Source organism: Thamnophis elegans, chromosome 3 (assembly GCF_009769535.1).
Source record: "Thamnophis elegans isolate rThaEle1 chromosome 3, rThaEle1.pri, whole genome shotgun sequence".
NCBI lineage: Eukaryota > Metazoa > Chordata > Lepidosauria > Squamata > Colubridae > Thamnophis > Thamnophis elegans.
The window spans coordinates 135,691,754-135,835,932 of NC_045543.1; the positions used below are offsets into that span (position 1 = coordinate 135,691,754).

At 44.0% G+C, this 144,179-nt stretch overlaps 2 protein-coding genes across 8 annotated transcripts; one reads left to right on the forward strand and one right to left on the reverse strand.

Moving 5' to 3' along the window:
• Positions 1-1,264: 1,264 nt before the first annotated feature.
• Positions 1,265-30,865, reverse strand: POLI (DNA polymerase iota). 7 transcript variants are annotated; one of them, XM_032213503.1, is made up of 10 exons: positions 30,678-30,865; positions 27,782-27,907; positions 26,392-26,556; positions 19,652-19,804; positions 15,815-16,051; positions 13,598-13,776; positions 11,943-12,034; positions 10,014-10,147; positions 5,986-6,188; positions 1,265-2,664 (listed from the first exon to the last, which is right to left on the reverse strand). In XM_032213503.1, exons 1-10 carry the CDS (start codon positions 30,781-30,783, stop codon positions 1,984-1,986), a joined length of 2,076 nt encoding a protein of 691 aa, XP_032069394.1. In that variant the 5' UTR covers positions 30,784-30,865; the 3' UTR covers positions 1,265-1,983. The 7 variants fall into 7 exon arrangements, with proteins under 7 accessions (XP_032069394.1, XP_032069395.1, XP_032069393.1 ...); XM_032213504.1 differs by having other exon boundaries at positions 19,652-19,774; positions 30,669-30,865; XM_032213502.1 differs by having other exon boundaries at positions 30,669-30,865.
• A 3,888-nt stretch (positions 30,866-34,753) lies between these two features.
• Positions 34,754-100,305, forward strand: MBD2 (methyl-CpG binding domain protein 2). Its single transcript, XM_032213642.1, is given in 8 exon segments — positions 34,754-34,959; positions 61,409-61,568; positions 65,209-65,346; positions 84,404-84,494; positions 87,241-87,418; positions 97,258-97,271; positions 97,274-97,401; positions 99,800-100,305. Coding segments are annotated over 7 exon segments (810 nt in total). The 5' UTR covers positions 34,754-34,843; the 3' UTR covers positions 97,387-97,401; positions 99,800-100,305.
• Positions 100,306-144,179: the final 43,874 nt, after the last annotated feature.

A 144,179-nucleotide genomic window follows, 5' to 3' on the forward strand; every position in this document is an offset into this window, starting at 1 on the left:
AGTGGAGGACTACCTATCATGACATCCAAATTCACGTAAGACACATTTTGGCCACCGTGGCTTTTCAGGTAGCGCCAAACCTCAGATAAGGAGTAGACACAACTAAAATTTCTCCTTGCTTCAAGGTTACCTAAAGAGCATAACATTGGAAGAGGAGGATCTGAAGAGCTTTACACTGCACTAGAACAAAAAAAAATGGGACGCAGTGGCTCAGTGGCTAAGATGCTGAGCTCGTTGATCAGAAAGGTCGGCAGTTCGAATCCTTAGTGCTGCATAATGGACTGAGCTCCCATTACTTGTCCCAGCTTCTGCCAACCTAGAAGTTCAAAAGCAGTTAAAAAATGCAAGTAGAAAAATAGGAGCCAGTTTGGTAGGAAGGTGATAGTGTTCCGTGTGCCTTCGGTGCTGAGTCATGCTGGCCACATGACCACGGAGACATCTTCGGACAGTGCTGGCTCTTCAGCTTTGAAACGGAGATGAACACCGCCCCCTAGAGTCAAGAATGACTAGCACACATGTGCAAGGGGAGCCTTTACCTTTAGAATCTAGCAATAAACAAGAAAAGGGGGAAGAAGAGACCTTTTCCACTGCCAATGCTAAGCTCTTGATCACTTCCCCAGGTTAAAACATAGGCTTAGACATGGAAAAGGTAGCCATGTTTCTCACATAAGTGGAAATTTGAATACAAGAGAGGTATTTGATTTTGGCTTTTTTTCTTGGGCACCTGAAAGAGTAGAAACATGTTTCCTTTTTGTTCTAATTTGCTTATGTCCACCATTCGTATTTCATATTTCTAGCCACTCTGCTCTTTCCTGGCTGCTGTTCTTGAAATGCAGCTGGAAGCAGATTCACTGATTAACCAAACCACAGAAAATAATACCTAGCTTTCTGAAGACCGATCTAACTGCCACATCTATGGTTTCCCCCCAAATACCTACAATTGACTTCTTCCCAGCCTCACATTTGCTTTCTAAAATGTTTGTTGAAGTGGCACAACCATTTTGGGAGGGGGAGCCAACCCCCCCCCCCAAAAAAGGCTCATGTAATCTGGATGATTACATGTATTCTTAGGTCTATGGCCTCACTCTGCTTGTGGCTCAGTGGTTAGAATGCAGTACTTCCGTGGTGGCGCAGTGGTGAGAGTGCAGTACTGCAGGCTACTTCTGCTGACTGCCAGCTGCCTGCAATTTGGCAGTTCAAATCTCACCAGACTCTGCTTTCCATCCTTCAAAGATGGGTAAAATGAGGACCCGGATTGTTGGGGGCAATAGGCTGACTCTGTAAATTGCTCCGAGAGCACTGTAAAGCACTGTGAAGTGGTATATAAGTCTATGTGTTATTGTTCTTCCATTGGCAAGAATATGTAACCCTCTAGCAGTGTTTCTCAACCTGAGCAACTTTTAAGGTGTCTGGACTTCAACTCCCAGGATTCTCAATCCAGTAGGGCCATCGCTAAGAATGCTAGCAATTAGATTAGAAGTCTACACAGATCAAAGTAGACCAGGATGGTGCCCTAGCCTCTAGCATCTATGACTAAGAAAATGGAGAAAAATTACTGTGACTGCTTTGTATTTCAACATCCTTTCCCTTGCCTCTCTACATATTCTTCAAATTTTAAGGGACATTTATTTTAGGTGGGAAACCCATTTTCATGCGCCAGGAACCAAAGTGTCAACATTGTACTGGAGGTCTGTTTCATTTGCAAACGTGCACATGTGAACTTTGCTTTCCCACCCTGATACAGTTACAATATATCTGGAGGGACAGTTTGTCAAATTTTCCAGCCAAATTGATTTTAAGACATCCTGGGCAGCTATTCTTTGAAAATTTGATCTCTGGAGAGGAAGTTATATAGATGCATTAAAAAGAAATTGCCCCCCATTTTCTTAAACCATATCACCTTAGCTACCTTTGGCTGAAGGAAAGCTCTATCTCCAGATACATAATTGACCTGCAAGGATAGTCTCTCCAACAAATGACAAGTCATCTTGGTTTGAAATAGCGTAGTAAACTATTGGACCCTGGAGATGATGCCTGTCCTTTCTTGGTTCCTTTAAGCGTCGCAATGTTGCTGCCGTGCATTTTGGAAACACGCTTTTGACTCTTCCATTCAGCCAGCAGTTCTTTCTGCATCTCTGCGGGCAGCTCCGAAAAGGTTTTGGGGTCTACAGAAGGAGGAAGGGCCACTTTCGATCCTTGGCTTGAATGGTTTTGGGAAGAGCCTTCTCCACAGGGGTTCTGCCCTTCTGGTGGTGGTGGTTCTTCATTGGTGGGTGCAATGTCATACAATCCCAAAGTTCTAGTCCTTTGACCAAGGTCTCCGGAATGTAAGGAAATGGAGCTTATTTTGGCTTTTGAATGGCATGGTGGTTTTTCCTCTAGTTCAGATCCTCCCTGGCTCCACAAAGTCCCTGTGGAATCCCTAACCTTCTTTTGGCTAGAGATTATTTCCTCCTTAATGTCACTTGGAAGCTGGTTGAACACATCGTAATCTATTCCAGCAGGAAGAAGTGGACTTGGGCACTGAAAATCACTTGCTGTTGGCAGACAAGGAGTGTGGAGTTGAGATTGGACACATCTTGTGGTTCTCTCTCCTGATAAAATATCACTGTCTTCCCCTTGATGTTCCATCCTCGTGTTTTCTGAGTTTCTGTCTTCTGTTGTCTACGTAGCAAATGAGAACTTATTTAAACTACATACAAGAGAGAATTGTTGTACAATCTTATAGTTTAATCTAATGAAAAGAAGGACTAGGGGAGACATGATAGCAGTGTTTCAATATCTCAGGGGTTGCCACAAAGAAGAGGGAGTCAAGCTATTCTCCAAGGCACCTGAGGGTAGAACAAGAAGCATTTGGTGGAAACTGGTGAAGGAGAGAACCAACTTAGAACTAAGGATAAATTTCCTGCCCCCCCCCCCCCCCCCCCCCCGCCGCAATCATCCAGCCGCTTGGGGTTTGTGCTAGCGCAGCGGCACCGCTTGAAAGCTAGCAACAGATGAAGCACGAATGAGGAGAGGTGACCCGATAAAAGGTTGAGTTGTTGAAAACTAGGTCTTCGAAGTGAAGGGAGAGTCAGGAAAATACTACTTCTGGGCCGAAGACTGAGGTTAATCTGGGGAAAGTCAAGAGGAGGAGTGGAGGTGTGGCCTCAAGATTTACTTCAGTCTCTGGGCAAAAGGGCTGAGTTAATACCCAGTTGTGACTCGTCCCACACCCCACTTTGGAGACCAATTAATTGGTGGAATAGCTTGCCTCCTGAAGTTGTGAATGCGCCAACACTGGAAGTTTTTAAGATGTTGGATAGTCATTTGTCTGAAGTGGTGTAGGGTTTCCTTCCTAAGCAGGGGGTTGGACTAGAAGACCTTCAAGGCCCCTTCCAACTCTTCCATTCTATCTTATTCTATCCTATCCTATTCATATCATCATTTCCTTTTAACAACCCCATAATCCCTTGTAGGGTGGAGGCTGGGCAACTGAATGGAGCTGAGTGTTTACTGGCCGGATGCCCTTCCTGGCACCAATGCGGAGTTATATTCAGCAGATATATTCTCAACATGCCCATAGAGAGAAATATCTGCCTTTACCGAGGATCGAACTCACAGCCTCCTGATTGTGAGGTGAGAACTCCATCTTTAGGTTCTGTCCCCACCCAGAATTAACAGAGGTGGATGGATTGGTTTGCTCCTCATCCATGACACTTTTACGGATGTCTGGGTCTGTTCCTTCCTACTTTTGGGTTAATACGCATTAAAAATACAAGAGTTCTTGTATCTTGTGTCCTCACCATTCTACAATCATATATGCAGGATAAATTGTGAGTCCCTCTTGTAGTATCTACATGTTTGAATATATGTATTCAAGTACTCTTGTATTTTTAATGCGTATTAACCCAAAAGTAGGAAGGAACAGACCCAGACATCTGTAAAAGTGTCATGGATGAGGAGCAAACCAATCCATCCACCTCTGTTAATTCTGGGTGGGGACAGATAGACAAGCAAGACTGAAAATCAAGATATTTCTTTAATTCAGCTTATCCAATTATTACATAATGAGCTCTCATAGTAGCCATCACTGTCATGGGATCCCCTTTGGCGATCCCCTTCTGAGGAGCAAAGTCAATGGGGAAGCCAGATTCACTTAACGACCACATTGCTAGCTTAACAACAGCAGTGATTCACTTAATAACTGTGGCAAGTAAGGGGCAAGGTTTAAGTTTACCGTATTTTTCAGAGTATAAGATGCACTCCCCCCTCCCGCTAAAAGAGGCTGAAAATTTGGGTGCCTCTTATACTCTGAATGTAGTCCTGCCCACCCTTCGGCCTCCATGCATCCTCTTCCTGGCTTCAGAGATTGCCACAGACAATGGCTTGCGTTTTTGGGCTCCACGCCTCACATTTTCACCCTCCAAATGCTCCGTTTGAGACCCGTTCAAGGCTGCTGGGATCGGCAGAGCACGTCGCCGCCAATCGCCACCTCCACACATCACATTTTCGGCCTTTGCGCGTGGCGCTTCAGGCGATCCCCGCAGCCTTGAACAGATCTCAAACGGAGCGTTTTGGAGGCTGAAAATGCGAGGCGTGGAGCCCAAAATGGCAACTCGGAACAGCTGCTAACTTGTCTTACCATTTCCGCGCTTCACCTGCTTTACTAACTGGAGCTCCCTCCCTGCGACAATCAGCTGTGCTTTAGAAGCTGCTTATCAGTCCCAACAAGGCCAGTGCACTCACTCACAACTAGCAAACTAATGTGCTAAAGCGGAGCGGGCTAAAGACTCTAGCCAGATGAATACCTAGTAGGCAGAGGCAATCCCCCCCCCCAAGTTTCCTCCCCAAAAACTAAGGTGCATCTTATACTCCAAAAAATATGGTAAGTTTACTTGATTGTCATTGCACCTCGTACAACAAAATTAAATGCCATCTTCTGTGTACATCATACATAAGAAAACTGTAAAAAATAAAGCAAAAACACACGCCCTTCACACTCTACACAACTGAATTGAAAACCTCTGATACTGCATTAATATTGCATTATACAGTAGAATTCAACATAGTTACTGCTCTGGGATGGAAGCTGTTCTTCAGCCTTGTTTTTATTATCCTGTACCGTCTGCCTGATGGTAATAGTTAAAAAAAAGGATGCCCAGTTGCATATGGTGATCACATTACCCTGGGACATTGCAACTGCCGTAAATAACACGCTGGTTGCTGAGGGTCTGATATTTGGTCATGTGACTGTGAAGACTGCGAAGAGCCGAGGTGGCTCAGTGGTTAGGGTGCAGTACTGCAGGCCACTTTAACTGACTGTGATCTGCAGTTCTGCGGTTCAAATCTCACCGGCTCAAGGTCGACTCAGCCTTCCATCCTTCCGAGGTGGGTGAAATGAGGACCCGGACTGTGGGGGCAAGTTGCTGACTCAATTTGCTAAAAAAAATTGTAAACCACTTAGAGAGGGCTGAAAGCCCTATGAAACGGTATATAAGTCTAATAAATAAATAAATAAGATGCTGCAAACAATCATACGTTTGAGGACCTGTTGTAACTCACTATTCTCAGTGTTGTTGTAACTTTGGACCAGACGAAACAAATGGTGGCTCAGTAGCTAAGACACTGAGCTTGTTGATCAGAAAGGTTGGCAGTTCAGTGGTTCAAATCCCTAGTGCCACATAATAGAATGAGTTCCTGTTACTTGTCCCAGCTTCTGCCAACCTAGCAGTTTGAAAGCATGTAAAAGTAGAAAAATAGGAATCACCTTTGGTGGGAAGGTAACAGCGTTCCATGCGCCTTCGGCATTTAGTCATGCCAGCCACATGACCACGGAGACATCTTCGGACAGCACTGGCTCTTCGGATTTGAAATGGAGATGAGCACCGCCCCCTAGAGTCGGGAATGGCTAGTACACACGTGCGAGGGGAACCTTTACCTTTCACCTTAAACAAATGGTTGCAAGTCAAGGACTCTATGTATATTAAGAAGTGTCGAACTTACGTGAAAAAGTTTGTTGGAGCTTAAAGAAGGTGACGATTGACTCAGATAAAATTGAATAGACTCCTTGGAAGAAGCTGGTGGGTCCTTAAGATTGGAAAAGCAGATGTTCAGCAAGGTCAGGTGAAATGGAGCCTCAACATTGATCATCTTTCGAAACAGTTTCATAAGAATGGAAACGAGTTGAGCCTTTACACTGGCGTCTCCTGGGAATAAATTATGGAGGACAAAAATCACGTAAGCAGACTCTTACTCAAGAAGAAAACAAAAAAAAATAATTCCAACTCTGCATAACAAAAGAATGGAGCAATACAGAAATTGGTGGGATTTTTAGGCATTGATGAAATTTCCAAGAAAATGAGTGCCCTCTGAAATTGGTTGTTTTCTTGCTAGTGCCCTGATGATGTTACTGTCAGACCTGGAAGCCGTCTCTTACACCGGGCCTTCAGGCCTGCCACAATTTCTACTGTGGGGGAATGGGAGGGGGGATTACTTGGAGTATGGGAGATATATAGTCTAAACAACATTCCTTTCTCAGAGAGTCAAGGACACGTTGCCCAGCAGCTGCGATAAAATGGCTGGGAGGCATCTCCCATTTTGGATGGTGCCTGATTGGGCCATGTGATGGACATGTGGGTTCTGGGCAGGGACTTGAACTTTCACTTGGGTAGGGAAAACCTGGAAACTTTCAGATTCGGGTTTTCCCAGATGTGCCAATTGTCAGGCCTGCAGTCATATTCCTTGTAGAATCTTTGGTCTGCCACAATCTCTATTATTTTACTATGATGTTTCATTAGTGTAGTAATTGGGAGGGGGAATAGTAAGGAGTAGAATTGTAGAATGTGTTGTTGTCATACTAAAACATTCCTTTCTAGAAGCCCAAGGTCATCTTTTGTCTCTGCACCTCTGCACCTGACCAGAACTAGATGGGTGGAAATGCCAGCATGGCAGAGGAAGATTGGACCATGTGATGGACTTGTGGGTGTGGGGGCAAGGTTCTGAACTTTCAACTGGGTGGAAACCCAGGAAGCTTTCAGATTCGGGTTTCCACAGTTTGTACCAACATGTCTGTCTTATTAAATTGGAACTTTGATGAAAGCTATGCCTTGAATTCTGATTTAATTCTGGATGATATGTCGAACGCTGACATTTACCTGAATCTCCCTTTAAAATAAATCACCAGCAACCCTGGCACGGGGTGCTGACTCCCAACACTGACTGACCCAGTCAACGTAAAATATCAGCGAAAGTGAAAATGAGCCGATTGACAAGACGCTTCTCTGCAAAGGAATTTCTGTTTGAAGATTTATAGTGTCTGGAAAAATGCAACCAGAGGGGGCTGGAAAGGCTTATTCTACATACGGCTGGAGGAGACAAGATAATTGGAACCTCCCAGACCAACTTTTGCAGCTAAACGTGAGTGTATATCCTCTCCTTCCCCAGCCAAGGCTCGGGGAAAAAAAACTGGAGTGGAGATTTTGACTCCTTTCAAACAGCGATAAATGAAATGACCCATTACCCTGCAACTGAGTTGAAGATAGATTCCCTATCAGGATGGGGAATTCAAACCAGCCAGCAAGAATTTGGCCAGCAAATCTCACTAGCCAGCCACTGATAATTGGGCTGCAGCTTGGGAATCAAGCACCACCAGGTTGGGCTTTCACCCCAGGTTATGGATGGAAGAGATGCCAATGGGCACCTGCTTGGCCATCAACATGGGAAAATCCTCCAAGCCAGCAGAGGGGCCTTGGCCCCAAACCCCCCCCCCCCCTAGCCAGCCATCAATGGTTGAGCTGCAATCTATGACTCAAGCAACTCCAGAATGGGTTCCTTTCCCAGGTCATGGATGGGAGAGAGGCCAGTGGGCACCTGCTCCCCCTCAGCAGATGGCACCATGGCAGATAACCGGCCAGTGGCCAACCTAGGGATTGACACCCCCCCCCCCCGAGTCCAGTCTCACCTGCAATGACCCAACAGGTTCTTACCCCACCTTCCTACAGAGAAGAGTTCTTGATAATGGAAGAAGGGATGAATGAGGGGGAAGCTGCAGGATGGATGGCGGAACAATGTGGTGAGGCGGTTCCTAAGTTTAGAGATGTAACTAGGTTCCTTCCCTCGTGGGTCGAGCTTTCAGATTTGGGTTTCCACAGTTTGTACCAACATGTCTATCTTATTAAATTGGAACTTTGATGAAAGTTATGCCTTGAATTCTGATTTAATTCTGGATGACATTTGGAATGCTGACACCAATATGACATCTCTAATAAAATGCAACTTTGGGGAAACTCAAGCGTTGGGGTCTTCTTTCGTTGGGTGTGTTATTTGGAATCCTGACAGTTACCTAGTTTGGATAATGTGATGTCTGTAAGCTCAGAGACCAACCATGCTCAAGAGACCACCAAGGACTCCTCAATGGTGAAATTAAAAGGCAAGAAATAGCTGGGACATCAACATTGTCCCTACTGCCAATCACCTCCACTAGACCGATAAGATTGCATAGATTAGGCCTCCTCCGAATTCCATCAGCCAGCCAGTGTAGACTGGCAACTACTCGGAGGAGAGCCTTCTCGGTGGCTGCTCTGACCCTCTGGAACGAACTCCCCGTGGAGATCCGGACCCTCACCACCCTCCAGACCTTCCACGCCGCACTTAAAATCTGGCTATCCCAGCTGGCCTGGGGTTAAAGATTCTAACCCCTACTCGAATTGTATGACTGTTGAGTTCTTAAATGATGTAATGCTTTATGTTGTAAATTGTTTGTCCTTCCCCCACCCCTTTTGAACTGTGAGCCGCCCTGAGTCCCCCCAGGGAAAAGGGCGGCATACAAATAAAGTGAACTGAACTGAACTGAACTGAATTGTGAAATCAGCAAAGAACTCCAACCTCTAAGAATCGCCCTGGGAAGATGGTGACTAACAATTAATGCCTTTGAGTAGTGATTATTTCCAAGCTCCAAAGGACTTGAAACTTGCTGGCATCTGACAAACTGAATTCTTTTTCTCCAAGTTTAAGGAGCTTAAGAATGGACATTCCCTAGCAAGTAAGGAGGCTGATCTAATTTACATGAAGCATCCAGGTCAGCTGGAATTGAAAAGATGTAGAAGAAGTTGAAGGATGTCTATGGCAAAGAGACAGTGAACTTGAGAAGGGAAAAAGCTGATAGAGGCAAGGACAACAATGAGGATTTGGGACAAGGCTTCATTAAATAAGGGAATGGACTTCCCAAAGTAGGATCTCACTCTTTCTTGGAGCACCAGGTCTGGGGTAATGCCCAAATGAGTAACATGGAGACCTGCTTCAAATGGAGACTTCAATGGGCAATCTACAACCCACTAGATAGAATGGAACTACCGTGGCACGACAAAACTGCGCTCTACTAAAGCGCGCCCGATTAAACCGCGTCGCTGACGTCATCAGCAGGGCGACAACAGCGAGCGTGGAGAAAGAAGGGCGCTTTAAATAGTGCTTTGAAAGCAAGCCGATTCAAGTTAAGGTAAGGGATAGGTTTAGGGTTAGGTTTAGGGTTAGATTTAGGGTTAGGTTAAAGGTTAGGGTTAGGTTTAGGGTAAGGTTTAGGTTTAGGTTTAGGGTTAGGTTTAGCGTTAGGTTAAGGGTTATGTTTAGGGTTAGGTTTAGGGTTAGGCTAAGGGTTATGTTTAGGATTAGGTTTAGGGGGGTTAGGTTTAGGGGTTAATTTTAGGTTTAGCGTTTACAGCGTGCTTTTTTCTCCGCGCTGTTGTCATGCTGTGATGACGTCAGCTACGCGGTTTCGTCGAGCGCCCTTTAGTCGAACACGGTTTTGTGGTGGAACCTGGAACTACAACTCCCAGAATTCCAAGGCAGTAGGGTCTTAGCAATGTTGAGAGTTGCAATCCTAAGGAATTTGAAGGGGGTCAATTAGAAAAGTTGATATACTTAGTCTAGTGCTGTATGTTATGTGAATGAGAGAGGGTGGGAGGAAGCAATATATTCATGAACTCTCTTGGACATCAAGTCAAAAGAGAAAAATAAGGCCCATGAGACATAAATACCTGAACCGATCCTCTTGATCAAGTGAGATGGAACTGGACATTGGCGGCTCTCTCGATTAAACCATTTATTGGTAGCAGAATACTGACGGATGGTTAATCTGATGGTATGGGGCTTTCTGCCATCTTTGTACAACCTGTTGAAAACATGGAGCCATCAACAACCAACGTTGTCTACCGTTTCTACATTTCAACCTGGCCTGGCTCAAGAAATGGAGAAGGATTCCCTCCCCATCTAGAAAGGCAATCAAGCATTAATGCAAATTGGCAATTCACCACCAAAGTATAACCTCCTAAATGAACAATTTGTAGAACAAAATGAAGCAGTAAGAGAGATCATTAGATTGTGGAGTGGTGAATGAGCCATGGTGACGCAGTGGTTAGAATGCAGTACAGGGCGGGGCATAACCTTTTCCTAGGGGGTCACAGCAAGATCGACAGCAGTTTACAACTTCCGCGACACCTCATTTTAAAGCCCATAAAAAACTGAATTGAATGAGCTATTAAATTTGCTTTAAGAATGGCTGGAAAATTCGATTCGGAAGAACAAAGGATCATTGACAGAATAAAATGCATTGCCTTTCGAGAGGCTCGCGATGCTGGAGCCAGATCTCAATTCGCCAGATCTCAATCCGGCAGAGAACATTGGGGCCATAATTAAGGATGAAGTGGAAGCTCTGATGATTCAGGAGCAAGGTCAAAATCGATATTCGGTTGAAACTTTGAGAATGAATTTGGAAACTGTGTTGAAAAATCTGGAAAATCGAACGGAACTGTTTGAAGATTTGTTGTGTTCTTATCCACCTCGTTTGAATGCTGTTCGAAGGGCTAATGGTGGTCATACTGACTATTAAATCGTGTCAATAAACTCAGTTTTTGATGGGCTTTCGAATGGTGTATGAATTATTTGTGTTGTTATTACAAGTGTTGCTGTGACCCCCTAGGAAAAGGTTATGACCCGCCCTGTATTACAGGCTAACTCTGTTCACATTGCCAGGCGTTTGATTCCTTCGATCCTGACCAGCTCAAGGCTGGCTCAGCCTTCCATCCTTTCCAGGTTTGGTAAAATGGGGACCCAGATTAGTGGGGGCAAGATACTGATTCTGTAAACTGCTAAGATAGTAAAGCACTATGAAGCAGTATACAAGTCTAAGTGCTATTGCTATTGCTTAATACTGGCTTGAACTGGTACATGCCAGGTATAATTCCCTTCCATTGTGGTCTGTGTCGTAGCTCAAGAAATATGGAGACAATCCTTCCCCCAAGAACAGAAGTTTACATTGTTTTGAAGATTTGTAGATGATCCTTTCTCATGTTCCTGCCAGGCCAGCTGAGATCAAGGATGTCAGAGTTTGCTGCATAAATTCAAATCCAGAAGCACACACAGATAACTGATTCAACTGAATTGATTAACTTCTTTATATACATAAGAATAGATGAATAAATGTACAATACCAACAGGTGGTTCTTCCAAGTAAACACAAGGCAGGAGAGTTACAGGCAAACACAAGCAGTTAGTTTCATTTCAGCAGACAAGCCCAGACAGACTGCTAGTTTAGTTCTCAGAGAAGCAGACTGCTTAAGTTTCTGTTTCAATTCTTTGCACAGACTCAGACATGTTTAAGCTCCCATTGGCTGACTTAGTTGCTCTGCCTATTCTTTGGCTGACCTTGTTCCCATGTCTCTCCCAGTCATGAATGTTTTAACAAAGGATTACTACCCCACCAGAAGGAACCACTCTGGTGAGAAAAGTGTGTAAATCTGAAGTGTTTAATATACAAGTAACTAAAAAAGGGACTGAATATTTACTTGTGATCTCATTGTGCCACTGTTCCACCCATTTTATATATTCACACATACACAATGCAGCTCCCAGTTTCAAAATCTTGCTCAGACCCCAAATATTGCGGAACTGTTTTAAGTTAAAATTACCTTTCTAGAAGATTAGTGAGCAATTCTTCAATTTTCTTCTTAACGTCTGCTTCAGAAGAGCACTTTTTAAAGGAGTCCTCATCACTGAGAGACTGCGATATAGTGTTTAAAAATAAAACAATGAATATAATAATTCATTATATGAAACCACATAAAGAACAGACATTCATGTATTTGTAAATTCAGAGCTGATTTTTCTGCCTCCAAAATTTCCTTTTCAAGAATTCAGAGGATCATTTCACAAAATTATATTACAGTATTTCAAACAGTGAATTGGGTTCATTAAAGATATATTTCTGATTAATCCTCTGTTCTTATTAAAATAAAATAAGATAATCATTGTTCTAACAAAGAGGAGCTGTAGGGGAAGGATCTATGTATTTTAAAAAGATCTGTTTTATTATGCTAAGCTGTGGTTTAATTATGGTTTATTGAATAAACCCTAATTTCTTTCCCAGCATACTAAGTCCTAGATCAAGGCACATTGGCCATTCTTTCAAAACATCAATGGAACTTTCAATTTTTAAAAATACTTATGTCCTCCTGCATTGTTTTTTTAAAATATTTTTTATTTTTTATTTTTTCAAAGCGAACACAACACATAAAATCTTCCTTCTTTACATACTGTAGAAAGTGTATCAGTTGGTTACAAAAGGCTTTCGTGCATCTCTTCCACAGTCATCAAGCATAATTCATTTTAACTCAAGTATTTTAACTCAGATATTTATACATGTTACCATCATCATACCGCCATTTTCATTTGACTATGTTTAAACGTCCTTCATCATAAAATATACCAAGATTTAATACATAACCACATACTGGCATTTCATTTACTATTTCTAAAATCCTCCAATAACACTGAATCCTTATGTCCTATTCTAGCTAAACATCCATAATATTTAGTAACAAAATTTTCTAATCCTCCTTTCCAAATCACTGTTTACAATTTATATCCAGTTTCCTTATGTTCCTTATAGGCAGTCTCTTTTAAAATGGTAAAAATTCCTCACCAGCTGGAAACACTTTCTCTTTCCATATCCTTCTGTTTTGGAGCCGCCCCGACTTCATCACAGCCTTGGCTGGATTTTTTGTCGCTGGCTTGAAGAACTTCTCTTGCATCGATCAGGGATTTTGCGATGTCCCTGAGGTCAGCAAGACATATTCTTCCTGTTCACCGTCTCTGCGTGACGGTTTAGGGCTGATTGAACCCCCACTCCCAGCGGCAAAAGTATCAGTTGTGGTCACGGAGCATCGAGACCACACGTCTGTATCGTTGCAACGTTGGCGCCTCCCCCGTCCTCCTGCAGTGTTATAAACTATGTCTTATAAACCTACAACAACTTTGTTCATGCAACCACTAAACCCATGCTAAACAAACCACAATTGTTTAGTCCAATACATGGGCATGTAGGAACTCTTCCTTAGAAATGAAACTCTTCACTCAATTATAGGGGACAAAATTTCTCAAGATATCTCTGCGGATGGATTGGGACCACCAATTCTCTGATGTCTGATATATACAAACCTAGTCTTTGCTGAGTGATAAATCAAGAAGCTGTAGTCTTCACTTTTGGAAAACCCCAGTTGGCCTAGAATTCTCAGACATAAAGAATAGGGCAATTCTTATCTTTAGCTACTGTTTTCGGTTCTACCTGAGGAGCTCCTGATGGGACAACCGGAGAATGGTCTTCTCCCCAACTGAGCTTCTGGATGAGATGTGCAGCTGGAACCCCCAGTTCTTTTTCCAGAATCTCAGCTGAACAGCATTGGAGATCTTGCACAGTACAGAGCCCAAGATTTAGGAGACGCTTTGCTGTTTTAAAGCCAATCCCTGCACGAGAAAAAATAGTTTGCTTCAGCACCTTACCAGACAAATCTTTCTCACAGGGGCTAAAATGTAGTTCACACAGAACTGCAGAGCGCCTGCTCTCTTCTTTCACCTATATAAGTAATGGCTAACCTGCATTCATAATGCAATGAGCACATGAACCCCTCTTTCCGCCTACACATGTGCATGCGACCCCCTGCACCTCCCCCCATGCATGCGTGTGTGACCCCCTATGCCCCATTTTGGGCCTAGCAAGGCTCCCTGCAGCCTCCTGGGACCAAAAAGGGACGTGGGGAGGGGCCTGATGCACCCCCTGCACATGCATGCCCCCTCCCCCTTGCATACATCTCACCCCACGCATGTGCACAATCTCCCACATGTGCCTTGCCCCCGCACATGCGTGGCAGACCTGAAAATCAGCTGGCCACACGCATGTGAGGAGGAGCTAAACTGGGACGATGGCTCATGAGCCCACTGAGATGGTTGTGTGTGCCACATGTGGCATGCGTGCCATAGGTTTGCCATCACGGACCTTTAAGCATGTATCAAAGCCAAAACAAGTTTGTTTGTTTTCCCATCTTACTTGGTATTTTCCTTTTTTTATTATAATATCTTTATTAGGTTTTAATAGCAATAGCAATCTCACTTAGACTTATATACCGCTTCATAGTGCTTTACAGCCCACTCTAAACAGTTTACAAAACCAGCATATTGCCTCCAACAATCTGGGTCCTCACTTTAACAACCTCAGAATGATGGAAGGTTGAGTCAGCCTTGAGTCTGGTGAGAATGGAACTGCTGGCAGTCGGCAGAATTAGCCTGCAGTACTGCCTTCTAACCACTGAGCTACCATGGCTCAGTGGCTTTCATACCTGAAGAGGAACTTAAGACATCATACATTAAAATACAAATTAACACGAAGGGGAAAGGGAGTGACAAAACAAGTTAACAAAATACATCAAATAAACGTAACATAAGTGACCCCCCCCTTTTTAGCACAAAGATATTAACAATACAATCACTTCACTCTAACTTTAAACAAAATCACACCAATTCATAAAATATCTTAAAATGTGCATATTAAAGCACAATATTCATTAAAGGTTCTCATTTTAATTTCATCTAGAACAGGGGTGTCAAACTCAATTTCATTAAGGGCCACAACAGTATTGTGTTCGTCCTCGGGGTGGCCGTGGCCAGCTCAACGTCACTCGTGTTGGGGTTACCTGTGGTGGCCCGAGCACTCTACCACTGAAAATGGGCTGTCGAGCTCCGTTTTCAGCTGCGACATCCTCCTGCAACCCTTTGCCAGCGAAAGAGCTCAGTTTTCCCTGGTACAGGCACCATGGGCCGGTCCTTCACTATTTTCAGGGCGGTGCTGCGGGCCAGATCTAAACACCCCGTGGGCCGGATCCAGTCCCCAGGCCTTGAGTTTGACACCCCTGATCTAGGGAGTGACATGTAACATATGAAATGTAAATAAGCCTATATTGAAAAAGCTGTAATATTTCTCAAGTCCAGTCCAATCTTATTGTCAGGGTTCTGATGGAGGCCCTAATTAAATCATGAGCTTTTAGCCAAGCTTCAAAAGAAATCCAGTTATTGATTAGCAGCAACATGTTGGCAAGTATCCAAGTGAAGCCAACTCTGACCCCACGTAATTTACGGCTCAATTATAACCCTGTTTCCCCCCTTTCCCCAGGGTGTGTCATAAATCACATTCTCCGGAGTACTTTCGTGGGCTACAGAGATCACTCCACTGGCTGCTATGGGTATCCTGGAAGACAGCTTTGAGAAAGAGATTTGAAAATTGAAATTTAATAGATTTGTATGCCGCCCAATCCCGTAGGACTCTGGGCGGCTTACAAGACAAGGTAAAAATTAAAAGTTAAAAATAGAAAGATACCTGGAATGTGCCTCTGTTTGTGGCTGCTGTGCTGCTTCATCAGTTTTCCCATCCCCCTTGCCTATGGCAACTCGAGAGCAGGCCAGGAATGCTTTGCAAGTTGACACTTATCTTCAAAACTCAAGGTCAGCTCACCTGGTATTTTCCTTATGTGATCGAGGCTGGCCATCAGGTTTTGCCGGTTCTCAGGCAGAAGAACTGTCTGCTGATTTGGTTTAAAGGTCCCAGAGACCAGCTTGGCGAGGACTTTATTGGTGGCCACTCCGGCGCAGCCCGTGAGCCCCAGCCTGCTGCCCATGGCATCTCTCATCTCCTCTGCAATCTGAGATCCTATAGCTAGCCTTCCATGCATCGGCTCATGGAAATCAACAGCTGTGAAGGAAACAGGAGGGGAAAAATCTCAAGAGATCACTTGGCAGATTTATCCTTACCAATAAAAGAGAATAATTGTAGTTCAGGGTTGAAATGCGGGTCATAAATATGAGTTGGTTGCCAAATATATGTACAAGTAATCCTCCACTTACATCCCCAATTGTTAAGTAAATTGTACAGTTGTTAAGTACCATATTTTTTGGACTATAACACGCACTGGAGTATAAGACGCACCGAGATTTCAAAGAGAAAAACAAGAAAAAATAGTTTTTGGCCTCTGTGCGTCCGGTTTTTGCTCTCTTCAGCCCTCAGGAGCCTTCCGCATGTCCTGTTTTTTCCAAAAAATGGGTGAAAAACGAGTCTGTTTTTAGTCTCCCAAATCCCTCAGGAGTGACATTTTTGCTCTCTCCAGCCCCCAGGAGCACTCTGCAGGCCTTCCAAACCCTCTGTGTGCCCTGTTTTTGCCAAAAATGGATGTGCGGGGTGGGGTTTTGGAGGCCAAAAATGGTTACCGTATTTATCGGCGTATAACACGCAGTTTTAAAACTAAAATTGCAAGCTTAAACCCTGCCTGCGTGTTATACGCCGATACTCCGGGTGGCAGAAGCCCGGGACCCAGTCAAATTCGCTGCGCAAGGTGAAACGGCCGGCAGCAGCCCTGCTCTCCTGCTGCGGCTTCTGTTTCAATAGGGAAGAAAACTTCCTTTCGCTTCCCGGGCTTCTGCCGCCCGGCAGAAGCCCCGGGACCCAGTCAAATTCGGGAAGCGAAAGGAAGTTTTCTTCCCTACTGAAACAAAAGCCGCAGCAGCAGCCTCGCTCTCCTGCGGCCAGCGTCCGTTTCAGTCGCTTCCCTTGTCCGTCTTGATTGCTGGAAGCAGTAACAAACGGCGCGTCCGCTCCGCATCGCCCTGACAACCACCCCAGCCGGCGGCTGCCAGGCCTCGCTGGAGTCAATTGCAAAGCTGCGTTCAGCGCTTTGAGGACCTGAGGCATCTTGGGAAATGTAGTTCCCTATCAGAAAGAATGGAGTAGCTGCGAATTTGTAACAACATAATATAACTTGGTGCTTCGCAGGTTACGAAAATCTCGTTTGATTTGCACACTGTTTTTTAAAAGTTAGATAAAGAAATTATGCTGTGAAAGCGACTAGATAGCCCCCCTCCCCTTCCTGTGTGTGAGAAAGGGAAGGAGAGGAAGGAAGGAGGGAGGGGGGAGGAAAAGAAGAAGGGAGGGGGGGAGAAGATGGAAGGAGAAAAGATGGATGGAAGGAGAAAGAATGGAAGGAGAAGGAGGAAGATGGAAGAAGAAAGGAAGAAAAAGAAGAAGGGAGGGAGAAGGAAGGAGGTAGGAAGAAAAGGGGAAGAGAGGGAAAGAGCAGAAAGACAAAGAGGATGAAGTTGATAGGCAAGAGGAAGGGGGAAGGAAGGGAAAAAAGAGGGAGAGAGTGAAGATGAGGAAGAGGTTTTTGGTTTTCCAAAAAGCAGTGATTCTGATTAAGTTTTTTTGCTCAAAGAGGTGTTTTTTCATTTCATATTTGCCTTTTAAGAGGAGTTAATGTTATAATTCATGTTCTAATGTTATAAATTTTAATCCAACATTAAGTTCCGAGCTTCCAAGTCATTTATTTTTAATGAAAAAAATTTTTACTCAAATTTTTGTGTTAAAATGGGGGGTGCGTGTTATACGCCGGTGCGTGTTATACGCCGATAAATACGGTATATTCAATGTATCAGACGCACCAACATTTCCACCCTCTTTCAGGGGGGGGGGGAAGTGTGTCTTATGGTCCGAAAAGTACGGTAAATCCAGTTTCCCCCATTGACTTTCCTTGGTGGAAGTCAGCAGGGAAGGTTGAAAATGGTGATTCCCTAACCGTAAGGAAGCTGCAATTGTTATAAATTTAATTTAATTTAATTTAATTTAATAAAATTTGTATGCCGCCCACTCCCTAGGGACTCTGAGCGGCTTACAGATAAAAACATTTAAAAATAAGATACATTATTAAAATTGCACATCATCCATTCAGTGTAGGTGGGGCAGGACGTTGATCAACAGCCCCAGGCCTGCCGGAACAGCCAGGTCTTAGTGGCTTTACAGAAGGCCGGGAGCGTGGTAAGGGTCCGGATCTCTATGGGTAGATCGTTCCACAGGGCCGGTGCAGCTACAGAGAAGGCTCTCCCCTGGGGAGTCGCCAGTCGGCATTGTCTGGTCGACGGCACCCGGAGGAGGCCCAACCTGTGAGATCTAGTGGGTCGTTGGGAGGTACGTGGCAGGAGGCGGTCTCTCAGGTAGCCAGGTCCTAAACCATGTAGGGCTTTAAAAGTAACAACTAGCACCTTGAAGCGCGTTCGGAGACCAATAGGGAGCCAGTGCAGCTCGCAGAGGATGGGTGTAACATGGGTGTATCTAGGTACACCCAATATCGCTCGCACGGCTGCATTCTGGACCAACTGCAGTCTTCGAACACTCTTCAGGGGCAGCCCCATGTAGAGTGCGTTACAGTAATCCAGTCTTGAGGTGATGAGGGTGTGAGTAACCATTCAAAGTGCCTCCTGGTCCAGATAGGGCCGCAACTGGTGCACCAGGCGAACCTGGGCAAAAGCCCCCCTGGTCACAGCTGCTCTGGCCCTCTGGAACGAGCTCCCCGTGGAGATTCGGACCATCACCACCCTTCAGGCTTTCCGCAAAGCCCTTAAAACCTGGCTGTTCTGACAGGCCTGGGGCTGACGAGTTCTCATCTCCGCTCAAATTGTGTGGTTGTTGATTGTTTTTAAATTGTTGTAGTTGTTTGTCCGTTGTTTTCCTCCTGTTTGTATCCCCCCCTTACTTTGGTTTGTGAGCCGCCTTGAGTCCCTCTGGGAATAGGGCGGCATAGAAATGCAATAAATCAAATCAAATCAAATCACAGCTGACAGATGGTGTTCTAACGTCAGCTGCGGGTCCAGGAGGACACCCAAATTGCGGGCCCTCTCTGAGGGGTGTATAATTTCACCCCCCAGGCTAAGAGGTGGAATGTCTGGACTGTCCTTCGGAGGCAGCATCAATAGGCACTCGGTCTTGCCTGGGTTGAGTGCAAGCTTGTTCGCTCCCATCCAGATTAAATGAGTGGTTGTAAGTCAAGCACTATCTGTATACAGGTAGTCATCAACTTACAATTGCAATTGAGCCCCACATTTCTGTTGTTAAGTGAGATCTTTTGTTAAGTGAGTTTGGCCCCATTTTATGACCTTTCTTGCATCAGTTGGCAAGTGAAACACTGCACTTGATACATTAATAACATGTTTGTTAAGTGAATTCCCCACTGACTTTGCCATAAGGTCGCAAAAGGGGAGCACGTGACTTTTGGGATGCAGCAACGGTCATAAATATGAACTAGTTGCCCAGCATCTGAATTTTGATCACAGGGAACGCTACAAACATTGTAGCTGTGAAAAATGGTCATAAGTCGCTTTTTTTCCAGTGGAGGACTACCTGTATTTTTTTATGTCAAGCTTGAATGTCATTCTATGCTGGAAATGTGCTTTGTGTTATCAATGCAGCATTATGATGGGCTTTAATGTGCAAGTATGACATTTGCAGTTTAAAAAAAAAAGTACTTACTCTGATTATTATATACATGACCAGAAACAGAGATGTTAGGAAGTGTTGCTTTTTTCCACTCTTTCAGTCTCTTTTCAACCAATTCAGTGATATCCACAAAATTTTCATCAAATCCGAGCCTTTCTACCAATGGAGTAAATGTTTTTAACAATTCTGTAAAATGTTTTTTTTTTAAAAAAGAATATAATTGTTAATATGTACTTTTTTTTTTTTTTTTTTTACTTTTATTAAAGATTTATAGGCCGCCCTTTTCCCTGAGGGGACTCAGGGCGGCTTACAATAATAGGGGAGGGAAGTGCAGGACAAAACACAAAAAGAAAATGTGAGTAAAAATAATTAGCGGTAAAACACAACATTCACTCAACATTCGGGAGGGGCGAGAGTAAAGTCTTATCCCCAGGCCTGACGGGATAGCCAGATCTTGAGGGCTGTGTGGAAGGCCTGGACGGTGGTGAGGGTGCGGATCTCCACGGGGAGATTGTTCTATAGCGTCGGAGCTGCAACTGAGAAGGCTCTCCTCCGCGTAGTCGCCAGTCGGCACTGACTGGCGGATGGAATTCGGAGGAGGCCTACTCTATGTGATCTGATGGGACGAAGGGAGGTAATTGGCAGAAGGCGGTCTCTCAAATAGCCAGATCCACTACCATGGAGCACTTTATGAATGGTAAGTAGGACCTTGAAGTGCACCCGGAGACCAACAGGTAGCCAGCGCAGCTCACGGAGGATCGGTGTTATGTGGGCGAACCGTGGTGCACCCACAATCACTCGCGCGGCTGCGTTCTGGACTAGCTGAAGTCGCCGGATGCTCTTCAAGGGCAGCCCCATGTAGAGCACATTGCAGTATTCCAGCCTAGAGATCACAAGGGCTCGAGTGACTGTTGTGAGGGCCTCCCGGTTCAGGTAGGGCCGCAACTGGCGCACCAGGCGAACCTGGGCAAATGCCCCCCTGGTCACAGCTGACAAGTGATGGTCAAAACTCAGCTGTGGATCCAGGAGGACTCCCAAGTTGCGGACCCTGTCTGAGGGGTATAAATTTTGACCCCCCAGCCTGAGTGATGGAACATTGGCCAAATTGTTGGGAGGAAAACACAACAGCCACTCGGTCTTGTCCGGGTTGAGTACCTGTTTGTTAGCTCTCATCCAGTCTTTAACAGCCTCAAGACCCCGGTTCATCACGTCCACCGCTTCATTGAGTTGGCACGGGGCGGACAGATACAACTGTGTATCGTCCGCGTATTGATGGTATTTTATCCCGTGCCTCCGAATGATCTCGCCCAGCGGTTTCATGTATATGTTAAATAGTAGGGGGGATAAGACCGAACCCTGCGGCACCCCATAAGTTAGGGGCCTCGGGGACGATCTCTGCCCCCCCACCAACACCGACTGCGACCTGTCCGAGAGGTAGGAGGAGAACCACTGCAGAACAGTGCCGCCCACCCCCACCTCCCGCAGTCGTCGCAGAAGGATACCATGGTTGATGGTATCGAAAGCCGCTGAGAGGTCAAGGAGAACCAGGATGGACGCGTGGCCTCCATCTCTGGCTCTCCAGAGATCATCGGTCAATGCGACCAAAGCGGTTTCTGTGCTGTAACCGGGCCTGAAGCCGGACTGGAAGGGGTCAAGATAGTTAGCTTCCTCCAAGGTACGCTGAAGCTGGAAGGCCACCACCTTATCAACAACCTTCCCCACGAAGGGGAGGTTGGAGACTGGGCGGTAGTTATTAAGAACGGCTGGATCCAAGGACGGTTTCTTCAGGAGGGGTCTCACCACCGCCGCCTTGAGCACTGGGTTAAGAGAGTTAACCTAATTAAGGTTCTTAAGTAAGGTTCTATATTTAGACAAGAAAAAACAAAATGCACAGGTATAGTTTAGGTGGTACCTCGCTCAATAGTAGTAACTGGGAGAGGGATCTTGGAGTCCTAGTGGACAACCATTTAAATAGGAGCCAGCCGTGTGCATCAGCTGCCAAAAAAGCCAACACAGTTCTAGGCTGCATAAACAGAGGGATAGAATCAAGATCACGTGAAGTGTTAATACCACTATATAATGCTTTTGTAAGGCCACACGTGGAATACTGCATCCAGTTTTGGTCACCACAATGTAGAAACAATGTTGAGACTCTAGAAAGAGTGCAGAGAAGAGCAACAAAGATGATTAGGGGACTGGAGACTAAAACATATGAAGAACGGTTGCAGGAACTGGGTGTGTCTAGTTTAATGAAAAGAAACACTAGGGGAGACATGATAGCAGTGTTCCAATATCTCAGGGGTTGCCACAAAGAAGCGGGAGTCAAACTATTCTCCAAAGCACCTGAGGGCAGAACAAGAAGCAATGGGTGGAAACCAATCAAGGAGAGAAGCAACTTAGAACTAAGGAGAAATTGCAGGTGGCCCCCACGAGCTCCATTTTCGGCTGCAAAGGCCTCCTGTGACCTTCTGCCAGGGAAAATGGGGCTTGGGAGGGGCGCACGCAGCCCTCCCAAGTTCAGTTTTCGCTGGCAGAGGCACCACAGCCTGGTCCTTTGCTGTTTCCAGGGTGTCCCCATGGGCCACATCTAAGCACCCCACGGGCTGGATCCGGCCCCCGGAGCCTTGAGTTTGACACCCCTGCTGTAGATCGATCTATCCTTAATCACACACACAAAAAATGATGGCCACAAACTAGAAAGTCACATTTTCATCTAGCATGGTTTTATAAAAATTGAATGGTTAGTTTAGGCTTCAGTATACACGGAATCCTTGACTTATAACGATTTGTTTAGTGACCGTTCAAAATTACAATGGCACTGAAAAAAGCGACTTGTGGCCATTTTTTACGACCATTGCAGCATCCCCAGGGTCACATGATCCAAATTCAGACATCTGACTCCTATTTATGACAATCGCAGTGTCCCAGGTTCTGTGATCACCTTGTGCAACTTTCTGACAAGCAAAATCAAGGGGGAAGCCAGATTCACTTAATAACAGTGGCAAGAGAGGCAATACAGTGGGGCAAAATTCACTTAACCAAAGTCTCATTTAGCAACAGAAACTTTGGGCTCAGTCGAGGTTGTAAGTAGAGGACTTCCTGGTTGGTGGAACACATGATGGGTAAGTTAACCATAACTAGTGTAAATTTGACTTCCCATATAATGGTGATTACAGAACTTTTCACCTACAGAGATTTGCTTTAGAGAGCTCTTTCTTCCGCTTTATTTTATTTTAATAAGGCATTTGAGCACACATTTGATAAGCCCAATGAGATCCATTTCCTCTTTGACTGTACAGGTTTGTTTACAATTTTGTAATGTTTAACCTCTTGTTGAGTCATCAACTTCATTTTTACTTTGGGAAGGTGGAGATAAAATTTTCATCTTTGTCTCATGCTCTCCTTTTCTCTCTCTCTCTTTCTCTCTATATATAGACACACAATGAACACTCAAAATTGTTGAGATGCTTGAGAGAGGAGATACTTTTGATCCCAAAAGCCATTGTGAAATAGCCTGATGTCTCTTTCCTCAGTTTACATCTCAAAAGCACTTTAGTCAGGATCCCAAAATGGAAGCTGATTTCTGATTGAAGCAAATCTCCAGAATTTTGACTTCTATCCTGAGTTTAAAACAGGGTGTCAAACTCAATTTCATGGGGGGGGGCGCATCAGGGCTGTGATTGACCTTGGGGAAAGTTGGGGGGCAACTGGGGAGAGCATGGCCAGCTTGACTCCACTCCCTAAACTGCTGGCATGTTTCCTCTTCGCACTGGGTAAAGTTTGGCCTGATGTTTCTTCTTCGCATTATGTAGAACAGGCCAAAGTGATACGGGCTGGCCCCTTACATTTTCCAGGATGGCCCCGTGGGCCAGATCCGACCACACCGCATGCCACATCCGGCCTGCAGGCCTTGTGTTTGACACCCCTGGTTGTCACTTTTTTTATTTTTAAAAGCCAGTTCCATAGTAAGTCAAGGTCAAACAGAATGCAGGGGTTCAATTAGCATAGCCATATTTCTGTACTGTTGACTCTTACTGACTTTACTGAATGCTTTCTGGTAAGTACCACCAGATTTTTAAAAAGCATGGCATTTGTACTTCGTATTGTCAGTGTGTTTTATTCTTCATGTTTGCTTACCATTTTCTATAATATAATAAACTTACTATCTCCAGTTTTCAAAATAGATGCCTAAATTGTCATTTCCATTTGTGGATATGACTATCTCAATTTGAAAGCTAGAACAATCCAACTCTTGTATGGTATCCTGCAATTATTAGTTATGACTACAGTTATGACTACATATTCTGAAGTTTTAAGGAAAATTACACAAGAGTAACAAAAATTCTCAACAAGTCAGACAAATGCTAACAATCTTCTATGATATACACTAGTGCCATTTATATAACTCCTCCATTATTATCATGATTATTAATTAAAATTTACGAGTCACCCAAGTCTAGTGGGAACAAGCAGTGTTGAAATAAATACAAGCAAGGTAGCATTGTGGCCCGCCAGTGGATTGGTCAGCAGATTCGGACTGTGAGGAGGTTGGGGAGTATCATGGGCCAGTCCTGGAGTCTGGGGAAGGCTCTCACGAGGGCTCTGCATCACAGGAAGAGATGGGGCCAAGGCTGTCTGACAATTATCGGTTGCCTTTGGAGTTGGAAATAAGTGGGCAGTTGGAAATAAATAAGCAGAAGAACAGCTGGAGCCTGTGGGCACATGTGCAGAACTGCCAGGAGAAGGGAACAGAGCTAAGGAACTAGGGTTGACTTGGAAGTAAAGCCACAGGTGGACCGTGAATGACCCCTCCCATAGGGAATAAAAGAGGAACAAAAGGAAAGGGGAGTTTGCAGGAAACAATTAGTTCACTCCATTAGAGTTAAGATCTGTTATCTGATATGGGCCTGGCAGCTCTCCAAGCCTGATAAAGGTCTGTAGTTGTGAAATCTCTTGAAAGACTGTTGGCCGGGACTTTGCTGGAGAGGAATTCATTTTAAACTAAATAAAAGGGGTTTTATTGGGAAGAGGAGTCGGCTTCATGCTTTTGGGAAGCCTAGGTCAGAACAGGTAGGAAATACGCCTACAAAGTTGGCCATCTCAGTTCTGAACAGATTGACCCTTGCTGAGAAACCACATCCAACCTAAGGGACAATACTTCAGAACACACTTCTATGACATCATTCCTGCACAGTAAATTCTTTCAGGAAAATCCTCAACTACGCTCTCCTGGCTTGATCACACAAAGTGTAACCAAAGTGGGAGCAGAAAGAGAAATTCATTCGGTCTTTCCGCACCTACTGGTACTTCTTTCTTGACAAACCTCTTGTCAAGCTTGCTAGAAATTTGACACAAACATCTGAAGAACAAGATCACAAGATTCGGTTACCGTGGACTGGATTCACATGCAGGATTCACATGGTTCACAAACCATGATACGAATAAGCTAAACTTGGCTGGATTGACATGATTTGTTAAGTGATAGCTCACGTTTACATCCTAAATGGCTAGGCTCAAATATGTTAAACCAAAGCACGGGGTTTGTTTGTTTTTTGGTTTGGATTTAATATGGGATATCTACCCAGCCATGGTGGCTTATAAATCATGCTTTATGAGTTAGCACTAGGTATGATTAAAATAAAGAAAAGTGTAGGAATACAAGGAGTCCTTACAATCTTACAATATTAGTGACTGTTTGAAGTTACAATGGCACTAAAAAAGTGATGCATGACCAGTCCTCACACTTATGACCATTGCAGCATCCTCAAGATCATATGATTGCAAGTTGGGTGCTTGGCAACTGGTGTGTATTTACAATAGTTGCAGTACCTGGAGTCCAGTGATTGACATATGTGCCCTTCGCAACTGGCTGCTGTCAAGCAATGTTAGGGAGTAAAAGTGGATTTGCTTAATTTAACCATTTTTATTAGTTAATGTTAAAACATGCAAAAATTACAAAAGCGAATAGTAAGAAAAATAGGAAGGGAAAAGTGTGGAAAAGAAAGGGGGAAGAAAGAAAAGGCATTGACTTCTGACTCCCTTTGGTGCAGTAGAGTAAGGCATTAACATCAAACCTCAACTTTTTACTTTTATACAATAGTTTAAACTAACCATTTCTATAACCGCAAATCTATCGAATTGGTAAAACCCGATCAAAATTTTCTTCTACCCCCCCACCTTAAGCACATAGTCTAGAAGTGGTCTCTAAGTAAGGTATAGGTAAAAGTTCCCCTCACACATATGTGCCAGTCTAAGGGGCGGTGCTCATTTCCGTTTCAAAGCCGAAGAGCCAGTGCTGTCCAAAGTCATGTGGCTGGCATGACTAAACACTGAAGGTGCATGGAATGCTGTTACCTTCCCACCAAACGTGGTTCCAATTTTTCTACTTGCATTTTTACATGCTTTCGAACTGCTAGGTTGGCAGAAGCTCGGATGAGTAACGGGAGCTCACTCCATTACGCAGTGCTAGGGATTCGAACCGCCAAACTGCTGACCTTTCTGATTGACAAGCTCAGTGTCTTAGCCCGAGTCACCGGGTCCATTGATTTCCAAGTAGGATTCGCTTAATGACCATGCCACAAAAGTTTATAAAATCACTCATGGTTGAGTGATGACTAACTTAAGAACCACATTGCTTAGCGACTGAGTTTCTGGTCCCGATCATGGTTGTAAGTCAAGGACTACTTCTAGTCTCTAGGCAAAGAGGGCATATTGCAACTAAACCCAAGAAAACATTTCCCAGTGTTAAAAGGATAAAAATCAAAACAGTGTACCTGTAACCCTGTAAGAGAATTCCCTGTATTTAGTCAGATTCTCTCCATTAACCAGCACCAGATCCGGACATTTTTCTTTTGCTTCTTTCACACCCATGAGTTTTTTCACACCAAGATTCCTGGCTTCATAATTGCAGGTGACGACCAGGTATTTCTGTTGCACACCTAGGTAGAAACACAACACCGTTAAGAATTACAGGTGGCTTCATGCCAAGTACCTTTCAACATTTTTTTTTACAATGGAGCTCTTATTTCCAAAGCTTGCAATGCAACTTTGTGTAAATTTATTCTCAGCTACAATTCCATCTTTTCAATGGAGTGGATTTCTTGATACATTCAGGGCTGCCTAACTCACTTCATATGTATTACATTAGATCCTGTCACATATATCATGGAGAGTCCAATTTTCCAATATTCCAATTCCAGTTCCAATATCTAAAGGGACGCCATAAAGAAATGGGAGTCAATCTATTCTCCAAAGCACCTGAGGGCAGGACAAGAAGCAATGGGTGGAAACTAATCAAGGAGAGAAGCAACTTAGAACTAAGGAGAAATTTCCTGACAGTGAGAACAATTAATTATTCGAACAGCTTGCTTCCAGAGGTTGTGGGTGCTCCAACACTGGAAGTTTTTAAGAAGATGTTGAATAACCATTTGTCTGAAGTGATGTAGGGTTTCCTGCCTAAGCAGGGGGTTGGACTAGAAGACCTCCAAGGGCCCTTCCAACTCTGTGATTCTGTTTTCTCTTTCCCCTTTCTGTGTCAAAGAATGAACAAATACATAAACAAAGACTTTGCTTCTGCGGGGATGGGGCAGGCAAAAACGGGATGCAGAGGATTCAGGAGGCCAAAAACAGGCCCGTATTCGTTCTATACAACGCACAGACATTTCCACCCACTTTTTTTGGTGGGTGGAAAATGCATCTTACAGTTTGAAAAATACAGTATCGTTTTTGGCCTCCCAAACTCTCCGCGGGTCCCATTTTGGGCCTTCCGAACACTCCACTCATTCTATTTTCACCAAAAATTGGCCTTTTTTGTCCTGCAGAGTGCTTCTGGGGGTCGGGAGGTCAAAAACAGGACACACAGAGGGTTCAGGACGCCAAAAATAGGCCCGTATTCGGTCTATAAGATGCACAGATATTTCCACCCACTTTTTGGGGGGTGGGGAGTGCATCTTATAGTCTGAAAAATATAGTACCATTTTTTGGCTTTGCAAACCCTCCGCAAGTCCCATTTTTGGCTTTCCAAACCCTCTGCGGGTCCCAGAGTGCTTTTGGGGCCAGGGAGGGAAAGCGGAAAGCGCAGGAGATTCAAGAGGCCTGGATTTGGTCTGTAAGACTCACAAACATTTCCACCTACTTTTTGGGGGGTGGAGGGGGGGAAATTACCTAAAGGTTTGCTTCTTAATTCAGGATTGCAGATCATTTCTACCTGGGCATAAAAACAGTCCAAGTCCAGATGCACAATGATTCGGTTCCAAGCATTTCCTTTGGGCACAGCTTGGCCATGATAACCTGCAAGCAAATTTGACATTCAGAAAAATATCCGTTTTATATTACCTTTGTGGTTTTCAGCCCCTCTTCACACATCACTCAGCATAGCCACAATCCCTTCTGTTTTGGGCCTTTCAAACCAGGATGCTGAATTTTGAACCGTGACCCGTCAAAACCGCGGTCCACAAAAGCGCGCTCGACGAAAGCGCGCATTTGACGTCATCACAGCGTGACGAAAAAAATTAAAAATTGAAATAAAAATAAAATTAAAGCAAGCCGATTCACATAAAGGTAAGGGTTAGGTTTAGGTTTAGGGTTAGGGTTAGGTTAAGGGTTAGGGTTAGGTTTAGAGCGTTAGGGTTACGTTTAGCGTTAGGTTAAGGGTTAGCGTTAGGTTTAGCGTTAGGTTAAGGGTTAGGTTTAGGGTTAGATTTAGGGTTAGGTTAAGGGTTAGGGTTAGGGTTAGGTTTAGGGTTAGGTTTGGGGGGGTTAGGGTAAGGTTTTCGCTTTATTTTTACATTTATCGATCACAGCGCGATGTTTTCGTCGCGCTGTGATGACGTCACGTACGCGCTTTCGTCGAGCGCGATTTTGTCGTCCGCGGTTTTGTGGTGGAACCATTTTGAACAGCTTTAATCACCTGTCATTTTCTAACAATAATGCATTGTTGGTTAAATAAAATCCTACATCTTTAACCTTTATTGATAAAAGAGTTTTCCATTTAAAACATCACTCCACAGTTCATACGTCATTTTCTTTCTATCCGCATCGAGCATCCTACAGGTAAAGGTAAAGGTTCCCCTCGCACATATGTGCTATCGTTTGCCACTCTAGGGGGCGGTGCTCTTCTGTTTCAAAGCCGAAGAGCCAGCACTGTCTGAAGATGTTTCCGTGATCATGAGGACGGCATGACTCAACACCGAAGGCGCACGGAACGCTGTTACCTTCCCACCAAAGGTGGTTCCTATTTTTCTACTTGCATTTTCTACGTGCTTTCGAACTGCTGGGTTGGCAGATGCTGGGACAAGTAACGGGAGCTCACTCCATTATGCGGCACTAGGGATTCGAACCACCGAACTGCCAACCTTTCTGATCAATAAGTTCAGCGTCTTAGCCACTGAGCCACCACATCCCATTTCAAGCATCCTTAAGGGTCTTCTTGTCTCATATACAAGTTTACAGATAGAGTTGGCTGGTCTCTGGCCCAGTTGTAAGATACTGTTCAGTGTGAACTGATCCCAGCAACTGGGTTTCTTGAGCAAACCAGTCTGGTTTAACAAGCTCTATGAATGCAAAAAGATGCAAACATTTTTTTTGCACCTGGAAGGAAATATTACTCCTTACCACGGAGGCGAAGGCTGCAGTCTGTGGAATAATTTCAATTGTGTAGAATAATTTCAATCTCTGCATTTCCGCACCACAAGGAATTACAACAAAGCCAACCACATTTTGGCCAAGAGTACCCTGCAAACCTAACCACGGCCACTAGTGTCTACTTTAAAGTGTTGAATGGATGCAGAAAACTGATTAATGTGAATCACACATTAGTAAAAACAACACTTAGGACCTCTCCTGCTCTTTCTCAGAAGGAGAGAGAAAAATTCCAGGAAGCAAAGGTTCCAGGAAGCAAATTCCAGTATAATTAGTCACCCGATCCAGGCCAAAATGATTTTTTTTGCAAAGCATCCTGGTTTGTTTCTCATTTGGGCCAGGAGGGAACTCCTATCAGTGTCCTTTTCCTAACTCTGAACTTGAAGATGCCTCCTGAAAATCCCCCTTTTTTTGCAAAAGGAAAAATCTTCCATCAGCTCCAATGTACTACTGATATCAAATACAACATTGGGAGGGACAGAGACAAGATTATCTTCATATATTTATTCTGAATTTCCACTTCACACTGAATCCATAAACTACTTGGACTAGATTCACCTAACATACTAGGTGAAAATCTGGCTAGATTAGGGGGCCAGTAAGTCATGTGAAAACAGCCTTTAAGAATGAGCACTTAAAATAAGTGTGTGTATGTGTGTTTGTGTGTATGTGTATGTATGTATGTATGTACAGTATACATATGTATGTATGTATGTATATGTATACATATATACACATACAAATACATACATATAAAAGGTAAAGGTTCCCCTCACACATATGTGCTAGTTGCTCCTGACTCTAGGGGGACAGTGCTCATCTCTGTTTCAAAGCCGAAGAGCCAGCGCTTTCTGAAGACGTCTCTGGTCATGTGGCTGGCATGACTAAATGCCGAAGGCACACAGAACATTGTTACCTTCCCACCAAAGGTGGTTCCTATTTTTCTACTTGCATTTTTGCAGGCTTTCGAACTGCTAGGTTGGCAGAAGCTGGGACAATGAACGGGAGCTCACTCCGTTACACGGCGCTAGGGATTCGAACCACGGAATTGCCGATCAACAAGCTCAGTGTCTTAGCCAGAGCCACCCACCACATTCCTTATGCATGGTATACATATATGTATACCTACATAAACACAATATACACACACACACACACATATATATACATGCACATATATACATATACATACATACACGTATACATAACACTCATACACACATATATGTATACAACATACATATGTTATACACACACACTCTTAAAGTACTTAAAGATCGTATCCCCCAACCCCAGCCTCGTCTGAGCTCCCGTGCTTTCTCTCGGAGTACGCACTGCCCTACTCCCAGTCCACAGGGCCAAGGCTAGCTAGATCCCTCGATGGGCGGTGGAAGATTTCCTAGGACTTTACACGAGACACCTTCTACGGCCGCAGGGGGATCTCTCTGGAGTCCGCTGCTGAGTGTCGGCAAGAGCCACTCGGCCTCAGTCTCCTCCTCCTCCCCTTCGCCTTCTGAATCCTCCATTTCGCGCGGCGTTTGCGCAAGCGGCGGCTCAGGACAGGACAGCCAACGCGCTCCGCCTCCGTCCGGAGCCACAGCCCGGAGCCCGAACTCCGATGCCCAGCCTGGAAGGAGGAGTTTTAAAAGCAGAGCCGTCCAATCATCCTTCTTGTTCTCTCCGAGCGCGCACCAATGAGAATGCGGAGGGGGGGGTCACGGATCGCTCGGGCGGCCTTGCTTAAACCAGAGGTCTTCAAAGTTGGCAACTTTAAGATTTGTGGACTTCAACTCCCAGAATTCTCCAGCCAGCTGGAGTTGCCAACATTGGGGACCCTAACTTAGAGCCTTGAACTTCTTTTAAGCCGGGGAGTCGCTCTCGGGCGCCTTCACATCTTCCACCAGCAACCTTAGCCAGGATTGTTTTAGCCCAGTGGTTGTGCGAACTCAGCCTTTTCGGGTTAGCTGTGGGTTCAGACTGTCCCAGGAACAAGTCACGTGTTTCTTCTTTCCCTGCAAAGGCTTGAAACGCACAACGAAAGTCTTAAGACCAGTGTTTCCCAACCTTGGCCATTGAAAGATGTTCGGACTTCAACTCCCAGAATTCCCCAGCCGGCATTTGAATTCTGGGAGTTGAAGTCCGGATCTCTTCAAGTTTGCCAAGGTTGGGAAACACTGTTGCTTTAGACGCTTCCGTTTACTTAAGTCTGCTTTTCTAAGAAAGTGAAAGGGATTAGAACAATTTCCTGATAAACAGGAGATAACCACGGACTGAAAAGACCCTGGGGTCCCTAAATGGCTCATCGACGCGCTATTAGAATACACTGTGGTGAATAAAACTCATTTAAGTTCCCCCAAAAGAGAGAGAATCCCACTTCCTTTCTAACATTAGGAAATACCCGTTTCGCAACGGAATAGAAAAAAAAAGTTGAGCTGTAGTCGGAGACATTGGTAACACTTTCTTTTCTGGAATAGAAAGAAAGAAGAACAAAATTGTACCCTTTTGATTAGAAAACGACAGCACAGATTTTATTTTTTACACAAACGAACGTGAGCGGGAATTTCAGGATTTGGGTTCGCACCGCACATCAACGTAATGGGTGTGATGTATATATCCAGCCAACGTGATTTATTCGCGTTAAACCACGGGCGAGCCTATTGTAGGGACCTCGCCAAATTCACCGAAGGATGTTTGGCGTTTGGAGAACACGATGAGTAGAGTCTCCTGCTTGGACAGAGGGGTTGGACTAGATGACCTTCAAGGTCCCTTCCAACTCTGTTAATCTGTTAATGAACCAGAAGCTAACTTTATGCTTTGGGTCTGAACAATACGCTAGGGGCTGCTGAAGTAATTCAAATGTGCGACGGCGTGTTCACACAACCAGTTTAATCCTGTTATGAAATTAACTAAACTCATTTACTGAGTGGCCTGTGGGAATACTCAGTCATCCCAGGTCATAGTTGTCCCAAAGCTGCTTTTTCCAAAATGCAACTGGATTTTCTTGATTTTTCTCCCCTTTGAAAATGCATCAAAGCTTCTTGGGAAGAGAAGCGAAACGTTTTCAAAGAATAATAATAATAATAAAAAACCCAAGAAAGTCCAGTTGCCTTTTGGAAAAAGAACCTTTGGGATATTTTTCTGGGTTGGACAATACTCTGGAACTCGACGTTAACCAAGGAACTGGATTCGAACGACAACTTCATAAAGCTCTTCCCTGACTTAATGGATGAAAATACAACAGGTGGGTCTTCTTAACCCCCGGCGTCAAACTACGTATAACAGCAGCCCGTGAAGTTAACTTCTCCAGGGTAGCGTTTTGATCTTCACCGGAGCCAATACACATCAGAGGGCGCGAAGTTGGGGGGGGGGAATTGCCGAGCAATCGCCTTTTTTGAAAAGTCCATGTTCAACTTCACCGATCCCTTCTCTCCTTTTAAGTGGCTTTCGTCCTCTTCACCTCCTTCAAAAGCTCATTTTGAACCGCTTGGAAGCATTAAGTGACCTTCAAGTGCCAGGAGACAGACTTCTGTCATTTCTACAGGTCTTTATCTAGAATAGAATAGAATGGAATGGAATAACAGAGTTGCAAGAGACCTTGGAGGTCTTCTAGAGTCTAGACCAACCCCCTGCATAGGCAGGAAACCCTACACCACTTCAGACAAATGGATATCCAACGTCTTCTTAAAAAACTTCCAGTGTTGGAGAATACACAACTTCTGGGGCAAATTGTTCCTCTGATTCATTGTTCTAACTATCAGGAAATTTCTCCTTAGTTCTAGGTTGCTTCTCTCCTTGATTAGTTTCCACCCATTACTTCTTGTCCTGCCCTCAGGTGCTTTGGAGAATAGCTTGACTCCCTCTTCTTTGTGGCAACCCCTGAGATATAGGAACACTGCTAGTCTTTGAATATCCGTGAAGATAGTGGATTTGGGGAGGTTCGTCATCATTTCCACGAACCCATAAATGCCCAGCTCTCTTTAGGTCTTCTCGCTTCCCGCCACCCAGCAAAAGAGCTCGCTATGCCCTCAAATGACCCCCGCATCTCTCGCTGCGGCGCCCGCTGAAGGATCCGAGAGCAATTTTCACTCCCCGAGGCTTTCCCAATAAGAAGCTCGTAACGCTTCAAGGTTCTCCGCGCGCCTTTGAGGTCCCGCGTGGCATCTCCCGGCTAAAATTCGGTGGGTTCGGCCCACCCACGCGGTGTTTCCTTTCTATTGTATCAATCGGGGCTTCCTGAAAATTACTGCTCTTCAGGATATCCCATTGCACCCATTAGATCCAGTTTGGCATGTTATGGGTGTGTGTATGTGTGTGCGCGCGCGCGGGCTCGCTCAGAGCAAGTACTCTGCACGTGGTCAGAGATCATCTTGACAATCGTTATTTTCTCTCCGATTCTTAGCCACAGATGTTGTACACCGGCGGGGGGGGGGGAATGGGGGAACCCCACTCTCGGTAGCTGGTTGGAAAGTTTCATCTAAGTTTAGGTATGTGAAATCGATCGGTAATGAAAGAAAGAGCTCCTTTGGACAGGGCTCAAAAGTCCGGACTCAAAGTTACAACACCATCCTTGTCACCCTCCGCTCCTTTCCAAAGACACGAATTCTTAAGCGTTCCCGGGGAACCGAAGGAGAGGGGGAGGGGGAAACTCTGTACATGGTCCCGGGCACGCTTGCTTTTTCCCCCGATGGCAAAACCTTACAATTCTCAATCCCAGCCAAAAAAAAAAGGAATTCCGGGATTTCCAACCAGCCCCTCGAAGGCGCGTAAAGGCGCGACTTAACTCCCCCTTCCCACGACCTCAAAGGCGCGCAAACCGTCCTTTTCAAGGCCGCCCCGAGGAAGGTGTCGGTTTGGAAGCCACCGGGGCAGCATCGCCCGGCGCCGCTCCAGTCTGAAGCGGGGCGCGGGATGGAGGAAAAAAGGGGCGGTCTTAAGGAAGCCGGGAATGCCTGCCTGGCCAGGGTCGGGGCCGGGGCTGGGACGGGGGCTGGGGCGGGCGTGGGCGCGGCGGCTCGCTGGCTGGCTGGCTGGCGCGCCGTCATCCTTCCCACTCTCCTCCCTCCCTCGGCTGTGCCGCGCGGGCTCTATGACCCCGAGGTTCCGAGCGCCGATGACACGGATTCCGAGGCTCAGTTACGGAAGCAGCAGCAGCAGCCGCCGCCGCTCCCCCCGCAGCCGCTGTCGCCGCCGCCTCCGCCTCCTTCTCCTGCTCCGCCGCCGCCGCCGCCGCCACCTGGCCGAAGGGAAGCCCTGCGCGCGCAGCCCGGACTCTTCCTCCCGGCACTGGCCGAGAGGGCTCGACGGCGGCAGCAGCAGCGGCGGACGCCGAGAAGGAGGCGGCCCCGGGTGGGCGCTGGAACCGCCGCCGCTGCCGCTGCTGCTGGACAGCCGCTCCGAGCCCGACGTTCCCCGGCCCAAAGGGGCCAGCGCCGCTTTTGGTGCCCGCCCGGCCGACCTCTCCCCTCCGCCCCTGCCGAAGGGGCCGGCGAGCTGGCCGGCAGCAGGCCTCGGCTCGGGAGCGCCCCACTTTCCCCGGCTTCCACTCCTCCGTCGTCTCCGGCCGAGGGGCACCGCCGAGGCGCCCCCATGGAGAAGCGGGGCAAGCGAGTGGACTGTCCGGCGTTGCCTCCCGGGTGGAAGAAGGAGGAGGTCATCCGCAAATCGGGGCTGAGCGCCGGGAAAAGCGATGTCTATTACTTCAGGTGAGCCGGCCGGGGGGGGGGGGCGAGGGGGGAGAAAGCTTGGGCTGTGGGGGTCTTGTGGGGTGTCCAGGGCCGAAGAAGGGGACCCGGAGGTCAGGGAAAGCCTCCCCCCCACGGGAGACCTTGACCTCCCTCCCGCCCGCGTAGAAAAGTTCGAGCTGCCAGGGTTGAGTCAGGGCGTAACCCCGGAGGAGGTTTCGTAACGCTCCGGTTCTGGCTTTGCCGGGTGAGAAGCGGCGGCGGTGCCTCTGAGCATGTCTAGAGAGGGGGGGGGGAGAGAACTTTTGGAGGCGTTCCTTTTTTCTTTTTTTGAACGCTTCGTCCCCGCGTGTCTGAGAAAAAAAAACAACAAACTTCGCTTTTCAGACGTGTGCGAACCGGCGTGGAAAAGTTTCGCAGTCGTAACTTTTCAGTTGGAAGCGTGACGATTTTGACATCCCTACTTTTCAAACTTCACTTTTCGCGCTGGGCGAGACCGCTTGTGTAAAAGTCCCCGAGAGTTGTTGCAAAGAGTGGTAAAAGTAGATCCGTTCCTCCCTTCCTCCCACCTTGGATTGATTTCACATTTCCTCCGCATCGCTCCCCCCTCGGGTACCACACTCCTTTCCCTTCTTTTACTTCATCGCCCCCCCCCCTCCCTCCTCCAATCCACTCTTCCTTGAAGTTTCATCTTCCTGCCTTGGGAAAATAAACCCCTTTCTGCCTCGGAGCCTTTGGCTGCAATGGCCACCTGACAGATTTAGCCGGGCTCTGCCTTATATCAGGCCACAGGTGGCCTCTTTAACAGTTTCTAAAACTTCTGACTCTTGATAGCCCAACTTTCCTCTCCAAACTCCGGAGGGGCAGCAGAGCCTTCCCCTGCAATCCTACAGAGGCGACATAAAACTTCTGGTTTGCTCTTCTGCTTGCCAAGTATAGGAACCTTGTTTTTTAAAAGCTGGTACGGGGGAGGTGGGGGGCAAGGATGAAGCCTCCATCCTCCACCTGGTGCTCTTCGGATGTGTTAGGCTGAATCTTCCAAACCACTTGGCTGGTTGGGTGAACTGCACTTTTTGAACATTTTAATCCAGCGAGGGAAACTTTTGGCAGCCAAGGGAGAAGGTGCTTTCGATTTCATTTCTTTCGGCTTGGTTCCTGATTTCTGAGGCCATGTGTTTGTGCCATGTCCCCTGAGTTAATAGTTCATCCTGGCTACTGCAGGAGGAGGGAGGGAGAGGAAGAAATGTGGGGTTGGTCTCTGTTTATTTGGATGGATTCGTTTATAGCTCTGAGAAGTTCTTTTGTCAGTCAGAAAGGTTGGCAGTTCGGCGGTTCGAATCCCTAGCACTGTGTAACGGAGTGAGCTCGCGTTACTTGTCCCAGCTTCTGCCAACCTAGCAGTTCGAAAGCTTGTTAAAAATGCAAGTAGAAAAATAGGAACCACCTTTGGTGGGAAGGGAAGAGTATTCCATGCGCCTTTGGCATTTAGTTGTGCCGGCCACATGACCACGGAGACATCTTTGGACAGCGCTGGCTCTTTGGCTTTGAAACAGTGATGAGCACCCCCCCCCCACTAGAGTGGGGAATGACTAGCACATATGTGTGAGGGGAACCTTTACCTTTATTTATAGCTCTGAGAAGCCCGCTGTGAAAAACAGCGACTTTTTTTCCTACGAAAAACTGAGCTGCTGTTTGTGCCTGATAAGGTGAACTTGGCAGTGTTTGTGGAGTGAAGTCCAGGACATGTGGCTCTCCTAGGTTGGGCTAGGAGAGAGAGGCCCTGGGGAGGCGTCTGTCTTGCTTACGTCCTCCTGTCCCTTCCCTCGACCTCTTTCCCCAACAATGTGCAGGACGCTGGCTCTGTGTGTGTGTGTGTGTGTGTGTGTGTTGGGGGATAGTGGGAGCTTTTACTGGAACATAAGCCTCAACGAGTGAGTGCTTGATGACCCGTATGAAACTCTGCACTCACCCACCCAAGCCTAACCAAGACAGTTAAGGCCTAACAGCTTGCCACGCTTGGTTGATTTCACTGTTAGATGGCAGGGGTTTTGGTGGCTTAGCAAGCTGTGCAAACTCAGCTCCATTCGGTTAGTTTACAATTCAGTAAATGAGGGAAACGTCTTACTGGAATCCAGATTTATACTAAAAGGCAGCCCTGCTTAATCTTATTCTGCCCAAGGCGGGAGTAGTAACGTGTGGTTTCTTTCCTCCATCAACCTGGTGTGCCACTCTTGAGGTTTGAACTGACACTCCCCAATTTTGGGTGGTGCATTCCAAAAAAAAAGGAAAAAAAAAAAACCCTTCACTGCAGGTCTGGCTAACCGAAGCGACTTGGCATTCTCGTTTCTGCTGGAAGGGAATCCTGTAATAATATTCCCATGATCCCATTCTTCGCTCTTGTGGGCTGGAATCCAAGTGTGGGTGTTCCTCCATTTTTTATCATCTGCTGGAGCAGCCACGGCAGAAGAATACCTTGACATCTGAATGGGCCTTCAACTTTGATTTTCAACTTGATATTTTTTTCTCCTTTCACTTTCCAACTGAAAACAGCCCCATCCTCGCCTGTTACTGTGACTGAGCCTAGTGGCAGTGCTGTGCGACTCTGTCTTTACTAATAGCTTACGAACTGCGAGTTAACACTTTTTAATGAGGTGGTTGCAGATTCTTTTATCAAAAACCTGGCAACTTGAAGAGTTGTGGACTTCAACTCCCAGAATTCACCAGCCAGATTTGCCCTCCCCCCCCACACCCAACCTTTACCATTAAGAAGCGAATTCTGGAAAGTCTTAAATAATTTTCTAAAAGAATCTAGCAGCAATTTCCCCCCTGATGAACAGGTTTTATTCAAGGTCGAAGTTTCTGTGAACTTCAACCTTGTGAACTTCAGCCTTCTACTAAAATGTGTTAGGTTCTTCCTGATTTTTTTCTACCACAGATAGACATAAATTTCCCTCCATCTTCCATGATATTTAAATAAATAAAATAAATAAAAAGGAACTGGGTGCTCAGTTGTGTACAAAGAAGGTTTTTTTTTTTGAGGGTGTGTGCGTGTGTTGGTGGAATACTTGCTGGCACTTAACCTTGCTTGAAGTAACAGATGAAGAGAGTTTGAAGGGGTCTTGCAGATCATCTAGTCCAACCCACTGCCCAAGCAGGAGATCCTACATTTGCCTCTACCTAGGGTCAATCTCACAATCTCCTACTCCTGTTTCACAAAACCCAACATCTCCTTCTCTCCCCCTCCTCTCTCCTTTCCTTTCCTTTCCTTTCCTTTCCTTTCCTTTCCTTTCCTTTCCTTTCCTTTCCTTTCCTTATTGGACATTTCTTGCAAGTAATATTTACTGAAGAAATAGCTGGAAAAGAAATAGCTAAATACCATATTTTTCAGAGTATAAGACGTATCTTTTTCCCCCCAAAGAGAGGCTGAAAATTTGGATGCATCTTATACTCTGAATACAGCATTTTTGGCCTGTCGAAACCCTACGCTCTTTGCAAAAATGGACATGCATAGCCTTTAGGAGGCTTCCAGAGTGTTCCTGGGAGCTGGGGAGGACAAAAATGAACAAAAGATGCCATTTTTGCTCATTCCCCCCCCCCCCCAGCCCCAGCAGCACTCTATAAAGCTCTGCATGCCCATTTTTTTTTTGCAAAAAGTGGCCCTTTTATTGAAAAATGGGCTGTTTTTTGCTCGTTTTTGCCCCTCCCAGCCCCCAGAAGCACTCTACAAGCCTCCTAAAGCTCTGCATGCCCCCCCCTTTTTGTTGCAAAAACCGAGGCGTGCAGAGGGTTTGGGAGGCATGTAGAGTACAAAAACTTTTTTTTAAAAAAAGTTACCTCTTCCAAATCATGGTGCATCTTATACTCCAGTGTCTTATAGTCCAAAAAATATGGTAGCTTTCCTTCTCTACTTGCAACTTACAGCTCCTTGTTTTTTCTCTTTATATGCAGCTGTGTGTATTTGGGGGTGTGAGTGTGTATTTAAAATACAACACAGAAAGCAAGTGCCTTATCTGAACAGAGAATTTAGTGGCAGAGATGTGATATAAGTTGTTGGCTTTCTTGTGATAGCTTGAGATACATCATTTAGTGTGTTTCTTAGTATACCAAGCTTTCATTGGAGTTTGCACCTGTGTCTTTTGCAAACATGGGGGAAAAACAAAGAAACCATGAACTCTGTTGAGGATACACTTACAAAACTGTAACTGTGGCAGGTGTGATAGCCACAGACGTCTTTATTTGTCCTGTTGCATGTGCACTGCACACTGAGGTTGCAGCAGCTGCCTTTCCTGTGGCTGGCAGGCCGCGCACCTTGCAGCTTCTGTACCTGGGGAGCCAAACCTGTACAGCTGTTACCTTGTTACAGCAAAATATTCCCTCCATCTCTTTTAAAGAAACCAGCATCCTTGGCTTGTGAACTGGAGGTGGGCATCTTGTAGTACCGAAGAGACAGATGGATTTTTTAACGTCTGTTTGTTTCCCCAGCATGACAATGAATTTAACTTTCCATTTTTTAAAGTGGGCAAATGAAATAGGGTGAGGATTTAGCTCATTGAATCCCTAGAATAAGGTGACCAGATTTTAACATTGGTAAAGCGGGACACCATTGACCGGGGGGGGGGGGGGTTGTCCTTGATTAAAAATTTTTAAAAAATCAGGACTTTTTAAAAACGCCATGGGACGCGGGACAAATTGTTAAAAATCGGGACTGTCCCGCCAAAAGCGGGACATCTGGTTACCTTACCCTAGAATGAAAGCTTTTTAAAAAATCTGGGACAGTTAGATAGGTGATTCATTGAAAAGTTTTGGGTCAAGGGACAGATGCAGATTCAAAGGTGTACAGTTGAAGCATCAGGACCAAAAAGGCTCTAAGAACTTCTCAGCTTATTAGAGATAAGGTGGTTCTACAAATGGCCACATCTTAGCCATTTGCAACTATAAAAAGTAAAATTAGCTCTTTTATTATTAATGTAGTATATGGTCTTTTTGCTGTTAGTTGCGAAGTCGTGTCTGACCCATCACAACCCCATGGTCAACGTTCCTCCAGGCCATCCTGTCCTCTACCATCCCCTGGAGTCCATTTAAGCTCACGCCTACTGCTTCGGTGACTCCATCCAGCCACTCATTCTCTGTCGTCCCCTTCTTCTTTTGCCCTCCATCTTTCCCAGCTCTTCTCCAGTGAGTCCTTCCTTCTCATGAGGTGGTCAAAGTCTTTGAGTTTCCTCTTCAGGATCTGGCCTTCTAAAGAACAGTCTGGGTTGATCTCCTCTAGGATTGACTGGTTTGATCGACTTGCAGTCCAAGGGACTCGCAGGAGTCTTCTCCAGCACCAGAGTTCAAAGGTCTCATTTCTTTGGCGCTCAGCCTTTCTTATTGTCCAACTTTCACAGCCATATGTTGCAACTGGGAAACCATAGCCTTGACTCTATGCATATACTGTATGTATACGGTCTACTAATATGGTTTGACCCTGTTTAACATTGTTTTGTTACTAATTTGTTCAATAATCCATGACTATGCCAACTATGGTTAAGCAGGGGTGTTTAAATCCAGTCTGTGAGAATTAGAGTTCAGACCAAGAGCAATTTTTATTTTGGTTTTCATGCAGAATTCCATGCTGCTTTCTATACAATTGTGTGAAGCACAAATATCATAGAATTTCCGTGAAGGGTGCAGGCTGATCCATGTTTTAAGAAAACATTCGTTTTTCACCTGTCTGTTTCAAGTTTACAGTAGAAATCCTCCTTTTTCTTTAACCCAATGAGCATACTTATTTAGACTTTTGGGAACATGTGGGTTTTAGAGTGTATTTTGTTTCTTCCAATCTTCACAACAGTTATAAATACATTCCTATTTTATACTCTCTCTCTAAGTTAACGTCCCTCTTTCCCCATATTCATCAAACCCGTAGATCCAAGTTCGTTCCCCCCCTCTTTTCACTAAAAAGTCAACCAAGGGTAGCAATTATTATCTTTTTTCTTAATCCAACAAGACTATTTCGCCACCACCAAGGCCGTAGATGAGATCCTCTCCATGTAGTCACTTTGGGGCGGGGGGGGGGGGGGAATGAACTCATTGCTACAGAATCTACAGAAGGAAGAAACATTATTTTAGTTAGGCAGGTTTAGGTCTCTCTTATTAATTATGAATCACGAAGGATTAAAGTTCAAATTTTCCTTCTGCCCCAAAACTCTCTAGGTAGCCTCTAGGTAGCCTAAGGGGAGGCCTCCTCTCTGAGTCAGCTTGCTTTCTCTCCCCTCCCCTCTTCCAACAATGTGGGAGGATTCTGAACCTAAATTGGATCCCTGCCAGGATTCCATAGCTACCAAGAATTAAAGGCAAAGAGTTCCTTGAGTTGAGCTGGACTCCTGCAGATTGCATGAACTCTGGGATGGAGTTTTCTTGGCAACGGAACAAGTGCTGTGTGTCACCGTTTCCTTCTGGGATGGTTTTCAACATTCCTGTTGACTTTCCAGCCCTGGAATTCTCTGGGGACTTCCTGGGAAAGCTACTGACCAGATCGACGTTCTGCTTAGTTTCTGAGCACAGAGAAAAATCTGTCCGGTGGTGCTGCTCATTGCTGAGAAACAGATGGAATGGATTCAGGCAGTGATGGTTAAGCTTTTTGGTGCCAAGTGCCCAAAGCATGTGTGAATGCACACGCACATTGCCAAACCCCTAAAATGCAATGTGAGCACACACCCCCTGCACATGCACTCTGCCCTGTGCATGCACCCCATGGCCATGCCTGTGTGGTGTCGTCCCCCTCGCACATGTGCTTCCCACAACCCGTTTTGGCTTCCAGGTTGGTGCAGGAGGCTTTCCAGGACCAAAATGGAGCACAGGAAGCCCTCGTGTGGCGCCCCTGCACCCCGTTTTGGGTCTGGAAAGCCTCCTGCGCCAACCTGGAAGCTAAAACATGGTGGGCAACTACTTCTGGTCTTCGTTGGTGCAGCTGGGCACGACTCCACCCCGAGACACTGACCTGCCATTCAGTGATGGGTTCTGGATCCTGTTCCAACCGATATGGTTGGAACGGACCCGGCAGCATCCACATGGATGTGCGCAGTACACGCGTGCATGCACATAGCGCTCGCATGCATCTTAGTGCCTCTGTGAGTCTCTGCAACGCTCCAGCTGCTCTGCGGAGTGTCGCGCAGATGCTGTACGCGCCATGTATGTGTGCGGAAGCGCGGAAGCCTTAAAAGACAGGTAAGGAGCTTGGGTGGGCGAGTGGGCCTTCCGGAGCACCGTACTGGAATAATATCCTGTGCTCCGGGCAGGCTCCAGTACAGCTATACCAGGGCGTACCGCCTGCAACCCACCACTGCTGCCATTGCTGCTGCTACCTCTTTGTCACTGTGAATGGCCTGAAGCCGCAGCCTCTTTGCCAGTTTGCCCCCCCCCCTGCACCCCATTTTGGGCCTGTGACAATAGGGATTCAAACTGCGGAACCCCCGACCTTTCTGATCGACAAGCTCAGCATCTTAGCCACTGAGCCACCCTTGCTTGTTAGAAGTTTGCAAAAGATGATCACGTAACTCTGGGACTCTGCAACCGTCGTAAATATGAACCAGTTGTCAAGTATCCATCCGAATAGAAATCACGTGACCCCGGGGATGCTGCGGTGGTCATAAGTGTGAAGAATGGTCATAAGTCACTTTTTTTCAGTGCCTTTGTAACTTTGAACGGTCACTCAATGAAATGTTCTAAGTCGAGGACCACCTGTAATTGGTTCCCAGGGTAAATTGTTTTCAGGTTAAGAAAGGGTTATTGCGAATCTCCATAGACCATTTTCCCAGGTGAAATTGCTCCTACTGGAAGTTTTCAGTAGTGGGGCAATCAGGTATTCAGCCGGTTCGGACTGGTTCACCCGAACTGGGAGCGGAAATCGTGGGTTCTGCCCACCCTCCCTGGATCTACGCTGTCCTATTTGTGTACTTTTTTGAGGCTGGCTGCATGCGTGAAACGCCCGCCCAAGAGGAAAGTGCATGCGCGGAAGGCCGGGTGCATGCGCGGAAGGGGCACAAAGCGAGCGGGCGTGTGGGGCGAACCGGTGGTAACAAAATGTGAAACCCACCACTGGGGGCAATCATTTCTTGGGGAACCTGCCACTTGGCATTGCTCTGCTCTAAGCAGAAGGTTAGACTATTACAGGTAGTCCTCAACCTATGGCCATAATTGGGTTCCAAACTTCCATTACTAATCAATGTGATTTTACAACTTTTTTTTTTGCCATAGTTGTTAAGCGAAGCACTGTAGGTGAGACACATGGTCATTAAATAAATCTGTCTTCCTCCATTGACTTTGTTGGAAGCCAGCTGGGGAGGTTGCAAGTGGTGATCGCATGAGCCCGGAATGCTGCACCTAGCCCTGAATTTGGATCACATGGCCATGGAAATGATGCAATGGTCCTAAGGAGAAGGACTGATTATAAGTTATCCCCTCCAGGTCTGGTGCTGTTTTTCAAGGTGGTTCATGAGAGACATGGTTTCTAACTAAAAAATACACATGTTTCACTTCTGTCGGCCCATTGATAGAAAGTATAGAAAAGTTGCCATATAGCAGTGTTGGCAAACCTTTTCAGCACCGAGTGCCAAAATGGGAGTGCGTGTATGCGTGCACTGGAAACAGTGATGGTTTCAAATTTTTTTAGAACCTCTTCTGTAGGTGTGGCCTGCTTTGTGGGAGCGCCTTGCTGGCCATATGACTAGGTGGGAGTGGCTTGCCAGCCATGTGACTGAATGGGAGTGGCTTGGCAGTCATGTGACTGGTCTGGGTGTGGCCAACTTGTAAAATGTGGTGAAACTCACATAACAACGCTCTTGCTTAGCAACCAAAATGTTGGCTCAGACACTCTGGCATTTGAAGCACACAAGTTTTAAAGCTGTCAAGTTACAAGACCCTTGCACCCCTAACCCTTTAGAAAAAAAACCCCAGGGGTGTTCAAACTTGACAGCTTTAAGACTTGTGGACTTCAACTCCCAGAATTCCTCTTTCAATCATGTTGGCTCAGGAACTCTGGCATTTGAAGCGTGCAAGTCTTAAAGCTGTCAAGTTACAAGACCCTTGCACCCCTAACCCTTTAGAAAAAAAACCCAGGGGTGTTCAAACTTGACAGCTTTAAGACTTGTGGACTTCAACTCCCAGAATTCCTCCTCTCACTCTTCATCTTGATGTGTGGACAGGCGGGGGGAGGGAGCTGGAACCGGTTTTAAACGGCACTGTAGATTTGTGGAACCTCTTCTATAGAAGAGGTTAGAACTGGCAGGAACCCACCCCTGACTGGAAACCAGAAGAGCAGATGATGATGTTCTTCCAGTTTCCGGCGTGCGCATATGCACCAGCCACCTGGTCTTCTGGTTTCTGGCATGCATGCATGCAAAAAAACAGCTGGCCAGTGTGCTTACCCAGTGCACATGCGCATACCAGGAAGATGCTCTTCCACTTTCCAGTGTGCACATGCACACCGGCCACTTGGTCTTCAAGTTTCTGGCATACATGTGCGTGCAAAGATCAGCTGGCCGATGTGAATGTGCATGCCAGAAACTGAAATATTGTCTTCCCGGTGTGCGCATGCGCATCGGGCGGCTGCTGTTTTAGTTTCCGGTGCTCCCAAATGCCTGAAGACCAGCTGGCCGGTGCTTGGAAACCTGGAAGAGCAAGGGGCGACGGCTCGCATGCCCAGAGAGATGTCTCTGCATGCCAAATACGGCACATGTGGCATAGGTTCATCATCACAGCTATATAGGAAATGCTCATTGTAGGCCTGGGAGGTTTTCAACGTTGGGAACTTTAAGTCTTGTAGACTTCAACTCCCAGAATTCTCTACCCCCGATGACTTGCTGGGGAATTCTGGGAGTTGAAGTCCACAAACCTTCAAGTTGCCAAGGTTGGACATCCCTGTTCTAGGCATTTAGCACATGCCATATATATCCTATGCGGCATCAAGCACTCAGTGTGAGATCACAATCCCTTCATTTGGTTATCATCAGCCAGAAAACAAGCTTATTTCTTTGACCAATTGCGAGAAGTTTTCCGTGTTGCTGCTATTTCCAGCCTGGATAAGACGGCTGGAGCGATGTTTGTAAAAACTTAAATGTTCCTTGTCAAAATTTTTGATGACTTATGGAGTATTATAAAATACAAAATGCAAAGTAAATAGAAAAGCGAGGGGGGAGGGGAAAAGAGAAGCGAGGAAAGATAAGGAAAACGAAAAGAAAAAGAGCCATGGACTTCCAACTTTCTCTGTTACAGTAAAATAAGGCATTAACATCAAATCACAACTTTTTGCTTTTTCATAATAATATGGATAAGCCATTTCTGTAAAGATCTATCAGTCTAATCGGGAAAAACCCAGTCAGAGTTTCATTCTTTTTCACATCAAGCATGAAGTTCAGAATCGGTTTCCACGTGGAAACAAAAGTACTTATGTTCTTTTCTTGCATCAAAGTGGGAAAAACTAAAATGTTGAAGATAGATAGGGAATATTCATGTGTGGGACAGGCATCTGTATAACGTCAGGTCTTTCCCTCCATATTTCTATTTTTAAAAATACATATTTCCATAAATGAGAAGGTATAAAGCACGGTTTCTCATAGGATGGGCTGAGATGTTCTTTAGCTTTATTTTTCACCCTTTTCCTTCCCAAAATTGAAGAATGAAAATCTTGTGGGTGGGCGTGGGGAAGGCAATATTATTCTTGCTTTGAGCTACAGGGAATCTTTAACCAGTAGTGGGATTCAAATAATTTACCAACCAGTTCTCTGCCCTAATGACCAGCTGGGTAGGCGGGGCTTGGTGGTCATGTGATCATGTGGGCTTGGCCAAGTCAATGTCACTCAGGTCGATGGGCACTTCTCCTTAGTTGTTACAATGGTAATAAGGGTTAACCGGAGAGGCAGTTTCTGTAATCAGGGCAATAAAAATTAGGCTAGAAACAACACCAGAATGTTTCCTTCCTGCCTTCCTTACAGGATTAGCCCTGTAAAGTGGGAAAAAACAAAAGATTTCTTTCAACAACTGGTTCTCCAAACTGCTTAGAAAGTTACCAACCGGTTCTCCCAAATAGGTATGAACTGGCTGAATCCCACCACTGTCTTTAACTTACAAGCAGTGATGAGCCAAGGTGGCGCAGTGGTTAAATGCAGCACTGCAGGCTACTTCAGCTGGCTGCAGTTCTGCAGTTCGGCTGTTCAAATCTCACCGGCTCAGGGTTGACTCAGCCTTCCATCCTTCCGAGGTGGGTAAAATGAGAACCCGGATTGTTGTTGGGGGCAATATGCTGACTCTGTAAACCGCTTAGAGAGGGCTGAAAGCCCTATGAAGCGGTATATGTCTAACTGCTATTGCTAGAGCCGAGGTGGCGCAGTGGTTAGGGTGCAGTACTGAAGGCCACTACAGCTGACTGTTATCTGCAGTTCAGCGGTTCTAATCTCACCGGCTCACGGTTGACTCAGCCTTCCATCCTTCCAAGGTGGGTGAAATGAGACCCAGACTGTGGGGGCGATATGCTGACTCTGTAAACCGCTTAGAGAGGGCTGAAAGCCCTATGAAGCGGTATATAAGTCTAACTGCTATTGCTACTATTGCTATTGCTATGATATTCAGCCAGATCAGACTGGTTCGGGCGAATTGGTAGTGGCGACCTGCAGGTAGCCCCACCCCGCCTACCCGCCCCGGGTGCTATGCTGTCCTATTTAGCCACATTTTCTAAGCAAAGCGCATGGGTGGATGGCATGTTTGCGAGCTAAGCGAACATGTACAGGTACATGCTCACATTTTTGGTGTGTGGCGAACTGGTGGTAAAGTTTATGTCAAACCCACCTCTGCTTACAACCATTCTTTAGTGACCATTTGAAGTTACAATGGCACTGAAAAAACAACAGGTTTCACGCATACAATTGTTGCAGGGTCCCCATGGGCATGGGATCGAAATTTAGGTGCTTAGCAACTGTGATGTATCCTATGACAGTTGCCCTGTCCTGGGATCATGTGATCACTTTTTGTAATCTTCCTAGCTGGCTTCCATACTAGGAAAATCAATGGGGAAAGCCAAATTAACTTAACGACCTCACGATTCACTTAACAACTGCAGTGATTTACTTACCTGTGGCAAAATAAGTCATAAACTGTGACATGGTGGCGGAGTGGTTAGGGTGCAGTACTGCAGGCCACTTCAGCTGACTGTTATCTGCAGTTCAGCGGTTCTAATCTCACCGGCTCAAGATTGACTCATCCTTCCATCCTTCCGAGGTGGGTGAAATAAGGACCCAGACTGTGGGGGCGATATGCTGACTCTGTAAACCGCTTAGAGAGGGCTGAAAGCCCTATGAAGCGATATATAAGTCTAACTGTTATTGCTATTGCTATTAACAACTGCTTTGCTTAGCAGTGGAAATTTTGGGCTTAGTTGATTGTAAGTCGAGGACTTCCTATAATACAAGTCAACTAAAGGCTTTGTTGTGGGGGAGGGGGCAACTGTTTATCACTGTGCAAGCTTCTCTTCAGATCTTCTGAGCCTCCTTGTTTTCCATTTCTCAGTTACATCCCAGGGGGATGCAGAAAAATCCCCACTGCCTCTTCTTCTGAATAGCAAAGTTGTTTTTCCACTCCTGTTGACTTTAAGGTGCAACAGAGTTCAATTCCCAGAATTCCCCAGCCGGTCTGCATAATTCTGGGAATTGAAAAATACACGTCTTAAAATTGCTGAGGCTGAGAAACGCCAGAGACATTGGGGGGTGGGGGGACTGCCGAAAAGCAGGAAGATTGAAGCAAAACACAACTTTGGAAAGGAGGAAGAAGAACAACCAACCCAATTCAGTTTTGCGAATTGGAGGAGATGGCCAATATTTTTTTTTAAAGTCAAAAGTAACACAATTGACATTTTGCAGGAGTAGGCAGGTAGGTGGGGGATATTGCTTGCATTTCAGAAAAGCTGGTGGTGTGTATCGCACTGACAAGTTTGATTAGGGAACAGGCTCTTCTACAATGGGGACCGTTGGAGTGACCTGATGGACAGTTCAAACTCAATTACATCATTGATTTTTTTTTTAAATCCCCGCCCCTCCCAGCTGCAAACAGATCCCTCTTTACAGAGCCATCCAGACCAGGGATGGGTTCTTATCAGTATTACTGCTGATTTGTTTTGAGCACATGCGCAGAGCAATCTATAGTCAACTGCGCACGCACGTGCAATGAGGAAACTAAGAAAAAACATGCCGGCAGTGGCAAGCAGCAACCATGAAACCGGTTCGGGAGAGGGGGGCGCGGCCAGCCTGGGTTTCTGCCGGTTCTGCGACCCAGGCCAAATTACCACTACTGGTTTGCCCGAACTGGTGCGAACTGGTAGGAACTCACCTCTGATCCAGACCCTCCCGATTTCCATTGCAATTCCAACTTTGCCCTAGATTATGATCTAGAACCATAGAACTGCAAACACTTGGGAATTATGGGCTCGGCTCAACATCTGTACTTTTACTTCTCTGACTGTTTTGCAACCCCCTCCCATTTATAAGCAGCTGCGCCAGCCAAGGCTTCACTTGCTATTGTTTAGCACCAACGGTTGCCAGCAGCGTGTGCGTGCACACGCAAGCAGACACACACACACACACACACACACACTTTGCTCTCCCAGGAAAAGAAATGTTTGTGTCCCATTTTTGCTCTGTCAACCATCAAGTGGTTTAAAACGATGCCAGAACATCCTGGCTTCCAATCAAGAGATTGCTGGCAGGCAGCTGGGCGTCTCTCCGGGAAGAGATAGAAGGCTGTGCCCTCTGGCTCCCAAACCCTTCCCTCCCTCCCTTATTATTTCCATCTTCCAAGGTTACTTTTGCCTTTGTCTTGCATCATGTCTCTCCCCCCACCCCCGTGTCCCCAGACATATGCAAATGAGCCAGTCTGTCATTGGTCAGCTTTGAGCATCGTCTCACCACCATGGCCTTGTCTGATGCAAGTCCATCCGGAAAGTTGACTGTCTGCAAAAACCAACTCTTGGCTGGGGATGGGGGTGGGGAGAGTCTTATCATAAAGGCATTGAGAGCAGAAGCCGAAGTTGATTCACATTGGTTTGGGATGAAGGTTCTCTTGAGTTCTCTCCCACTTCTGAATTAAACTCTGGGAGCAAGCTTTCCTCACTGTGTGTATTTCAGCTTTCAGTTGTGATTAACTGGGGGTGACAGTCTGAGCTGGCTTTGTGCCTTTATGGGATTACTAATACAGGGATGCGGTAGCTCAGTGGTGAAGACGCTGAGCTTGTCATTCAGAAAGGTCAGCAATTCGGCAGTTCGAATCCCTAGTGTCGCATAACGGGGTGAGCTCCCGTGACTTGTCCCAGCTTCTGCCAACCTAGCAGTTTGAAAGCATGTAAAAAATGCAAGTAGAAAAATAGGAACCACCTTTGGTGGGAAGGTAACAGCGTTCTGTGCGCCTTCGGCGTTTAGTCATGTCAGCCACATGACCATGGAGACGTCTTTGGACAGCGCTGGCTCTTCGGCTTTGAAATGGAGATGAGCACCGCCCCCTAGAGTCAGGAACGACTAGCACATATGTGCGAGGAACCTTTATCTATGTGCATTGTCTTGTTCACACTCCAAAAACACCTCCTGGCCAGCAATCAACACCCCTATGAGCAGAGATTAAGACCAAGATTAACAATAGACCAACAACCGAGACATGAATAACACCCTAATCATGGAACTAACAACAACCAAGCTAACGGTATATAACAGGCCAATCAAGGAACCCCCACTGAAGACCACTCTCACCAATACTGACAGGGCAAGCTGTTGATATATAAACAGAGAGCAAACCTCACCCCCTTATCCAAAAACGTCTGCAAGAAAATGACCAAGCTGAAAGAGTATCAAGGATTCCACACTTTCCCTCTCTTTCTACCTTTCATTTAATTCCTTATTCTTGAACCCCCCCCCCCCTTCCAAATTTCACAAATTCTGGAAAACCTTAGTTGCAACAGGGTGCTGAAAAATTCCAGCACAGCTCCTCAACATTACAAATTAAAGATACCCACAAACTGAGCACCGTTAGATATATATTTTTTTCTTTTCTTCGTTAGATCCAGTGCTACTTCCTGGCATCATTAAAACAATTCAGACCTTTCCTGCTTAAGAAAGCTTTAATAGCTACTTAACTGGGCTTCTAAAGTTGTGGTAGCACCCAGTTGTTTTGTGGCTGATTGAGGGTAGAGGTGATGCTTTTGAAAACTCAGGCAGATGGGAACACACCCTGCCAACTTTGGCTCATCATGGAAAATTAAGTAGGGCTTTTACACGGATAGGAGACCACTAGAAATTATCCCAGCAATAGACTCAGAAGAATCCCAGAGGAAGACAAGGGCAAATCAAATCAGGATTGTGTTCTCCTTTTCTATTTTTTTTTTGGTCTTTTAATCTTCTTATATCTGTAAAAGCCAAATACCACTCACTCATCACGAAGTCTCCAGAACCATAAAGCCTACAAACTTGAAATTTGGCACGTATGTTTCTCTTGGCTTCTAAATGCTCTCTAAGAAAGACTTTTTTGAAAAGACCATCAGATCATTAGTATTTCTTATACAGTAATTAACATGCTCTGATGCTAAGAAGTTAGATATACTACTCCCCCTCCCCACCTGAAAAGAAATCTGTTCCAACTGCCAGTTGCCTCACATTCTGTTACCTCAGTTCAAATTGGCAGATGTTCCACTCCTTCACTCAGGAGCAGTTTGGGGTTCTTTACAGTATTAAATGTCGGTATCAGCTTGTGGGTGGCTTTAGTTTGTAATACTTATACAAGAGCCAGCTTGGTCTACTGGTTAAGGCACTAGGTTAGAAACTGGTAGACCCGGAGTTCAAATCCCACCTTAGCCATGAAAGCCAACTGGTGACCTTGTGCCAGTCATTCTCTCTCAGCCCAACCTGCCTCACAGGGTTGTTGTGGATAAAAGGAATATTAATTATGTTCGCTGCCTTGAGTTATTTGTAAAAAATAATAAAGGCTGGATACAAAAACATGAATCTATAAATGTTTAAAAACTGGGTTGAAGTATGGTGGGAAGGGAAAAGGAGACTTGTAAATTATTTTATTTCTATTTCTAATGCTGCTGCTAATGGATTGGTTCACTCAGCTTGCTGATTTATAATTATGGATGAACAAAGTGTATTGGTTTCAAGAATTTTTGGTTTCAGCTCCAGGCCATGCAAATCCTACCTTACAATATAGTTTGTTTTGATTTTGGCGTAGTGTTTTGTGCAAACCCACCATTCTACCAGGTAAACCATGGTTTAAGGACCATTGGGTTCTAAGGACCATTAAACATTAAAGTAAGGTGAGATCGTTTGTGGTTCAGCTGATTGTGGGAGCCCAGCCATTATCTTAACCAGCTGGGTGAGCCAGATTTTTATCTTTAAACTATAATCTCAGGAATTGTTTTTCATTACTCTGGACTTAGCGTGTTTTGTGAACTCCATTCAATACAATACAATACAATAGCAGAGTTAGAAGGGACCTTGGAGGTCTTCTAGTCCAACCCTCTGCCTAGGCAGGAAACCTTATACTGTTTCTGACAAATGGCTATCCAACATCTTCTTAAAGACTTCCAGTGTTGGGGCATTCACAACTTCTGGAGGCAATTTGTTCCACTGATTAATTGTGCTAACTGTCAAGAAATTTCTCCTCAGTTCTAAATTGCTTCTCTCCTGGATTAGTTTCCACCCATTGCTTCTTGTTATACCCTCAGATGCCTTGGATAATAGTTTGACTCCCTCTTCTTTGTGGTAACCCCTGAAATATTGGAACACTGCTATCATGTCTCCCCTAGTCCTTCTTTTCATTAAACTAGACATATCCTGCAACCGTTCTTCATATGTTTTAGTCTCCAGTCCCCTAATCATCTTTGTTGCTCTTCTCTGCACTCTTTCTAGAGTCTCACGTCTTTTTTACATCAAGGCGACCAAAACTGAATGCAGTATTCCAAGTGTGGCCTCACCAAGGCATTAAAAAGTGGTATTAATACTTCGCGTGATCTTGATTCTATCCCTCTATTTATATAGCTTAGAACTGTGTTGGCTTTTTTTTGGCAGCTGCTGCACACTGCTGGCTCATATTTAAATGGTTGTCTACTAGGACTCCAAGATCCCTCTCACAGTTACTAGTGTTGAGCAAGGTACCACCTATACTGTGCATTTCGTTTTTCTTGCCTAAATGTAAACCTAGGCAAACTGTCTCTCTTCATATCTGTGGAGATTCTCAATCTTCCTGGTCATGGTTGTCCCAAAGGTGTTTTTTCAAGAGGCAACTGGACTATCTTGTTTTTTCTTGGAAGATGTTTCACTTCTTCTCCAAGAAGCTTCTTCAGCTCTGACTGGATGGTGGAGAATGGAAGGATTTCGCCTTAGACATGAAAGCTGGCTGGTTGATTTGGGTCAACTACCAGGAGACTGTGAGTTTTAGTTCTTCCTTAGGCATGAAAGCTGGCTGGGTGATTTTGGGCAAGTCACTCCCTCTCAGTCAGTGATGGGTTTCAAAATTTTTTGGAACCTCTTCTGTAGGCGTGGCCTGTTTTCCGGGTCCACTGGTGGAACCTCTTCTAACCGGTTTGGTAGATTTGACGAACCGGTTCTACCGAACTGGTGCGAACCTGTAGGAACCCACCTCTACTCTCAGTACAAATGGTCTATCAATTTCTGTTATAACCAGTGGGTGAATATTCATCTGATACAAAAAAGTGGTACCTGAACTTGTGGTAAAACACTAAGAAGAAGGTGGGGGAAAAGCCAGCTTTCACGTCTAAGGCGAAACTAGAACTCACAGTCTCCTGGTAGTTGACCCAAATCAACCAGCCAGCTTTCATGTCTAAGGTGAAACTAGAACTCACAGTCTCCTGGTTTCTACCCTGTAAACCTCAACCAGCCTCAACCACTGGACAAAACTACCCCTCTTGTAATCCCCAAACCATTGACCTGATTTAAAGCAATTTCTCTAACTTTGTTTTGATGAACAAATCCAAACTGGTTAGCACATTTGTCAGTCATAAATCATTAGTTACAATATATAATGGCTGTTCCATACAAGCCAGACCCTAACAGACCACTTTATGGCTTATATTTATAGCCTTAATATTTAAAAAGCCAACAATGGCCTTGTGGGATCATTTCTCAGTTCTCTCATCTCCTTTCCTTTCTCTTTTCCTGCACTGGAGATCTGAAACAGCACAAAAGGGGCAGAAACACATATATTACAGGTAGTCCTCAAATAATGACTGTACTTGAGCCCATAATAATGGTGGTAAGTCGTGATTGTTGTTAACTGGGTCACCATGTGACCATGCCCATTTTCTAGAAGAAGGTGGGGGGAAAGACTTTAGGATTGCAGTATTTCATGTTTTTAAAAAGTTAACAGCTAAAGATGTTGTCTGAAGAAGAAAAAGAACAACCCTGGGTAGATAGAACATTTGAACTGAAGGAACCTTTTAAAATATATATATATACTTCCAGTTCTTAATATGTGCTTTAAGCTGTAGCAAGGATGACTTCTGGTATTGGAATTCCTCATGGGAAAAACAAGACAAAACTTCAGGGTATATTCAATTCAGAGCCTTGAGCAATGACGTGTTCTGCCAAAAAAAAACCCATGAAATAAAGTGCCAGCTAGGCAGTTTGAGGCTTGTTTGATGTGTTCTCCTACAGATGCGCTTCTTGATCTTGCAAAATATCTCTATATATCTTGTAATACTGATTCTTAGCCAACTTGTTGAGAGACAGGGGGGGAAAAAACAGCACCGAACTATTTTAACTAGGACATCCCCACCTAAGGAGTGCATTCATCAAGATTCCCATAGGACAGTACATTATAAGGAATTGTTGATTTACAAGCATTCCTTTAGATGACCATTTGAAGTGCCAGTGGCACTGAAAAAAAGTGATTTATGTCTGCTCCTCACACTTACGACCGTTGCAACATCCCCATGGTCACGTGATCAAAAATTTGGGTGCTGGACAACTGCATACAACAGTTGCAGCATTTGGGGGTCCTGTGATTGCCGTTTGTGACCTTCCCAGCTGGCTTCCAACAAGTAAAGACAATGGCAGGAGTGGATCTAAAGCTTTCTCCTGTCCATTAGTGTCCAACTCTACAGAGTAGTAAGATAAAGGTAAAGGTTCCCCTTGCACATATATGCTAGTCGTTCCCGACTCTAGGGGGCAGTACTCATCTCCGTTTCAAAGCCGAAGAGTCAGCTCTGACTGAAGACATCTCCGTGGTCATGTGGCCGGCATGAATAAATGCCAAAGGCGCACGGAATGCTGTTACTCTCCCACCAAAGGTGGTTCCTAGTTTTCTACTTGCATTTTTTACGTGCTTTCAAACTGCTAGGTTGGCGGAAGCTGGGACAAGTAATGGGAGCTCACCCCGTTACGCGGTGCTAGGGATTCGAACCATCAAACTGCTGATCTTTCTGATTGACAAGCTCAGGGTCTTAGAAACTGAGCCACCGCATCCTTTCATTTATTAGCCACGAAAGCCAATGTTGTTCAAAGACACTTCCATGGTCATATGGTCTGGAAGACTATAAGTTGAGGCATAGAGAGAGTTGTTACCTTCCCACCAAAGTGGAACCTATTTATCTACTCGCAGTTGCATGCTTTCGAACTGCTAGGTTGGCTGGAGCCGGAGCAAAGAATGGGAGCTCATCCCTTCATATAGCCCTCGAATCTTGAACCCAAGCTGTCTTTCTTTCTTTTCTTTTTTTTAACTTTTGTTTTATTTTCCAATTCCTCTTATAGGGGCCAGTCATTTTTACTTACAAAAAATGTCAGTTATTACTTAATGAGTTTCAACTTCTATTGCGGTTTTTCCTTGTTCAGTCATTTGTAATATGGCCAGGATAATATTTGTTGAATGCTTGGAAGTATTCCAAAGATTTCATGCACATTTATCAAGTTGTAAACTTAATCCTACAACAGTGTTTCTTAGGCTTAGCAGGTTTAAGATGTGTGGACTTACAACTCTCGGAATTTCCCAGCTGGCAACCTGACTAGGGAATTCTGGGAGTTGAAGTCCACATGTCTTAAAAACTGTCAAGATTGAGAAACGTCCACTGTCCTACAATGTAAGTGAGGCTAAGAAGCCACCTAGTGGCTGAATTCATACATTACACTCAGCCATGGTTTGTTGAATAAACCAAAATTGGTTTTGAATGATATCCTAAGCCAGTGATGGCTAACTTTTCCCCCATTGTGTGCAAAAAGCGGGGGGAGCACAGGGGGGGTATGCGTGGGCATGCCCATAATTTTATGCATGCGCGACCCCCATATCCTACCCCCCCACTTTTGGCACACGATGGACCCTCCCCAGGCTCCAGAGCCTTTCTAGGAGCCTGGGGAAGGCGAAAACGGCCTCCCCTGCTCCCTGGAGGCCCTCCAGAGGCTTTAGGAGGCTTCCGTGAAGCCTCCAGAGGGAGAAAAATGGCCGAAAATGAAGGCCGAAGTCAGCTGGCTAGTGCACGCATTCCCCAACATGCCTGCCATAGGTTTGCCTTCACGGTGCTAAGCTAATCTCAGAGGAATCACATTGTGTATCTCTGTGTTGAATAACCTAGTTTATTAGAGTTATACCTTTTATTTTCTTTAGGAGCCCAAAGTGACTTATCTAAATGTGTCTCTTCCAGCAACAACCTATGAGATAGGTTGGGATGTGAGGGGAGAGCTGACCCAAAGGCACTTCTGGAGAACCTGTGACTGGGAGCCTGAGTTTCCTTACTCTTACTCCTACTCCAACATCTAAACCACTATCCCACCTTGCTTACTATCTCTCCAGTCTCTTCCTTCCTTGACCCCATCTCTCTTCTCCCAGGAAATGACATGAAAAGGAAGATGGACTTCAAACATGGACTTTTAGGCAAGCTAGAAATAGGTTGGAATGCAGAACTTCAGAGGGTCATTTATCCTTCATAAAGTTTCAGTCAAAGAATCTTCACAGAGTAGTAAAATGTTTGTTGGAAGAAATGTCCTTCTGGGTTCAGTTCCAAGTGGGGAAAAAGACACTGGATTCATGGAAGTTGCTTGAAAAGAAGGTTTATTGATGATGGACAGGACCACATGGTTTGAGCATGGGCAAAAAGGGAAGAGATGCTGAGTGTGCCTGGGTTTTATGCCCTCTCTGGGCTTTTGAATTTGAGCTTGTATTCTGATTGGTTGTCAGACTCCCATGGGACCATGCAGGGGCAACTCTGTAGTCTGTCCTGAATCCCAGGCTTGGTTGAGCCTTGCTGGGTGATGATATAATGAAAGGGATTTGGGCAATTCCTACTATCACGCTGCCTGGTAGATCTTTGTTATGTAGAATAGACTAGCCTAAGCCTTAATGGCCATTGACAAAGGTGGGAGGAGGGTGAGTTCCCACCTCGCTTTTAGGAGAAATATCCTGCCCTTTTAATATTTCCTAAAATATCTCATTTTCCCAGGAGACTGGTGGGTGCTAACTTCCTACACTTTATTACAGTCACAGACCAGCAATAGAGAAAAATTATCACTGTTTACAATAGTGTTAAAAGATACTACTACTACTACTACTACTACTACTACTACTACTAATCGCGAAATACCAGGACTTAAAAATCGAAATTCAACTAATTGGCACACTGGGTGCTATTCCAAAAGCCCTGGAATTACATTTAAAACAATTAAAAATTAACAAAATCACCATCAGTCAAATGCAAAAAGCCGCACTGCTTGGATCTGCATGCATATTACGAAAATACGTTATGACATCCTAGGCCCCTGGGTGGGGCCCGACTAGTAACCAATGCCAAATCCGGCGAAACAACTGGCCGCTGTGATACAATTGTATAATAATAAGTAATAGTATCCATAATAATAAAATACAAGGTTATCAAACAGTACGGCTCTTGCCCTTGTTTACATGATGGGAGACCAGGGTAAGTATGTGGGTAAATATAGATTCTCTAAAAATTGCTAGAGACATTTCTGACAAATGGCAGTCCAATCTCTTCTTGAAAGTCTCAAGTGATGAAGCCCCCACAACTTCCGAAGGCAACTTCTGTTCCATTGGTGGATTGTTCTCACTGTCAGAAAGTTCCTCCTTATTTTTAGATCGAATATCTCCTTGGTCAGTTACCATCCATTATTCCTTGTCTGGCCTTCAGGTGCTTTGGAAAATAGCTTGACCCCATCCTCTCTGTGGCAGCTCCTGAAATTTTGGAACCGTGCTATCATGTCTCCCCTGGTCCTTCTCTTCACTAGACTAGCCATGCCCAGTTCCTGCAACTGTTCTTTATCGTTCTTCATATGTTTTAGCTTCCAGTCCCCTAATCATCCTGGTTGCTCTTCTCTGCACTTTTTCTAGAGCAGTGTTTCTCAACCTTGGCCACTTGAAGATGTCTGGACTTCAACTCCCAGAATTCCCCAGCCAGCATTCGCTGGTTGGGGAATTCTGGGAGTTGAAGTCCAGACATCTTCAAGTAGCCAAGGTTGAGAAACACTGTTCTAGAGTCTCAACATCTTTTTTATAGAGTGGTGACCCAAACTCTAGTGTACTGCAGAATGCAGAGAAGAGCAACCAGGATGTGGTCTTACTAGGGCTTTGTAGAGTGGTATTAGTACTTATTTGATTCTGGCTGATTCTATAAAAGCTAAACAGGATTGTACCTGGTTAATGCTTAGGTGGGAGACCAAGGAATTCTAAGGCACTGTAAACAAGAAGTGGAAGGGGAAAAATGGCATAAAAAGGAGGATGGAAAGAGGGATGGATGTTTGCCAAGAAAACTTCAAGGCCGTGTTGATGAAGTCATCAGAAGTCAAGCATGACTCAAAGGAAAGTCTCTCTGTTTTCTGTGCCTTAAGAAGGAGAAGAAAAAAACCCACAGGAAACCTGTTAACACAATCCCGTTTTAGTCAGTGGTCTGGAAAAGAATGTCAGCTTAGTTTTAGATTTGAATAAATGCGTGTTCGAAACTTGCAGGGGCAGTTTAGTTTCGAAATGTCTGTTCCGAAATCTTGCTACTTTCATTCTGACTGTATTTTGTAATTTTACACAGCTTTATAAAGCTCCGGAGCCACAGCCAGAGAGAATAAACCATAAAGGAGAATATTGGTAGCTCAGGGTTCAAATGAGCAGGGGTGGGTTTCTCGCCCCGTTCCAACCGGTTCGGTTGGAATGAGGCCGGCGGCGTCCTCGCGCATGCGTGCGGCGTCCTCGCACACGCACGCGGCGCGTGCGTGCACGCACACGGCGCACGCATGCGTACTAGCGTCTGCGCGATGCTCCAGCTGCTCCTGGAGGATCGCGCAGGCGCTGTATGCGTTCTGCGCATGCGTGGAAGCGCAGAATTCGTAAAAACCGGGTAAGGCGCGGGTGTGCGCGCGCGCGCGGGGGGGGGGTTTTCGCCGTTCCCGGAAGTTACTTACTTCCGGGTTCGGCGACCAACCGGATCGCAGGGACCGGTGCGATCCAGTTGAAACCCACCCCTGCAAATGAGTGGTCCTGGGTGCTGTAGAAAGTTAGCACCCACCCGTCTCCTAGAGGAATGAAATATTTTGAGAAATATCAAAAAGGCAGAATATTACATTTCCCTGGATGAGAAATGGAGAAACATGTTTTTGGAAAGCAGCCCCCGCCTTCCTTAATAGCCCACAGCAGATGTCAGCACTTAAGAGGTAAAGAGATAGATAGCTCTATTCATAAGCAAATACACAAGATCCAACAAAGGAGGACCCAGATTGTTGGGGGCAATATGCTGACTCTCTGTAAACCGCTTAGAGAGGGCTGAAAGCCCTATGAAGCGGTATATAAGTCTACTGCTATTGCTATCAAAGGTAGGATTAGCTCTCAGCCACAATAGGAATTGCCCAATGCCCCTTCACTGCTTCACCCTTACAAACATCAACCAAACATAGCTCAGACAGAGCTACAGAGCCAGCTATGACCCCTACATGGCCCCATGGGAATCTGACAACAGCCAATAGAATACATGTTCTTGCACAGGAACAGGAAGCTCAAGTGCAAAGCCCAAGAGAAGGTATAAATACCCCACACTCTCAAGTCCATGTGGTCAGCTGCCCAGAATCACACGTGCTTGGGGGTTATGCTTCATCAATAAATAGACCCTCTTTCCAATCAGCCTCCAGCCTCCATTTTGTTTCCAGGCCTTTCTCCCAGCATGAAACTGAACCAGATGGATATTTCTTCCAACAGTGATCTTGGTGGTTGGTGGTTTTCTTGCAGATGTTTCATTGAGCCAACTAGGTAACTAGGTAATGAAACATTTGCAAGAAAACAACCAAGCCTAGAGAGTAAGAAGGAATCCTCAAAATAAACCATCAACATTCTCTAAGACTGAATCCCTGAATCGTGTTTTTTAAAAAGAGCCTTTTTGTAAACTGCTAAGATGCCTAACATCGGCTTTAGAAACAGTTTCAGAGAAGTTGTAGATTTTTGTAGGCTGTACCATGTAAGGGTGTTTTGATGCCATGAAGTATTTATTTATTTAGAAAATGTATATGGCTGCCCAGAGTTCCTCTTAGTAGAGTTGGATTGTCATGTCAATTGGTTTAATAATAGATAAGTGCTTTAGATTTGGTGCAGAGGATTTGAGGAGGAATGTCAGGTTGAATCGTTCTTGCCCCAATTCATTTTTTGAGGTATCCATTCAGGGGTGGGATTGAAAAATGTTAGCAAGGGGTTCTCTGCCTGGTTGCTGGCTGGGTGTGGTGGCCTACATGGCCTCCTATACCCCGGTAGGGGGGCATTTTTCCTCCAGGAGGGCGAAAACAGCCTTACTCGGGCTCTGGAGGCCCTCTAGAGGCCAGAAATGGGCCCGTTTCTTGACTTCCAGGAGGCCCATTTTTTTGCCCTCCCAGAGCCTCCGCCCTGCATTTTCCTGGTATGATGAATGGGCTGCGTGGAGACTCCTGGGAGGGGAGGGGCAGGGTGGGCGGGGCCAGCCAGTCCTTGCAACAACTGGTTTGGCAAACCGGCTGCAAAATTAACATCTGGTTCACCCAAAACGGTGTGAACCGGCTGAATCCCACCCCTGTATCCATTCCTCCTTGAAGTCCTAGCTTTAAGTTCCCCATAACTGAGCAAAAAGAAATGGAGTAATATGGAAACATGAATAAAAGAGATATTGTAGACTTATGAATATACAAAGATACATGCAGTATATCTGAACTGGCAAGTTCATCCAGAATCCGTTGGCTAAAGTTCTTAGCTGAGTAGAATTAAACATGAGCCTGAATTTCTCCTGCCCTACGGACAAACCGGAAATCACTTCCAGTTTGCTCGTAGGGCCAGTTTTTGCCCTCCAGAGCCTTTGGGGAAGCCTCCTGAAGATCCCCAAAGGCTCCGGAGGTTGAAAATCGGTCCTACGGACAAACCGGAAATCACAATTCCTGAACTTCTGGGTTCCCCGTAGATCCTTTTTTCGCCCTCTGGAGCCTTCAGGGGGATTCAGGAGGCTTCCCTGAAGGCTCTGGAGGGCAAAACCCGGCCCTATGAGAAAACCGGAAGTGACTTCCAGTTTGTCCGTAGGTTCAATTTTTTGCCTTCCGGGCCTTCAGGGAAGCTCCTGAGGCATCCGGAGGGCATCTGGGAGGAGCGGGGGAGCTGTTTTCACCCTCCCCAGGCTCCTAGAAAGCCTCTGGAGCCTGGGAAGGATGAAAAAACTGTGCCAAAAGCGGTGTGTGTATGTGTGTCTTGCTGGTTGCATGTGCATGCGCGCGGGGGTGTCACTTGCATAAGGAAGCCTCCTGAAGGGTCCGGAGGTCGAAAATCAGCCCTACGGAGAACCCGGAAGTTTGGGAATAGTGACTTTCGGTTTGTACTTAGGGCTGTTTTTCGCCCTCCGGAGCCTTCAGGGAAGCCTCCTGAGGGGTCCGGAGGTTGAAAACTGGCCCTTTGGACAAACCAGAAGTCACCATTCCCGAACTTCCAGGTTCCCCGTAGGTCGGTTTTTTGCCCCCCCCCGAGGCTTCAGGGAAGCTCCTGAGGCCTCCGGAGGGCATCTGGGGGGGGGGCAGGGGAGGCTGTTTTCACCCTCCCCAGCCTCTGGAGCCTGGGGAAGGCAAAAAAAAAAACATGGCAAAAACTGGGGGTGTCTGTGCGCATGTGCATGCATTGGGGGGGGGGGGGGTGTTTGCACACATAGCATTATGGGTGTGGCATGCCAGGGCATGCTCCCCCCGCTTTTGGCACAGCAACCAAAAAAGGTTTGCAATCACTGAGCTATAAATTCCATTCCAACTCTGTTAATCTGTTAACACCATAAAGGGGCCACAGTTGCTAATCCTTGGTCTAGCCCCAAGCTATCTATGTCAAGACCTGAATAGAAACTTGAATGTTGCTTGTGATTGTAACTCTTTGGGGCTATTACCTTCCCCCATTTATTTAGTGGTCTTGAAAAGGAGTCCTTGCCTTGGATAATAAATCATTTTCTTCTTTTCTTCTATAAACCTTGCAGTCCAAGTGGGAAGAAGTTCCGAAGCAAACCCCAGTTGGCCAGGTACTTGGGGAACACCGTTGACCTCAGCAGTTTCGACTTCAGGACAGGGAAGATGATGCCAAGTAAATTGCAGAAGAACAAACAGAAATTACGGAATGATTCACTCAATCAGAATAAGGTTTGCTTGCAAGCACGCTTTATAAATTCATTCCTTGCAATGCCTTTGAAATCAAAAAGGGAAGGAAACATCTGTTCACCATTTTTAATAATCCCCTTGATAACTTTGCATTTACCTTGATCAATGATACCCTGTTTCCCTCAAAATAACACCTCCCTGGATAATAAGCCCAATTGGGCTTTTGAGCGCATGCGTTAAAATAAGCCCTCCCCCCAAAATAAGCCCTCCCTGAAAATATTGCAACACAGCAGCAGCCATGAGGTGACCACGCTCGCCACCTCCTGCACCTCAAAAATAATAAGACCTCCCCGAAAATAAGGCCAAGCGCTTATTTCAGGGGTCAAAAGAAAATAAGACCCTGTCTTATTTGTGGGGAAACACTGTAGGAGCCGGTGCAGATTTTGAAGCCGTATTTGAGAGTGGTGAAATAGTTTAAGATTGGAATGCCAAATGGGAAATAATTTGAAAACTGATACATAGCAAAAGCATTTAGACTTACCATATTTTTTGGAGCATAAGACGCACTCACACCCACCCACCTAAAAGAGAGTGAAAATGTGGGTGCGTCTTATACATTGAATGTAGCCAAAAACGGGAGACACGGTGGAGGTGATGGTCTGTGGCAATCCCTGCAACCTGGAACAGCTGATTGGGGGTATTCCGGGAGACCGATCCACCCACCAATCAACTGCTCAGGCTGAATCAGGCTGCAATAATGTGCTGAAGCTGACCTGGCTGTTTGCTATTTGCTGCAAGGACGTGTCAGAGTTTGCAGCAGCAATCACATTCAGAAAGCGCACACAAATAACTGATTCAGCAGGATTCAATAACTTCTCTTTATATATAATAGAACACATGAAGTAAATATACAATACCAAAAGCAGGTTTTCCAACATGGTAGTTCAGCAGAGGAGAGAAGTTTCACTTTCAGTTTTAGTTTCAGATATCAGCAGAGCATGCAGCTTTAGTACAGAACAAGCCACGATCAAGCTCCTTGCTGTCTCCTTCCTTGTTGCCACAGAAAATACTGTTTGTTTCCAAACAGCCCTCAACTCTCTCACGCACTGACAGGATTCTACCAGATGAATACCATGGATGTTGGTAGGCAGAGGCAGAATATTATTTTTCTTATTTCCCTCCCCAAAAACTAAGGTGCATCTTATACTCTGGAGCATCTTATACTCCGAAAAGTATGGTATATACCACTTTACAGTGCTTTACAGCCCTCTCTAAGTGGTTTACAGAGTCAGCCTATTGCCCCCCAAAATCTGGGTCCTCATTTTACCCACCTCGGAAGGATGGAGTCAATCTTGAGCCTGGTGAAATTTGAACTGCCAAATTGCAGTCAGCTGGCAATCAGCACAAGTACTGTACTCTAACCACTGCACCACCGTGGCTCATGTTTGTTAAGCATCAAGCTAGAAACTGGGAGACCAAGAGGGTTAGTCCCTTTCTTTCACCCCTAGGAAGGAGGCAATGGCAAACCATTTCTGAAAATCTTACTAAGAAAACTGAAAGGATTTGTCCAGGCAGTTTCTGAAAATTTGGACATGATTGAATAGAAGAAAAAAAGTTGCTCATAGTGAGGGGAAAAAAGGATTAGTGGTGACATGGTAACAGTCTTCCAATATCTAAGGGGCTGCCACAAAGAAGAGGGAATCAAGCTATTCTTCAAAGCATCCATCCATCCACCTGAATGCAGAACAAGAAGCAATGGATGGAAACTAACCAAGGAGAGATCCAACCTAGAACTAAGTCAGAATTTTCTGACAGAACAATTAATCACTTCTGCCTATTGCCGGCTGCCAGCAGTTTGACAGTTTGAATCTCACCAAGCTCAAGGTTGACTCAGCCTTCCATCCTTCCAAGATGGGTAAAATGCGGACCCAGATTGTTGGGGGCAATAAGTTGACTCTGTAAACTGCTTAGAGAGGGCTGTAAAGTAGTATATAAGTCTAAGTGCTATTGTTAGTGCTATTGCTATTTTGTGACTGTGTATGGCATATGTCAAATTGAAATTTCAGTTGTTGAGTAGTAGTGGCATAGAGCTATTATTTTCACCACTCTGCTGTGGGGGGTCCTTGGTTCTCTCCTCTTGGTTAGAATTGCATTGTGTATGTTAACTACTAGCCGATAACCCAGCATTGCCTGGGTATTTATTTATAGGGTGAAAATGTCCAGACCAAACGTAATTTCTAATGTTGGATTTTCCCCCTTACCAGAGGGAGCTCCCTTGTGGAGTACTTGAAGCCATTACCATGGCAAATCCACTGCACTGCAGAGTAGAAGCCATTTTACGGCAGTACAGTAGAAGTCATTTTAAGACGTAACATCTGTATCTTAACAGATACAGGGTGTATCTTAACAGAACACACACTCCGAGGGGTTTTAGGGGTGTCTTACCCCCACAGTATTTGTTTCCAGAGAGTAAGTCATCTGTATACCAAGTTTGGTTGAAATTGCTCGAGGTGTTCCAGAGTTCCAGTGTGTGTGTGTGTGTGTGTGTGTGTGTGTGTGTGTGTGTGTGTGTGTGTATGCAATGAAACATCTGCAACTAAAAATAGAGCTCGGGGAGCACTAAGGACCCCACAATTCAACCCCGAGCTACAAATATTCTCTCCTATTGATGGCGTTCTACTGTTTCTCTCCGGATGTTACTCTGGTCCAGTTTTTCTGTTTTAACTTACAGATATCACTTGATCAGAGGTGAATAAATTCAGCTGCGTAACAAACCACATCATCCTTTTATCTTCTCCATCTTTGACTGACCTCATTTTACACTGCTTTTATAAACCCATTTCTCCCCTTTTAAGACAATCCTTGAAAATAACCTCTCAAAACAGGAAGGGTGGATTATTTTCTCTCTATCGAAAACATTCAAGGAAGCTACCCTTCCTTTTCGTTCAGCTTTGGATCAACAGCTTTTCTGTATCAGAATGGAAGTTTCCACGCTGAGGAGATTTCTAGAAGCCTGACAAATAGTAAAATGACACACACCCCCTTTTTCCATTTTGAAATAATTTGGCTTGAAGATCAGGAATTTTTTAAAAAAACTTTCTTGGCATCATAAACCGAGATCCCAGGCTTTGAGGAGTATGTGTTATACAAATACATAATGGAAGGGACGTGGTGGCTCAGTGACTAAGACGCTGAGCTTGTTGATCAGAAAGGTCGGCAGTTCGGCGGTTCAAACCCCATAGTGCCGCATAACAAAGTAAGCTCCCATTACTTGTCCCAGCTTCTGCCAACCTAGCAGTTCGCAAGCATGTGAAAATGCAAGTAGAAAAATAGGAACCACCTTTGGAGGGAAGGTAACAGCTTTCTGTGCGCCTTTGGCATTTAGTCATGCCAGCCACATGACCACAGAGATGTCTACGGACAGCACTGGCTCTTCAGCTTTGAAACGGAACTTAAAGTCGGGAACAAATAAATGGAAATCTTCACCTTATTATACAAATATAATTCCGTCCATAACATTCACATTTGTGTTGAACTAATTAATGGGACATTTCATGTTCAGCTCCAAAAATATTAGGATCTTATCTTTTTGATCAAGTATTGACTTTTCATACTGACCTGGCTGGTAGATCAACCTAAGGTAATATATAATTATTTTTTCTCTCTTTCCTCTTCAATACAGGGTAAACCAGATTTAAACACAACGTTGCCAATCAGACAGACAGCTTCTATTTTTAAACAGCCTGTTACCAAAGTTACAAACCATCCTAACAACAAAGTGAAGTCTGACCCACAACGAGTGATTGAACAGCCCAGACAGGTAATGGGGGTTGGGTGGCGATAGACTTCCTTTTCTTGATATGTTCTAGAACAGGAGTGTCAGACGTGATTTCATTGAGGGCTGCATCAGGGTTGTGTTTGACTTGGGGGGGGCGGTGTAGCCAGGGTGGGTGTGGCCTGCTCAATGTCACTCGTGTCGGGGGCACCTGTGGCGCCCCGAATACTCTGCCATGGAAAATGGGCTCCCGAGCTGCGTTTTTGGCTCTGACAGCCTCCTGCAACCCTCTGCCCGCAATACATGTATGTATGTATGTGTGTGTGTGTGTGTGTGTATGTATGTATGTATGTGTGTATATATATATATATATATGTGTGTGTGTGTGTGTGTGTGTGTGTGCGTTTTAATTTGTGCTGATAAATAAAGGGAGACTAGTAGAGATCTATTTCAAGCTATTTAGCTCTCATCAGCTAGCCATAGCCTTACTGGGATTCGAACCTGTGCTGTATGTGTGTGTGTGTGTGTGTGTGTTTGTGTATTTATATTTATATTATTTATATTTATATTATTTATATTTATATTATTTATATTTTTTATATTTATATTATTATTTATATTTATATTATTACTTATATTATTATTTATATTATTACTTATATTATTATTTATATTTATATTATTATTTATATTATTTACTAGCTGTACCCGGCCATGTGTTGCTGTGGCCCAGTCTGGGCGTAGTGGGGTGGCGGGGGGATGCTGCCGTTGGTCAGGACTCGGGGCTGCTGTGCCGGGCGAGGCTGGTTGGAGGAGATGGCACCGGGACTGTCGGCCTCGTGGAAGTTGTTAAGCATCTCCTCGCAGGACCTGCGCTCAGGCTCCCCCAAATCGGTGGCCTGGGAGAGTGAGGCGTCCAGGATCTCGGAGGAGGAGAAGTCCTCAGTGTGCCGCCTCATGGGGCACCCAGGGGCCACCCCAGTCCCGCTGCACCTCAGGCTGACACCGCCGCCGCCACCCCATTGGAGCCGCCTTGGCGAGGCCGTAGATGGCTTGCTGGGAGGGGGGTGGAGAGCATGTGCGGCCGGCCAGGCTGAGGAGACACTCCACCTCCACCTCCTCTGGAGCTCCGCTGGGCTAGCCAGGGGTAGGCCGGCTTAAGGGCAGGGGGAGGTGGCTGAGGGATGGCACAGGTGACACCCCACCTCAGACAGCAAAGGCCTGGTGGGAGGGGAGGGGAGAGAGGGCAGGGGGGAGAGGGGAGGGGGAGGCCGAAGGGCTTCAGCTCCCCTTGGCGGAAATGGCCGAAGCTCATCAGAGAAGGGGCGGAAAGGGGAAAGGGTGTGGCCGCAGCCCAGCCACACATATAAAGGGACCGTTGGGCTGAAGCTGGAGAGAGGCCGAACTGTTCTGAATATATTATACTCACTAAATGAACGCTATAGTAAACGACACAGCTAAATTCCAATGCAATGTCACATGAAATAACTAAATCAAAATGAAAATAAATCAAAACCCATGAAAATTCAATATAACAATGCAATTGGAAACATTGAAATGGAATCATGAAATATTTAGTATAGCATGTGTTGCTTTTAGGTCCACCAGATGGCGCTGGAAACATTGAAATGGAATCATGAAATATTTAGTATGGTGTGTGTTGCTTTTACGTCCACCAGATGGTGCTGGTTTTCAAAAAAGCATGTTTTTACAAAAAAATCATGTTTTTACCTGTCACAGGTGTGACATCTATATAATATATGTATATAAAAACATTCACGTATTTGAATGCACTGTTGTGTCAAAATTTCAAAGCGGTGAAGAACTTTCAGAGATTAGCGATTTTGAACAAATAACCATTACATTTTTATTTATATAGATATTTATATTATTTATATTTATATTTAGATTTAGATTTTACTTTATTTGTATGCCGCCCTTTTCCCTGAGGGGACTCAGGGCGGCTCATAATTCAAGGGAGGGGAAAACAAACAAGTTACAGACATGAAAACCATACACCGTTAAAAAGCACAACAGTCATACCATTCGAGTGGGGTTGCAAGCCTTTAGCCCCAGGCCTGTCGGAACAGCCAGCTTTTAAGGGCTATGCGGAAGACCTGGAGGGTGGTGAGGGTACGAATCTCCATGGGGAGTTCGTTCCACAGGGTCGGAGCAGCCACAGAGAAGGCCCTCCTCCGGGTAGTCGCCAGTCGACACTGGGCAGCTGATGGAATTCGGAGGAGGCCTAGTCTGTGGGATCTTATTGGTCTAGTGGAGGTAATTGGCAGTAGGCGGTCTCTCAAGTACCCAGATCCAATACCATGAAGGGCTTTGTAGGTGACAACTAGCACCTTGAAGCGCACCCGGAGATCAACAGGCAGCCAGTGCAGCTCGCAGAGGATAGGTGTTACGTGGGTGAATCGAGGCGCACCCACGATCGCTCGCGCGGCTGCATTCTGGACAAGCTGAAGTCTATATTTATATTTGTGTTAAGCCCTGCTAAAGTGAAACCAACCTTTAGATGACCCTAACTGTTAACTCCAACTGTTTTGGAGGGAAACTGAACATTCATATTTGGGTGGGCTTTTTCAAGTATTATGATTGGTTAAGATCCTGTGCGCCCGGAGTATAAATTGAAATCAGTTTAGCAGCCAAGTGAAATAAAAAATGATGCTGGAAGTCATTCCGTGGTAGTAAATGCCCACCTTTCTCCTTCCTCTCCAAGTATTGCCTCGCACCAGGATTCAGGATAGATTTTTTTACGTGTTCTAGAATTGTAAAGGCATTATTACTATGGCTATAGCTGCCGATGCATTTGGGGAGTGTGCCCCAGGTTTTCAGACCAGCCTATGAAGAGAACATGGAACTGGGAGCCACGGATTGGAAAAAAATGCTCCAAAGGAAGCATCATTCAGGTTAAACAGCTCTCCCTTGGATGATAAGAATATTCTGAACCAGGGGCGAGCTTCAAACTTTTTTAGCAAGGGATTTTCTGCCTGGTTGCTGGGTGGGTGTGGCCATGGTGGGCATGGCCTAGTCGGCCTCCTGCACCTTGGTGGTGGAGGGGCATTTTTGCCCTCTCAGGGCTCCAGAGGCTTTTCTCGAGCCTCTGGGAGGACGAAAATGGCCTTCCCAGGCTCCGAAGGTCTTCTGGAGTCTGGAAACGGGCCTGTTTCTGGCCTTCCCAAACTTCCGCTAAGCCCATTTTTTGCCCACCCTGAGCCTCTGTGCGTGTTTCACACTTACCTGCATCCAAAGCGGGCCACATGGGGACTCCTGGGAGGGGTGGGCAGGGCCAGCCAGGAGTGGGATTTAGGGGTTCTCCAAACTGCACAGAATCTTAGCTACAAGTTCTCCTGAATCCCTGCAAATCCCCAGCCTGAACAGTGAAAGGGCCTGGTCCAAATATTCCCCAAGTTCTTCCACAGCAGAGCTAAGCCTGAATAAGCCTTGAGGGCTGGATGGATATTCAATATTATACAAATTACACCTTTTTTAAAAGCTAGGCAGCTTGGCTCAGCATGACAGTGCCTTCCACGTGGCTTTCCTGAGTTCTTAAAAGACATAGGCCATATGCCTCCAATCTCCATGGCCATAACTTTTGCATACGGTAATGCAAATTAAGAAATATTTATTGGGATGTACAATTGTACATAAGGGTAAGGCAAACTCGTTTCCCATCCAGATTGTACCCAAGCGATTTCAGTTAATTGACATCCTGCACACATTCATATGCCGTTTGGGTCTCCTTCATGTCTTCCCATCTGGGATTGGCAGGTGGGAATGAGGACAGAATGAGCTGCTGGTTTCCTGATGGATGTGCCCAGGGCTTCAAAAACTGCAGGGGCCTCTTCATTTTCTTTGCATCTGGTCACCCAAGACCCTGCTGCAACTATCTTTTCATTCCATTTTAATTAACTTAATCTCAGACCATTTCTTGGAAGCCGCCATCAAATTTAATTAATTCTCCCAAATGAACATTATCACTTGGATTAACACATCTTCAAGTTTTAGCACCCAACAGGACAGGGCTAACAGAACCCTGAGCATTTATGATTACAGAGGTTTTGATAAAAAAATTGATTTGTGGCTACCATAAGCAGGAAGGAAGTGATATAATTTACCCTGGATTTTTAGAATGCAATTCAGTAAACTCTTTATTGAGATTAAAGGAAACGAGATTTACAAATACAGATGCTTAGTTTAAAAAAAAAAAAGATTGGCCAAAATGTACCCAAACATGAATCCAACCTGCTGGAAGTACAAAAAAAAAAAAAAAAAAAAAAAAAAAACAACCCACAAGGGACTTTCTATCATATGTGGTGGACCTGTCCAGAAACTCAAAAATATTGGATGAAAATTTGGAAATGGATACAACAAATTACAGAGGAACAAATAGAATACAAACCGGAACTCTTGCTGCTGGGAATTACTAAGGGGAAATATAGAAAGACAATTAAATACATGCTAATCCACCTGTTGACTACAGCTAGAATAATGTTTGCCCAATGTTGGAAACAAAGTAATATTCTCTCAGATGAATTAATGATTCAGAAAATTTTAGATTGTGCAGAAATGGACAAGTTAACATTAAGATTAAAGGATTAGATTTAGATTTAGATTTAGTTTATTTGTATGCCGCCCTTCTCCGGGAGGGACTCAGGGCGGCGAACAACTCAAAAGGGGGAAAAGGGGAACATAGAACACAATACAAATAGTTAAAATAGCCAAGAATCACACAACCACACAAGTCGAGCGGGGAGGGGAACTCATCAACCCCAGGCCTGCCAGCAAAGCCAGGTTTTGACGGCTTTTCGGAAGGCCTGGAGAGAGGTGAGGGTCCGAATCTCTGCGGGGAGTTTGTTCCAGAGGGCCGGAGCTGCCACAGAGAAGGCCCTTCCCCGGGTAGTAGCCAGGTGGCATTGGCTGGTAGACGGAACCCGGAGGAGGCCGACCCTATGTGATCTAATGGGTCTTTGGGAGGTAATTGGCAGGAGGCGGTCTCTGAAGTACCCAGGTCCAATACCATAAAGGGCTTTATAAGTTACGACTAGCACTTTGAAGCGTATCTGGAGACTGATCGGTAGCCAGTGCAGCTCGCGGAGGATAGGTGTAACGTGGATGTACTGAGGTGCACCTACAATCGCTCGCGCGGCTGCGTTCTGGATGAGTTGAAGTCTCCAAATACTTTTCAAGGGCTGCCCCATGTAGAGCGCATTGCAGTAGTCCAGTCTTGAGGTCACGAGGGCATGAGTGACTGTTGCGAGTGCCTCCCGGTTCAGGTAGGGACGCAACTGGTGCACCAGGCGAACCTGGGCAAATGCCCCACTGGTCACAGCCGACAAATGATGTTCTAAGGTCAGCTGTGGGTCCAGGAGGACTCCCAAGTTGCGAGCCCTGTCTGAGGGGCGTAAATTTTCACCCCCCAGCCTGAGTGATGGAATATTAACCAAATTCTTGGGAGGGAAACACAACAGCCACTCGGTCTTGTTTGGATTGAGCACAAGCTTGTTAACCCCCATCCAGACCCTGACAGCCTCCAGGCTGCACATCATGTCAACCGCTTCACTGAGTTGGCAAGGGGCGGACAAATACAACTGTGTATCGTCCGCGTATTGATGGTATTTTATCCCGTGCCGTCAAATGATCTCACTCAGTGGCTTCATGTAGATATTAAACAGGAGGGGGGATAGGACCGAACCCTGAGGAAACCCATATTTCAGGGGCCTAGGGGTCGACCTCTCCCCCCCAACCAACACCGACTGCGACCTGTCCGAGAGGTAGGAGGAGAACCACCGAAAAACGGTGCCTCCCACCCCCACCTCTCGTAACCGTCACAGAAGGATACCATGGTCGATGGTATCGAAGGCCGCTGAGAGGTCGAGAAGCACTAGGATGGAGGGATGACCTCCATCCCTGGCTCTCCAGAGATCATCGGTCAGTACGACCAAAGCAGTTTCTGTGCTGTAGCCAGGTCTGAATCCAGACTGAAAGGAGTCTAGATAATTGGCTTCATCCAAGGACCGCCGGAGTTGAGAGGCTACCACTTTCTCAACAACCTTCCCAATGAAGGGGAAGTTGGAGACTGGACGGTAGTTGTTCAAACTGGCTGGATCCAGCGATGGCTTCTTCAGGAGGGGTCTCACCACCGCTATCTTCAATGCCGGTGGGAAGAAGCCCTCCCAAAGAGAAGCATTCACCATCGCCTGGATCCAGCTCCGTGTCACCTCCTTGCTGTTCGCGACCAGCCAGGAGGGGCACGGGTCCAGTACACACGTGGCAGCACTCACTGCTCCGATGGCCTTGTCCACTTCATCAGGATAAAGAAGAGTCTGAACACTATGGAATTTGGGATAATTGGTATAAATGGTTGCATAACAGGAATAAAGTTAATTCAGTTGAGAAACAATAGAGAAATGTATAGAACTGTAGATGAATGTATATAAATATAGAAGCGATATAAGATTGATATATAGGTATGATGACATAATATTAGTGATGATTGTAAGACGTTATAGAGGGAAAAAACAATAAAAAATCTTTAAAATTAAAAAAAAATAGCAGTCTTTTTAACCATGCATTTAGTCTATGTGTCAGGGACAATAAGCCAGAAACTACAATTTGCTTTTGTCACACTAACCTGCCTTGGAATATTTAAACAGAAAATAGGCTTATTTGCTAGTTTGGAGGTAAATTATCAAATGAAATTGAATTAATTAAGCCTACCTGAACTTGAACAGTTACACAGAACTGGACCTTGGATTACTATCTGAATCAGTAAGAAGTACGGCTAGACCTCAGTTAATGACTTCCTGGTTTAGCAACCATCCACAGTTATGACGGTGACGAAAAAGTAATAATATGACCAATGTTCACCTTTATGATTTTCACAGGCCTGTAAAGCAAAAGAACTCTTGTGAGCATTGTCCCAAAGGTGCTTTTTAAAGAGGCAACTGGATTTTCTGAACAGAAAATCAGAGAGCTGAAGAAGCTTCTTGGATGAGAAGCGAAACATCTTCAAAGAAAAAAAAAAAAAGGCCAGTTGAATCTTGAAAAAGCACCTTTGGGACAACCATGACCTGGATGACTGAGAATCACCATAAACATTTCACTTAGCTGTTGCTTCACTTAATGACCTAGTTACTAGTCCCAATGGTCATCATTAAACGAGGACTATCTATATTCCAATGAAAAAATAATGAAACATTTAAGGAAAAAAAAACACTATAGAGTTTCCATGCAGGAGTAAATCCTGAGTCTGACTCCAGTGAGATTTTATTTTTGCCTAATGCTTGGCAACGAATTCCACACCTCCCGACTTCTACGCTTACAGAATTACAATTTGTGTCAGCTTCTGGAAAAGTTTTAAAGTCCACCTTTTAAGTGTTGAGGAAGACCAAGGTCTTCCAAATCAACAGTTACTCCTATTTCAGACACTTTGGAGACATGGACATTATTTTTTCCAGCCAGCGTTCGCTATGAAGTTATTTGATTTTCAGCCGATTCCTGGTAATTTACAATTCTATCCCTCCACCATCCGTTACCAGGATAAAAAGATATCCCTGAATTCACACATGCTGGGCATTTGAAAACTCTTTTATTTCCTTTTCTGCTCCATTCGTTTCTGAGGATATAACCAGCAGGCGAGGAAGGCAAAACATCTTTAGAACTAGTCTGTTTATCCTCTTGAGATCTGAAAGCACTCCAGCCCACTTGGGAAAGCCTATGTTTAAAGCCACAGAAAGAAGATGATTGCCTTTAAATACAGCTTTGAATAGAACTGCATAAACATGAATTCTATAATCGAGAGTAGGCAGCTGAATGTCAGCGCGACCCAATCTGCTCATTTTTAACTATAGCGTTTCTTCTTCAGTGGGCAGCGTTATCAAGCAGGTCTTAATTTTACAGGATGTCCTTTTTGATAATTGTTTGTTAGCAAAGGAGACCCCAAAAATTCTGATGTCACTGAAACCAATATTGAGGTAACAGGGTGAGATGGTGAAAATAGAGTGGAGGGCAGCGGTGGGATTCAAAAATGTTAGCAACCAGTTCTCTGTCTGGTTGCTGGGTGGGAGTGGCCTACTCAGCCTCATGCACCATGGCAGTGGGGGTGGCGTTTTCGCCCTCCCCAGACTACGGAGGATTTCCTTGTGCCAGGAGGGTGAAAACGGCCTCCCCCCCGAGCTCCGGAATCTGAAAACGGGCCTGTTTCCAGACTTCTGAAACCTCCTGGGGCCCTGTTTTCTGCTCTCCCAGAACCTCCGTGCGGGCCCTGCACTTACCTGGCATCCAGGTAAGAGCTGAGGTGGCACAGTGGTTAAATGCAGCACTGCAGGCTACTGCAGTTCTGCAGTTCGGCTGTTCAAATCTCACCGGCTCAGGGTTGACTCAGCCTTCCATCCTTCCGAGGTGGGTAAAATGAGGACCCGGATTGTTGTTGGGGGCAATATGCTGACTCTGTAAACCGCTTAGAGAGGGCTGAATGCCCTATGAAGCGGGATATAAGTCTAACTCCTATTGCTATTGCTATCCAAAACAGGCCGCGTGGAGACTCCTGGGAGGGGAGGGAGGGGTCAGCCAGTCTTTGCAACTACCGGTTCAACAAACCAGATTAAAATTAACATATCGTTCGCTTGAACTGGTCCGAAGCGGCTGAATCCCACCCCTTGATGGCGGGGAAAGAAACTTTTGTTTTCTTTTGTTTTTTTGTGAGTATAGCTTTCAGAGATGTGTGATGCTGCAAATGGAAAAGAGGTTGGCCCACCTCCACAAGGAAAAGATGAGGTGTGATAATGGAATGATGGCCCCTTTGAAATGTGCCAGATCTTACGATCCCATAGTAAGATGACATCTCCAGAATTTCTTAACTAGCAGGGCTGTTGTTTAGGATTTTAAAAGTTAAATTCTGGAGAGAACCACATTTGGGAAAAGTTGATTTGCAAAAAAAAAAAAAAAAAATCAGTAGTGAAGTACTGGGCCCTTCCCAAGAAAATGCAATTCAATAGTGAGATGAGTAAGATTTTACACTTAAGCAAGAAAAGCCAACTGCACAGGTATAGAATAGGTGGAACAGCAGAAACTGTGGGAGAGATCTAGGAGTCCTAGTGAATAAATACATACTGCATTTTCTGGAGTATAAAACGCACCCTTTTCCCTCAAAAAAGAGGCTGAAAATCTGGGTGCATCTTATACACTGAATACAGCATTTTTTACCTCCTGAAATCCCATCCCCTTCACCAAAATGGCCGGGCAGAGCCTGTAGGAGGCTTTCAAAGAGCTCCAGGGGCTGGGGAAGGCAGAAATGAGGGAAAATAGGCAATTTTTGCCCCCACCCCCCAGGACCACTCTATAAGCCCCCTAAAGGCTATACACGCACATTTCTTTTGACAAAAATGGGCCGTTTTTTGCTTGTTTTTGCCCCCCCCCCCCTTCCATGCCTTTTTAAAACAAAAAACTGGCTGTTTTTGGGAGGTCTGCAGAGTGCAAAAACATTTTTTTTAAAAAAAATTGCCTCTTCAAAACCTTGGTGTGTCTTGTACTCCGAAAAATACAGTAAGCTGAACAACATGAGCTGTATTTATCCAGGAACCCATAATGTAGAAACTGAATTAACCCACTGCTGGGTGCTTGCATAAATTTATGCAAACCTGCAAACCTAAAACTAAGGTTACCTTTAACATCGGTGTCTTTTGCAAATCAACTTTTTGAGTTTTTTATTCAACCCTGTTAAATATGTGGGGAGAATATCGTCCCTAATGAACCTTTCCCATCTATACTTACCCTTTTAAATGTGGCGAAAATGAAATAAACTTTTGCTATTGAATTTTTTTTTTTTTGCACTTACAGTCTTGTGAAAAAAGGAGTACATCCTTTTGGCTTTCACTTTGCAAGATAAATAATAACATGGTGTGATATGTCATGTTTTGTTGTTCATCTGAGCTTGTATTTACCTACTTTTAAGAATGGCAAAGGACTGGATGGTTTTTTACTATCTCCATTACATAGATTTACTATTTATATGATATGTAAAACAAAGAAGTCAAAGAGGGTGTACTTTCTTTTTTTCATGACTACCTTCGTAGAAAGTTTCTCTCTCTCTCTCCCTCCTCCCTCCCTCCCATGTTATTAAATGGTGTTTGTCTGTCTGTCTGTCTGTCTGTCTGTCTGTCTGTCTGTCTACCTACCTACCTACCTACCTACCTACCTACCTACCTATCATCTGTCTGTCTGTCTGTCTGTCTGTCTGTCTGTCTGTCTGTCTGTCTATCTATCTATCTATCTATCTATCTATCTATCTATCTATCTATCTATCTATCTATCTATCTATCTATCTATCTATCATATCCATCCATCCATCCATCCATCCATCCATCCTTTAGCTAACTAGCTATAATCTTTCTCTCTGTCTTTCTATCTCTCTGTCGCTTTCTCCCCGCCATCTTATGCGGGACACACATGTCCTGCACATATCCCACCCTTGCGCATGCGCAGCAGAGACCCAAAGACCAGCTGGCTGGTGGGAGGCATGCACGCATGTGCGGTGGAGCTAGGCTGGGGCAACAGCTGGTGTGCTCACAGAGAGGACTCTGCATGTCACCTATGGCAGGCGTGCCATAGTTTCACCATCACAGGTATAGGGTCTCCTGCTTGAGCAGGGAGTTGGACTAGAAGACCTCCAAGGTCCGTTCCAACTCTGCTATTCCATATTTCCAATTGCTTTTGCAATCTTGCCAACTGGCTTCCAACACGCAAAATTAATGGAGGAAGCCTGATTTGCTTAAAGACCACATGACTCCCTTAACAACTGCTGTGATTCACTTAACAAATGTTGCAAAAAGGTAGCACAATTGGGAATGATTCACTTAACAACCACCTTGCTTAACCACAGAAATTCTGGTCCCAATGGTGTCTGTAAGTCGAGAGGACTATCTGTATGAGTGTGGTGGAACAAAGATGGAGAAAAACTTATAGGTAGAGAATGCTGCAGGTTAAGCTAGGCTTGGCTGAATTCTCCCAACACCCTCAGGACTTTATATGCTTTGCCTTTTAAGAGCAAAGTTGTAGCATGAGTTTCTTCGCCTCTGGGATGAAAAACCTGTTCATTGGCTTTCTGTTCAGTCCTGATTCTGGGCAAGTGCTCCCAAGTTTTCCTCCTTGCAGAATTACTGATTTTTTTCCAGCTCCCCTAATTTCTGTGAGAAAGAGATGATTTAAATAGCTCCTTTGCAGACTACATGCTTTGTCTGCTGAAAGTTTAGGAGCTTTTTCACAGCGTATCCCCCAGTAAAGACCAAACAGAAAAGTCTGTGTGACATATATTTTTTTCAACCTATGGTCTTCCAGATATGTAGGACTTTCAATATTTCATAGATAGATAGATTGATTGATTGTTTGATTGATTGAGTCATTCATTCATTCATTCATTGATGTTAGCTAGTGATGAGAATGGAAGTTTAGTAGATTTGGAAAGAACCAGATTGGGCAAGAAGACCAAGGAAGACTGGTGTGTTGTGGCCCACCAGTGGCCAGTGGAGTTGGTAGCAGAATCGGATAGGAGGAGGTTGGGGAGGAAGATGGGCCAGTCCTGGAGGCTGGGGAAGGCTCGGACGAGGGCTCTGCGTCGGAGGCAGAGATGGGGCCAAGGCCGCCTGGCAGTTCTCAGCTGCCTTCGGAGCTAGACAGCAGTGAGTCAGAGGAACAGCTGGAGCCTGTACCCAGTGTGCGCATGCGCAGAGCTGCCAGAAGAAAAGAACAGCTAAGAAATCAGGGTCAACTTGGGAGTAAAGTCACAGGTGGAAGGTGATTGGCCTCTCCCATAGGAAATAAAAGAGGAGCAAAAGGGGAGTGGGCTTTTCCAGGAAACAATTTGTTCATTCGGCTGTTAGATTCATTTCAGGAGTGTGAATATCTGTCCGTGAATCTCAGAGACTCTGTGCCAAGTGTTTCCTTGCACAGCACCTCATTTGGAAAATATTTACGTGGCAGCTTTCCAAGATAGATAAGGTCTGTTGTCATAAATATTACTTATTCACATGCGTTTAATAAAAGAGTTTTTTTCAGGACCAGGATTCTGTCTCGTGCTTTTTGGAGAAGCCTAGGTCAGAACATAGTGGCAGGCAAGATGAAATCACAGAAATAGGAAACCCATCCTACTAGCTCTCAATACTAGGATCCAAATGAAAGTATTTTTTGTAATGCTTGCCTAGCTTCTCATAACGGTGGAAGATTCCTACCGCCCTCAATTACTGTATTTTTGCGAGTATAAGATGCACCAGAGTATTAGACTCACCAAGATTTTGAAGAGGCAAATTTTTAAAAAAAGGTTTTGCATTCTGCAGACCTCCCAAAAATGGGGCTGTTTTTTGTTTTAAAAAAGGGCATGAATAGCCTTTAGGAGGCTTATAGAATGCTCCTGGAGGCTGGGGAACAAAAATGAGCAAAAACAGCCCGTTTTTTGCTCATTTCTTCCCTCCCCAGCCTCCAGGAGCACTCTGGAAACTTCTTAAAGGCTATGCATGGCCATTTTTGCAAAGGGGACGGGGTTACAGGAGGCCAAAAATGCTGCATTCACTGTATAAAATGCACCCAGATTTTCAGCCTCTTTTTTGAGGGAAAAAGGCGCGTCTTATTTGTGCATGACTACTGGAAGGACGTATTCTTCAGCATTCAGCCAGAATCCCCTCTACTGTCATTTACATAGGATCCCAACCTGCGTGAACAAACAATTCAACCTGCTATAAGGTCACTTCAGGCATTCCCATTTAAGCAACTGATCTTGCTAGCCAACTAACTTGTGCAACCAAATAAGTCATTTGTTTTCCCGCTCTTCCAGCTGGCACCATTTCTATTTTTTATTTTTTATTGGAATAGCAAACAATTGAACTTTAAGACAAAGGAAAACCGGCAACAAAATAATTAAGTTGTGCTAAATGTGTAAATAGTGAGTGAAGCTTCGTGACCCAAGCGGTTTGTATCATGATTGACTTAAAATTGATGTTAATTGGACAATGAAGTATTAATGATTTGCACAGGGAGCATTGCAGGCAAGCAATTACATTAACATACAAATCTCATCCGTCACATTATCAATCCAGGCGTGCCCTTCGGGGATCACATAACATTTGACATAATTGTATCCTAAATTGATTTAAAACTAACAAATGAGAGCATTTTATAAAGTCCTTCCAGTAATCATGCAAATGGCAAATGAAAATACTAGTATCGCTTGTGTTCCTGCTTCAGCTAAACGCAATGGGATTAGAAACGTATTGTCCTTTTCCTAATGAGCAATTAATGTAGGCTGAATAATTACGAGGGCTGCATATAGTTCAAAACAATTTGGAAGAAGGTCTCGCGTGAATATAGAGCTTCGGCTGTTCCTTAAAGTTTGCCTATTTTTTCCCCCTGGCTTTTAAGCAAACTTAGAACAAATGTGTAGCTGTTTCAAGCACTGTGTAATCAGTTCCTTAATGCAGCCACAATTTTTCCCCCAAGCTTATGTAGGGATAGTCCTCGGCATACAACAGTTCTCTTAGCGACTGTTTGGAGTTGCAACGGCACTGAAAAAAGTGACTTACGACCAGGGTTGGGCTTCAAAAATTTCAGCAACGGGTTCTCTGCTCGGTTTCGGGGTAGGCGTGGCCATGGTGGGCATGGCCTTGTTGGCCTCCTGCAACACAGTGGTTGGGGGGTATTTTTGCCTTCCCCAGGCTCCGGAGGCTTTCTTTGATCCTCCGGGAGTGTGAAAACTACCTCCACCAGGCTCTGGAGGCTTTCTGGGAGGCCTGTTCCTTCCCCTCCTTGAGCCTCCGTGTGGGCCCTGCACTTCGCATCCAAAACGGGTCACGTGGAGACTCCGGGGTGGGGAGGGGTGGGGAGGAGGGGAGGGAAGGGGTGGGCATGGCCAGCCAGGGGTGGGATTTGAAGGTTCTCTGAACCAGCCATAACATTAGCTATGGGTTCTCCCAAACCCAAACGAACCTGTAGCAGCCCACTCCTGCTTATGGCCATTTTTTCATAGTTATGACTCTTGCAGCATCCCCATGGTCACTTCATTTGCATTTGGATGCTTGGCAATGGATTCACATTTATGATGGTTGAAGTGGTCCCAGGGTCCCGTGATCCCCTTTTGCGACCTTCTGACAAGAAAAGTCAAGAGGGAAACCAGATTCCCTTAACAACCGTGTTACCTATTTAACAACTGTTAAATGATTCACTTAACAAACATGGCAGAAAAATCGTAAAATGAGGCAAAACTCACTTAACACATTTATCACTCAGCAACATACATTTAGTTGTGGTCGTAAGTTGAGGGCTACCTGTAGTTAGCTGAAAAAGGAAGCTACTTTAATGAACAACACAGTTACTTATAAGTCCTTGACTTATAACAGCGCTTGGGATCAGAATTTCCATTGATAAGCAAGGCAGTTGTTAAGTGAGTTCTACCAGATTTTTTTTCAACCTTTTTTTTGAGGGGGGGCATGGTTGTTAAGCAAATCACTGCAGTTGTTAAGCAAATCGTGCTTCCCCCATTGACCTTGCTTGTTGGAAGGTGGTGAGGAAATGATAAACACATGATCCAGTGGTGGGATCCTGCTGGTTAAACAACCGGTTCGGTGATCGTGTACTTCATGCGCGAGTGCTCTGTGTGTGCCCGCACCTGATGCGCATTGTGTGCTTGTGCAGTTTTAACAAAACTTAACCTTCCACGTTACTTCTGGGGAGTAACACAGCTGAGAAACAGCAATCTGCTCTGCCGCGCAAATCAGCTAAGAGGATATAGGTAAGTAAAACGCAGGTGTGGGCGGGGCCCACCTGATTGTCGAGCTACCGGTTCACCCAAACCGGTGTGAACCGGCTGTATCCCACACCTGACATAACCCCAGGACACTGCAACCATTGTAAATATGAGCTGGTTGCCAAGCACCTGAAATTTTGATTATGTGACTGAGGACATGATCACAGTTGTGGACGCAAATACTGGTTGTCAATGCCGTAACAATGTTGTTAGTTGTTGATTGTCTGCAGAGGAATGCTGAATTTGTACATAGTTCAAAGATTTTCATTTGAGACTAGAGTGGGGCGCAGAGTATCAAAAGTGGCTAAAGAAAGCTAATGCAACCCTTGGTTGTATAAACAAGGGCATAGAATCAAAATCACATGAAGTATTAGAATCTCTTTATAAAGCCTTAGTAAGACCACACCTGGAATCCTGCATCCCGTTTTGGTTACCACATTACAGAAAAGATGTTGAGACTTTGGGAAAAGTGCAGAAAAGTGCAACTAAAGTGATTAAAGGCCCGGAGACTAAAACATATGAAGAATAGTTGGAGGAATTGGGTATGGCTAGTCTAGAGAAAAGAAGAACTAGGGGTGACATGATAGCAGCGCAGGGACGGAGTGTATGGGGGTGGGAGTGGTCGCGTGTGCATTGCATTATGGGTGTGCTCTCGCACGCAGTGTTACACGTGCACACGTTTTCTGCACATGACAATAAAAAGGTTAGCCATCACTGTGCTAAGACATTGAAAAGCAATAGGTTATCAGGTTAAGATCTCACTGCTATGAATGATCTGGGGCAGATTTGTTCTGCATCACAGTTTGGCTGGATTCATGCAGCAGACGTAGCTTCTTTAAGCATGGTTTATAGAGATATGCCTATGTTCCTACAATGCATTAAACCCAAACTAAAGAACTAGACTGAGAGTTTATGAACCGGAGACAAATTTTTTGTGTGTCCAATCACACTTGGCCAATAAAGCTCTTCTCTTCTCTTCTCTTCTCTTCTCTTCTCTTCTCTTCTCTTCTCTTCTCTTCTCTTCCCATTCCCATTCCCATTCCCATTCCCATTCCCATTCCCATTCCCATTCCCATTCCCTATTCTATTCCATTCCATTCCATCCCATCCCATCCCATCCCATCCCAACCCAACCCAACCCAACCCAACCCAACCCAACCCAACCCATCCCATCCCATCCCATCCCATCCCAATCCAATCCAATCCAACCCACTCTTTAAAGAAAGTCCACAGTGCTTTAGGATAGGGATGTCCATCACTGGAAGGGGAATTCTGGGAGTTGAAGTCCACAAGTCACAAAGTTGCTGAGGCTTTAGGCCATCCAACCCAGATTCTCATCCAACTGTCATCTCTCACCGGACTTCAATCCCCATCGGGCTTATCAAGCATTGCTCTGACAACCCCGTTGCAGAGTTTTAAACCCCCCTGGGACCCCACTCTGTAGGGCATGAAGTTCATATTTGCGTTATTAGCCTAATGATTTGCATTGACTGGAGGTGACAGCTAAATGTCAAATTTGCAGCAGGAAGGAAGGGCTGTGTGTGTGTGTGTGTGTGTGTGTGTGTGTTGGGTAGGTTAACCCTTTATTTCCCATGCTCGGTTCTAAGCGCCTCCTTTGAAGCTGCTATTTGAGGGGGTGGAAATGTCGACGGACGCAGTGAGATTTTAATTTTTTTTGGCCATGCAAATAGCAGTGTCGGTAATGACCTTTGAAGGTGGGTTTTTTTATTTTTGCTGCCTCCCACACGGGTTGCGGTTCCATTCTTAGCCAGGCCTGTCTGGGCTGCTAATGCTTGCGGTTTTTCCAACCACCTTTTAAAAAATCCCTAAATGTGCATTTATCATTGCATCTCGCTTTTGCGCTATGCAGGCTGCTTTGAAAAGGATGCCTGCTAGCTTGAGTGTGGAAAAGGGAGCGGAAAGTAACAACGGAGGATGATTAATTATGACAGATAGGGAGAGAGAGAGAGAAAAAAAAAGGATTGTTTAAATAATGAATTGCCCGGCTGAGCATTCCCTTGATTTCTTTGTCTGCCTCCCCAAATGGGAATGTTAATGCTTTTTTTCTGGAATAAAGTAAAGGTAAAGGTTCCCCTCGGACATATGTGCTAGTCCTTCCCAACTCTAGGGGGCATCTCCATTTCAAAGCCGAAGAGCCAGCGCTGTCCAAAGTCGTCTCTGTAGTCATGTGGCCAGCATGATTAAATGCCGAATGCACACAGAACACTGTTACCTTCCCACCAAAGGTGGTCCCTATTTTTCCTACTTGCATTTTTACATGCTTTTGAAATGCCAAGTTGGCAGAAACTCGGACGAGTAATGGGAGCTCACTCCATTACGCGGCACTAGGGATTTGAACTGCTGACCTTTCTGATTGAAACGCTCAGCGTCTTAGCCACTGAGCCACCGTGTCCCATTTTTCTGGAATACCATGGAAAAATGGGAACTTTTTAGATGGTTGGGTGGTGTTTGTAGAGGTCTCCTTTCAACCTGTGCACGAGACAGCAATTTGTAGTATTTTTATATATAGGTGGTCCTCAACCTGCAACTATTCATTCAGGGACCGAACTTAACAATGATATTGAAAAAAATCTGACTTATTATCGGTCCTCATCCTTATGACCATCACAGCATTCATTAAACATGAAACTCAGCCAACTACTACTACTATTTCTATTTCTATTTCTATTTCTATTTCTATTTCTACTTCTACTTTTACTACTACTACTACTACTACTACTACTACTACTACTCTACTACTACTACTACTACTACTTCTTCTTCTTCTTCTTCTTCTTCTTCTTCTTCTTCTTATTATTATTATTATTATTATTATATACTTTATTCATTAAACATGAAACTCAGCCAACTGAACATTCATGCTAATGGTTTGCCAGAATCCTAGGTATCAACCAAGTACCTTCTTAAAATATAAGATGATGATGATGATGATGATGATGATGATTGTTATTGTTATTATTATTTTATTCATTAAACAAGAAACTCAGTCAACTGCACATTCAAAAATGCATCACAAATACCATTGACTTATTATTATTAATAATATTATTTAGTAAATTTATTTATTCATTTCTTATTATAATATCGGTCACAGTGCAACCATCCTGGCATTATCTCCACCCTACATATTAAAGTGTATAACCAAAACTATACAAATATTATCATACATTGTCTTATGATGAATTACTAATTATACATATAAATATATTCTAGTCAATATACTCATTTGTGTTTACATATATTACGTACATTGCATTACTTTCCATATTCACAAATCTGAATTACTTTTTGTTCCAACTTCCACCTCTCATTTCCAACAAAATCTATCCCATATATCGTTTTATTCTGATCCTCCTTTGTTTTTAATTTCTAGTGTCAACTTGTCCATTTCTGCACATAGAAATATTTTATTTATTAATTCCCTCTCTGACGGTACACCCTGACTTTTCCATTGTTGGGCATATACCATTCTTACTTACTACCACATGTGGTGGACATGTAAAAAAGTGATTTTTGGGGGGCAAAATGTCCAGATGTGGCTGGAAGAAATGACCGGACAAAGGTTAGAACTCAAACCAGAGTTATTCCTCTTAGTTATTCCATAACAGAAGACTATAGTAAGGGGTCAATGTATCTAATATTACATATTGTAACAGCGGAGGGGTCAAATTATTGACCCACCTCTTGGCGGTAGCATCGAGAGCCCCTCCCCAGTAGGAGCCAGCTGCCGGCCCACTTCTCGCATGTGTCACCCCTGGCCTCAATTTTGCCATTAGTGCCTTCTGGAAAGCCCTCTGCAGCTGATAACAGAACTCCGGATTGATCCGGGGTCTTAATTAGGGCAAATTTGGGGGGTAGGGCTTAATTTGAGCATATGCATTCAAAAACGCGATACAGCTTCTTGTTGGGGTGGGTCTTATTTTAGGGGACACATGGTAGGAATGCATCCCTGCAATCAAGGTGATTGTCATTTGTGATTGTCCCCGCCGGCTTCTGACAAAGTCAATGGGGAAGCCGGCAGGCAAAGTTGCAAGCCGTGATCATGTGATGTCTCCCTTAATGTTCCCAATCAGCTTGCTTAACGACTGTGGCAAAAAAAAAGAACCATAAAAAGAGATGTGGTCACATGACACTTCACTTATCAATCAAGTCACTTTCAGATTTTTCTGATCCCTATCCTGGTTTTAAGCCAAAGGGCTACTTGTATGGCTGTGTGCATATATATTAAGGAATAATTACGGTGTCCATTAATCATAGTTGTTGTTTTTTAAAAATCTTTTTTAGCTTTTCTGGGAGAAGAGGCTTCAAGGCTTAAGTGCGTCAGATGTCAGTGAGCAAATCATTAAATCCATGGAGCTTCCTAAAGGCCTTCAAGGTAATGTTGAGGTTTTAATGGATCCAGTGGTGAAATCTACATTTTTTTTACTATCAGTTCTGTGGGCATGGCTTGGTGGGGGGGTCTGTGACTGTGTAGTCATGTAACTGGGGGATCAAAAGACAGAATCTCACTTTAACAATATCCTACTGGAGCAGGGTTGGACTAGATGACCTCCCGGTCCCTTCCAGCTTTGGATTATCCTCTGAAGCTGCTTCTAGTGCCAGGTTTGTAGTCCTACCTCTCTCTCCTTTTCCCCTCCTTCCCTCCCTCCCTTTCTTTTTCTTTCTTTCTCCCTTATTTCTCTCTCTCTCTCTCTCTCTCTCTCTCTCTCTCTCTCTCTCTCTCTGTTTCTGTCTGTCTCTCTCTCTCTTTTTCTTTTCTTCTTTCTTTCTTTCTTTCTTTCTTTCTTCTTTCTTTTCTTTCTTTCTTTCTTTCTTTCTTTCTTTCTTTCTTTCTTCTTTCTTTCTTTCTTTCTTTCTCATAACCTCCCCCCCCCTTTGCATTTTTGGCTGTGCGATCGTTGGAACTTTTTAAAAAACCTTTTAAAAATATTTTTTACTACCAGTTCTGTGAACCAGTAGCATTTTTTACTACCGGTTCGGGCGAACCAGCCCGAACTGGTAGCATTTCACCCCTGATAGATCCCTTTGAGCGGATGGATTTAGTGGTAATCCATGAACTGAAGTGCAGGAAGTCGGTTTACGCATCCCAGCCGGGAAATGCTGGGAGTTGAAGTTGCTGAATTTGAAAAACACTGTTCTAAAAGACTGCAGGGAGTCCTCAATCTACAACAGTCCATTTAGTGACCGCTCGCAGTTACAACACCTCTGAAAAAAGTGACTTATGACCATTTTTCACACTTATGACCATTGCAGCATCCCCGTGGTCACATGATGAAAATCCAGACGCTTGGCAATTGGGTCACATTTGTGACGGTTGCAGCGAGTGTCCCGGGAGCAGTGATCCACCTTTTAGGCCCTTCTGGCAAGCATCCCCAATGGTCATGTGATTTACATGTGAATGCTAGATATCTGACTCACATTTATGAATTGAATTGAATTGAATTTATTATATTTCTATGCCGCCCTATTCCCAGAAGGGACTCAGGGCGGCTCACAACCAAGTCAGTGGGGTGAGGGGATACAAATAGGAAAAAAAGGGACATGGACAAAACAATACCACAATTTAAAAACAATCAACAGCCACACCATTCGAGTGGGGACAAGAACTCATCAGCCCCAGGCCTGTCGGAACAGCCAGGTTTTAAGGGCTTTGCGGAAAGCCTGGAGGGTGGTGAGGGTCCGAATCTCCACGGGGAGCTCGTTCCAAAGGGCTGGAGCAGCCACAGAGAAGGCCCTCCTCCGGGTGGTCGCCAGTCGGCATTGGCCAGTGGATGGAATTCGGAGGAGGCCTAATCTGTGGGATCTAATCGGTCTGTTGGAGGTAATTGGCAGCAGGCGGTCTCTCAAGTACCTAGGTCCAATACCATGAAGGGCAGGGATGGGTTTCTCGCCCCGTTCCAACCGGTTCGGTTGGAACAGGGCCGGCGGCGTCCTCGTGCACGTGCGTGGTGCACGCATGTGTACTAGCGTCTGCGCGACACTCCAGCTGCTCCTGGACGATCGCGCAGGCGCTGTATGCGTCCTGCGCATGCGTGGAAGCGCAGAACTCGTCAAAACCGGGTAAGGACCGCGGGCGGGCGGGCGCGCCCTTCGCCGTTCCCGGAAGTTACTTACTTCTGGGTTCGGCGACCAACTGGTTCGCAGGGACCGCCGCGAACCGGTTGAAACCCACCCCTGATGAAGGGCTTTATAAGTATACTTTACCATGATCCAATACCATGAAGGGCTTTATCAGGTCCAATACCATGAAGGGCTTTATAAGTATACTTTATAAGTATATACTTTATAAGTATATATGACGGTTGCAGTGTCCTGGGGGGGTGGTGTCATGTGATCACCTTTTAAAAAAGCAAAGTCAGTGAGGGAAGCCAGATTCACTTATCAACCATGTTACTACTTTAACAACTGCAGTGATTTCACTTAACAACGGTGACAAGAATGGTCGTAAAATGGGGCAAAACTCACTGAACACCTGTCTCACTGAGTGACAGAAATGTTGGATTTCCCTGGGCTTGTAAGTCGAGGACTACCTGCATTATATCAATTACAGGCAAGGGTGGGCTTCAAAATTTTAGCAAGGAGTTCTCTGCCTGGTTGCTGGGTGGGCGTGGCCTAGTTGGCCTCCTGCACCACAATAGGGGTGACGTTTTTGCCCTCCCCAGGCTCCGGAGGCTTTCCTTGAGCCTCTGGGAGGGTGAAAACGGCCTCCCCGGGCTCCGGAGGCCCTCTGCCGGCTGGAAACAGGCCCATTTCCGCCCTTCCTGAACTTCCGGTAGGCCCATTTTCTGCCCTCCGTGAGCATCCATGTGCATCCTGCATTTACCTGCATCCAAAATGAGCCGTGTGGGGACTTCTGGGAGGAGTGGGGTGGGTGGGGCCAGCCAGGAGTGGGATTTCGGGGCTCTCTGAACTGCACAGAATCTTAGCTAGAGGTTCTCCCAAACCCCCTGCGAACCCCCTGCAGCCCTCCCCTAATTATAGGGAGAATTTGCTTGTTAACAAACGGAGCTCACGCTAAGCGTTGTCTTGGGGACCGAGATCTTATTGGGCATTTTTTATTGCGAATCCGGCCCTCTGAATATGCCGTGTTTTAATGAGCCACTTTTGCATTCGCTCTCTAGGAGTGGGCCCCGGGAACAGTGACGACACCCTTTTGTCGGCGGTGGCCAGCGCATTGCACACGAGTTCAGCGCCCATCACAGGACAGCTCTCGGCCGCCGTGGAAAAAAACCCAGCGGTGTGGTTAAACACGTCGCAGCCTCTCTGCAAAGCCTTCATTGTTACGGATGAAGACATTAGGTGAGTCCTTCACAGGCCTGGTTCCCTGCCACATGCTGGGCTCTTTTTGGAGATCTACAAAGTCAACATTCCCTCTCTCCTGTTACCTCCCTCTCTTTCCCCTTCCTTCCCTTCCTCCCTTCCTCTCTGTCTCTCTTTCTTCCTTCCCCCTCCCTCCTGCCACCTTACCTCCTTCCTCCCTTTTTCTCTATTCTTCCTTCCTTCATCCTCCTTCCTTCCCTTCCCTTTCCTTTCCTTCCCTTCTCTTCCTTCCTCTCTCCCTCCCTCTCTCCTGCTACCTCCCTCTCTTTCCCCTTCCTTCCGTCCTTTCTTTCTCTCTTCCTTCCTTCCTTCCTTCCCTCCCTCCCTCCCTCCCTCCTTTCCTTCCTTCCTTCCTTCCTCTCTCCCTTTTTCCCTTCTTCTCTCTTGCTACCTCCCTCTCTTTCCCCTTTCCTTCCTTCCCCCCTCTCTTTCTCTCTTTCTTCCTTCCCCCCTCCTGCCACCTTCCCTCCTTCCACCCTTTTTTCTCTATTCTTCCTTCCTTCATCCTCCTTCCTTCCCTTCCCTTCCTTCCTCCCTCCCTCTCTCCTGCTACCTCCCTCTCTTTCCCCTTCCTTCCACCCTCTCTTTCTCTCTTCCTTCCTTCCCTTCCTTCCTTCCTCTCTCCCTCTCTCTCTTCCCTCCCTCCCTCTCTTTCTCTCTTCCTTCCCTTTCCCTCCTGCCACCTTCCTTCCTCTCTCTTTCTCTATTCCTTCCTTCATTCTCCTTCCTTCCTTCCTTCCCTTCCTTCCTTCCTTCCTTTTTCTCTATTCTTCCTTCCTTCATCTTCCTTCCTTCCTTCCTTCCTTCCTTCCTTCCTTCCTTCCTTCCTTCCTTCCTTCCTTCCTTCCTTCCCAGCTTTTGCTGACACAACGTTCACTTCAGGATGGCTCATAAACAAAGAAGTAAATCAGCAGAGCATGCCTTAGGAGTTATGAGAGGGCATATTCCCAATCTTGCACCTCCAAGTCCAATTTGATTATGCTTGCGTTTTTCTTTTTAAATGCTCCATTTACCTCTAGCTTTTAAGACTCAGATCATCTTTTATTACTGCTATCTGTGATTGATTTCCTGCTGATCTCGTGGTAATTGCTGCAAGAAATGTGCTCCTTTAAGAATGGTTAGCTTCTTTAGCTCCGTTTCCCTCTCTTTTCAAAATACCGATACCCGGACTTCAGATATTTATTAATCTCGGGGTTGAGATTATTCTTAAGTGCCTGTTTAAATACTAGCCTTTGAAGTTTTCAAATTGTGAGATGCTGGGCTTTGGGTAAACAAGCATGGTGTTTGTTAGGCGAAAGCTGAGCAATAAAATGCCCACTCCCCCAAATGTTGGATATTTGATATTTTTTGCAAAGCGAAGAAAGAAAAGGGTAGGAATTTCACTCAGGCGTTTTAACAAAAAATAATTACAATCTGATATGGAAAGAGATAGCTTCCTGTAAAAAAAAAAAGATTTTGGAAGTAAACAGGCAGCCTCATTCACCTTTAAAATAGACCAAATCAGAAGCGGGGGTTGCAAACCTTCAGAGGTCTTATGGAAACAGAACCTAGCCCAGGGGTCAGCAACCCACAACTCTGGAGCCGCATGTGGCTCTTTCATCCCTCTGCTGTGGCTCCCTATTGCCCGTCAGGAAAAAGAAAAAGGATGCTGTGCTAGAAGGAGACTCTATGGTGGGGGAACCGGACTTCCAGTCGGCTCCAGAATTGAGCAGGAGGCTTCCGGTTAGGACTGTTGTGGCTCTTTGAGTGTATAAGGTTGCCGACCCCTGACCTAGCCAGACACATGAATATGTAACCCTCAGAGAGAAGTAATGATGTGCCACGGATTTGAATTTGCTTGCAGTGCAAATTCTCTCTCTGTCCCTCCCTCCCTCCCTCCCTCCCTCCATGTATGTATGTATGTATGTATGTATGTATGTATGTATTTCTGATGTTAGAGTTGGGGATTTATCAACATTTGAAAGAGATTAAGCACAAGATAACTGTTTTCCAGTATTTGAGGGGCTGCTACAGACAAGGGCAGATTGGCTTATCCTCCAAAGCACCAGAGGGCAGGAGAAAAAGTAATGGGTGGAAGCTTCTTCAAGACAGATCCAACCTAGAAGTAAGGAGAAATTTTCTGACAGTGAGAACAATTAATCAATGGAATAGCTTGCCTCCTGGTGTTGTGGGTGCCCCATCACTGGAGATTTTTAAGAAGAGATTGGATAACCATTTGTCTGAAATGGTATTGAGTCTTCTGCTTGAACAGGGGACTGGACAAGAAGACCTCCAATGTCCCTTCAGCCCTATGATTCTATGAGATTTGATGTAAGAAATAGCAATATCAATAGCACTTAGTCTTTTATACTGCTTCACAGTGCTTTACAGCCCTCCCTAAGCAGTTTACAGAGTCAGCCTATTGCCCCCAACAATTTGAGTCCTCATTTTACCCACCTCGGAAGGATGGAAGACTGAGTCAACCTTGAGCCTGGTGAGATTCGAACTACCAAATTGCAGGCAGCTGGCAGTCAGCAGAAGTAGCCTGCAGTACTGCATTCTAACCATTGTGCCACTGTGGCTCCTGGCACAGTGGGTGGAAGCTTGTTAAAGACAATTACAACCTAGAAGTAGGGAGAATTTTTTTGACAGTAAGAACAATTACTGGAGTAGCCTGCCTCCCGGAATTGTGGGTCCTCCAAAGTTTTCAAGGAGAGATTAGACAACCATTTGATTGGGATGGTGTAAGGTCTCTGGCCTTGAAGCAGAGGGTTGGACTAGGAGACCCCCAGTTTCCTTTCCAGCCCTATGATTTGATCTTCTATGGAGAGACACAGTGTCAAAAGAATGGAACAACTGGGGAGAAATAGCACTTCTGCTAGTTAGTAGGTTTTCTGGTTTCACCATGTTTAGTTTTTAAACTGTTCCTCCTCCAGCGACCTCTGCTTTTCAGCCAAAGTTGAATCATCAACTACCACTGTTGCTCTCTGGTAGTTGATGATTCAAATCCACACCAAGGTGTGATATCATTAATGGTTCAGCTGCTGAGACATTCTAAAGTTTGGACCTCATCCTTGTACTTGTGATATCACATTGTAGGAGGGGAACTTCTGCAGGCAGCATCAAGTTAGGTTTCTGCATTGGAGGTGTTAGTTTCAATTTTTCAGTCCACCGTGGAATAACTATAGTGATAGTATGGTAATGATGATAAGCCTTTCAGACCTCAAAATACCCTGTTGGTGTTTACAGATATACCAAATTTGCTACTCTGTTACTGTGCTATTTTCACTTCTAAAATTATGCCACCAAGCTTGGATTTGGGGCTTGGACAACCTAAAACTTCGTCTCCTACCATCTGACCTAAGCATAGCACACAAAATTATAGATGAGAACATCCTACCTGTCAATGACTGCTTCAGCTTCAGCCTCAATAATTCACGGGCACACAAGGTACAAACCCCAAGTTAATCTCCCTGAACTCGATTGCAGAAAATACAACTTCAGCAGCAGAGTGGTCAATGCCTGGAATGCTCTACCTGACTCCGTTGTTACATCCTCAAACCTCCATAACTTTAACCTTAAACTCTCTACTGTTGACCTCACCCCATTTCTAAGAGGTCAGTAGGGCGTGCATAAGCGCACCCGCGTGCCTAACATCCCTGTCCTACTGTCCCCATTTATTCCTATCCATTTCCTGTATTCATAATCATGTTTATTCTTACTCCTGTTATCTTGTATATGACTGACAAATAAACAACGAAACGAACGAACTAACTAACTAACTAACTAACTAACTGACCAACTAAACAAACACACAAAACCAACCAACAAACAAACAACACACATAAATAAAATATAAAATGATCAGAAGCCCTGCATTGCACCACAAATACAATGTGAAGTTACACAATTGACACAGGAATAGATTAGTAGTCCTGGATCACCATTTTTCCCAGCTACTAACAATGGGCCAATTTGCTGTGTGGGTGGTGTGTGTGTGTGTGTGTGTAAATTACTTAATTTTTGTAAATTAAAGTTGGGTGGGTCAAATCGGTGTTTTTCAAACTTGGCACTTTCATAGGTATGGACTTCAAACTCCCAGAATTCCCCAGCTGGCATTGGGAACCTCCCCGGGGTTAAATGAATCTCAGTAAGATAAGTTATGAAACTTGTTAAAGATTGATCACTTTTTGGAAATATTTCAACTCAAGAAAAGGATGCAGTTGCATGATCTCTGCTATCCTACCACCCCTCTGTTCCTTTTTTTACTTTCCCCACTTACTTGTGGCTAAGCATTTTTGAGCTTTACCATATCCTGAGCAATGTAATATAAATGTAATAGTTACCACAGCATGGGTTTCTTTCCCCCACATCTATTATTTTTGCCTCCAGCAGAAGACTATCGACTCATAAAATAAACTCTCTAAAGGATCTTTAAAAAAAAAGCATTTCCGATCATCCTGTATTCGCCAGCAGAGGCACTCTAAAACCATAGTTAGAAAATCCACCTTTTTCCGCTATTAAGATTTTCCTGCTGTTAGAGAGTCCATATCTGCTTCTCATTTCTAGCCTGCCATACCATATTATTATATATTATATTATATATATATTATATGATTATATATATTATATTATAGTATATATTATATATATTATATTATATTATATATATTATATTATAGTATAGTATAGTATAGTAATAGTATAGTATATTATAGTATAGTATAGCATAGTATATTATTATATTATATTATATTATATTATATTATAGTATAGTATAGTATAGTATAGTAAGTATACGTATAGTATATTATTATATTAATTATAGTTAGTATAGTATAGTATAGTATAGTATAGTATAGTATAGTATAGTATAGTATAGTATAGTATAGTATAGTATAGTATAGTATAGTATGTGTATATTTGCAATTATGCTGGTCCATACCCTTACTGGGAATCGAATTATTTATTTATCAGCGCAATTGCAACACAAATGTAACAAGGCAACATTAAAAAAAAATGACTTCTGCCTGGATGGCTCCCAGAGTGAGCCGATAGACAGAAAGGGCAAGCAGTATGCTCCCTCCCATATTTTGGGCATACCAGGGATTTTGTGTGTGTTGTGTGTGTGTGGTGTGTGTGGTGTGTGTGTGTGTGTGTGTGTATGTAGTATGTATTGTATGTATGTATTGTGCCATCCAGGCAGAAAGCCATTTTTTTATGTTGCCTTGTTACATTTATGTTGCAATAGTGCTGATAAATAAATAATTCGATTCCCAGTATATATTGAATATGAATATAAATATATATCGGCACGAATGGTTGATTCATTTGCATAGAGGGGGTCTTTTTTTTTTCTCCACACAGTTCTGCTTCTGGAAATTAGGGCTGGAAATCAAGCTGAACACTTTAATGGAGAAATCATTTGCTTCAAGCACAGAACTCTTACAGTATTTAACTTGTAATGATGCTTTTTTCACATGACAGTAATTTATTGAGGGGAAGATGGCTGCTGTCTGGGTTTTTTTAAAAGCTGTATCCCTGATTCTTATAAAATCTATAAGAGAGAAAAGTAGCTCGGTGTCTGTTGTGGGGTTCCTCCTTCGATGCTTCCTCAAAAGATCTGCAACTCTGTTCTTACTTAGAGGAAACCAGTATGTTTCCTTTGGATAGGATGGGGTGGAATGGAAATAGAATAGAATAGAATAGAATAACAGAGTTGGAAGGGGCCTTGGAGGTCTTCTAGTTCAACCCACTGCTTAGGCAGGAAACCCTACACCACTGATTAATTGTTCTGTCAAGAAATTTCTCCTCAGTTCTACATTGCTTCTCTCCTTGATTAGTTTCCATCCATTGCTTCTTGTTCTGCTTCTGATGCTTTGGAGAATAGTTTGACTCCCTCTTCTTTGTGGCAGCCCCTGAGATACTGGAACACTGTTATATGTCTCCCCTAGTCCTTCTTTCCATTTAAACTAGACATACCCAGTTCCAGCAACCATTTTTTAAAAATGTTTTAGGCTCCAGTCCCCTAATCATCTTTGTTGCTCTTCTCCTGCACTCTTTCTAGAGTCTCCACATCTTTTCTACATCACGGTGACCAAAACTGAATGCAGTATTCCAGTGTGGCCTTACCAAGGCATTATAAAGTGGTATTAACACTTCATGTGATCTTGATTGTATCCCTCTGTTTATGCAGCCTAGAACTGTGTTGGCTTTTTTGGCAGCTGCTGCACACGGCTGGCTCATATTTAATTGGTTCTCCACTAGGACTCCAAGATCCCTCTCCACAGTTACAGGAGGTGGCAAGTGTGGTCACCTCATGGCTGCTGCTGTGTTGCAATAGTTTCAGGGAGGGCTTATTTTTGGAGATGACTTATTTTCGGAGAGGGCTTATTTTAGCACATGTGCTCAAAAGCCTAATTGGGCTTATTATCCAGGGAGGTCTTATTTCAGGGAAACTTACAGGATAGCTTTTTTATCCAGTCCTCAGCTTTATACTTTACAGAAATATCCTTTATATTGCCTAGCTGTTGCTTAAAAATAAATCTCATTCATCAGTTTTGACATGCTCTGCCCCCAAACACTACTAAAATATGGCTCTGGGTAATATGCCATATGGAAGATAAAAATAAAGTTCTGTAAACAGCAACGTATAGCACTTCTATGTATTAATCTTTTTTTTTGTTTTGTTTTTACCAAATACATTTACAGTCTCGGCATGCAAATAATCCAAGTTGTTGTTTTTTGTAATAAACCACAAAAAATAAATCTTAGTAATATCTTATCCGTGATAAAAAAAAACATTAGCATTTGAAAAGCATTCAGTTCTTTTAAGCTGCAATGCAGTGGGGGGTGGGAAGACTTAAATTATCTCACATTTAGATATGTGGATTCATCTAAATCCATTCCATGGCTTCCTTTTTTGTAGCTTTCCACTCTAACGTTTGATCTCTAATTTAAAAATAAAACCAAGAGATCTTTTTTGTACTTTTCAAAGACTTGTACAGGTTGCCCCCCTTGGTTAACTAGGATTGGAAACTATCATTAGATGGAAATCTACATGGTTATAAACTGAAAAACCATGTAACCATATTAAGTGAGAATCTCACATATTCCATTCTTTCTTTTAGCTTTCTTTTCCTTCCCTTCCCCTTCCCCTTCCCTCCCCTTCTTTTCTCTTCTCTTCTCTTCTCCTCTTCTCTTCCATTCCATTCTCTTTTTTCCTTCCCTTCCCTTCCTCTCCCCTCTTAAATTTTGTTTGTATTTATGTTCACCTCACCATAGAATAGAATAAAATTCTTTATTGGCCAAGTGTGATTGGACACACAAGGAATTTGTCTGATGCAGATGCTCTCAGTGTGCATAGAAAGACAAGATACATTCATCAAGAATCATAAGGTACAACATAATGATAGTCATAGGGTACAAATAAGCAATCAGGAAACAATATCAATATAAATCATAAGGATACAAACAACAAAGTTACAGTCATGCAGTCATAAATGGGAGGAGAATGATCGGAATGATGAGAAAACTAATGGTAGTAGTAATGCAGCCTTAGAGCTGGAACACACTCTATGCCCCAATAGCCTCATGGTGGACTTCCTTTATTTATCTAGATTTTCCTATTTGAACAGTACTAGAACTGATATTCCTTCTGCTTTTCATCTCAACATGGAGCAGTTATTACATCCTTGCAGAATCTCATATAGGTATCTGTCTTGGTTTAGGTTCCATGCTTCCAAATTCAGATAGGCAGCTGTCAGAGGTAGGCCTTATTGATTCAAGGCTCTCTATTAGGTAAATTATAATTTATTTCTCTTATAGAATCTGATCTTTGATGAGTTCTGAAAAGGTATTCAAGGCCTTGCTTTATAAAATATTTCATAGATATTGGGTTTTAAAATTTTATTTTATTATCCAGTTTATACCACCTCACTCTTTGACAATTCTAGGCAGTTTACGGATAAAAAGAAAAATGATACATGCAAAAAGAAATAACAGCCAATCAGAAGAACAATAAACCAAGCATAACTAAAGGAGGCTTCACAACTGTACTATCTCAAGGCCTGGGAGAACAACCAGAGTTTTAGAAATGCATAGAATCATAGGCATGGAAAAGACATTGGAGGTCTTCTAGTCAAGCTTCCTACCTAATGCCAGAGACCTTATATCATTCCAGACAAATGGGTTGTCCAATTTTGAAAGCCTCCAGAGATAGAGCACTTACAAATCAAGTAAAGTGCAGGAATATAAAGTGAGGTTATTTGGTCAAAGTTAAAAATGTATATTGTATTTTGTTGTTCCTGGTAACTCTTAATGGATTTTTTTGACTATGACAAATAGAATTGTAAAGAGTCATTTATAGTTAATCGGGGAAGGATGTTCCTTTGTTGTAATTTTTGAGAGAAAATGATGTTACTGTGTTAAAAATAAAGGAAAGGAATATAAACTAGTTTATTTGATTAAGGTTGCAATATATAATTATTGTTTCTTATCACAGTTAATAGATTCTTCTTGACTAGAGTTAAATGAGGAGATTTTTAGAATCTGTGTACATATGAGATAAGATTATATTGAAGAGTATAAATAAATAGATAAATAAATAGATAAGGGACAGTGTGGCTCAGTGCTAAGACACTGAACTTGTTGATGAGAAAGGTTGGCAGTTCGACAGTTTCAATCCCTAGCGCCGCATAATGGAGCGAGCTCCCGTTTACTTGTCCCACTTCTGCCAACCTAGCAGTTCGAAAGCATGTAAAATGCAAATAGAAAAATAGAGGGACCACCTTTGGTGGGAAGGTAACGCGTTCCGTGTGCCTTTGGCATTTAGTCATTCAGCCACATACCATGGAGACATCTTTGGACAGTGCTGGCTCTTTGGCTTTGAAACGGGATGAGTATCGCCCCTAGAGTCGGGAACAACTAACACATATGTGCAAGGGGAACCTTTACCTTTATTTTGTTGTGGTATTAGAGAACATAATAAGTTATTGCAATTGTTTTTATTTGTCATGATGAAGGTGGAAGTTGTTTATGTATCATTTTTCATACACATACACACACCACACAGAGAGAGGAAGAGAGAGGGAGGGAGGGAGGGAGGGAGAGAGAGAGAGAGAGATAAATGCAGTAGATACAGATACATACTACATACCCTTAATATCTAATACTATATATAGAGAGAGTATTTTTTAACTTTATCTCTTTCTACTCCTTTATATTTTTCTTGGTTTCTATTAGTTTTTATCTTTGCAATGGAAAACTTTAATAAAAGTACTATTAAAAAACCTGTAGCACAACTTCAAAGTGGTTTTCTTAGCTATGCTAAATCTCCCCAAGGTTGCAGAGGCTATGTAGACGGCGGAGATTCGAATGGGTGCATTGGGAATTCTCAAACTTAAAAATGCGAGCTGATCGCCAAATGAGCTTTTCAATTTCTAGAAAAATAATTGCTGGATGATGTCAATTTTTTCCTGGGGGAAAAATGGTTCTTGAAAAGATGAGGCTAGTTCATCAAGTTTCTTGCTCTCTTCACCTCCCCCACAAACTTTCTAGCTGCTTTGTTAGGGAGAGTATATTTTAATTTCAAATAAACAGGGGACTAGTTTTCCCCTTGGGAAAGGCATTGTGTTTGATGTTGGGTGTTCTCCGTTACCTGAATGTTTCTGCAGATGTAAAGCATTGCTTTATGTGTGATTTACCCAGCGAGAAGGATGTGTCTTAGCACTTAGTGCTTCCACGGCAGAGTACTGAGGCTGGTTGGCTGACCGTTTTTTGCATTCCATGTTCGCTTGAACCCAAAGCCTTCCCTGATGGTTTCTTGCATTGTTCAACAGGAAGCAAGAGGAGCGAGCAAACAGGTACGAAAGAAACTGGAGGAGGCACTGATGGCAGATATCTTGTCCCGGGCTGCGGATGCACCAGAAGTAGATGAGGTTGAAATGGACAATGGAGAAGAGGCATAAGAATTAAATAATCAGGTACAGTCCAAGCTTAGGGGGAGGGGGGGAGTAGTGGGATGATATAGATATATACTCTCTTTTCTTCTTTTCTTCCCTCCCTCCCTCTCTCCTCTCTCTCTCACTCATAGGGCTGAAAGCCCTATGAAGCGGTATATAAGTCTACTGCTATATCACTCTCTCACACACATTTCTTTAATGCACCCTTCTCCCTCCCTCTCTACATCTCTTCTTTCTCTCTCCCCTCCCTTCATAAATCTGCATGTTTCCATCTCTCATCTCCTCCATCTCTCCCCCCTCTCGCTCTCACACCACACATTTCTTTATACACCCTTCTCCTCCCTTCTCTCTCTCTCCCTGCTCTCTCCACACATCTCTTTATATACCCTTGTCCTTCCTCCCTCCCTCGTCTCTCTCTCTCACCCACACACATCTCTTTAAATCTACGAGACTGTCTTTTGCCACATACCTCCCTAAGACCGTAGATCGCACAGGATGGGCCTTCTCAGGTGCCATCAGCTGGGCAATGTCACTGGCGACGCCTCGGGTAGGGCCTTCTCAGTTTGCCGCTCCGGCCCTAGGAATGATCTACCCCCAGAGATGGACTCTACCCACTCTCATGCCTTCCGAAAAGCTATCAAAACCTGGCTTTCCGGCAGGCTTGGGGCTGTTGAACCTCTTGATTGAGGTCCAGCCCGCTTAGACTGCGGGCATGTTGTGTTCTTTAATTTGTGTGTCTTATTTGTTTAATCCTCTCTTAATATTTCTTATTTCTGTAAGCCGCCCGGAGTCCTCGGGATTGGGCGGCCTATAAATTCAATAAATGGAAATGGAATGGAATACACCTTCTCCATTCCTCCCTTCCTTCTCCTTTCTCTTTCTCCCTCCCTCTCTCCTATCTCTTTCCCTCCCTCCCTCTCTCCACTTCCCCCTCCCCCTCTCCTCTCTCCCCACTTCCCCCTCCCCCTCTCCTCTCCCCCTCCCTCTCTCCTCTCTCCATCTCTCCCCTCTCTCTCACACACATCTCTTTAATACACCCTTCTCCCTCCCTCTCTACCTCTCTTCTTCTCTCTTCCTTCCCTTCATAATCTGCATGTTTCCCTCTCATATGGCCACCCTCTCCCTCTTCTCCTCTCCCTCTCTCACTCACACACACATCTCTTAATACACCCTTCTCCATTCCTCCCTCCTCTCTCCTTTCTCTTTACCACTCCCTCTCTCCTCTCTCTTTCCCTCCCTCCCTCTCTCCTCTTCCCCCCTCTCCTCTCTCCCCCTCCCTCTCTCCTCTCTCCCTCTCTCTCCTCTCTCTCTCAAACACACCTCTTTTTAATACATCCTTCTCCCTCCTCCCTTCCTCCCTAATCTGCATGTTTCCATCTCTCAAATGGCCACCCACCTCCCTCCCTCCCTCCCCCCTCTCTCTCACACAGACACACACCTTTTTAATACACCCTTCTTCCTCCCTCCTCTCTCCCTCCCTATCTCCCTAATCTGCACCTATCCATCTTTCATATGGCCACTCAACTCACAAACAAGTGACTTTGGGTAGCACACAACAAATCTTTTTTCCCTTATATTTTGAATTCCATGTAGTGGGGAAGGGCAAGGGATTAAAAAACATATTTCTGAGCGGCTGCAAAATTCCGGGTTAGAAAAATCCTCCTCCGAATGCTTAGCAGCCATGCATTTGAAACCGACCCTAAACAGAAACAGGTCTAGGTTCATCTTCCCCTATTTAAAAGTTTTTTTTTTTAAAAAAAAAGTGTGTTCGGTGTAACAGTTTAAAAAATGAGAGCAAATCCCCAGAAATGCTTTATTGCAGTGCCCCTAGATGAGGAGAGAGAGGAAAAAATACCATTATGATGTATGATGGACTCCGACCCCTTTGACTAAGCTTATTTAGTCTGAAGCCTCCAGTGTTTACGGGCCCTGTTTGTCTGGCACAATGGCTACCAATTCTGAAGAATTCCCTTTGAGCATTTCCCCGGTGCGGCCTATCTGCTCATCCACTTATTTATCTGCAGGCAGTGCCTCATTTCTTGCGCCAGACAAGAGGCAGATGGGACTCCCCTTCCAGTTTCCCCCCTCCCTCCTTTCAATTTCTGTAAGAAATAACAGGAACTTAAGCCAGTGACAGCTCAATCTTTCTGCGCGCGCCCATTGAGTTCCGTTGGACTAATTTTCAGCCGAACGAGAAGAGAAGAATGAGAGAAGTGGTTTTCTGTAGAAAATTGAGGCTCTTGGCAAGTTCAGTTAAACTGCCACAGCCATCTTGAGATTCCGGAGTACATAAGAAGCTCGTTTTAGGCTTTCGGGGATTGGCCGTGTTGTAGCTTTTGATTTGAAAGAACAATTATACGTCATTTAAAACATCATCATTCATTCTCTTTCCTCTCCTTTTTTTTGTTTTGTTTTACAGGTACTTAAAAAAAAAGAGAAAGAGACTCCCAGATAAAAATTTCTGGAAATTGGAAGCGCTTTTATGCTTTCCGTTGGTCTTTTGTGATAGAAGAAAGAAGACCTCTGCACATTTATATAGCTTTCTAATAGCATTAAAAACCAATGCCCTTTTTCGGCTCTTATATATTATTATTATTGTTATTTATTATCCTATTTTTGATGTACATATCTTGTTAAGAAAAGAAAGAAAAAAGGGGAAAAGAAAAGAAAGAAAAACCCTACTCTTTTTTGTGTCTTACGACTTCAAAAGTCTTTTTATTTTTATTTTATCCGTTTGGTGACGTCAAAAAATTCCTGAAGATGGAAGCTGAGCTTTTGCGATGCCAAGTTGGTGATCTTGTAGCGACGGACTTTCAAGCACTAAATAATGAGAATTCTTCTTCTTTTTATGTGTGCGGGTTTTTTTTTTTTTTACAAGAATAGATCAGGAAAACAGATTGATTCCCAGTTAAAAAACTAAACCAAGGAAAGAAATTGTGTCATGATTTCTTGTACATATTATATAAAAGATTTTTTTTTATACTGGAACTGAATGGAAGGAATCTATCAATTGACCCATCATCATTCTCTAAAGAGAAATAAATACATTTATTTCAGAGCAATTACAATTTTTAGAGTAATGTACTATAATTTAAGGCAAAGCTCTTATCTCTATTACTGTGCATTAGGCAGAGATAACTATTGTTCAGTGAAACTATAGGGAATACCGAATGTCAAGCTGCTAAAGCCTTTGTAAGTTTATTGGGAAATTTATTTGCACTCTGACCAATTACGGAAGCACTTCGATGAGTGTGCCAATTTTCCCACACCAGATATGGAGCCTCCGTCCTCCTTTTTTGTAAAATGGGGAATCACGACCTACCTCACAGGGTTGTTGTGAGGATGAGCTTAATAAAAAAAAGGAAAGTATTTTTTCAATGAACTGGTTTTCCCAAATGAATAGAACATGGATACACGGAAAATGAAGATGATTATATTTGTATAATAGTAAGATGATTGATAGGCTAGCCTTGAGTTCACTGGCGTTTATTCATCAAAGAGGATAATGACATTGTCGCCAATTCCAAGTAACACCCCTAATGAAGAAAACTCCGAAGCTGAGTTTCCTCAAAGCTCCATTTTATTAGAGATGTCATATTATCTTTACACATCTCGAGAAAACCCGAATCTGAAAGCTTCCAGGTTTTTCCCCACCCAAACGGAAAGTTCAAGTCCCTGCCCAGCACCCACATGTCCATCATATGGTCCATTCAAGTACCGTCCCAACTGGAGATGCCTCCCAGTCACACCACTCCAGGTGCAGGGCAGGATGACCTTGACTCTCTGAGAAAGGAATGTTATTTTTGACTATTATCTCCCATACTCCATATACTCCCCCCCCCACCCAGTTTATCACAGCCATTAAATTTGGCATGCAAAAGATGGCTTCCAGGCCCCTGACAGATATATTCAATTTTCAGTTTAAAAGTTGATAGTAGTTTAGATAGATGACAAATTGATAGGTATTCTTCAATACAGCCATTGACCAGATCACAAGCAATAAGAATAGGAAATTGTCTATATGACAAGGTAACCCTAGCTCCTGTCAGCCAAAGAATTCTACCTGGCAGGGTCCAGAAGAAGAGCCTTTTCTGCTGTGGCCCCCATTTTCTGGAATATTCTATCGTCAGAGGTGTGATCTACACCCACATTCCTGCCCTTCTAGAAGAGCTTAGAATTTGGGCTCTGATGCTTGGTCTGGAGTCCCAACAGAGCCCTGCTACATTGGGGGTGGCTTTCTCAATCCTAAGGGATGCGGTGGCTCAGTGGTTAAGATGCTGAGGTTGTCCATCAGAAAGGTTGGCAGTTCGGCGGTTCGAATCCCTAGGGTCGCATAACGGGGTGAGCTCCCGTTACTTGTCCCAGCTTCTGCCAACCTAGCAGTTCGAAAGCACGTAAAAAATGACAAGTAAAAAATAGGGACACTTTGATGAGAAGGTAACAGCGTTCCATGCACCTTTCGCATTTAGTCATGCCGTCCACATGACCACGGAGATGTCTTTGGACAGCACTGCCTCTGGTTTTTGAAACGGAGAATGTCATTCCCTAGAGTCAGGAATGACTAGCATATATGTGCAAGGAAAAACTTTACCTTCTCACCCCAGGCTGGACCATCATTTTGGTTTTTAATTTATTTTTTAAACTTGTTAATTCAATTTTAATTCTTTTTTTTTACACTTTTTAACTATTATATTGTAGGTCACTTAGAACTCAATATATTATTGAGATGGGTGGTATATAAATCTAATCAAAGGGAATGAAACAATCCCAAGCTAAGAATAGGTCAGCCATCTCCAACCTGGCATCCTTCAGCTGTTTAAACCAAGAATCCCTCAAATTCTCAACCAACTTGATCAAATTAGGAGTTCTGTTAATTTTAATGCTCATGGAGGCACCATAGAAATGAATAGTAACTTTTCTGTTTCACTGCAAGATCACCTTTTGAGGTCTGTCCCCATCATTAGATAAAATTAAGGTATTTGCTTCTGATGGATAACATTGGGTGTCAGAGATCAGTGGTTGGGTTGCAGGCAGTACACCCTGGTACGGGCATACCAGTTCCTGGTGGGAGCACGGGTGTACCATTCTAGTATGGTGATCCAGAGGGCCCACCCACCCGCCCGCTGTCCTTCCCTCTATTTGAGCTCTTCGGTGCTTCCACACATGCACACGAGAGCGTACGGCGGCCTGCGTGATCCTCCGCCGAGCAGCTGGAGCATCACTGAGGTGTCGCAGAGCGTCACGGGATGTAAGGACACATGTGCATCTGTGCAAGTTCATGTGGTGGACGCCAGGCCCTGTTGCACTGTACCAGTTGCATCGGGATCTGGAACCCACCACTGCAGTAAATGCCTGGTGGAGAACAAAACTAGGTTCTGCTGAACCTGCCTTTGCCTCCTAAATGAGTCTGTTTCTTCAGACACGGCCAAGGACATTGTTCAAATCCAGATATGGAACAGCTGCACCTCAAATTGAATTGTGAGTTATTTCTCCTCAAGGTGCAATGCCCTCTAGCTTTATCTTCTCATGTTGGCCAGCCAACTTCAGAAAAGTTGCATGCGACATCCAATTCTGGGTCACCATGATTGAAAAAAGATGTTGAGACCCAAGAAAGAGTGCATCAATTACGGGGATTGGAGACTAAGCCATATGACGAACGATTAAGGGAAATAGGTATGTCTAGTCTAACAAAGAGAAGGACTCAGGGTCACAGGTGGACTGTGGAGGTTCAGAGGGGTTCGGGAGAACCTCTAGCTATGATTCTGTGCAGTTCAGAGAACCCCCAAATCCCACTGCTGGCTGGCCCTGCCCACCATCCCCTCCCTTCCCCTCCCAGGAGACCCCATGTGGCCTGTTTTGTATGCAGGTAAGTGCAGGGCACCACAAAGGTTCAAGGAAGGCGAAAAATGGGTCTACTGGAAGTTCGGGAAGGCTGGAAATGGGCTTGTTTCTGGCCTCCAGAGAGGTCTGGGGAGGCTATTTTTGCCTTCCTGGAGACTCGAGGAAAGGCTCCGGAGCTTAGGGAAGCAAAAATGCCCCCCCCCATGATGCAAGAGGCCACCTAGGCAATGCCCACCATGGCCATGCCCACTCATCAATCGTGCAGAGAACCCCTTTCTAAAAGTTTTGAAGCCCACCCCTGCTTGGGGTGATATGATAGCAATCTTCCAGTATTGAGGGGCTGTCAAAGACAAGAGAAAGTTGACCTAGTCTCCAAAGCATCTGAAGGTAGGACAAGAAGTTACAGGTTGAAGATCATTAAAGAGAGATCCAACCTAGAACTAAGGAGAAATTTCCTGACAGTGAGAGAAATTAATCAATTAATTTGCCTCCAGAAGTTCTGGTTGCCCCAAATTAATTGATTAATTGATTAATCAATTAATTTGCCTCCAGAAGTTCTGGTTGCTCCAACACTGGATGTTACTAAGAAGAACAGACAGACAGCCATTTGTCCAGAATGGTATAGGATTTCCTGCTTGAGCAGAGGGTTGGAGTAGAAGACCTCCAAGGTCCTTTCCAATCCTATTATTCTGTTTTATGTGTGCTTTGTTTACAATTTCTCACCATCTTACAAACTTATTGTAGATAACACCATTGTTTAGTGCTTAAAGGTAAAGGTTCCCTCACACATATGTGCTAGTCATTTCGACTCTAGGGGGCAGTACTCATCTCCATTTCCAAGCCAAAGAGCCAGCGCTGTATGAAGACGTCTCCGTGGTCATGTGCCCAGCATGACTAAATGCAGAAGGCGCACGGAACGCTGTTACCTTCCCACCAAAGGTGGTTCCTATTTTTCTACTTGCATTTTTATGTGCTTTTGAACTGCTAGGTTGGCAGAAGCTGGGACAAGTAATGGGAGCTCACTCCATTACACAGCACTAGGGATTCAATTGCTGAACTTTCTGACTTTCTGATCGATAAGCTCAGCGTCTTAGCCACTGAGCCACCGCGTTCCAGTTTAGCGCTTGGGGAGACCTAATTAATTGCAGACTAGACAAATAGTTGACTATTGGCTGAAAATTCTGAGAATTAAGGGAGATCTAATGGCTAATTGAGTTATTAAACTGGGAATTGTTGAGAATTCACCTTTTACAAACAAAGAGGACCTGAACTCAGCCTAACTCCTAGTTTCTGTAGACTCAAGGCACAATTATTTTTTGGTTTTAATTATTTCTTGGTTTTTAAAGAAAAAAAGCTTAAATCTGCAGTTGGAGATGTTACTGAGAATAAAAAAATTGAAAATTGCGTATTTGGAGAAAACGAGCAAATATATGTTTAAACACGATTTGAAGATTTGAAGTTTTTTTTTAGGAATTGCCAAATGGGAAGTGAGACAGAATGGCTTTCTGCTGAATGTGTGTAGAAGTGACAAAACACTTTCTTACTCCTGCTTTGAGGTAGAGATGCTGAACTCCCTGCTGTGTGCCGCTCATCTTCCGTGCTAGTTTATACCGTTCTCCCCTTAGCAATAATGCCTGCTTGGGGACTCTCTGCCAGGCTTTTGGTCGCTAAATTGTGTGTAAAAGCTGATTTGGGAACCGTGTCCAGCAAATCTATTCATCTAGTAGACTTGGAACTCGATGAGCCTTTCAGAGCCGGTTACGGAAAAAGCTACACTTAAGGCATGATTATTTTTGATAATTTGGCCTTTCTCCTGTAATGAATTTTAGTGGATTTGTAACAGTGATGGCTACCTTTTTGTCATTGCATGCCAAAAGCATGTGCACCGGTGGTGGCTTCCGGATCCCATCATGTTCTGACCTCCCTCTTCATACACCAAAGCACGCCGAGACAAAGATACTTCAAGGGTTTATTAACAGAGACTAAACCTTGGCAGCAATCCAGCACAGACCAGATCTTGGCAGCAATCGCACCAACTAGAACTTGGCAGCAATCCAGCACAGACTAGACCTTGGCAACAATCCAGCCTGCCAAGATAGCCACGATAGCTTCTCCGCTCTAGTAAATATGTTGATTCCTGCAACGAGCTGGTGGAAAACCATTCCTTTTATAGTTTTGAGAGGAGCCTATTACCACCAGCTGAGTTCAATTATCTACTGTAACTGCGTAACTGTTCTTTACACCTATTAGCCCTCCATTGCCGAGCATCCAGGACCAACTCCCTTGTCTCCTCCCCATTGCTCCAATGCATGACGTCAGGATCACACTCCCTTGTCTCTTCCCCACAGCTCCAAGGCTTGACTTCAGGAGCATGCTCCCTTTGGCTCTCACCACTGCTCCAGGCCTCAGGCGCCTCCTGGTGGCTAACCAGCCTTTTTGTGCCCTGCCCGAGTCGGTCCCTGTCCAGGGTCCTTCCAGAGCCGACTCATAGAGCCCTTTGCTGTTGGAGTCTGGTGGCAGCTTCAACGGCTCCTGCTGGGCCACAACATATTACAACTGGTACATTGCAACAAGGCCAGGTATCCACCACATGCACGCATGCAGTGCATGCATGCATACCCACCACCCACTGTATGCTCCTTGTGCATGTGCAAATGGCCCCTTGGGTCAAATACAGGTAGAGGCTGGCAGGCAGGTGGGCCCTCCAGAGCACCGTACTGGAACGGTACCTGGTGCTCCCACGACAGTGGTACGCTCGTACTGGGGCGTACTGGTCGTAACCTACCACTGATGTGCACCAGTAATGGTATCCTATTATCTGCATGTGCAGAAGATCCATGATGGGATCTGGGTGGGTGGGCGGAGCCTCATGCCGCCACCAATACTGCTTCGTGAAGTGGTGTGAACTGGCAGCATACCATCTCTGCCATGCACCCATAATGCAATGCATGTGACCCCCCATGTGACCCTGCCCCCATACATGCATACGCGACCTCTGTGTGCACCCTGCACATGTGTGCGCTACCCCACTTCCTCCCCACATGCACATGTGACCCCCCTACGCATGCCCATGCATCTCCCACATGCACTCCGCTCCCTGCGCATGCACAGTACAGACCCGAAAACCAGCTGGCTGCTGAGAAATGTGTGCATGTGCAGTGGAGCTGAACTGGGGTGACGGCTTGTGTCACAGCTGTGCATCACAGCTTTGTAATAATGTGCACTGAACACTTACTTTTTTATGTACTCAACTTCAATCTTGACTGACCAAAGTGAAGACTTAATTGAGTCCTACCTATGATCATTCCTACTTGTGCCTCTCCTTGGGCTAAGTGGGTCCTAGGGAGCTTTCTTCCACCCATAGCTCTACCCATGTTTTAAAGTCATATTGTCTGCTGCTTATTATTAGATTTATGACCCAGCTTTATTTTTGTACAACGCATGAATGCAATGCTGCCACTTTGGTGAGGCCACACCTGGAGGGAATGGGATGATTGCCACAGGCAGCTTGCTGTAACCAACTCACTATGGCCAATTCATGGCAGGACAACTCGCCACAGCCAACTCGTCATGGGACAACTCACCAGGGACAATTTTAACAATTCTATTAAATTTTTTGAATAAATACAAATTATTTTAATTTTTGCCATTCATGTTTCATTCTGTCCCTCCTTTTGCATTCTTTCCTTAATGACTCTGTAGCAATAGCAATAGCACTTTAGACATATATACCACTTCACAATTCTCTACAGCCCTCTCTAAGTGGTTTTACAGAGTTAGCCTATTTTCCCCAACAATCTGCATCCTCATTTAACCAACTGTAGAAGGATGGAAGGCTGAGTCAACCTTGAGCCTGGTGAGATTCGAACATCCAAATTGCAGTCAGCTGGCAGGCAGCTGAAGTAGCCTGCAGTACTTCGCTCTGACCAGTGCGCCACCACGGCTAATCCACCATTTCTTTGATATTGTGTAACTTGTCCTGAGCGAGTTGTCCTATGATGACATGGCTATGGCAAATTGTCCTGCAGTGAGTTAGCTGTGGTGAGTTGACCATGGGGAAATGGCTGCAGTGAATTATCACAAACCTCACATGGAATACTACATACAGTTCTGGTCACCACACTACAAAAAGGATGCTGAAAACCCTAGAAAGTGCACAGAGCAATCAAGATGAAAAGAGTGGCTACATTGTATGAAGAACGTTTGAGGGAGTTAGGTATGTCTAGCCCAGGGGTCGGCAACCCCTGGCTGTGGAGCCACATTGCTCTTTCATCTCTCTGCTGCGGCTCCCTGTCGCCGATTGGCGTCACAATTTGAGAGGAGCTTCCAGTTTTGGGGGTGGGGCACAGCATGCTAGGAGGAGATTCTATGGTAAGGGGCAGGTTTTCCAGTCAGCTCCACAATTGATAGGGCTTTTGGTTAGGACAGGTGAGGAAAAGGACGCCGTGCTAGGAGACTCTACGGTGGGGGAACCAGACTTCCGTCAGCTCCAGAATAGAATGGGAGCTTCTGGTTAGGATCTTGTAGCTCCCGGTGTTTTCTTTTCTGTGGGAAATGGGTCCAATGCTCTTCGTTATCTAGATCCCTTCCAGTCGGGTTTCACGCCTAGCTACAGCACGGAAACCGCTTTGGTCGCGTTGATCGATGATCTCTGGAGAGCCAGGATGGAGGTCATGCCTCCATCCTAGTACTCCTTGACCTCTCTGCGGCTTTCGATACCATCGACCATGGTATCCTTCTGCGACGACTGCGGGTGGGGGTGGGAGGCACTGTCATACGGTGGTTCTCCTCTTACCCCTCGGACAGGTCGCAGTCGTGTTAGTTGGAGGGCAGAGATCGACCCCTAGGCCCCTAATGTATGGGTGCCGCAGGGTTCGGTCCTGTCCCCCCTCCTTTTTAATATCTACATGAAACCGCTGGTGAGATCATTCGACGGCACTGGATAAATACCACCAGTATGCGGATACACAGCTGTATCTGTCCACCCCGTGCCAACTCAATGAAGCGATGGACGTGATGAGCCAGGGCCTCGAGGCTGTTAGGGACTGGATGGGGCTAACAAGTTTGTACTCAATCCAGATAAGACCGAGTGGCTGCTGTGCTTCCCTCCTACTAATTGGCCAAGTGTTCCATCTCTCAGGCTGGGGGGTCAATAGTACGCCCCAGATAGGGTCCGCAACTTGGGAGTCCTCCTGGACCCACAGCTGACTTTTGAACCCATTTGTCAGCTGTGACCAGGGGGCATTTGCCCAGGTTCGCCTGGTGCACCAGTTGCGCCCCTACCTGAACCGGGAGGCTCTCACAACAGTCACTCGTGCCCTTGTGACCTCTAGCTGGAGTACTGCAACGTGCTCTACATGGGCTGCCCTTGAAGAGTATTCAGTGACTTCAGCTTGTCCAAATGCGGCCGCGCGAGCAATCGTGGGTGCGCCTCGATTCACCCACGTAACACCTATCCCCGCGAGCTGCACTGGCTGCCTGTTTGTCTCCGGATTCGCTTCAAGGTGCTAGTTGTCACCTACAAAGCCCTTCATGGTATTGGATCTGGGTACTTGAGAGACCGCCTAATGCCAATTACCTCCACTAGACCAATAGATCCCACAGACTAGGCCTCCTCCGAATTCCATCAGCTGCCCAGTGTCGACTGGCGACTACCCGGAGGAGGGCCTTCTCTGTGCTGCTGCTCGACCCTGTGGAACGAACTCCACGTGGAGATTCATACCCTCACCACCTCCAGGCCTTCCGCATAGCCCTCAAAACCTGGCTGTTCCCAGGCCTGGGGCTAAAGACTTGCAGCCCCACTTCGAATGGTATGAATGTTGTGTTTTTAACTGTGTATGGTCTTTATATTTTGTAACTTTGTTTGTTTCCCCCTCCCTTGAATTGTGAGCCACCCTGAGTCCCTTTCAGGGAAAAGGGCGGCATACAAATAAGTAAATTCAAATTCAAATTCTTCGAGTGTTTAAGGTTGCCAACCTCTGGTCTGGCCTAACAAAAAGAAGATCTAGGGCTGATATGACAGCTGTCTTCCATACCTGAAGGACTGTCACCGAGAAGACTTCTGATCCTTTCCAGCCCTATGATTCTATGTTCACATTCTGTGTAAGGATAAATGCAATGTGAATATGCTTAGGCATATGGGGAGTAGGGTATGTGTTCTGACCCCCTCCTCCGTCCAGTAACGAAAGCCTAGACATGCTTAATGAGAATGTCCTTTAATAGCAAGACAGATAAGGACCTTGGCAGCAAGTCCGACAAACCTTGGCAGCAATTCAAACAAACTCTGGCAGCAAGCCAGCCTTCCAAGTTAGTTTCTCTTTAGTCAAAGAGTTGACTTCGCAAGAAGGGCGTGGCACAAGCAGTCTTTTTATATCTGGAGAGGAGCCTAATGACCATCAGCTGAGTGTAATTACCTCCTGTACTTACGTAATTGTTCTTGACGCCGAGTATCTCTTCGATGGTGTGCATCCTGGAACAACTCACTGTTGGTTTCTGGATCACTCTCTCTTGTCTCCTCCCCACTGGTCGAAGGCTCAGACGTCACCTGGTGGCCAACCAGTCTCTCTGCACCCTGCTCGGAGTCGAACCCTGTCCCACATCCTCCAGGGCCGACTCATAGGGCCCCTCGCTGTCGGCCCCCTTTGGCAGCTCCAAAGGCTCCTGCTGGGCCACAACAGGTATGCATTGAACACACAATGGGAGGACAAATGCAATGTGAATATGCTTAGGCATATGGAGGAGTATGGTGTCTCTACACATTGTTAGTGGGTTGGCCTTGAGACGTTTGTTTTGTTGTACCAGTTCTATCACTGCGCATGTAAATAATAGGAGAATGTATTTATACTAATATAATATGTATGGATATCTTTGAAACTCCAACAAGTCTTTTCAATCTCACAGAAAATTCCAGCATCAACAAGCAAATCTGTTCTTCAGTTTCTTGGTAAAAGTGCTATAATATATTTGTTTAATAAAAGCTGTAGGAGGAAAGAAGTCCCTTGGTGAAATGGGGCAAGGCAATTGCAAATGTTACAATCCTCCACATGGAGTTGTTACCACGTGAAAATTAAATCAGCATGACAAATTCTGCATTTTGGATGGCAGTTGTATTTACTATGCCTTAATTGCCTTAGCAATTCAATAGCATTTCTTTTTTTAAAAACCACAAATTATGGCCCAAATTGATTAAGTGTGAATGACAACTCTGATTCAATTTAAAAACAAAAACCTTTGAGTTATCTCCTATTCTTGAAGAAAAGGAGTCTACATTCTCCCAGGAAATGAAAATCCAATGTGGCAGCAGAATCAAAGAAGGGAAAATTCAGAATATTTTCTTTGAAAATACACTGAATAGCTCTGGAAATGGAATCCAGCTTTTTTATTTTTAACCAAAGTCTTGATAGCTGAGTTCCCATGGTTTGTTTGTGGCTTGGCAAGTTTATCAACTGAGGTACTCTGGTTTGTAAATCACCCAGTGGTGGGCTGCAGCCCGTTCGAACTGGTTTGGGTGAAACAGTAGTTTGGACGATCAGCTGACCCCACCCACCCTATCCTGTCCTATATTTCTTTTTTCTGGCTCAGCTGATTCACGCGGCATTAAAATATTCCGGATTGGGAGAGACATGGTAACAAGGTCAGCCAATAAATAGGCATAGCAACTAAGTCAGCCAATGGGAGCTTAAACAGATCTGAGTCTGTGCAGAGAATTGAAACAGAATTCAGCACGAAATCTGGATGTGGCTTAACTGTATTAAGCAGTCTGCTGCTCTGGGAAGGAATAAAGTACTCTGTCTGGGCTTGTCTGCTGAAATGAAGCTAACTGCTTGTGTTTAACTCTCCTGCCTTGTGTTTACTTGGAAGAACCACCTGTTGGTTGTACATTTATTCATCTATTCTTTACTTATTAAAGTTTTTTTATTTTTCATTTTCATAACATATAATCACATGTATACTAATACACAACCAACATCATATTGTATTATTAATGTTTACATCAATTCATCTTACCAACAACTCCCCAAACCAGTTATTGGCTCTTCTGCTCTCCATACATCATATTTGTACTTTATCTATCACTTCCTTCTCCCTCTCTCCTCTTCCTCCCTACCTCCTTTCTTCCCTCTGTCTTCCTTCCCTTCTCTAATTCCTCTTCCTCTCCCTTTCTCCTCTCTCCCCTTTCCACTCCGCCTTTCTCTCCTCCTCTTCCCCCCTTGCCGTCTCTCCTATCCCTCTCTTCTTCCCTTATCTTTCTCCCCTACTTCCCATTTTATATTGATGGTAATTAAAATTCCTTTTCAATATACTGTACATATTTAATTTTTCTCCTCCTTTTTAGTAAAAAAAACCCAATACAACAGAAAAATATACATATATAGTCATTGTGCTTTTAACCCCCCCCCCCCCAGTCTAATTTTGGCCAAGATGTAGACCTGGTTACAATTCCTCACTATCCTTATCATTATCTTTATATAATTATGCATCCTTACAAGCCCCCAATTTGTGATTTGTCTTTTCATCTCAATAGTTTCTCATTGTAGGTGTATTTCATGTTCCATCTCCATTTTCCATATCTTGGATTGGATTACCCTTAATTGTCTCTAGATGGCAATCCTCGCTGTTCAATGTTCGTTAAACTTCCCTTAATCTATTTATAAAATAACAAGCAGTAAACATATTTTGACCCACGCTTAGTTGTCTTTCTATTGTCATATTCAATCAGTTTGCAACTCAATTTAATTATCATGTTAAAAGTTGGATCACAAACCTCTGCTTTACCACCTCCCCATATCAATTTCATATTTATCCATCCTTATATTTAACCTTTTTTTAGTTATCTTTCCATTATCATATTCACCAGTCCATTTTATTGTCATAGTTTAGGAATAAAGCCCTTATCATAACTTTATATTTTCCCATATAATAGTTTCTAATTATCTGATTTTTTCCTAGTGAGTCTTTGTCCTACTTCTGTTCCTGACTCCTCTCTTCTCCTTTTCTTTATTTTGACACATCCACTCTCTTCAATTTTCCCCGATTCAAAGAATATTTTATATTTCTCTTTGTTGGGGCATAATCTCCTATTTCAATTTTCCTTATGCCACTAACAATCTCCACAATCACTTTTGTCTGCTTTTTATTCCCTTTGATTTATAGTTGTGGGTTAGATAAATTTTCGTACTGGTCTTTCATCTCTTCTGTACCCTCCTGTACATTTGCTTTGACAAAAAGTCAGCATCTTATCAGCCATTTACAGTCTGCCGCCCCGACTCCAATTCATAAGGCAAATCTCCGACCTGCAAGGGACCAGTGCCTCCCTCTGGGCTGAAGATATGTTGCCCTTCTTTGCCCCCACCTCCAGTGGGGGTTCTGATCCAAAAGAGATCTTAGAGATGGTTTGTCAGACAGGGTTCACATGCGGCTCTTAAGAACCCACACCCCATGTCTGTCCAGCTGAAGAACTTCCTGTCAGCCTCTATTCATCTATTCTTATGTATATAAAGAAGTTGATAATTCCAGCTGAATCAGTTTTCTGTGTGTGCTTTCTGGAAATGATTTTTGCAACAAACTCTGACATATGGCACATCTTATTTCTGCGCCTCTGCTGTTCTACTTACAGGGGTGCCTTAGAAGGGAAGCAGCTGACCTTCAAGCTGCTGTATTCTGAATGCTGCACACAAGTGTGTTAGGCTAAATTGGCTGTTAAACCGGTTGCAGCCCGCCACTGAAATCACGGCTTGTCATTTATTATATGTGTGAATGCAATCAATTCTGATTTATTCAGTAAAGCAAGCTGGGCCTCCCATTATCTTCAGAAGGCCATTTGTAGCCTTGGCCCTACCTCTCCCAACCTGCATTGTAAAATAACACACTTTTGGTAGCTTGATTGTGGTCTGTGTTTCTAGGTTTTGGGTGGGTGTGAGAATGACCATCAAAACGTTTTACTCCTAGAAGATCAGGATGTAATGAAAACACATCTAAACTAGGCCCTAAATGGAATATTGGCAATTGCTTTTGTCTACCTAACTTTATTCTCAACTGTCATCTAGGCCTCTTATTTCCCTATTACACTATGTTAGAGAAAATTGGTATTGTCATACCAATAAAAGAGAATATTTGTGGTTCAGGGTTGAAATGAGGGGCCCTGGGTGCTCTCTGAGCTTGGTTGTTTTCTTGCAGATGTTTCACTACCCAAACTAGGTAACATCATCGATATTAGGGATGATGTTAGCAATAGCACTTAGACTTATAACTGCTTCACAGTGCTTTACAGCCCTCGATAAGCAGTTTTACAGAGTCAGCCTGTTGCCCGCAACATCTGGGTCCTCATTTTACCCACTTCAGAAGGATGAAAGGCTGAGTCCACCTTGAGCCTGGTGGACTCAAACTGCCAAACTGCCACCATTCAGGAAGTAGACTGCAGTACTTCATTCTAACCACTGTGCCACCATGGCTCTTATCTAGTTTGACTAATGAGATGTCTGCAAGAAAACAAGCAAGTTCAGAGAGCACCAAACCTCCCCCCCAACTATTGTTGGCAAAATATCAACTGAATCCTCAATTATAATCAAAAGAGTGAATGTCATTGAGCCTATGTATAAACTTCTATTAACCTTTTTCAAGGTTCAAGGTTTATTACATTTATATGCCGCCCTATTCCTGGAGGGACTCTGCTCTTTCCTGCTCTTATCATATTCATGGATAGCCAACTGTGAACTTCAGTTAGATGAGCTGGTCCCTTCTAGGTATAGGGGATTTGAGGAACATCTGCAGGACTTTCTCTCGGATAAAGTTGATTGGATCTTCTCTGAGCTGACACTAGCCTTTGTAGGTCCTATGGACTAGACTGACGCATGGTCTGGCTTACTTACCTAAGAATGCCACCAATGTCTGAATGGGGATCTGGATGGGGAAGAACGGACTGGCAAGAACAAGCATTTGCAGATTTGGGGACTCCCTGTTTCCTGAGATAATTTATCTTTAGTTTTGGGTAGAGTTGTGTCAGAGTTTGCTGCAGAAAAATCAAATCCAAGAAAGCACACACAGATAAATGATTCAGCTAAATTCATTAACTTCTTTATACATAATAACTAGTTTTCAGGTCTTTGCCATCCATGCACGGGGGGGGCAGAGTGCATGCAGGAGATGCATGTGCATGCATGGGGGGACAGTAGGGTGCACATGCGGGGGTCATTGCATATGTGAGTGGGGGGAGAGTTGTGTCTAGGGGTGGGACATGTGCTGAAGGGGGGTTGTGCAGGGGATTACATGTGCATGTGTGAGGGCAGGGCAAGGTATGCACAGGGGTGATGTAGGTGAGGGGGTTGCACATACATTCATGGGGGGCAGGTCACACATAGGGGGACAGCGGGAAACTGGGGGGTTGCACACACATGTACGGGAGTCAACCATGCATATGCATGCACAGGTGGGGCAGTACGTACACAGAGGGTCATGCACACATACACAGTGGTGGGGCGCACCTGGGGGTGTCGTGCACTCATGTGCAGGGGCGAGGCACACGAAGGTGGTAGTTGCATATACATTGCATTATGGATGCACATGCACATGCAGTGGGCACGCGTTTGTGCACTTTTGGCACACAACAACAAAAGGTTAGCATTCACTGAGCTAAGTATCGTGTTTTCCCGAAAATAAGACAGGGTCTTATTTTCTTTTGGCCCCCCTGAAATAAACACTTGGCCTTATTTTTGGGGAGGTCTTATATTTTTGAGGTGCAGGAGGCGATGAGTGTGGCCACTCATGGCTGCTGCTGCGTTGCAATATTTTCAGGGAGACAGGGTAATAAATTTGGATTTTATTGCAATTGGGACAATTCCCCTTCTAACATTGCTTATTGACATCAAGAGAGCACCTGATGAAGCTCCATACAATGCAAATTCCCAGTAACCCTCCATAACAATTTTTTACATAATGAAAAGGAAAATTACATAATTTGGGATCTATGTTAGTTCCATGTGTGTTTAGTAAAACCAGTTTTAGTTGTTATCTATCCTTGCAGTTTTCTGTCTATTTCTGGGAAAATGCTTCCAGCTAAATAAGCATATCTCTGGCTCTACACAAGTAGATGTGAGTTCTTTATAGCTTTAGTGATCTGATCTCTAAAAGCTGTACCTGAGAAACATACCCAGCATACCTGATTCAAAAGTAGCCATTCTATTTTAATCTATATATGGAATCAGCATTCAGGGAGTTAGTTCTGCTCAGTGTAGAAGAACTAGAGTTAGATGGAGAAAGCAATGTGCACTGAGAATTATATATGCTATCATGCTAAAGCAATATCTGGAAACTAATCAAGGAGCAACCCAAAACTAAGGAGAAATTTCCTGAGATTAATCAGTGGAACAGAAGTTGTGAATTCTCCAACACTGGAAGTTTTTAAGAAGAGATTGGATAACCATTTGGCTGAAATGGTATAGGGCCATGATGTAAACCTATGACACATGTGCCCAAAGTGGCACATGGAGCAATGTCGCCTGGCACATGCGGCATCACCTGTTCCTCTTCTGGGTTTCTGGCACGCATGCACACATGATGATCAGCTCACCTTTGTGTGTGTGGCAGTGCTGGAAACTGGAACAGCTGGTCTTCCATTTTCCTGTGTGAGCATGCATGCAGCACGAGAAGATTTCCAATGTCATCCAACTCTGTTATTCCATTATCTTTTATCTGTCACAAAGAATAGGGTGTGTGTGTGTGTTTCAACCTATTCTCCAAAGCATCTGAAGACAGAAAAAGAAGCAATGGGTGGAAACTAATCCAGGAGAGAACCAACCTAGAACTAAGGAGAAATTTCCTGACAGTGAGAACTAGTAGAACGGCTTGCCTCCAGAAGTTGTGAATTCTCTAACACTGGAGTTCTTAAAAAAGAGACTGGACAACCATTTGTTTGAAGTGACGTAGGGGTTTCCTGCTCGAGCTGTGGTTGGAATAGAAGACCTCCAAGGTCCCTTCCAACTCTGTTATTCTGTATCATCTGCTGATGAACAATCTTTCCAAGTTATACAATAGAATAGCAGAGTGGAAGGGACCTTGGAGGTCTTCTAGTCCAACCCCACTGCCTAGGCAGGAAACCCTATACCATTTCAGACAGATGATTATCCAACATCTTCTTAAAGACTTCCAGTGTTGGACCGTTCACAACTTCTGGAGGCAAGCTGTTCCACTCATTAATTGTTTCTAACCATCAGTTCTAAGTTGCTTCTCTTCTTGATTAGTTTCCACCCATTGCTTCTTGTTCTACCCTCAGGTGCCTTGGAAAATAGTTTGACTCCTTCTTCTTTGTGGCAACCCCTGAGATATTGGATAACTGCTATCATGTCTCCCCTAGTCCTTCTTTCTATTAAACTAGACATATCCTGCAACCGTTCTTCATATGTTTTAGTCTCCAGTCCCCTAATCCTCTTTGTTGCTCTTCTCTGCACTCTTTCTAGAGTCTCCACATCTTTTCTACATCGTGGTGACCAAAACTGAATGCAGTAATTCAACCTGAACCAACTCTAAAGCATGAGTAACAAATCCTTTAAAAGTGCCTGATGTAGCAGGAAGCCATGGATCTGCTTCCAAGGTTCAATCTAGGCTTACTTTAAAGTCAACTTCATGTTAGTTAATCACTCCAAGTTTATAGGAGAAAGGATGGGGTGAACCATTGTGTAGATTGGATACTGTAATACTTTTAAGTATGAAATCCGAGGGATGCCTCTAGAGGTCACTGTAACTTAATTGATAGGCAATGTTTGAAATTCAAGGTTATTCAACATTTCCATTAGGAATTATTTCTTTTTTCCCCTAATAAAAAAATGTAGCCATATTTCCTCAAATTCCTTGTTATAAAATCATTTTACAACTTCTCTTTAGGAGAATATCCTCTATCAATTCCTTCAAAATAATGTCATAGATAATATGATTAGCATTTCTTACATCTTTCTGCTCAATGAAAGCAGACCATTAATGGATACTCTTCACAATGTTTTCACACAAACCTTGTTCCATACCAATTCCAAACATTTGGAATCAAAAAATTTTCTCATTTCCAATAAAGCAATTTAGACATGGGCATCTAAAATGATGCAAGTTGGGTTTTACCTGCTGGACAACTTACACCACACATTTTTGCAGATTTATTTGTAGCTTCCATACCTCAAAAGAGAGACGCTGTGGCTCGGTGGCTAAGGCGCTGAACTTGTCAATCAGAAAGGTTGGCAGTTTGGTGGTTCGAATTCCTAGCGCCACATAACAGATTGAGTTCCAGTTTTTTTCCCCGGCTTCTGCCAACCTAGCAGTTCGAAAGTAGGTAAAAATGCAAGTAGAAAAATAGGAACTATCTTTGGTGGGAAAGTAACAGTGTTCTGTGCACCTTCAGCATTTAGTCATGCGGCCACACGACCACAGAGATGTCTTCGGACAGCGCCGGCTCTTTGGCTTTGAAACAGAGATGAGCACCGCCTCCTAGAGTTGGGAACCACTAGCACATATGTGTGAGGGGAACCTTTACTTTACTTTATACCTCAAAAGACAACTGCAAACGTTTTCTTCTGCCCTGCTCCAATTTTATTTGAATCTAATATTCTCTACTTTTTTTTAAAGAAAAGGTACACTACTGCTAACGTGAATGGACATCAGACAGTTTTTCTCTTCAAATGCAATTATTTGAGAAATAGGATAGGAATTTTTTAAATTTGTTTTTATTTTTAAACATAAAAAAACAACAGAAAAAATTCTTATCCATTACATATAGCATGTTGTTTGATTACAAGTGTTTTTGCATCCATATTCTCAATTACATTTACAATCACGGATTTTTCATCTAATATAACTAAATACCTCACTTTCATTGTACAACGTATATTCAATTACGATTAATATTTTTTTCCAATAACCTAATTCCTTACATTCTTGATTGTCTGTTTAATAACAATATACCTGTATATAATCACATATCCCAATATGAAAAAGATTTACCAACCATTTATATTTATATATCACTGTTTTCAATTATGTATAATCCCACCAATCAACTACCCAGTATGCTTATATTCATTATTGTCCTTGTACTTCATACATTCAAATAAAGATATTATTCCTTCATTTTTCAACAAGATATTCTAAATAGTCACTTCATATGTATACCAATTTTTAATTACTTCCTTATTAAAATTATTTATCAACAACAAGATATATCACCAATCCTCTATCAAGTATACAGAAATTCATTGTTATCCTTATCCATTTTAAAATAAAAAGTTCTAAAGTATTCAGTTCATATATGTATCAGCCTTTCATTGTATCCTTGTTAATTATTTCACACCATAATTATATTATCACTCAACTCCTTCAGTTAAAACATAAGTAAAACATTTTTCAGGATAGGATTTTTTAAATAGCATTTTCAGGGCTGCTTTATTAACTATTGATAATTGCTGATTCACCACTGGGCTGCATTTGCAATGTCCATTGTCCCATTTTATTTCCTCCCTATACGATCCCAGCCAATCAATGGCATTTCCTGAGCGTAGCCAATCAGGCATTGTGCACTAAATACGATTACATGACAATGCTAGCTAGCCAATTAAGCACAGCTAACTGCTTGTAGTGCATAAGTGAATTAACCTCAGTGGGTAAAATTTAACCCCAGCCAAACCAAACAACCCCGATCAAACACAGGGTTCAGTTTACTTTGACCATAAAATGGTATGAGGGAATGACCTTGGGAGAAAAGAAGGAAGAGCCATAGACTAGACAACAGTCAGGTAAGAGGCAGGTGAGTCTACAGAAGAAATGGTAACTTGAGGGACCTTCTCAACCACATTCCCTTGCTGACAGAATCCATGCATGGTCCTCTTGCCAGACAGTATTAGTTGGGTAGATGTAACTAGGGAGGAATGATCCTTTAAGTAACGTGGTCCCATGCCCGCTTCCAACATCCTACGCTACCTGTATGTTTTGCTTACAGCTACACTTACTTTATACTCTTCTTAGTATGTCGCAAATTATTTGTCCATCTGTTTGGGCATCTGTTTAGAGGAAAGGGAGTAAAAATACATCAAGATAATAGCTGTTGACTGTGTGAACAAAATCCAACCCTTTGTGAACATGCTTCACATGTAAAAGGGTTAGTTTGTATGTTGACAATGGCTATCTTGGCTTTTTTGTTCGCCCCTCTTCTCTTTGCCTTGGACCTTTCATACGGAAGGTTTCACTCAACCTCACCACACCTGCGCCACTTATAAGATAGTATGTATGCAACTTTGTTGCATGGTTGAAAGTTGGGAGAGAAGGGCTTCCAAATTCAGCTTTAGAGCAATATCATTGTGTCCAACAACTGTGTCCTCCAGGAAAATGTATGTAGGTAAGTGTGTGTGTGTGGTGTGTGTGTGTGTGTGTGTGTGTGTGTGAGAGAGAGAGAGAGAGAGAGAGAGAGAGAGAGAGAGAGAGGGAGAGAGAGAAATACCCCCCGCCAATGTGTAGTCTGTTTCTGTCTCAATCTTGGGTCTTTTATCAGAGGCTGGGTGCTTGAAGGTTCTGCATTGTATCTTAGATCTTCCTAGCACTGTGATCTTCCGGAAAGAGAGCTCTGATGTTGTTCCTGGGATCTGTTGGAGCCACTTTCCCAGCTTGGGAGTCACAGCCACTAGCTCTACTTTGGCCTTGACTTTCCACACCCATTCTAGCTCCTCTTTTAGGCTCTGGTACTTTTCCAGCTTCTCGTATTGATGTTGATGTCACTTGGCACTATTACATCTATCACTATGACCAGGGGTGAGATTCAGCCGTTTCAGAACGGTTCGGGCGAACTGGTTCGCTCCGACAATCAGGTGGACACGCCCCTCCGCCCCTGTGCTTTACTTACTTATATCTTCTCACCTGATTTGTGCAGCAGAGCGGATTGCCGCCCCTCATCTGTGTTACTCCTCAGAAGTAATGTGGAATGTAAGTTTTGTTAAAACTGCTTACATGCATGCACGAAGCACATGACCACCAAACCGGTTGTTAAACTGACAGGATCCCATCAATGACTACGGATGTCTTCTGTTCCTTGTTTATAACATTCATTCCACAAGCATACATACTGTATATGAATGAATGAATGAATGAATGAATGAATGAACGAATGAACGAATGAATGAATGAACGAATGAACGAATGAACGAATGAACGAATGAACGAATGAATGAATGAATGATGTTTACGCATTGACCGCAATTTAACCAACCATATCTTCTGGAATAGATTGGGCTGCAGAAGAAAAATTGGGAGAAATAGGGCATTGGAAAAGTGACTAGATTTAGCAAGGCATACAGTATCCCCCCCACCCCGAAATATGTATAACTAAATAGCTCCCTATCTGAGTGAAAGTCTTTATTTTAATTGTTGAACCTTTTGAACTTGATATCGTTCTGTGAAATCCATACAACATAAATAGCTGTCTCTTTGATGTGCAGGTAAACTGAACATGATCATGCCCTCCCCCCACTTTCAAATTTGGGAAAAACACTTCCCACCCCCTGTCAAGATCAGGGCTAAAGATGTTGACCTCCTAAATGTAGCTTGTTAAAAATACAAACCATGAGAGAACAAAGACAGCAATGATAAATGTATCTCAGTAATTATCTTAACTTTTTCATTATTATGGCTAAATGGAAATTAAAATAGAACATATAATTATGATTCAAGTCCATGAACCAATAGCATAAAATTCTGATTACTTATATTCTAAAGGTCTAATAAAAATGACACATGATTGATGAACCTTGATGGCTGTGCCTCTACTTTGTATTATATGTCGATATCACTTAAGAAATGACTGTATATCTGATTTGATGGTTCACAAAATCATGGAACAATCTCTCAAATGTTTCTCAAGATAACTTTTGGAGGCAAACCGTTCCTCTGATTAATTGTTTTCACCGACAGGAATTTCTCCTTAATTCTAGGTTGGATCTCTCTTTGATAAGCTTCCAATTGTTACTTCTATGAGCCACGGTGGTGGAGTGATTAGAGTGCAGTACTGCAGGCTACTTCTGCTGACTGCCGGCTGCCTGCAATTTGGCAGTTCAATTCTCACTGGCTCAGCCTTCCATCCTTGATGGGTAAAATGAGGAGCCAGATTGTTGGGGGCAATATGCTGACTCTGTAAACCACTTATAGAGGACTGTAAAGCACTGTGAAGTGGTATATAAGTCTATTCTTGCCCTCAGGTGATTTGGACAATAGTTTGACCCCCCTCTGCTCTGTGACAGCCCCTCAAATATTAGAAGACTGTTATCATGTCACCTCAAGTCCTTCTTTTTGTTAGACTCGACTAGAGTTCCTGCAACCATTCATGAAACACATTAGCCTCCAATCCCCTAATCATCTTTGTTGTTCTTCTCTGCACTCTTTTTAGAGTGTCAATAACTTTAAATATCATGGTGACAAAAACTGGATGGAATATTCTAGTTGTGGTCTTACTAGTGAAGTATAAAGTGATACTAACACTTCACATGATCTTCATATTATCTTCTGTTGATGCAGCCTAGATCTGCATTGGCTTTTTTGGCAGCTGACTGCTGCCTCATATTCACCTTATTTTTTGGAGTATAAGATGCACCGGAGTAAAAGATGCACCAGAGTATAAGACGCACCAAGGTTTTGAAGAGGCAAATTAAAAAAAAAAAGTTTTTGCACTCTGCAGACATCCCAAAAATGGCCCCATTTTTTGCAAAAATGGGCTCATTTTTTGCAAAAATGGGCCCATTTTTTTTCCAAAAAAGGGCAGGAATAGCCTTTAGGGAGCTTGTACAGTGCTCCTGGGATGAGCAAAAAGTACAGTGCCCCCCGAATGAGCAAAAAGCAGCCCATTTTCTGTCAAAAATGGGGCATGCATAGCTTTTAGGAGCCTTGCAGAGTGCTCCCAGGGGCTGGGGGGGGGGGCAAAATTGAGCAAAAAAAAAAGCCCATTTTCTGCTTATTTCTGCCCTCCCCAGCCCCCAGGAGAACTCTGCAAGGCTCCTAAAGGCTATGCATGGCCATTTTGGAGAACTGGGCGGGGTTTTGGGAGGCCAAAAATGTTGTATTCAGTGTATAAAATGCACCCAGATTTTCAGCCTCTTTTTTGAGGGAGAAAGCGGTGCCTTATACTCTGAAAATTATGGTAAGTGTTTGTCCACCAGGATTCCTAGATCTCTCCCACAGTTTCTGCTGTTCCACCTATTCTATACCTTTGCAGTTGGCTTTTCTTGCTTAAATGTAAAATCTTAGTCATCTCACTATTGAATTGCCTTTTGTTGGGAAGGGTCCAGTGTTTAAGTCTATCAAGATCTTTCTGAAGTGTTGATTTGTTGAATAAATCACAGTTTGCTATGTCCATACATGCTTAGCCAAAGCCAAATAAATCTCTTGATGATTTAGCCCGATGTATGAACTGAATAGCAATTCCCAACAATTTTTGTTAAGGATTCAAACGGATCTGGTGTACTATAGGTGAACATAGCCCAATCAGATACTCATCTCATTTATGTCTGCTCTTCACAGAATAATTCTTTCAATCCACACAAATCCTTGGGTTGTTGCATGTAGTCTATGCCCAAGAATTCAATCTTTCTTCTGATGTTATTGGATTTAATTAGGAACACTGAGTAAATAAAGAAAATGTGGACACTTGGACAACAAATTTAAGATGGGCTCACTTTTCAACTTATTCTACCTCTTAAAGAACAAAAGATTGTTCTACCTCTTACCTCTGTTTTTGAAACGAAGGGAAGGAAAACATTTCACGAGTTACGTTATATTTTTCCTCAAAATGCATCAGGGGATGTGTGTGTGTGTGTGTCTGTGTGCCTTTCCATTTTTTATCAAGAGAAAATATGAAATGGCTTTTCTTTAATATCGGGATAATGAAGCAATTGTCTCCCTATATTTTTATATGAGATATCAGGGGAAAAATATATTTACGAATTGCTTTGCCAGTCATCCCTCTGACAAATGTCAAAGACTAATATCTCATATTTTATGGATTCCTTTCTGTAACTGCAGCCTCCCCTTCGGAATGAGACCTAAAGGAAAAATATTGATTTCGGATAGAAAGAGGACAGATTTGCACTTAAGTTGTACTGCAGTGATAGATCTAAATCTAAGAAGGACTCTTTGGATCCAAAAAGTAAGTAGTTAACTTTTATTTTTAAGGACGGTCTTTCTTGTATGGCTTTCTAAGGTCAGTTTGTTTCAAAAACTGGCTTCAATAAAAGAATTCACAGCTTAAGTGTGAGGACAAGGTATAGCTTTGTGGAAAACAGTCGGTGGTCTGAAAACCTCATCCCTTAATTCAAATTATAAATACCCATTTTTCTGCATTGAGTTTGAAATTTGAATATGTTTTTCTGTTTGTAAGCTCTAATTTGAAATGAGAAATTGTGTCTTTAGGGGCTTAATGGTCAATGATTATGCTGTCATATTAGCTTTTCATTTTCACAAATGTTTCACAAAGGAATTATGTTTTATTTGGTAAAGGAATAAAAAATAAAATCTCTCTCTCTCTCTCTCTCTCTCTCTCTCTTTCTCTCTCTCTCTACACACACACACACACACACACACAAACTTACATAGAATTACAGAGTTGGAAGGGACCTTGAAGGTCTTCTAGTCCAACCCCCTGCTTAGGCAGGAAACCCTACACCACTTCAGACAAATGGTTATCCAATGTCTTCTTAAAAGCTTCCAGTGTTGGAGCATTCACAACCTCTGGAGGCAAGTTGTTCCACTGATTAATTGTTCTAACTGTCAGGAAATTTCTCCTTAGTTCTAGTATGCTTCTCTCCTTGATTAGTTTCCACCCATTGCTTCTTGTCCTATCCTCAGGTGCTTTGGAGAATAACTTGACTCCCTCTTCTTTGTGGCAACCCCTGAGATATTGGAACACTGCTCTCATGTCTCCCCTAATCCTTCTTTTCATTAAACTAGACATACCCAGTTCTTGCAACCATTCTTCATATGTTTTAGCTTTCAGTCCCCTAATCATCTTTCCAATGGATGCCCTAATTAAATCATGAGCCTCAAGCCAAGCTTCAAAAGAAATCCAGTTATTTATTAGGAGAAACATATTGGCACATACCCAAGTGAAGCCAGCTCTGATCTTATGTAATTTATGGCCCCAATCATGACCTTGTTTCCTCCTCCCCCCAAGGTATGTCATCAATCACATTCCCCAATGGGGCAATTTCTTGGGTTGTAGAGATCACTCCACTCCGACCGCTTCAAGTAAACCTGGGAGACAGCCTTGAGAGAGATAAGCCTGGAATGTGCAACTGTCTTTTGCTGCTATGCCGTTTCATTGGTTTCCCATCCCCCCTTTTCTATGGCAACTCAAGAGCAGGCCATGGATGCTTTGTGAGTTGACATCAGCAAAGAGATGGCCAGTGGGGGAAAATGTCTAGCTGTTTTTCCTGCAATGTCCTATAGCGCCATCCTGAAAGGAAGAGTTGAAACAGTTTATGACCTGTTTCATATGAAGGATCATATGTTTTACACAACCTGGTTAAACAGGTCTCTGCTAAGATTCCAGATGGCCTATGCTAAGCATGTGCTGACAATAACAATAGTACATTCATTGGCGTCCTTCAGTCTCAAAAGACTATGGTATCGTGCTCTGGAAAGAGGTAAAGCTGGAGTGTCCTCTCCAGCATGAGGCCTGGGTAGATTAATATGGAGGATAGACTGTTACCCAAGCAGCAGATCCGCCTTCTCCACATCGCTGAAATATTCCAATGGAACAGCAGAGCCAATACTCTTGGTTCCAGATGCATCACGGGGATTACCAGAATGTGGTTGTACACAGTCACAAAGTGCTTCTGGGACTCCGGCTCCGGATTTTGCCTCGAGGTTGACTCCTGAAGCCTTTTCCAGTAGTGGCTAGAGCCACAAGGCAGTGGAGGTTTGCAATCAGAGTTTCCCTTCTCCTAGAAGATGGTTCTGTCGCTTTATCTGCTGTTGGGGTGTAGAGCCCTCTTCCGTCTTCAATACCGTTGACCGTCTTCTCCTGTAACTCTGGAAAGTAGCCCTTACGAGGTGCTACCAGCCAGGCCAGCTGGACCAAGGTTTTATATGGAGGCGTTACTCCTCCATCACTCACCCTTTGTCCTGGCTTGTGACAGGCAGAGCCTGGCTTCCCAAACATTACCACATTAATAAAAACAGCAGTGCAAGACACTCCTAGGCAACCATCATGCCAAAGATATCCCAGGCCATAAGATGAGGGAGTATATGGGAAGTGTCTCAGAAGCAAACCTCCCTGGTTTTCAGGAAGGTACATATAAAAGAGAGGAGGAATACTTTCAAACCTGCAAATTCTGTTAATGCAACCTTACAATAAAGATGAAGAAGTCTTCATCATTGTGTTCTTGTCAGGAGTATCTCAGAGGATCTGCAAAGGTTCTTGGGCATCGGATTTCTTGGAAACTGAGCTGGGCATCACTACAAATGATGATGGTTATCCCATTTATTTATTACTGTCGAGATACAATGGCCGATTTTGTCTAAACAAACGTAGAAATAAATCACTGTTCCCAAATTGAGTGGGCACCATTTTATATTCAAGCTGTCTAAATCAGTGGCGATTTTTCTGCTGTTATCTCGTCGAATTTCATACCAAGAGATTGATAAGTACATTACATTGCAAAACCAAACTCTTATATAACTGCAAATCCTGTCAGAATAATGTCAGAAATGAAAACAATATTATAGCCTATTGAAAATATACCTCTTGAATCTAAGTAGCCAGTATAAGACCAAGCTTTAAATTAATTGAATTCAGCCCATTTTTATTAACCAGACCATAATGCGCCTGCTTGTTTTACTGTATATTCTAAATTCATAACTATTATCTATAGAATCATTCCTATGAAGTCATCTTCTATAGAAGACTTATTTTATCACCTAGGTATAAAGAATGAATGAAGCTTATATCTTTACAAAATGATGCGTTTTAAGTGTGAAAGAACTTTTCCAGAGAGTTTTTAGCAGTGCATACAAAGTTGAAGCATGTATGGAGAAATATTTCCCTTTGGGTAAATTTTGGTTTAAGAAGAAAATGGCTTTAGCTAAGGGCATGATCCCACACATGTTTGTTAGGAAATCAGTATGAGAAATACAGTATATCCTTCGCCCCTTATCCACACTCAGATAAACTCTGAAGCGAACCAGTCTGAAGCCATCCTGTCCTGCTTCACAGTTTGCCATGAAGCCTGAGAAAGAAGGGGAAGGGGGAAAGTAGATAGCCCAGCTTGCAGCCAAAATAAAAAGTTTTCCTGTGGGAACCAAGGTCATCATAATAGGTGGCTGGTGAAGGAGGATAGGAGCCTGGCAGCCATATTCGCTGGACAATCTACTATATTTTTCAGAGTATAAGACACACCTTTTTCCCTCAAAAAAGAGGCTGAAAATCTGAGTGCGTCTTATACACTGAATACAGCATTTTTTTTTGCCTCCAGAAACCCTGCTCCTTCACCAAAATGGCCCTGCATAGCCTTTAGGAGGCTTTCAGAGTGCTCCTGAGGGCTGGGGATGGCAGAAATGGTTCACCGACAAATGCGCGCTTGACAAAAGCTCACTGACAAAACCACGGCGAGAAAAGAGCGAGGTTGAAATCGCGCCCACAGAAGCGTGCCGATAAATGCACACTGACGAAAGCGCGCCATCAAGAAGCAATGCGAAAACAACGTAAGAACGCTAACGCTAACCCTAACACTAACCCTAACGCTAACCCTAACACTAACCCTAACGCTAATCCTACCCCTACCCCTACCCCTACCCCTACCCCTACCCCTACCCCTACCCCTACCCCTACCCCTACCCCTACCCCTACCCCTACCCCTACCCCTACCCCTTACCTTAACCCTAATCACGCTTTCGTCGGCGCGCATTTATCCGCATGCTTCGGTGGGCGCGCTTTCGACCTCGCTCTTTTCTCGCCGCTGTTTTGTTGATGCTCTTTTGTTGGGTGCGCATTTGCGGGTCATGGGCAGAAATGAGCAGAAGATGGGCCATTTTTTTCTCATTTCCCCCCAGCCCCCAGGAGCACTCTACAAGCCTCCTAAAGGCTATGCATGCCTTTTTGTTTTAAAAAAACGGGCCTGTTTTCACAAAAAAAACGGGTTGTTTTTGGGAGGTCTGCAGAGTGCAAAAATCTTTTTTTAATTTGCTTCTTCAAAATCTTGGTGCGTCTTATACTCCGGTGCATCTTATACTCTGAAAAATATGGTAATTGATGACACTGTGGAGGGGGGAAGTATTATTATTTTTAATTAGGTGAAAACCGTGTGAACCTTCAGAGTTGGTTTTCACTGGCTGTGCCAATATGATGTATCCAATAAACATGTTCTTAGAGGAATCCACCTGCCTCGGAGTTCTGCTTTCAATGGGTGCATTACTGAGAAAATAAATATTACCTTACAGCAAAAACTTCACTGCTACATACACTACCAGCGAGAGAATTGATTAGATTTTTTTTCCTCATGGCAATCCAATTCCAGTCATGGATCTTCTCTGATTAAGGCTACCACCTGCAGCTGCTACAGCTGTTGCAGAAAGTCTCCAAGGAACAGGTTGAAACCATCATGGATATAAGGGGGGAGACTGCAGTCTCACTTCAATGGTCGATAACAGCTGACTTTCCTTCTTGTTTGAAATAAAGTCTCCCCTTTAATCTGAGCTGTGTTTCTGATGCTTCTGCTAAGTTCTAATTTAGCAGCTAAATTAAACGGGTGGTGTCTATAGTTTAGTGCCAATTTTTGGTCATGGGATCATACCAGGATCAGTCATCAAGGTCATGGATGTCCCAAAGGTGCTTTTTTCAAGAGGCAACTGGAGTTTCTTCTTTTTCTTTGACGACGTTTCGCTTCTTCTCCCAGAAGCTTCTTCAGCTCTGACAGGATAGTGGGGAATGAAGGGATTTATACTTCTTGCAGGCAGCTGGTCATTTGCATCCTTTAAGAGAGTTGTTGATGCTACAGATAACCCTCCAAGTGTACTGCGAAGTGAACCGATATCGGTGCTGGTAGGAACCTATCTGGCACAGAGACATATCTTTAAATCAAACTGTACAGTTCATGTTTGCTCATTTTTTTTTCATGGCTATACTGCCTTTCTTTAAGGAGCTCAAAGTGGCACCCATGAGAATCAACCCTCCACCATTTTATTAATACAATGCAACAAAGGTACTGGTTTTATGAGGCCTAGAGTTGGAAATTACAGCTCAAAACACAGCTGGTTCTCCTCTGTCAGTTCAATATTTTAACCACTTAGCCAAGTTGGCTGTAAACAACAGCCATTACTCTTTTGAAAAAATATATGATCATTCTGATCATTGTCCTCAAATCTCTTAGAAATATTGGAATATTTTAACATTAAAACAAGAGTTAGGGGTAGTATAAGGATTGGGATTAGGATTTATTTCATTTATATGCCGCCCTTTTCCCCGAAGGGGACTCAGGGTGGCTCACAACTCAGTCAAGGGAAAGGAAGTACAAACAGGGGATAAAGACAAACAAACAATACACAATTTAAAAACACACAACAACCATACCATTCGAGAAGGGGGGCAGAAGCTCTTTAGCCCCAGGCCTGCCGGAATAGCCAGGTTTTGAGGGCTTTGCGGAAGGCCTGGAGGGTGGTGAGGGTTCGAATCTCCATGGGGAGTTCATTCCAGAGGGTCGGAGCAGCCACAGAGAAGGCTCTCCTCCGGGTAGTCGCCAGTCGGCATTGGCCGGCGGATGGAATTCGGAGGAGGCCTAATCTGTGGGATCTGATCGGTCTATTGGAGGTAATTGGCAGCAGGCGGTCTCTCAAGTAATAAGAATATACTTGTAAATGCAATCCAGGGCAATTCCAATTACATATTTCTAAAAGTCCCAAAGATGCTTTTTCAAGAGGCAATTGGATTTTCTTGTTTTTTCGTTTGAAGACATTTCACTTCTCATCCCAGAAGCTTCTTCCATTCCCCACTATCCTGTCAGAGCTGAAGAAGCTTCTGGGATGAGAAGAGAAATGTCTTCAAAAGAAAAAAACAAGGAAGTCCAGTTGCTTCCTTGCCAAAAGTACCTTTGGGACAACCTTGACCTGGATGACTGAGAATTTCTATGGACTTTTAGCTATACAATTTGGGATGAAGACCCTTTGAATGATGTGGGAGTAGGAATGGATTTCCAGAGGAAAGAAATTGCAGACTACAGGAACCAGGAACACTGCTCAGGTGACTCTGAAGACACAGATAAACCTCCACGTGCTTCAATGACCCTCTAAAAGGATAGCAATAGCAGTTAGCAGTTAGACTTATATACCGCTTCATAGGGCTTTCAGCCCTCTCTAAGCAGTTTACAGAGTCAGCATATCGCCCCCACAGTCTGGGTCCTCATTTCACCCACCTCGGAAAGATGGAAGGCTGAGTCAACCTTGAGCCGGTGAGATTAGAACCGCTGAACTGCAGATAACAGTCAGCTGAAGTGGCCTGCAGTGCTGCACCCTAACCACTGTGCCACCTCGGCTGCGTCACCTCGGATGCAAATGACCAGCTGTCTGCAGGGAATATAAATCCTTCCATTCCCTACTGTTCCTATCAGAACTGAAGAAGCTTCTTGGATGAGAAGCAAAATGTTTTCAAAAGAAAAAAAAAACAATAAAATCCAGCGGCCTCCTGAAAAAGCACCTTTGGGACAACCGTGATCTGGATGTTTGAAAAGGTTAACTGTGAAGAGAGGATCTACCAAGTATTCATTGAAGAAACTAGTCAATGAACGTCAACTCTCAATAAATGCATTATTGTCATCTAGACTTCAGGGTTTCTGAATAGATGTCTAGTTCAGTGTATCTAGTTAAATAGAAATTTGGCAGCATCAACTGTAGATTCTAAACTAAGACATCACCAGCTCTTCATAGAAGAAGCTTCAGCAATTGAACATTGGTTTACATGCAATCTCAAAGACTGTCTCTTTCTTTTAAATACAGGTAGTCCTTGACTTACAACTTCAGCTGTTGTCCAAAATTTCTATTGCTAAATGAGACAGTTAATTTTGCACCATTTTATAACTTTTCTTGCTGCAATTATTAAGCGAATCACTACAATTATTAAGTTAGTTTCACGGTTGTTAAACAAATCTGGATTCTCCATTGACTTTGCTTATCAGAAGTTCCCAAAAGGTGATCACATGACCCCGGGACATGGCGGCTGTCATAAGTATGAGTTTGCCAAGCATCTGAATTTTGATCATGTGACCATGGGGATGCTGCAAAGGTCATAAGTGTGAAAAACAGTCATAAGTCACTTTTTAAAGTGCCATTGTAATTTCGAACAGTGACTAAATGAACTATTGTAAATCAAGAACTACCTGTATCCACATTAAATTATCCATAATTTAAGCCAGTTGTGATCTCACCGTGTGACTCTACTGTTGATTTGTATGGATTCATCTCACTGAGTCTCTGAAATTCTTAAATTGCTGTCCTGAAGAAGTTTGGGGGATGGAGTTTTGAGCTCTTGCAGGGTTAGTATGAATTTAAAAGGCTTAACATTGTCAAAAACAGAAATCCCTTTTATTAGCATTTTCTGCCTTTATACATGGCTGACTTTGCATTCAGTTTCCTGCATACTGTCGACCAGGAATAATCCTTTTTCTATAGAAAAATACTGAAGTCTGCACCAAGAAAGAAGAACAAAAATCACACTGTACCCGAATTCCTTCATAAAGTCACATCATGCAAATGAATATCGAGGTATGGTAATTGCATGGCTATTTGTCTAACACGGCTGCTTTGAACAATCTTTCGTTCTGTATAAACTGGCAAAGTGAATATGTTTATCATGGGGTTTGGCAAAACACTGCATTTAGATAGAGAAGAAAACTGTTGAAGTGAAAATGATGTGCAGGAGAGATTTCACACAGAATAAATCAGGCGAGTCAATACACCGACGAATCTGCATGTCCTTGTTTTGAATCTTCCTTTCCTCAAATTTATTAGATTAGTAGACAAACCGCAAGCTCCTGTGTCATTGCTTCAGAAATGTTTCCTTCATAAAACAAAGACACAGAAAGACCTTGGGTATGCAAAAAAGCAGAAGCAGAAGAAATGACTTTTGACTTTCTGCTGTCTTCCCCATTGACTTTTCTTGCATGAAGTTGGGAGGGAGGATTAGAAATGATAATCATATGATTGCAGCAGTGCAGTAACATTGAAGAGACCCCAACTTTGCCAAATTTCAATCCCGTTGGAGTCATGACTCCTGGATTTTGGATGCCTTACATAAATTAGCTCATCCAAAGTACATTGATTCAAAAATGGTTGCTCGGTAAGGCACCTTCTTGCTGAACTGAAGATTACAAACAATCAACCTGACACAAGAAGTTTAGTAGTATACAGATATGCAACCTTGTAAGGTAAGCTCCCCGTTGGGAGAGCGAGTGCGTTCAGAGAAGCGTTGTGAGAGTTGTGTTGGAGAACACACAAACCAGCATACAGAGACACTGCAGTTTAAATAGGCCTTTACTTTCATGGAAATAGAGGTATTAGAGTCCATCAAACAGTCCAAGTCATACACGGATAAGACAGTCAGTCATCAATGTCTTTCAGTTAAGGGATAATCCAAATAACATAGTCCATAATCATACAAACAGTCTGGTACTCAAAGTTTGCTAGCAGTTGCAAAACTTACAATAGCTCATGACACTTTCTAACAGCCAGCTTCCAAAAACACTCAGATCAGATCAGCCCAGCATCTAACAAACAGAGAGCTAACAGTCATTCTGGCTTCCTCTTATGGCCGATTGAGGAAAACATCAGCCAGTCACATTTTACAATATGATTTAAAGAAACAGGTACAGCATTGCTATATGATTTATATATTGCCAACCCAACCATTAAATTATATTCCTAACAAACCTGATTATTTTCCAGGAAATATGCAAGATATATTTCCTTCTGGGAGTCTCCACTTCAGAAGTAGCTTGATCCATGTCTTTCCTATCTTCAGAAATCAAATGATACCAAACTTTTCAAAACAATGGTTACTTCTTACTTTCTCTGTCTATGGAAATTTGCAATCATCCAGGTTACGGTTGTCCCAAAGGTGCTTTTTCAAAAGGCAACTGGGTTTTCTTTGTTTTTTTGTTTCTCATCTAAGTTTCTCATCTAAGAAGCTGCTTCTCATTCAGAACTGAAGAAGCTTCTTGGATGAGAAGCAAAATGTCTTCAAGCAAAACCAAAGTTTAAGTTGCCTTTTGAATAAGCACCTTTGGGGTTCTCACTCTCCCATCTCCCTGTTTGCCTAATTAATATCTGATTTAGTTTGCTTGTTCAATTTTGGGTTTGTGTACCATGTTTGGAAGCCACCAAGTTGCAGGTGTCTTACTCAAAAGTCTCAGAAAACTTCATTCACTTCTGCATTTCTGGGCATTTATATCTCGGAGGACCTCTCATGGACTATGAATTCTAACAAGCTTGTGAAGAAGACACAGAAGAGGTTGTACTTCCCGAGAATGCTCAGGAAGATAAATCTATCTCAGCATCTACTTCTGTCCTACTATCGCAGCACCATTGAGAGTGTCTTGACATACAGCATTCTTGCCTGGTATGGGAGCAGCTCTGCAGTGGATAAAAAAGCTCCACAGAGAATCATTAAAACTGCCCAGAATATCTTTGGGTTCCAGCTACCAGCCCTGGAGGACATCTCCGCATCTTGCTGTTTGAGGAAGTCACACAACATTTTCAGAGACTCCTCCCATCCTGCTTACAATCTTTTTGGACTGTTGCCTTCTGGCAGAAGATACAGAACAATTAAAACTTGGACCACACGTCTTCTGAATAGTTTTTATCCCAGATCTATAATTGCACTCAACAATGAACTAAAGGACCACCATCAGTGAGCTGTTGGACAGCATTACTTGGTCTGTTGGATGGTTTAAGGGTGGGGAATTTTTGGTGGGTGGGATATGTTTGAGGATTGTCATGTGTGTTGGGCCTGGTCTCTGGGTGTTATGTGAATTTCATTGTATGGGCAGACTGTGTATCTACTTACAATGACAATAAAGTATTCTACAGTCACCAACATCCAAGAACAACCAATCAATTAATAATCAGAGGACACAGACAGCAGAACATGTTCTGTGCTGATTTATAGAAACAGATCCACATAAATAGTATAATTTCAACAGAAAGTCAAAAGATTAATGCACGGCAGGGAAAAGGAAGAAGATGACTTTATTTTGTCTGATAGTGAAGTGCTAATTTATTGATCAACTCTTTTTCATAGGACTATCCAGCCTTGGATTCAATTAAACCAAATCAACACCACAGAGAACCTCCCCCACCCCACAGCTTAACTCTTTCACTGCCACACTTTTTGCACAGGTGGTCCTTAACTTACAACCCTTTATTTAGTGACCATTCAAAGTTTCAAAGAAGAAAAGGGACTTATGATTATTTTTCACACTTAAGACCATTGCAGCATTCCCATGATCACATGGTCAAAATTCAGATGTTTGGCAACTGGCTCGTATTTATGACCCTTGCAGTTTCTTGGGGTCACTTGACCCCCTTTTTTTGACCTTCTGACAAGCAAAGTCAATGGGAAAGCCAGATTCACTTAACATCCGTGTCACTAGCTGCAGTGATTCACTTAACAACTGTGGCAAGGAAGATTGTAAAATGGGCAAAGTTCAATTAACAACTGTCTCTCATACCAACAGAAATTCTGGGCTCAGTCATGGCCGTATGTTAAGGGCTGCCTGTATTTGAAACTTTATTAAAATGCCTTAAAAAGAGTTCATCTTTTTCTTCCTATTTCTATTTTTTTTCCTATTTTCCTAGTTAAAAATAAACAAGTAGCTTGCTGTTATTTAAGGTAAAGGTAAAGGTTCCCCTCACACATGTGTGCTAGTTGTTCCTGACTCTAGGGGGCGGTGCTCATCTCCGTTTCAAAGCCGAAGAGTCAGCGCTGTCTGAAGACGTCTCCGTGGTCATGTGGCCGGCATGACTAAACACCGAAGACGCACGGAACGCTCTTACCTTCCCTCCAAAGGTGGTTCCTATTTTTCTACTTGCATTTTTACATGCTTTCGAACTGCTAGGTTGGCAGAAGCTGGGACAAGTAACGGAAGCTCACTCCGTTACACGATGCTAGGGACTCGAACTGCTGAACTGCCGAACTTTCTGGTTGACAAGCTCAGCGTCTTAGCCACTGAGCCACCGCGTCCCTTGTTATTTAGTGGTACTTTAAAAAAAGACGTTTATAGTTAATAGAGTTGTAGGGGCGAGCTTCAGAGATGGCCTGATAGAAAATGGAATTTCTTTCTACAGGCTAAAAAGTTTGAAAACCCCTGCTCTAAAAGACCAAGCTATTATCTCTTTTTTCAGACATTTTGCAAAAGTTGGAATTGGCAGATTGGCAAGACAAGGTTGCCTGAACTTGGAACATAAACCCTGCTCTGGTGTAGTGTTAGAAGAAATTTAATTTAATGTTCAATTTTAGGGCAGTCATACATACTACAGCCCAGACACTTAGCATGCTACGTGAGTCCCAGGGGAATTTAAGCTCTCAAATAGGCTACCCTGAGTTTAGCATTGCAGGCTAATTCTCCAGTTATTTATGTAAAGATTTCAATATTTTATAATTAGTTTGCTACCTATCCAGGCAAATCTATTATTCTAAGTGGGGGTATTTATAATTCACTCGGCACCACAAGTTGCAAGCTTCCAGATCATAAATCACAATGCCTTTTAATGCACCAAACTTAGTAAGTTAAAGTATTTGGCTGATTTGAGGCATGTAGAGATTTAATGAAAGTCTCTTCTTCTTCTTCTTCTTCTTCTTCTTCTTCTTCTTCTTCTTCTTCTTCTTCTTCTTCTTCTTCTTCTTCTTCTTCTTCTTCTTCTTCTTCTTCTCCTTCTCCTTCTCCTTCTCCTCCTCCTCCTCCTCCTCCTCCTCCTCCTCCTCCTCCTCCTCCTCCTCCTCCTCCTCCTCCTCCTCCTTCCTCCTGTGGCTGTGATCCTGATTTGCCTCCCAATTAAGTCCTGTCTCCTCTAGATTATTAGTTTAATCTCTAAAAGGTAAAGTCAGCAATGTGATGCGGCTGCCAAAAAAGCCAATGCAGTCTTAAGTTGCATCAGTGGTGAGTTCCTACTGCTTCAGACTGGTTTGGCCAAACTGGTAGTGGTTTGGCGGTCTGGGTCGCTGGAACTGGCAGAGACCCAGGTCTGCCACCCCCCTGAACCGGTTCTCTGGGTGGCAGCATAAGCGCTGCCATCTTGTTTTTTGCTTCAAGCGCAGCACACATCAAGCACATGTGTGTGACACGCTACAAGGGAACCAGTGGTAGTAACTGCCGGAACCCACCCATGGGTTGCATCAACAAAAATATAGCATAAAGACAACAAGAGGTTATAGTATTCCTTCACACCTCTTAGTGAAACCACCCTTAGAATACTTGTCCAGTTCTGGTAATCATGATACCAAAAAGATAGTGGGACCCTAGAACCATGATCGCGAACTTATGGCACATGTGCCACATGTGGCATGGAGTGCCCTCTCTGTGGGCACATAAGCCATCACCCCAGTTTAACTCTGCCATGCATGCACATGTGCCTCCCCCCCAGCCAGCTGGTCTTCGGATTTCTGCTGTGCATGCATGGAGGGCGGGACATGTGTGGTGTGCATGTGCATGCATGGGGGCATGGTACATGTGTGTGTGTTTGCGTGCATACATGGGGCATGTGCACATGCACGGGGTGGAGCATGCAGGGTTGGGCCATGCGAGCATTGCATTTGGTGGGTTCGGGAGTGCACAGCAATTAATCCATGGAACAGCTTGCCTCCTGAAGTTGTGGGTGCTCCATCAATGGAGGTTTTCCCCCCACCTTAACAAACCTGGACAACCATTTAGCTGGGATGCTATAAGGCTCCAGGAAGCTGGGTAGAAGACCTCCAAGGTCCCTTCCAGCTCTATTCTGATTGATTGATTGAAATATGAGCCAGCAGTGTGTTTGAAAGGCTGTAGTCTAAACCAAGAATTGGGGGGGGGGGGAAACCCTCCCAGAATAACATGGAACATTATTTCCATAACGTTGCCGAAGATAAAACATAGATATGCTCTCATAGTCAGCTCCCAAAACAAGTACCCCAGGATTATTTTCATTTTGATGACAAAACATTGAAAACTTATGGAAGCTTTTAACTAAACGATTATATTCTGATTATAAGAGCATATGTACAAGCAAAATTGGCATTCTAGCCACAGCTTGCAGGTTTACTAAGGAGAAAATGAAGCATTCTCTGTTTCATCTACTTCCTGATAACAAGTCTTCCTCTCTTCTGCCCATTTCCCATGCAAATCTGCTGTTTCCCATTAACTCTTCTGCCAAACACTGATTTCTGGCAGGAAAATTATCCAATCAGGAGACATCCAGACTCATTAAGAAACATTGCCGTTTTTTTTGTCAAGTTCCCGCCACTCATTCACAATGATCAGGACAGTCAGCTTTGCAATATTGCTCCAAACAAATCCAAATTCAGTGGCAAAGAAAGCCAACTTCTACAACTCATATTATGTACATTTGCAAATTGCAGCTTGTTTGGCATCGTTGCTTTAATTAAAAAAAAAATAGAGCCATTTTAAATACAAATGTACTGTTCTCAGGTTCTCTTTATCATATTTTAGATCAGAGGTCTTCAAACTTGGCAACTTTAAGACTTGTGGACTTCAACTCCCAGAATTCTCCAGCCAGTCTTAAAATTGTCAAGTTTGGGGACCCCTGATTTAGATTCATGGTATTGATTGGTCTTGAAGATTAGCCTTGTGTCCTTGTTGTTGCAATGAGCTAATATGGTGCTTCACCCATCTTGAGTTTAACAATCAAGTGCCAATCTGAGATTTCTCAGAGTGTCTTTCTTGGACAACCAGTTGAGATGAGATGAGATGAGATGAGAGTTTATTTATATGCCGCCCTTTTCCCTGGGGGGACTCAGGGCGGCTTACAACTCGAAGGGGGGGGGAAACAAACATTTAACACATAAAACAGTACATAATTAAAAGTACAACATTCATACCATTCGGGTGGGTTACAGTCTTTAGTTACAGTTATCATGATTGGTCAGGCAAGATAAGCTGCAACAGTTGGTAACTCTGGGTTGTCTCTTAGTTCTAAAATAAAGAACATAGCTTGCAGATATTCCATTTTTCCTTCGAGACCGCCTGCTGACACATACCTCCCAGCGACCAGTAAGATCCCATAGATTGGGCCTCCTTCGGCTGCCATCGGCCAAACAATGTCGGCTGGCGGGCCCTCGGAGGAGAGCCTTCTCGGTGGCTGCTCCGACTCTTTGGAACCAGCTCCCCCCGGAAATCCGGACCATACCCACTGTGATGGCCTTCAGGAAAGCCGTAAAAACTTGGCTGTTCCAGCAGGCCTGGGGCTGTTGACCTCACTGTTGAGGTCCGGCCCCGACTAGAATGAATGTATGAGGGATGACTGTTGTTTTAAATTGTATTGTTGTTATGCTTTTTATATTTTCTTTGTAAGCCGCCTGGAGTCTTTTGGGATTGGGCGGCATATAAAAGCTTCAAATAAATACATAAATAAATAAATAAACAAATAAATAAATAAATAAATAAATATATATTTTTAATGGAAGCCTTTCATTTTTCGAATTGAGGCCTTTGAACTATGGTGCTGGACAGGGGTGGGCTTCAGAAATTTTAGCAAGGGGTTCTCTGCCCAATTGCTGGGTGGGGGTGGGCATGGCCTAGTCAGGTTCCTGCACCATGGTGGCAGGGAGGGGGGGTTGCCCTCCCTGAGCTCCGGAGGCTTTCAGAAACAGGCCCATTTCCAGCCTGCCCAAACTTCTGGTAGTCCTGTTTTTCGTCCTCCCTGAGCCTCCTCATGTGTCCTGCACTTACCTACACCCACTCCTGGGAAGGGTGGGGTGGGCAGGGCCAACCAGGAGTGGGATTTGGGGGTTCTCTGAACTGCACAGAATCTTACCTAGAGGTTCTCCCAACCCTCTATGAACCCCCAGCAGCCCATCCCTGGAGAAGACTCCTGCGAGTCCCTTGGACTGCAAGGCGATTAAACCGGTCAATCCTAGAGGAGATCAACCCTGACTGCTCTTTAGAAGGCCAGATCCTGAAGATGAAACTCAAATACTTTGGCCACCTAATGAGAAGGAAGGATTCTCCTTGGGGAATCACTGGAGAAGAGCCTAATGCTGGGAACGATGGAGGGCAAAAGAAGAAGGGGACTACAGAGAATGAGACAGCTGGATGGAGTCACTGAAGCAGTTGGCATGAGTTTAAATGGACTCCAGAGGATGGTAGAGGACAAGAAGGCCTGGAGGAACATTGTCCATGGGGTCATGATGGGTCAGACATGATTTTGAGACTAAAACAACAACATCCTTCCCTTCCCCCATAGGTGGGTTTCTACTGAGTTGTACTGGTTCGGGCGAACCAATAGTAGTAATTTGGCCTGGGCCACAGAACCAGCAGCAACCCAGCCACGCCCCCGAACTGATTCCCAGATCTCCACTGCCATTGCCATTATGCTTTTTATTAGTTTTTCGTAGTCTTGATGTATGCACAGAATAATTTACAGTGAACTGCGCACGGGTATGAAGCGAACTGGTTCCGATGCCTGTAGGATCCCTGAAAGTTTGTTGAGGCCAGCGACAAAGTTCCATCTCTACCTCCTGAATTCTTTGAAGAGACTAAAGCAATCAGGGAATAATGTATGCATCCTCCTCACATCCGTCAAAGGAGATGTCAGATTTCAGAAGATCATCTTCAAAATTACACAAATTATCAGAAATCATAAAAAGAAAAGAGGGGAGGGAATAAGGCAGGCATAAGAATCATGAAGGGAAACAGCCTGCAATTGAGAAACAGGCTTGGTGTAAGAAAAACCAAATTAATTCAGAAGCGGCATTGATTCCAAAATGTCAACGTGAATCATGAAAAGAGGGTAATTTTATCAAAGAGAGGAGAGCATAAAGGGAGTTAGATCATTTGTTGCCCTGTGATGTATTTCTTCTTAATTGCACTAAGTGGAACAGCTTGATGGAAAGATGACGTGAGTCATTCCAGAATGCAAAATTCAAAAGAGGAGATCATTTGTTTTAATCTTGTTATCCTCTGGGGACCTGGAAATTACTTACAGGTAGTAGGCATAGAGCAAAGTAGATTGAATTTATTATATCAAGGGATTATTGCTGCACAGTGAATAGCTTGAGAACATTACAAAAAAAGACCACAGGGAAAGGCTTACTGAATTTGGTCCTGAAGTGATCAAAGACAGAAAATCTTTCATTTAGTTACAGGGCAATGGATCAGCCATTCACAATTTGCTGTTCATGGAATTGCCGAATGGAAGAGGAGGCCTAATCCAACCCTGAACATGATATTACAGCATCCCTGACAAATAGCCATCCTTTGTCCTGTTTCAGGGCTGTCAGACATGGTTTCATTGAAGGCTGCATTGGGCTTGTATTTGATCTCATCAGGCTGGGGTGGGTGTGGCCATGTTGGCCATGGCCAGCTTGATGTCATTTGTGTTGGGGGCATGTGTGGTGGCTCACAAGTTCCATTTTCAGTCATAATGGCCTCCTGATGCGCTCTGCTATCTATGTATCCCTCCATCTCTCTCTTCTTTTTGTCTGTCTGTCTGTCTGTCTGTCTGTCTGTCTGTCTGTCTGTCTGTCTGTCTGTCTGTCTGTCTGTCTATCTATCTATCTATCTATCTATCTATCTATCTATCTATCTATCTATCTATCTATCTATCATCTCTATCTCTCTACCTATCTACCTATCTTTCTATCATCTATCTATCTATCTATCTATCTATCTATCTATCTATCTATCTATCTATCTATCTATCTATCTATCTATCTATCTATCTATCTATCTATCATCTATCTATCTATCTATCATCTTCCACCCACCTATCATTATTTAACAAATTTATATGGGTGCTCATGTCACAAATGTGGGAAGTGCACAATCAAACTAACAACTACAACATTCTTTAAAAAGCATTAAAAACACACAGTAATCTATGGGTTAGCAGGGGCATTACAGAGAGCCAGTGGTGATATTCAGCCGCTTAAGACTGCTTTAGATGAACCAGTAGTGGCAACCTGTGGGTGGCTACCTGCCTGCCCCAGCACTATGCTGTCCTATTTAGCCACATTTTCTAACGGACACATGTGAGCAAAGTGCATGTGTGGAAGGCTGCACGCATGCATGGAAGGCACACAATCACATTTTTCCCAACAATCAGATGGGCCCACCACCTTCCAGCACTATTTTCCTCCCTTTACCTTCTCAGCTGATTTGCGTGGCAAAGAAAATGGCATGAATCACTGAAACGGTTGTTAAACTGGGAGGATCGGACCACTGGAGACTAGTATAGATTTGGAATAGATCTATACTAGTCTCCCTTTGTTTCTTTGTCGGTAAAGTAAATTCAATACCTTTGTAGACCACGTTTCCTTGCATCCATTTAGAGAATGGGAGTAGGCTGCTGCAGACACACTGCCAGGGGTCCTCCATCAAACTAAGGAGCTAAGTTAGTGATGCTGCTAAGTTCTCCTTCCTTTAATGAGTTACTCTAATTTCTGGGTTTTTTGCATGACAAGCTTCTAATCAGCTGAATCATTACCGAGCAGGAAATTAGTATAAATGAATAATGTAATCACTCTTCTTAATGCCGCGACTTGGGAAATGCATTTGCAACACCTTATAATGGGGAGGTTACAGAACCTGAACTGCATTGTGTCACTTATTCTTACTGTCGCCGAACCTCAAGGAGTCCATACAGTCGCGTCTCTCAAGTGGGAAATTTAACTCAGATGCTCTAACGCACACTTGAGTTGATTCAAGGCTACATTTTAAACCAACTTGGGGGATCTCAAGATGTGATGATGTGAAAGCTCAGGGCAGGGGGGAGGCTGGGGAAGAGAGGGAGGAGAGAGCAGATTTAAGAAATTGAACACAAGATTGTTGGCAGTTCAACTCATAAATGGCGACTTAGGCCAGATGTCACAAGGAACACAAGAAGAAGCACTTCTAATAATTCAAGGAGGCTCCATTTTAATGAAAGCTCTATCAATGAAGGGAAGACTCTTATGGTTTCCGAGATTCTGTATTTCTCCTAATCTAGCACCATAGTTTTGTTGTGGCTCACAAGTAGCCAGCAGAGCTAGCAGCAGATTCGGACAGTGAGGAGGTTGGAGAGGAACATGGGCCAGTCCTGGAGTCTGGGGATGGCTCTGATGAGGGCCGTATGCCAGTTATCAGCTGCCTTCACAGTTAGACATCCCAGTGTGCGCATATGCAGAGTTGCCAGATGAAGGCAACAGCAAAAGAACAGGGGTAAACATGGGAGTGAGGCCACAGGTGGATGATGAATGGCCCCTCCCAGAGGAAATAAAAGAGGAGCGAAAGGGGAGTGGAGTTTGCAGGAGACAATTAGTTCTTTGGTTTGTAATTCTCTGAGACTCCTTGCCACGTTTTCCAGATATCTGCCTGTCAGCTCTCCAAGCCAGATAAGCTCTGTGATTGTAAATCCTCCCTTGATAAACTTTGCTGGATGTGAATGAGCAGAATTCACAGCAAATTAATAACCGGGACCAGGAATTTGCGACATGCTCTTGCAAAGCCTAGGTAAGAACACATTTTTGCTTTCTTGATCTTGCCCAATTGTAGAGAAGCTGGACAGCGGGATCTGCAAGTTCCAGAATTTTTACTCAGTGTACAGCTCCAATGTATTTGAGTTGTTAACTACCTGGATGTTGTGACATAGAGTTATAGAGTTGGAAAGATTTAAGCAAACAATTGATCCAATCTCCTTGGTGTAAATTAAAAAAAAAAATCCTCAGCAGACTTGCATCTAGTTTCTCCTCGAACTTTTTTAGCATGTAGAGTTGGAGTTAATGGCTTCCCCTGTTGAATTGTTCTTGGAGTTAAGCTTTTTCTTCCTTTAAACCCCATCTGGATTTTGTAACACAACAGGACACAGAACTTAGACAACATGGTGTAACCTAGAAAAATCTAAGCAAAATCAGAGTTGGTAAGATTTTGGATGGGAAATTCTCAGAGCTGTGGGCCAGTCCTGAGAGCTGTAGACCTGTCTTTTGCATGTGTGTGTTTGTGTATGTGTAACTTTAAGTCAGGTTTTCATTCCTGGCAACTGCTTAGACCAGGGGTATCAAATTCAAGCAGAGGTGGGTTCCTTCCGCTTCGGACCACCACCACCACCACCATCCTCCTCCTCCTCCTCCTCCTCCTCCTCCTCCTCCTCCTCCTCCTCCTCCTCCTCCTCCTCCTCCTCCTCCTCCTCCTCCTCCTCCTCCTCCTCTACTTCTTCTTCTTCTTCTTCTTCTTCTTCTTCTTCTTCTTCTTCTTCTTCTTCTTCTTCTTCTTCTTCTTCTTCTTCTTCTTCTTCTTCTTCTTCTTCTTCTTCTTCGTTTCCATTATGCATTTGTTTATAATTCCCTTGTTACAGGACAAATAATCGACTCCCATGGCTTTATTCTCTCTTTCCTCTCTCTATCTTTTCCTTTTCAATAAGTTTTCCATAACTCGAAATGTTGAGGTCATGCTGTTTTAAATTCCAAAGGGAAGGCATATTGCTTTAGCTCAGAATGATGTTCCTTTGTGCTTCAGGTGACTGATGAGCTTTGGGTCAAAGAGAGCATTAATTTCCATTCCGGATAGACTCCCTGCCTACGTGTTAATTTTTTAATCTGACGGCAGTTGCCGAATGGCTCCGGTTTTGTTTAGAAGACTAATGGTCTTAAGCTGCTCTCGTGTCTGCTTACCTTGATATTCAAAGAAAGGCACAGAATAATTCCGGCTTAATCAGGGCCACACGTGGCCGCCAAATTTTAATCTTTCAGGCAGCCATTCAGGTCTGTAACAAAAGATGCTTTCAGCATTTGAGACTCTCCCCACCTCACCATCCGCAGAAGCGTTTGAGAAGAAAAAAATGTTATTTATTCCCCTCAAAAAGACTTCTCAGATTTATCTGACTAATTAATATGTATATAATAAGTCATTTGCTCAAGAATAAATACATAAAAATTGATAGAAGCCAGACAGAGTTATTTCAGTTTTTTTTCATAGTTGGTTATTAATTGCGAAGGTATTCATGTAACAAAAAAAGACAAGATTGTGGCAGCAAGTCCACAATCACAACTCCTTCACAAACTATAATAATATCACATCATAACACAACATATAATGAAATGGTATTTAACATAATGTAGTGTAAGCTAACTAACTTTTATATGCACACACAGACACACACTGTGTGATTTATATAAAAAGATGTGGGGCTTCAAATTCAGATTTCCATTTTTGAAGCTTCCCTATGGATGCTTCAGAAGAATCTTGAGATCTCAAGAGTTGCTTCCACATTAGTGCCTATTAGATTTGCTGCCATTACAGCTCCATGGTGGATAGCTGTTCACAACATTGGATGAAAATGTTGGGATTTCAGTTTAGCTTAACGTATCTAAGATAAATGTAAAAATCCCCCTGCACATGCCTGCTAGTTGTTTCCGGCTCTAGGGGGTGATGCTCAACTCTGTTTCTAAGCTGAAGAGCCAGTGCTGTCCAAAGACATCTCTGTGGTCATGTGGTCGGCCTGACTAAAATGCCAAAGGCACACAGAATGCTGTTACCTTCCTACCAAAGGTGGTCCCTATTTTTCTACTTGCATTTTTACATGCTTTCGAACTGCTAGGTTGGCAGAAGCTGGGACAAATAATGGGAGCTCATTTCATTTTGGGATTCGAACTGCTGAACTGCCAACCTTCTGATCGACAAGCTCAACGTCTTAGCCACTGAGCTACCATGTCCCTTAAAATTATCTAGAAGGTAACAAATCAGGAACAAAGCTTTAACATAGGTTGATTGATTGATTGGGTA

Excerpts from the sequence above, each read along its gene's own strand:
- POLI (XM_032213502.1), bottom strand. The coding sequence starts at position 30,783 with ATGGAGGATTCAGAAGGCGAAGGGGAGGAGGAGGAGACTGAGGCCGAG. Across the intron at positions 13,777-15,814 it reads TCACATAAGGAAAATACCAG|GGATTGGCTTTAAAACAGCA; the intron begins GTGAGCTGACCT and ends TTTCTCGTGCAG. Across the intron at positions 6,189-10,013 it reads GATCAAGAGGATCGGTTCAG|GAGACGCCAGTGTAAAGGCT; the intron begins GTATTTATGTCT and ends ATTTATTCCCAG.